At 39.2% G+C, this 144,179-nt stretch overlaps 4 protein-coding genes and 3 long non-coding RNA genes across 12 annotated transcripts in view; 2 read left to right on the top strand and 5 right to left on the bottom strand.

Annotated features, from left to right (window-relative positions):
- Window positions 1-28,960: 28,960 nt before the first annotated feature.
- LOC139999342 (uncharacterized) lies at window positions 28,961-85,566 on the bottom strand. 5 transcript variants are annotated; one of them, XR_011804734.1, is made up of 6 exons: window positions 66,436-66,979; window positions 59,744-59,793; window positions 57,780-59,174; window positions 36,929-36,990; window positions 30,198-30,256; window positions 28,961-29,610 (listed from the first exon to the last, which is right to left on the bottom strand). It is a non-coding gene; the product is annotated as an uncharacterized lncRNA (long non-coding RNA). The 5 variants fall into 5 exon arrangements; XR_011804733.1 differs by lacking the exons at window positions 28,961-29,610; window positions 30,198-30,256 and adding an exon at window positions 34,552-35,560; XR_011804735.1 differs by lacking the exons at window positions 28,961-29,610; window positions 30,198-30,256; window positions 36,929-36,990 and adding an exon at window positions 55,600-56,207.
- Window positions 35,530-41,697, top strand: LOC139999343 (uncharacterized). The gene is made up of 4 exons (XR_011804736.1): window positions 35,530-35,668; window positions 36,213-36,294; window positions 39,241-39,313; window positions 40,849-41,697. It is a non-coding gene; the product is annotated as an uncharacterized lncRNA (long non-coding RNA).
- A 577-nt stretch (window positions 85,567-86,143) lies between the features above and the next one.
- On the bottom strand, window positions 86,144-91,620 carry LOC139999365 (uncharacterized). Of its 2 annotated transcripts, XR_011804757.1 has the most exons (5): window positions 91,580-91,620; window positions 90,988-91,076; window positions 87,616-87,678; window positions 86,955-87,072; window positions 86,144-86,773 (listed from the first exon to the last, which is right to left on the bottom strand). It is a non-coding gene; the product is annotated as an uncharacterized lncRNA (long non-coding RNA). The 2 variants fall into 2 exon arrangements; XR_011804756.1 differs by lacking the exon at window positions 91,580-91,620 and having other exon boundaries at window positions 90,988-91,544.
- A 346-nt stretch (window positions 91,621-91,966) lies between these two features.
- Window positions 91,967-124,992, top strand: LOC119714988 (serine/threonine-protein kinase RIO2). The gene is given in 10 exon segments (XM_072027267.1): window positions 91,967-92,110; window positions 92,366-92,504; window positions 93,328-93,444; window positions 94,364-94,539; window positions 96,219-96,307; window positions 98,227-98,418; window positions 98,815-98,907; window positions 99,787-100,014; window positions 100,016-100,297; window positions 124,698-124,992. Coding segments are annotated over 10 exon segments (1,386 nt in total). The 5' UTR covers window positions 91,967-92,044; the 3' UTR covers window positions 124,702-124,992.
- On the bottom strand, window positions 118,494-120,925 carry LOC139999370 (uncharacterized). Its single transcript, XM_072027268.1, has 3 exons — window positions 120,686-120,925; window positions 120,131-120,369; window positions 118,494-119,408 (listed from the first exon to the last, which is right to left on the bottom strand). Exons 1-3 carry the CDS (start codon window positions 120,720-120,722, stop codon window positions 118,962-118,964), a joined length of 723 nt encoding a protein of 240 aa, XP_071883369.1. The 5' UTR covers window positions 120,723-120,925; the 3' UTR covers window positions 118,494-118,961.
- Window positions 120,925-128,564, bottom strand: LOC139999369 (uncharacterized). The gene is made up of 7 exons (XM_072027266.1): window positions 128,110-128,564; window positions 126,685-126,798; window positions 124,994-125,075; window positions 124,797-124,912; window positions 124,212-124,281; window positions 123,273-123,345; window positions 120,925-122,182 (listed from the first exon to the last, which is right to left on the bottom strand). The coding sequence occupies exons 2-7, from the start codon at window positions 126,774-126,776 to the stop codon at window positions 120,936-120,938; spliced, it is 1,680 nt and encodes a 559-aa protein (XP_071883367.1). The 5' UTR covers window positions 126,777-126,798; window positions 128,110-128,564; the 3' UTR covers window positions 120,925-120,935.
- An 11,784-nt stretch (window positions 128,565-140,348) lies between these two features.
- Window positions 140,349-144,179, bottom strand: part of LOC139999316 (uncharacterized) — a 22,281-nt gene continuing 18,450 nt past the window's right edge. The window contains exons 11-12 of the mRNA XM_072027099.1: window positions 141,969-144,179; window positions 140,349-140,497 (exon numbers count right to left, since the gene is read on the bottom strand). The exon at window positions 141,969-144,179 is cut by the window's right edge and continues 852 nt beyond it. Of these exons, the coding sequence (XP_071883200.1) occupies window positions 140,349-140,497; window positions 141,969-144,179 (2,360 nt within the window). The remainder of the gene's footprint in view (window positions 140,498-141,968) is intronic.

The following is a 144,179-nucleotide window of genomic DNA, read 5'->3' as shown; positions in this document are numbered from 1 at the left end:
GCCCCTGGCAGCGGCAACACAACACTCTCTCTTGCTAAGGCGAATGTCTCAGAAACAAGTAGAGAAGTCCCACTCTCCCCAAGCTGACTTTAATTGGAGTAGTTCCAAAATTATTCTCTGCCCCCCTACATCTGGGGAAGGTGTGTGAGAAATCTTTTCCTTAAGAAAGGATTACAAGCCAAAAAAAGCTTGCTTCTGATACGTTCCCCTTCCTTTTAGAGCTGTTCACCTTTGATTTCCAAGGAAGAAAAAAGAAGGTGAAATCAACAATTCTCCTCCTCCGAGTTGGGAATATGAAATAAGCCCAATTATTTAGGAAGCCTGAAAAAGGAAACTATACATTTCCTTGTTAAACACCTTGTTGCTTCTGAAAACTTTTCCAGTACCTTGCAGCTGCAGTGCTTTTCGGTGGGTGGGCAGCCGAGCTCCATCACGGCCACTCTCTCCCTCCCCCTCCTCAAAGAGAAAGGGAGAGAAAATACGATGCAAAGGGCTCAAGGGTTGAGACAAGGACAGGGAGATCGCTCAACAAGGATCGTGATGGGCAAAGCAGACGCAGCATAGGGAGACAGTAAGATTTCCTGCCTAACTACTACTACTACCAGGCTAGACAAGTGAGAACCAAAGGAAAGAAACCAAAAACACCTTCCTTCCCCCCATCTGAGCTCTTCCAGCTCCTCCCCCCGTGCAGCGCAGGGGAACAGGGGGACTGGACTGGGGGTTGTGGTCAGTCTGTAGCACTTCATCTCCACCACTCCTTCTCGGTCCCTCTCTGACCCTGCTCCACGTGGGCTCCTCTCCACGGGCTGCAGCTCCGGCCCGGGGCCTGCTCCTGCGGGGGCTCTCTATGGGCCGCAGCCTCCTCCAGGCCACAGCCACCTGCTCCACCGGGGGCTCCTCCACCCATGGGGGGGCTGCAGCGTGGAGATCTGCTCCATGGGGGACCCATGGGCTGCAGGGGGACAGCCTGCTCCACCAGGGGCCTCTCCCTGCACAGCCCGCAGGGGAACTGCTGCTGCTGCCTGCCTGCAGCACCTCCTGCCCTCCTGCAGCACTTCTCTTGGGAGCTGCAGGGCTGCTTCTCTCACGCTTTCACAATCCTCTCTCCCAGCTGCTGTTGCACAGCAGTATTCTCCCCCCTTCCTTAAATCTGCTCCCCCGAAGCCCACCCAGCAGCACTCCCTGCCTCGGCTCTGGCCAGCAGCAGCTCCTTTTTGGAGCCATCTGGAGCTGGCTCTGCTCTGATGCTGACAAGATGGGGCTGCATTCATTTCCAAACTGCCTGTCATAAAGGCCTTCACCTTTGCATTACATTGAGGCAGCGGTGATCTCAGCCTTATTGTAGTTCTCTGCGTAATGTAGCTCCCAAAAGAGATCCCAAGGTCCAGAACAGACATGGAAATAACTGGGGGGTTGTAAGGAAAACAATTGTATTCCATCCTACAGCAACACCAGAGCTGTCTGGAGAGTTTTGTTTCATTTGTTCTCTTCTGTTTTGTTTTCTCAGTAAGGTTTCTTAGAGAGAGAAGATTGAAGTGATCGTATTGCATGCCCATCCAGCCCTCCCCTTTGCTTGTCCAGAGCTTTTACCTTGTCTAGCACGATGCATGAACTTGGTCATAGGCACAGTTGTTTCAAAGACATTCTGCTGCTCGACCTGTTGTGAAAACAGAGAGCTAAGTATTTGGACGAGAACATACTTCCACCTGCACTATGACCTCCACAACTAGATATGGAGCCATATCAGCCAGAAGGAAGTTTCCTTCACAGCTGCTGCTTCTTACACTATCTGGACTCTTACTTTTACTCTTACTTGCCTTTCCTGCATTAGCACAAAAGAAAATAAGAAAAATAAAAAAATTTGGGAGATTACCTTTGCCATCTGATGTCTTCGTTTCCAGAAACTACACGGAATCACCTTTATGAGAACTGTCCCACACTGCGAGCATGGGTGTTGCAGTCAGGCCAGATATGTCCCTTCTACGTCAATAACCAAACCTGTCAAGTTAAGAACATGGAATTAATGAAAAGGAAATCCTTCTATTTTGATCTGAGTTCACTTTTTTTTTTTTTTTTTTTTTTCCTAGACCAAGAAGAACCAGCAAAAGTCGGGTGAAAAATGGAATGAAAAATGTTAAGGCCAGGCAGCTTGCTCACTGCAAGTGCTAATCTGAAAGCAGATAAGTAGATGGAGTGCATCTTCATACACTCCATCCTGAGACACTCCACTCAACAGGCCAGACCAGCTGATGAAGTGCATTGCTGTCCTGAAGTTTCATGTGATGGGCTACTTTTAAGTCTCTTGTTTATGCTGTAGTACTTGAGGTCTATGGCAGGACCACAGCACACTCTTATTTGTCTACCCTTCTTTCTTGATCGTGTGTGGGAAAGAGAGAACGTGCAGAGGCCCTCAGCCACATGGTGCACCTGTCACTCTGTGCAGCTACATCCCTGAGCCAAAGTACCAAACTTCATGCTTGTGAAAGGACTTTACACAAACCACAGAAATCGAAAATGAAGCATCCAAACACTTACAGAAGGGTGGGCCCTCTCGATGCACCTCAACGTGGGATCCACAAGTCCTCACGTGGTTTCATCCAGCACACTTCTCTGTCCCTCCTCGCTAAACTTGCTCAGAGGCAGCTGTTACCAAGGTGTCACAGTGACATCATTCAATTCTGTTTCTGAAGTCATCACCGTAGGCCCCTGGCAGCGGCAACACAACACTCTCTCTTGCTAAGGCGAATGTCTCAGAAACAAGTAGAGAAGTCCCACTCTCCCCAAGCTGACTTTAATTGGAGTAGTTCCAAAATTATTCTCTGCCCCCCTACATCTGGGGAAGGTGTGTGAGAAATCTTTTCCTTAAGAAAGGATTACAAGCCAAAAAAAGCTTGCTTCTGATACGTTCCCCTTCCTTTTAGAGCTGTTCACCTTTGATTTCCAAGGAAGAAAAAAGAAGGTGAAATCAACAATTCTCCTCCTCCGAGTTGGGAATATGAAATAAGCCCAATTATTTAGGAAGCCTGAAAAAGGAAACTATACATTTCCTTGTTAAACACCTTGTTGCTTCTGAAAACTTTTCCAGTACCTTGCAGCTGCAGTGCTTTTCGGTGGGTGGGCAGCCGAGCTCCATCACGGCCACTCTCTCCCTCCCCCTCCTCAAAGAGAAAGGGAGAGAAAATACGATGCAAAGGGCTCAGGGGTTGAGACAAGGACAGGGAGATCGCTCAACAAGGATCGTGATGGGCAAAGCAGACGCAGCATAGGGAGACAGTAAGATTTCCTGCCTAACTACTACTACTACCAGGCTAGACAAGTGAGAACCAAAGGAAAGAAACCAAAAACACCTTCCTTCCCCCCATCTGAGCTCTTCCAGCTCCTCCCCCCGTGCAGCGCAGGGGAACAGGGGGACTGGACTGGGGGTTGTGGTCAGTCTGTAGCACTTCATCTCCACCACTCCTTCTCGGTCCCTCTCTGACCCTGCTCCACGTGGGCTCCTCTCCACGGGCTGCAGCTCCGGCCCGGGGCCTGCTCCTGCGGGGGCTCTCTATGGGCCGCAGCCTCCTCCAGGCCACAGCCACCTGCTCCACCGGGGGCTCCTCCACCCATGGGGGGGCTGCAGCATGGAGATCTGCTCCATGGGGGACCCATGGGCTGCAGGGGGACAGCCTGCTCCACCAGGGGCCTCTCCCTGCACAGCCCGCAGGGGAACTGCTGCTGCCTGCCTGCAGCACCTCCTGCCCTCCTGCGGCACTTCTCTTGGGAGCTGCAGGGCTGCTTCTCTCACGCTTTCACAATCCTCTCTCCCAGCTGCTGTTGCACAGCAGTATTCTCCCCCCTTCCTTAAATCTGCTCCCCCGAAGCCCACCCAGCAGCACTCCCTGCCTCGGCTCTGGCCAGCAGCAGCTCCTTTTTGGAGCCATCTTCAGCTGGCTCTGCTGTGACATGGGCCAGCTGCTGGGCTCTGCTCACAGAAACCACCCCTGCAGCCTCTCCATTATCAAATCTTTTTCATGTGAACCCAATTAACCGACTTTCCACAGAACACTGAGAAGAGCTTAATATCAAAAAGTCCTTTACAGCCAAACGTTTACCACAAGCAGTTCAACCATGATCAAATATCTTTCAAGGATATTTCATTGCATGTTAGTTTCCAAGTCTCAAAAGAGTTTCAGAAACTGACAAATCAGTTTGCTATGGATAACAGGGGCAAAGAGAAGTAATGTGTCTTTATTGAACACTGAAAAAATATATATATGTTGGTACCTTTTTATAAGCAGCAGTGCACTTTTCTATTCCGTTACCTAGCATACAAAATGGATGTAGAAAATGAATGCCAGGACACAAATGAGGGTTGCCATGATGAGACTCACGCTAAGTCAGTTTCTCTCCACCTTTAAAGACACATCACAAAGCATTGCATTGCATTATCTCACTCTCTTTCTTTAAAGTGCATAAAAACTATCCCTCCTACTAGATTCAGAATATTCCATGCCATATTTTTTTCTGAATCTTTTTCTCTGAGCTGAGAGAATGACAACTTCAGCCAGTACTGCAGAGTTATAGAGATAGTCATTTACCTCTGCTGGAAATCTTCTACAAGACTTTTTATTGATGACTTTGGGCTCTTGCTACAGTTGGAGCAAGTTTGATCTGGGATTTCTGGACATTTTGTCTGAGCAGCATGGTCCGTTACTTACTTACATGGTCTGTTACTTTCTTATGGGTACCAGAGAAGGAATGTTTTGATTTTGTTTTCCTTATATCTAGACTTTTGTTGCCCTCCACTGGACTCTTTCCAGGAGATCCCTGTCTTTTCTGTAGTGGGGAACCCAGACCTGGAGACAGTACTCCAGGTGAGGCCTGACCAGGGAAGAGTAGAGGGGGAGGATCACCTCCTTTGACCTGATGGCCACAGTCCTTTTAATGCAGACATTAAAAACTTCCTATAGTCAGCAGGTTAAAGATATTCAGAGAGTAAACACAGATCACATTGACGCATGGAAAGATCAATATCATCCAATTTTTGTAGTGGTGAAGAGTCTTAGAAAGATACTGATATTATGCAAAATGCTACCAAAGTGAGAGAAATACATGAGACATGGTTTTGAAAGCTCTAATAAAAAAGTGAAATATTGTTTATTTGTAAATGGCACACTGGCCTAGTTATCAGTGAAGCATCTGAGGCCTAGTTATCAGTGAAGCATCTCAGATCCATGCTTTAAAATGAGATTCTGCATGCTGAGTCATTAATATTTTTATTCTTCATACCTTTAATTTTTCTCATGAAGTACACATTGCATTTTGACTGTACTTTCTTCTGGATCACTAACATCAGAAATGCAGTGTACCGATAACAAAACTAAAGGGAATTTTGGGTAACACTGACAAATTCAAATTAAAAGTAGAAAGAGGAAAAAATAACAGCTTTTTATATACTAATCACCTACATATAATAGTTAAAAATATTGCAAAATCTCACAAACATTTCCCTCTGTTACTCCTTTCAGTGCAATATCAGAGAAACGGGACACTAATAATGAAGTTGACAGAGCATCATAAATTAAACTCTAATATGTTTTTTTTTGTTGTTTTTGTTTTTGTGGTGTAGTAAATTTTCATAATGAAATGGGACACCCATTCATAAGTTGTATTTCCTTCTCAAAAAGTACTTAAAGCAGCTTTTAAATATATGGTTAAAATAACTCAAATTCATAAACAAAGATCAGAAAATGAGTTTTAAAAATGAGGTATTCATACTATAAAAGCCTGGCAGCTTTCTAAGACAAAGAATGTCACCTCCCTGAATGTGGATAATGGCTGAAAGAAAATAATTTTACCTCTAATGGCTTTGATTTTGCTAGCAATATCTCATAACAGGGTGCCTGAAAAACAGCTTCCAGACACAGCCTCCATAGTAAAGCAGGAATGAATGTGATAAAGGGAGCACTCTGTCAATACCACTTTACAATAAAAGGCCAAAGCAAATTACTCTCAACAATGAATGCAGACAAAATGAAGATTCAAACAGGATTTTTTTTAAGTAGGGGACATGGAGTGAATTTCTATATAAGCAACCCATAAATTTTGCACCCTCATTTTAAATTCCAAGAGATGGGGAGAAAAAGAACATGATAGGCCTTCAATCCACAGGACAGAAAAATGCAGGGATTTCTTGTTTTCTTTCTCTTCTTTATATCCCATGTAGACAATCTAAAAGAAGCTTGGTGTTTAAATTCTAAAATAATTTTTGGCTGATTGTTTTGCCATGGCGTATATTGCTTTGTGCTTTCTCTGGGTCATTTTTTCCTTCCTGAATGTTGTGCAAATCTAATTTGCCATTCTGCTCTATTATCACTAAATGAGCTTGATCTAACAGTGTAGACGTACAGAGTTGCAAATCTAACTATAATGTAAATCTAACGAGAAAGGAAAGGAAACAAGAATACAGAATTAAATACAACCTTCACCATGTTACTTTCATGAAATAGAGTGAGATACCAGATGTGTAAGTACCTTTTGCTATGCTTGCTATACTGAGAGCTGCAGTGAGTGCAATTGGTCCTCTCTGGACTTTTTCACATATTGGTCCTCTTACCTTTTGTATGCCTTATGTAGAATAAACTACAGAAGAAGTTATAGAGAATTTCAGAATTTTCAGCCAGGGTACAGAGTAATGTAAACACTAACAACCCCTCTCTCTCTTCCCTTCATGATCCAAATAATTCCCTACATTTGTAAATTTAATTGGAATCAAAGCTGGCTATAAAATTTGAAGAGTGGTAAGGGAGTATGAATGGAAGGAAAGCAAGAGAAAAGATATAAAAAACCGCATGCAGAAAAGCATGATAAAAAGTGAACTTTGTGTCACATGAGTTCTGTGTATCAATTCTCCTCTTGTTTGTAAAAATGTTCACAAAGATCAAGGGATAGTTACACAGAAATGTTTGTGTTATTCAGAGTCCTGTCTTTGCAGATGACATGAGAAAAAAATCTTAATTACTTACTTAATTAAAAGCTGTTAAGAAGAAGCTACTTAGATTTCTATGCCAAGCACAAAAAGTAGGAATAGTTAAACATATGTTTCAGTGAAGCTAATCATACCTTGTTGGTGCATACACATCATAGTACAGATTTTATGAATTAAACAGCTTGCAAGATCATTTAGTTATTTTTGCGAAGGTCTGCTGGGCAGTTTTATAGAGATACGCTCAGCCCATCTGCTGATCTTTGTAAAGTAATTTGTGGGTCTGTGTGGTGATTTATTACTGAAACACTGTGAAGACGTATGAGGAACAGCTGAGGGTGCTGGGCCTGTTCAGCCTGGAGAAGAGGAGGCTGAGGGGAGACCTCATCACAGTCTACAACTTCCTCGTAAGGGGGTGTCGAGAGGCAGGAGACCTTTTCTCCATTAACACCAGTGACAGGACCCGCAGGAACGGGGTTAAGCTGAGGCAGGGGAAGTTTAGGCTTGACATCAGGAGGGGGTTCTTCACAGAGAGGGTGGTTGCACACTGGAACAGGCTCCCCAGGGAAGTGGTCACTGCACCGAGCCTGTCTGAATTTAAGAAGAGATTGGACTGTGCACTTAGTCACATGGTCTGAACTTTTGGGTAGACCTATGCGGTGTCAAGAGTTGGACTTGATGATCCTTAAGGGTCCCTTCCAACTCAGGATATTCTATGATTCTATGATTCTAAATACAAGACAGCATGTAAGACATAGGGGATCTCTTAAAGAAATGTCCTAAACCCTGTTGGATACCAAGAAAAAATTCCTCATGATCCAGAGTCACTAGAATTAGGTATATGAACTAAGACTTCCTAACACAACAGAAAAAATACATAAGATACAGTCACACAAATTTCTTCTCAGATCTCTACAAGTTTCATTGCCTAGACATTATCAGATTAAATAAAAAATTATCAACAAAAAACCATTAAAAAAAAACAAACAACACATTAAAAATAAAATATTAAATAACGTGTAGGTACTAATACAGCAAGAATAATTCAAATACTTTAAAATCAACAATTAAATTGTGCAAAACTTCCACCATGTGCATATAAACACATACAAACTATCAGGAATAAGCAGACTGATAGCCTGTTAATTAAGCAATTATTGCAAGCATTATAAAATGCAAAGAAGTACCTAATGTGTCTCAGCAAATGTATTAGATTTCAAATAGATTCAATCTTTTAGCTCAGCAAGTTCTCTTGGAGTTTGCATCTCTTCTATTCTTGATTATAGCCCTCCTGTAGGTAATTTTTTTTTTGTTATCTTGGGTAAAAAATGGTCTTGTATATGAAAACTCACAGGTGTCAGGCTGTATTTATAGCTTACGTACTAGCCCTTACAATGGCAATGCATATATTTAATGTGACAAATAAATTTTCCAGTTCCTTTCTCAATTTGCTTCTTTTTAATTGAGTAAGCAATCATTTTGTCTGTGTCCTGATTACATTTGGGATAATTTTCTTTCTAGTAGCTCATATGGTAGCTGTGCTTTGGATTTAGGTTGAAAATACTGGTCATAACATACCAATGATTTAGTTACTGCAGAGCAGTGCTTACACAGAGCCAAGGACTTTTCAGCTTCTGGTGCTGCCCTGCCAGTGAGGAGTGCACCAGGAGCTGAGAGGGAACAGAACCAGGACAGCCGGACAAGACTGGCGAAAGGGATGTTCCATACCCTGTGGTGTCATGTTGAACAATAAAAATAGGGGAGTTGTCTCAAGTGCAGTGGAGGGCTGTTGTTTGGGGTCTGGCTGAGCATGACCAGCAAGTAGTGAGCACTTGCATTGTGCATCACTTGCTTTTCTTATATTCTGTTGTTGTTGTTATTGTTTCCCTTCCTTTTCTGTCTTATTAAACTGACTTTATCTCAACCCACAAGTTTTTTTACTTTTTTTTTTTTTTTTTTTTTTCATTTATTTATTCCTTCTCCCATCCCAATGGGGTCAGAGGCAAGGGGGTAGTGAACAAGCAGCTGTGTGGTGCACTCAGCTGCTTGCCAGGTTAAACCGCAGCAATCTCAAATACAGTTAAGTGAAGTTAAGACAACCAATGAAGTTATACTGGTAGAACAAGTGGAAATTCCTTGAAGTTATGCTATACATTGGACACAAGCAACTATACAAAGTCACAAGAAGTTTCAGGCATTTGGGCAAACTAACTTTTTCAACACAAGGTCCCTAACACCATATTCAGAACCTGGGAATTTCACATGTATGAATAAGAAGTTCATAGTGCTAACTACTCTGAAAATCATACCCCTTTTAACATGGATAAGTTTGGCTGTCAAGATTTAACTTGAGGGAAAGACATAGTGATATGTGAATGTCCTGTTGTGTACTATTCAACTACACAGTCCTGATATCTATAATGTATTTAACTACCAAAAGTATCAGGTGAACACTAAAAATTCATGGTACTTCTCTAAGCTAAACCTGGAAATTTATTAAGAATTGCTTTTCACTGGTAGAAAAGTCAAAATGTTAACTGTATTAAATTTAACAGTTAAATTTCAAAGCTTTTGCCATTAAAAAAGACACCAAATGCTACTCTACAATTTCTGTGAATAACAAGGTATATTTTTTCACCAATTGTCCATTTGCAATTATTTTAAGGAAAATGGCAAAAGTTGCGAAGAGAGTTTAAGGCATCACATAGCTCTGATAGAAGATTTAGTACAAGATATTAATTGGATAGTAAGCAAAATAATGAGAATATTGAAAGACAAAATAATGAGAATACTGAGAGACAAAAAAAAAAATAAAACAGCCCCAACCCCCCCCCCCCCCAAAAAAAAAAAAAAAAATCTAAGCATTTAGAGCTCTCAGAGAAAAATGGGATGAAAAACAGCACTAACATTGCAAATCTATGCTATCTGGGAGGCATGATTTTTCGTCGGGAACTAGGACTAATAGAAATGCTCTAAGGTATGAAATGAAATCATTAAATATTTAGACACAATATAAAGACTTTAAGTTCAGATTAATTAGCACTTATGTTATTTATTAGTTGGATTTGTTTTTACAACAGGAAGGATCTGTCAGGGCTTTGAGGGCACCAAAAGGTTTTTATGTCCCTGACCAGCCTCTCCTCAGGACCATACCCACACTTCCATAGACTTAAGTTCAGGCCTGGGCTTTCTGTCCTTGTCTGAATTATATTGTAGGTGTGCCTGTCTACAGTTCTGTCTCTTAACCTGGACAGTCTTTGGACCCATGCTTCAGGCAGCTTTTCTTCTTGGATGGTACACTTTGATGTATTCTATAGATTGCCCGTAGTCTCACCTTTGGCTCTGTCTCCTTTCACTCTTGACTGGATTCCTTGTGTACCACTGGATCTGGCTTATTGCTTGCTGTGTCTGAGGGTATTGATGTTACTGACGCAGTTACCAGCACCTATCTCCTGACTTACCTGGCTTTAGGGAGCAGCTAGCTTTCACTGCTTTCTGACAGGATTCTTTCTTTTATGAGATGAGCTCACTCAAAATAGAGACAGATAAGGCCTAAGAAGGAGTCCTTGCTTGGCTGCAACACTTAACAACACAAGAATGCAGATGTTATACATCTACATGTAGATAACTGATATATGAAGGCATTCAGAGGGACATTTGTTGTTGTTGTTCCCTGGCCCTAGTCTTTTAATGTTGATTTGGGGAGAAGTTTTCAATATCTTTCAGAATTTTTGTTGTTGTGGTAGTCATTATAATTTTTTTTATTATTTTTTTTTTTAATGATGAACTTTATCTTTCACCTCCCTTGCCAGGTAATTCCTTACTTGAGGTACCACTGAAGTAGGGTTGGTATATGTTCAGATAGCTAGACAGTTCAGCAATGTCAGTGTGTGGATGCCACACAGGTGTATATGGAGGCCACACACAGTTTTCAGCTAGTAGCCGTATTAGTCAATAGCCAACAGCTTCCTAAATTTACTCATTGTTAACTGTTTATAGTTTAAATGAAAATTGAAACCATGAGTTGAAGCCCCACAACAAGACACCCTGTGGGGCTTAAACAAGTAGACCTCAGGTATCTACTCACAATTCTGTCCAGTGCCTTACATACATGCTGCCAAAGTGGTGAAACATGAGATCACTGGTGAGCTTCAAATATTTGGCACTCATAGGATGTTAAGGTAGAAACTAAGGTAGAAACTCTGGAAAGTGTGAAGATTCTAACAAGCTTCCTTTTTTTTTTCTATGTGAACTCTAAAGATGTTACATATAGGGATCATAAATTTATTTCATTTTATATCTGCTGAGACAAGACATTTTATATCTGCAAGACAGCTTGTATTAATCTCATAGTCTATTATTATTATTATTATTTGTGTGTGACTATAAACTGGTGTTGATTTGCTCTCCTCACCTCCCTCATATATTTAAGAGAAAGCTTTGCAAAACAAGGGTTATTTGTGTTAATGTGTCAAGCTCATAAACACTTACCAGCTTATGAGTTCAGCCTAAATAAGAGTATTTATGTGTGGGGGGTGAACCATGAACCTAAGGCTTATTTCCTAAGAAAGAAAAATAAAAAATGTGCTAATTTATTACATCACATAACCTCCTCTAATTCTGAGCTCTTAAAAAAAAAAAAAAAAAAAAAAAAAAAAAAGTGAACTTACTCAATACAAAATTTCCCAGAGTTTACTGTTGGATTCACACTTGCAAACTTTATGAAGCAGGCATTATTCATAGAAGCAGTAGACAATATTAAAAGTAAATACTAATTTTGAAAAATAATTATCCCATTTGGTATCTACTAATGCAAGAACTCTTTTCAGATGATACAGTCTTTATGCTTTTCCATACAGACAACCTTCTTCTTCAGAACAAAGTCACACGGCTACCACAGCACAGATGTGAGAGGGTAGAAAAACTAGCCACCTGTGTAGATTAGAAAACATTTTGCTTTACACTTTAGATCACATGGTGTTTGAACAGTCTTTGTTGAGCTTATTAGCAGGCCATAAAATAACAAAGACTGAAAATTAAATTGATTGTACAGAAACAAATTGCAGTTGCATTGTGATACAAGCACCATCTTGTGATACAAGTTCACCATCTAGATGCCCTCCAGCAGAAGCAATATGGAGCACTACAACATACATATTTCTAGATATCAAAGAATCACAGAATTGAAGGAGTTGGAAGGGACCTCTAAAGATCATTGAGTCCAACCCCCCTGCCAAAGCAGGTTCCTCAGAGCAGGCTGCCCAGGTAGGCGTCCAGATGGGCCTTGAATATCTCCAGAGAAGGAGACTCCACAATCTCCCTGGGCAGCCTGTTCCAGTGCTCTGTCACCCTCACCGTGAAGAAGTTCTTTTGCGTGTTGGTGCAGAACTTCCTGCGCTTCATCTTGTGGCCATTACCCCTTGTCCCGTCCCCACAAACCACTGAAAAGAGGTTGGCCAAATCCCTCTGTCTCCCACACGTCAGGTATTTATTTACGTTGATGAGATCCCCTCTCAGCCATCTTTTCTCCAGGCCAAGCAAACCCAGGTCTGTCAGCCTTTCTTCATAGGGAAGATGCTCCAGGCCCCGTACTATCTTTGTGGCCCTCCACTGGACTCTTTCCAGGAGATCCCCGTCTTTTTTGTACCGGGGAACCCAGAACTGGACACAGTACTCCAGGTGAGGTCTGACCAGGGCAGAGAAGAGGGGGAGGATCACCTCCCTTGACCTGCTGGCCACGCTCCTTTTAATGCACGCCAGGATCCTACTGGCCCTCTTGGCCACAAGGGCACACTGCTGGCTCATGGTCAACCTGTCATCCACCAGGACCCCCAGGTCCTTCTCCTCAGAGCTCCTCTCCAGCAGGTCATCCCCCAGCCTGTACCGATATATGCAGTTGTTCCTTCTCAGGTGCAGGACTCTACACTTGTTCTCATTAAACCTCATTTGGTTTCTTCCTGCCCATCTCTCCAGCTGGTCCAGGTCTCACTGAATGGCAGCACAGCCTTCTGGCATGTCAGCCATTCCTCCTAGCTTTGTGTCAGCAGCATACTTTCGGAGGGCAGACACTATTCCCTCATCAAGGTCATCGATAAAGATGTTGAACAAGACCGGACCCAGCACTGACCCCTGGGGAACACTGCTAGTCACAGGTCTCCAGCCAGACTCTGTGCCACTGATCACCACCCTCTGAGCTCGGCCAGTCAGCCAGTTCTCAGCCCACCTTACTGTCCACTCATCTATCCCACACTTTCTCAGCTTTGCTATCAGGATGTCATGGGAGACAGTATCAAAAGCCTTGCTAAAGTCAATGTAGATGACATCCACTGCTCTCCCCCCATCTACCCAGCTGGTGATGCCATCATAGAAGGCAATGAGGTTGGTCGAGCACAAATTCCCTTTGGTCTTCAAAGGAAGAGCCTTCTGCCTTTAAATATTTCCCCTTTGTTGATGGTACTTCCTCTGAACAGTTTTCTGATAGTTTAAGGCCACTCCGCAAACCAGAAAACCCAGTCAATAATTTTCTTGCATAACCTACTTACTGACTATTCATGATTATAAATTAATATGGTAGGATATGGAATGTTTCAGGTGAGTAAACACTGTATAAAATAAAATGAATTTGAAGAAATCCAGGACTTGTAAGCAGATGAGTCAGATTCATTCCATCATGAAACAAATGTGTCTTATTGGCGGAATCACTAAGAAGACCTGCGGAGCTAAAGATTGCCTTATAATGTTCTATCGGTCCTGACCTGTTGAGTTTGAAGGTAGAGAATATGGCACAGATAACCACCACTTGCGGTATTTGCCATAGTTGATTCCTTTGATAGGAAACTACTAGTCAAGTAAGATCAGAGAGAGCTTTCCTGGACATCCTGAATTTGGAACAGGCCATTGTCACCTGGAACAGTGATAGTAAGCTACTGTGCCCTCCATTTTGTAGACTAAGGATTTTAATGTTAGTGAGGGTGCCATAGCTGGCCCCTCTCTCGCATGAACATCTTTGTGGACTAGTAGGTGTACTGTAGTTTCTTTGATTTGGAAATTCTTCAGACACAAAGCAATCCTTTGTGTGTGAAAAAGATAGTAAAAGTCTGATAAATTTTTATTTATATTGCTCCTTTCTTCTTGCTAAGATCTACCTTAAATTATTGATTCTTGCTGTTCTTAATCAAACTTACACCAAGAGTCTAGATCTCCTCCTGTAAGGGAAGAATATTGATCTCTTCAGTTTCTGTGTTGACCCTGTAATCTTGACCTTCTTCCCCACCCTCTTTCCATTCTTGTGAGAACAACACTAATGTTCACTTTGATTGCAGTTGCTTTAAACTGTACATCTGGAATATAATCTTGAGTTACCATAGTCCCAACCCTTCTTAATACCAGATGTTGCTCGTCTGCCAAATGCTCAAGCAGCAATTGTTCAGACCATTTGCAGTTCTGTGCTTCAGCCCACATCTGAAGTCAGTCTATGCACTGCAGAAAATCAATATTTCAGGAAGGTTTGCCTGTATTAAAGTCCTCAGACCTTCTCTGTTAGCAGCTCCATGAAGCTTCTGGCCTTTCTCTGAGATGTCATTAACAGCTGTCCCATGCCTTATGCACACATCCAGAATAAGATCAATTCCATAAAGAGATTTTAATAAGGCTACTAGAAAGCAACCAATACTTAGCCCCTTAGCTATACCGTAAAACTGCCTGCCCTGCCTTTGCTCAGACCCCCCATAGGCAGTTGCAGCTAACAGTATGGTTCACCCTGCTCTCATCTTACAGGAGAGATATGTGGCACAGATGCACCTGCCTCTGGCCTCTAGCATGGAACTTGTTTAGGGGTCTTTCTGCTCTTTTTGAACGCCATCACTATTCATGGTATCTAAGTTGGAGATAAGTTATTCCATTCTTGATTAAAAAGAATACTGACTTGCACATTAGAGCATCTTTCTTCACAATTTATTGTCTTCCACTGAATCCTCTACTTAGTCAAAATTGTACAATATGGATCAATTCAGATGGCATCAGTTCTGTATCTTAAAACTGAGGCTTACAAAGATTTTTCTCTCTCTTTGAATGTCCCATGACCTTGTCTGCCATTTTTAATGCAGCTAAACATTGTCCAGATGGTTTTAGTGCTAATGATCTTCCCAATGATACCACATAATGACCTGCTCTTTGCAATATGTGAGAAACATGCTGGCTATCTCATCTGATCAAATTACTAATTTGCTAAATTATTAGCTTCCTAAGCATCACATTTTCCTATACCTAAATAACCTTCATAAGTGTAGTCATGAAATAAATTAACTTTGAGGCCAAAATTATACAATAAATTCAGAGAAAGGGGAATAAAAAATCATTTTCTTGGCAAATTTCAAATTTCAAAATATGTACATGCAAAAAATGCCAAAAAAAAAAAAAAAAAAAAAGGAGTCAATGAATAATTTCAAAAATATTTAACATTTAACATTATACACATTTTTTACATGACTGCATTCTTTTCTTCTGAACATGAACATGCAAATAAAACTAACTCTTTACCCCCAGAGAAGTTTTGCAGAACCATAGTTACAGTTCAGACTGAATTATAACAACTAAATGGTTTTAAATGATACCCCATGTTCCAAACTAACAATAATCTCGGTGATGGCAAATTAGAGTTTCTATTGCTCAAAGCACTATTTAATTAAAGTAACTGCTCAAACTAAATCACCATAATTCAAATAGATAAATAAATAGATAAATTGGTTAGACTTTCTGGTGATTAAAAATTGGAACCACAAGTTGGAATTTTATTTTTTGCCTAAAATAATTCTATTTATCTTTTTCCAAAGCACAGGAAATTAGGAATTGGTTTAAAGCTTTACTGCTAAAATAGGACATGGTTGTGGACATTAGGAAAAAATAATAGAAAAAAAAAAAAAAAAGAAAAAAAGAAAAATCTAGAGAAAGTATCTTGGAAAGCAAGGAACAAACACCTTATTAAATCTATCTCTCTATATATACATATAAACTGTTTGCACTTTCTCTCTTTCTCCCACCCCCACCTCCCAATATATTTTCTTAGAAATACCAGCATCGATTAATTTTTTGCTGTTATTGCATACTAGCATTATATTCAATCTTCTTATTCACATTAAGTTTTTCTCTACTTATGGGCATCTGCTTAATTCTATTATGGGGCGATTGCCTATGGCTAAGGCATCTGGATGCTGATGAGCATTTATTTCACAAGAAAGCATCAAGCAGCCCTTGCCACTCAAGATAACACTCAAAAACATATTTTCAGGATTATTAGGGTGAAATAATAAGGTGGAGCTATCAGAGGACATGTGAGGAAAAAAAAAAGTCAACAGAAGTAGCAGGTAAAACAGCAACAACAGCAAACAACAATAACAACAACAACAAAACACATTCTTTCTGTTTTGGTATATCCAAGTATAATAAAATCTAAAGTTTAAGATAAACAAACTTGCTGCAGAGAGGCGGTTCTACTTTCAAAGTTTAAGTAAGGGACCTTTAGCAAACAAAGCATGATTTGAAGGTTTTCCTTTTATATATCTCCCATGTAGTTATAAGATGCTTCTTTAAGTATGCTTGTCTGTGCTCTTGAATAACCATGGAGATACTGAACCACCACTGTTGCATCTGTTATCAACATAAGCATATGAAAATTAAGTCTGTTTAAGTTAACACTTCCCACCTCCCCCCCAAATCATGTTGGGTTTTAAAGAAAATACTTTTAATATTCAACAAGTACACGATAAAGTCCTAGTTCAAGGATAGACTTACAGCATAGGGAATTTCCTTTTTTTAAAAAACAAACAAACAAACAAACAAACTATTGTGTTGTCAGCTATGAGTTGAATACACATACACACAAAAGCTACAGTTTGTTGGGTGTTTCTAAAGCAAGTAAAAATGTTAAAAAGCTCAGTTTTTGTGGAACTAGAATGACTTTCTATCTGGGAAATTTCTGAAGTCATTTATATATATATGGTATTGATGCAGAGGTACTGCTCATCTGGTATTCTGTTCTTCTACCTTGGCAGTTACAAATTGGCACCTTTTCCCCGAGTCACCCCAAGCTCTCCAAATATAATAGTGAATAAATAAAAAGTGAATAAATGTACAATGTTCTTTATTTGCAGACAAAAGGTCTCGCACATGTTACATGTATATCTATCAGATCACCTATCACATGAGAAAACATGCTTCCCTTCTGAAAACACATGTGTGGGAAAAGACTGGCTTCTGTTCCTACACAATCTTCTATGAACACCAGAGGAGCACTTCTGGACTAAGAATAAAATCCGCTCTCCCATATGGTCTTGCAAAGTAGGTGGCAGATGAGGAAGAGACAGAAAGAGCCATGTTCTCTCATGTTTAATTACCACCAAAAAGCTGGTGCCCAAATGCCCTCAGCTTCAATTCAAATGTTTTCTTTACTTCTTTTTATTGGAACAGTGACCCAGAAGCTGGGATTTGACTAAGACAAAGGGTAGAAAGCCAGAGAATGAAGAAGGTTATAGAAAAACCCTTGTTTTCTATAACCCTGTTATAGAAAAAAACTTTTACCAATCGTAGACTCTGCCAAATGTAAAATCAATAAAATTATTCTATCTGCATTCCTACAGAACTTTATTCCTAATCAAAGGTCACCACTGTGAGAGTGGTGAACAGACAATAAACTATTATAAACTAAATAAGTTTCAGGGGAACCAAAATAATGACATGTCAAAAGGGTATTGACTACACTACCCTTCTGCTGATTCTGTCTTTAATGATAGGAAGCAACAGCTAATTATGCTTTTAGCATATTGCTTTTTACTATGTAAGGTTTTCAAGGAATTTATGCATAGAAAAGGTCAAAGCATTTTCTCTAAAGACAGGACTGAAGAAGGTCACAGTCCAGTAAAGAAATCTTGCTGCAGTGAATGATGCTTCCAGGATGAAAGCAAAGCCAAGTTTTCTTTCCAATATATTAAAAACACACTTCCAAAGGAAACATCTTCCTTTTTGTCTACGTATGGGTGAATTCCTACTAATAGTGTTGTAGTGTGTTCATTCTGCAAACTGTATTAAGAGCTAGAGACAATGACAAGTGTTCATAAACACGGGAACGCGATTTAACAATCCATGCTTTTGTATTATGCTTTTGTGCATGGAAAGGTAAATGGATTTGTAGGCTCCTATTGAATCTGACCCCCTCCTCCCCCCCCCCCCCCTTTTTTTTGTACCTGCAAAAAACAATGATTATGCAATAAAGGCAGTAGAAAGGCATTCTGTAAACTGAGCCACGCTCTCGCAAAAGGTCATCTTAGAAATTCCCACACTTACCAGGAACCTTCTACAAAAACAAATGTACTTGCCTAACAGCCACTGAATCCCCAAAACATCACATTATTTCTCATATCCATATTTTCCAGTGTTATGAATGCACATTCAATGAGCTTTGTTTGGGTTTTAAAACAGCCTACTGCAAATATCCCAGGGTTTCTGAGCAGCTGAATTCACTTGAAAGCGAATTCACAGATGCTTATATTCTTATTCAAAACTAAGTACATACTGATGATGCAGTATGGCCAGACAGCCACGCAGAGGTACAGAATCTTCTGGTCTGATAGAGATTTTCATATGTAATTTGTTCATGCTGGGTTTCAACATTGAAGGGCCGTGTAAAGTTGTGATGCCTTACCCCTCCTTTCCATCTCTCCCTCTTTCCCCCAGCCTCCCCTCCACTAGTACCAGGAACAGAAAGCCAGGCATTAACAAAAGTCTTTGAAAATGAAGTAGAAGATCCGGGATCGATAAGCAATTAATTGAAGGTGTAAACGGAAAGTGTTAGCTACAGGTTTAACACAAAGAACTGATGGGAGAGTTGTGATACTGTAGGATATTGGACAGTAATTGGAGAATATAAGAAAGCATGCTGGGGAGCTGAAATATTATAACAGGTTTTAAGTAGAAAATGGATAGGGCCTAATTTGTATACCATTGTTAGAAAGGCCTAAAAGTAAACCTCAGACAGGAATCAAACCCCAAACAGGAACAATAGGGAAGGGAAATGTTCCTGGGAAACAGGGGCAAATTGATTTTTTCAAACTCTCAAGAAAAGGAGGCTTTAGATGCCTATTGGTGCTAACAGACACCTTTTCCAGATGGCCAGGAGCATTCCCACATAGAACTAACAAAGCCAGAGAAGTGTCCAAAGTATTGTTGAATGAAATTATACTGAGATTTGGTGTACCCTCAGTAAGGTCTACTGACAGGGGACCACATTTCACTGCAGAACTGACCCAACAAGTCAGCAAAGTGCTGGGGATTGACTGGCAACAACACACTCCATATAGGCCGCAGGCAAGTGGCCACGGGAAAAAACATGAACCTTTTGATAAAACAACAGATTGGTAAAATCTGTCAAGAGACCAATATGTATTGGTAAAGATAAGTCTCTGTTGAGATATTGTATGGAAGGCCTTACCAAATGCCATACGAAGGAGAAGATCTAATGCAAGGAGGAAACCAATCTTTGCAACAACATCTTATAGTTTGGGGCAAGCAACTAGAACAAATCAAAAAGAATGTTTAAGCACTAGACCTTTTAGTTGCCTTCCAAGGGGAAGTATGCACTTTAATAAAGCTGAGTTGCTGTATGTATGCAAATGAGACAGGACGAATTGAGACTGATCTCTCTCTATATATATGTATTTGGAAAAGACCAAGATCCTACATAAGGTAGCTCAAGATGACACCTCATAGGGTTTTGGAGAATAAATTTACCTGCTTTATAACCATCCCAAGGTTGTAGACAGAGTCTGATTTCCGCAAGTCATTTGCTGAACAACACAGTAGAGCTCAGAACAGGTGTCGTCAACAGACTTCAAGTGACTGATCGGCTAATTTGATGAGCTAATATGACTAATTATCTATAGCTACCAGGACTAACAGTTGGGTCCTTGTGGAGAAATGAAGGAGTGTTCAAATGATGATGTACTAGTTTTGAAGTCTACGAGGATATTCCACCAAACTTTTGAAGGATAAATTCCATGCTAGGCCAATTGTAATGAAATTTTTCTATTATTTCTACAAAGCTGTCTCAGTTTGAAAACGTGAGACAGTTCAGTGTTGGGTAGTCATCTGTCTTAAAATGCTGAGAAGATGGGGCTGCATTCATTTCCAAACTGGCTGTGATAAAGGCCTTAAACTTTGCATTACGTTGAGGCAGTGGTGATCTCAGCCTTATTATATTTCCCTGCGTAATGTAGCTCCCAAAAGAGATCCCAAGGTCCAGAAAAGACATGGAAATAACTGGTGGGTTGTAAGGAAAAATCATATTCCATTCTACAGCAACACCAGAGCTGTCTGGAGAGTTTAGGAGTCATCTGAAGTTATTTATGTTTGATTTGAACTGAGTAAGATCTTACTGAGTAAGTATTTATTAATAATTAATTATTTAATATTGCAGAACTTACTAGCACAGGTATTATGGTTGAGTTTGGGCCAGTGATCTTAATGTTGCCATGAAGATTTAAAAGGCAGTCCAGGGAAATGTCTTCCAAATATAGAATCATTAAGGTTGGGCCTTCAGAATCATCTGGTCCAACCATCTACCAACGTCACCCACTAAACCATGTCCATAAGCAACACATCCAACCTTTCCTTAAACACCCCCAGGGACGGTGACTCCACCACTTCCCTGGGCAAACTGTTCCAAAGCCTGACTACTCTTTCTGAGGAGAAATGTCTCCTAATTTTCAATTTAAACCTCCCCTGGCAAAACTTGAGGTCATTCTCTCTAGTCCTATCACCTGTGAGAAAAGGCCTACCCCCTAGATCCCCATAGATTCCTTTCAGGTAGTTGTATATGCATTACTACTATCTGTTTAAAACATCTGTTACTTTCACTCCTTATCAAGATGCAAGAGAGATTTCAGACAATGCAACTCTTCCACATCTGATTTTCTCCATAATTTTCATTTTTCATCTGAGACATCTCCAAAGAGGGCACAAGTTCATAAGAACTTCCTTCATTCTGCTATAGATAGAGTCTACTTACTGGAGATGATTATGCTATTAACATAGCAGCAATTTAAATTACCAGAAATATGTGCACCAACACTGGGGAAAAAGGCCACAGTATTAATGTAATTAATAATAATAATAATCATCATCATCATCTAGGTAGGAAATTAGTATTTGCCTAAACTGTCTGAGAGTTGTATGAGTCAGCTGAATTTCTGCTGATATTCAACTTACTGTTACACCAGCCAGGATGGACTATTTTATAAACAGACTTAAATAAACTCCATAGTGCAGTGATTACAAAAGTATAAAAGACTTATTAAAAACACAGATTAAATATATTGTTATTTAAATCTATTTCTGGAAGATGATGTTAATGTTCCCTTTTTAAGTACCAAACATAGCATTCACATTATTACAGAGCAGTCTTGGTCAGCCTTTGTAATTTTAATGAATCAACAACTGCAATAGTCTGAGTGCATGTGTATAAAAGGGGTTTGTAAGTATAAGTAAGCTCATGTTTCTTTTTCAGACTATGTTTTGCATGATTTCACACAAAACTGTGCTGCCATTGCCCATCAGACAGAATCCTGCCACAGAAAACAAAACAGGATTTAACTCTGCAAGGTATTGGATGACCAAGAAAATTATGTTTGAAATCATAAATGATTAAATTTTACTCAAAACATATTTTTTACTGATTCCACTACTAACACAGGAAGTCTCTGGAGCCAAAATGAAGAACGTGAAACACATGGATTTCACAATGGAGGAAATAATGTGGTGCCATGTTTGTATTTGGCTATCTTATTGCACTAAGGCACATATTTTCCTGACGGTGCAATGGAACGATTACAATGCAGTTATATACACTCCCAAAGTAATTACACAGCCCAGCATGACTGCATCTGTTCCCTCAAGAGACCTTTCTTGTTTTACTATGATGTTATCCTCTATAAACAGTTTGGGGTGAGACATTGAGCTAAATGAGGCTCATGAAATTGAAAAAACTTTGTACATAAGGAGAGGCTGGCCTTGTAGAAAAAAAATCTGCTTAAAAAAAATAAATAAATAAATAAATAAATTATATCACTGTGATTTCCTCATCTGGATGGGAGAATGGAAGCCAGACTTTGTTGTAGACACAATGGCTCCCACTGGGATAGATATAAAGTCATCCAGCCACAAATGTGTCTCCAAAAGAGATGAAGTGATTGCTTCTCCAAAGAAGAATCCTTCCTATTTGCCTGCAAGTAAGAAATATGTGTGTTTTGTGCCATCCCTTTGGATATCTGCAGCCTTCTGTCCAAGATGAATCCTGAGGCCCTTAGAAGAGAGAACAGAACAACATTTTGCATCCTTAGTTTTCTATAAGCCCTTAAATTATTCACATTCCCTACTAGCATTAGGAAGAACCCATTTCTGTTCCATAATTTCAGGGCTTTCCTCTACAGTTGTAGTAAGTCTTCAAAGGGCTAATTTCTTTCACTTCCTCTAACCCATTGTTTCTCAATGGACAAGACCAAACAAAGGGCAGGTAAAATAACTGGTGTGATGCTGCTCGTGTGCTGTCTATGGTAATTCCATAATAAAAGTACAAGAAGAAAAGAAAGTTCAGGTCAGTTTCCAGAGCATAAATATTTGGTGTTAACATCCCTCCTTTCACTTTTATTCTTAAACTCCTACTTTAGCCCCTACTTAAAATGGCTTTCACTTGCTTGACAAAAGTCCTGTGAATTCTCCAGTGAAATTAGTTTATTCTTTCTTCAAACTGAACTGAAGTTTCTGGAAAACCTGAAGTGATACTAAAGCCAAGAACTCCCTACAAAATGCCTTTGCATTTAGATGGAATCAGTGATTCTCTAGCATAAAGTGACACCTTCTTCTAAGAGTTAAATATTCAAAACTGAGATGTTTTGCATTTTTAACTTCCTTCCATAATAAGTATTACCATATTGATATTTATATTCATGTATTTTTTCACTCTATTTGTTCCATGTCTGATGAGTTGAAGCAAACATCAGTCTCCATTCCATACTTGCCTACACTAGCTGTTAATGTAGAAATATTCACTTGCTCCACACTTTGAAAAATCTTGAGAATGTAAGTCAGTTAATCCTCTTGATCAATTTGGTGTTTAAAATCTGTTCAAAGTCATATCTGCAAAAGCTAGCACTTGAGATCACAGAGCCACATTAATGGTTAGTGAATCTACCAGGGGAGGTGCCCCGCTGGACATGCTGTTCACAAACAGAGAAGGACTGGTGGGAGATGTGGTGGTCGGGAGCTATCCTGGGCAGAGTGACCATGAAATGGTGGAGTTTTCTGTTCTTGGCGAAGTAAGGTGGGGGACCAGTAAAACCACTGTCTTGGACTTCCAGAGGGCTGACTTTGAGCTGTTTGGGACACTGGTTGGTAGAGTCCCTTGCAAGGCAGTTCTGAGGGGCAGAGGAGTCCAGGAAGTCTGGGCACTCCTCAAGAAGGAAATCTTAATGGCTCAGGAGCGGTCTGTCCCCATGTGCCCAAAGATGAGCCAGTGTGGAAGAAGACTGGCCTGGCTGAACAGAGTTGTGGCTAGAGCTTAGGAAAAAAAAAAGAGTTTTTGAGCTTTGGAAAAGAGGGCAGGCCACTCAGAAGTATTATAAGGATGTTGTAAGGATGTGTAGGGACTGTGTAAGGATGTGTAAGGAGGACTAAGGAGAATCTTCATCCTTTACTGGATGCGGGGGGAAACTTAGTGAGGAGAGATGAGGAAAAGGCTAAGATGCTTAATGCCTTCTTCGCCTCAGTCTTCAGCGGCAAGAACAGTTGTTCTCTGGATACCCGGTACCTTGAGCTGGTGGAAAGGCATGGGGAACAGAATGTGGCCCTCATAATCCAGCAGGAAATGGTTGGCGACCTGCTACAGCACTTAGATGTACGCAAGTTGATGGGGCCAGATGGGATCCATCCGAAGGTACTGAGAGAAGTGGCAGAGGAGCTGGCCAAGCCACCTTCCATCATTTATCGGCAGTCCTGGCTATCAGGGGAGGTCCCAGCTGACTGGCAGCTAGCAAACATGACGCCCATCTACAAGAAGGGCCGGAGGGCAGACCTGGGGAACTATAGGCCTGTCAGTTTGACCTCAGTGCCAGGGAAGCTCATGGAGCAGATTATCAGAGTGTCATCACGCAGCGCTTGTAGGGCAACCAGGTGATCTGGCCCAGTCATCATGGGTTTATGGAAGGCAGGTCCTGCTTGATGAACCTGATCAAGTGACATGCTGGGTGGATGAAGGAAAGGCTGTGGATGTGGTCTACCTTGACTTCAGCAAGGCTTTTGACACAGTTCCCCACAGCATTCTCCTCAAGAAACTGGCTGCTCATAGCTTGGACTGGTGTATGCTTCGTAGCATATTCGTTTATTATAAGATATTGCACCTTTGAAACTGATGGCTTTAGTATTGTATTGCTACAAGGTGTTTCTCTGCCAACATTGGCCAGTAATATCATATAAGCTTGATAGTTAAGATTTTATAAGGCCACTTACGAGTTTCTGTAGCATGAAGTTCTAGTCCCAGAAGTGGAACAGCTCTTACTCATATGGCAAATTCAGAGGACCACCAAGCAAGCCAGACTGCTAATGTGGATGTGCTTAGGCAATAATGAGTATCTTGTTTTATATCTTTATATCTTGTTTAATATTGATGTATCAGGCATCATAATTTTGCAGACCCCTATTATTTGACACTCTTATAGAAAGTCTCTATTTTAGTTTTGCATACTGCTAGTAACACTTATGTGACACTAACCAAGAGCATGGAAGTGCATTTTGATGTTTGCCATTGAGCAGTATACAAAACAACACTTATGTAGTAGTAATACCTTATATCACTGTATTGCAGGACAGATCACAAACAGAATCAGCTTATCTAATAGAGAGGCACAACAAATATAAATTCTTTTAGATTTAAAGATTCAGTGGCTCAGTGCCTGGATGACAAGAAGGATAAAGATCTCTTGATGTGACATGTGTGTGACATGTGACAGGCAACTTTTTACATTTTTTATGGAAAAAAAAAAAAAAGCTAATCAACCAAAGATGGAAAATTTGAAAAATTACTATACCTTTATGGAAAACAATTAGCTGCCATTAATACAAATAGCAGATGTATTGTGTGTACTTGGTGCTCAATTCAAAGACACTCTGCGATGTCACTGGGCTTTAAAAGGAAAATCAAGACCAGTTACTGTTTGCATATTTCGTATGTAATCAAAGGTTGAATACAATCCAGAGATTCACATTCGCTGATATCTCTACTCAGACGAATGCTACTTGGTGATTGGCTGCAGTTGGCCTTCAAAAATTTAGTAAAATGATGTGTTTTTGAATGTACCAAACACAAAGCAGTATAGTCAGTGATGACTATACACTAAACAATTTTGCAACTATAAGCCTGCAGTTATAAGTGTGTTATTCATTTCTTGCTTTCAATAGGCTGTTTCACAGTATGTACCTATCTGTCTCAAATATTTGTCATGTATGTTTAAGAACCTGGGTTAAATAATGCTAGTTTTCAAAACACTGAATGCACACAAAGTTATCCCGAGAAAGAGGTATGAAGAGGTAACGAGGAGTGAAGACTCCAAGCAGGGATTTTGGACTGGGCAAGGAATAGATGAAACAGAAGAAATTTATGACTGAAACAGGGCAAAAACTGTTCCTTTTAGGAGTGGCATTATTACAGAGCAGTTTGTGTCATGTATAAGTAGTTTATATTTTTAAAACATAGTACCCTTGCACTTCTGAAACAGGCCCCAAGCCAATCTTATCTGGTTTCAGATAACCATTATTAATTATCTCCTCTACTTCCAATGCTTCAGGAAAGAATAGGGGTCCATTATAATAGGTTTTATACAAATGGCTATTACAAAAATTCTCCAACTGTAAATAGCTCACACACGGAAATGGTGGGGAAAGAAAAATAATATTCTTTGTTTACTCATAACCATCCTCAACATAATTAGTTTAGTAATTTAAAGAAAACCTTGAGCTGGAGGAATTAATAACTTCATGGTTATTCAAGTCATATGGCATGTGATATATTTCTTGATTACAGCAGGACTTGCTCCTAATATCTAAAACTTATTATGCCTCTGTGGCAATTAGGTATAAAACAGCTTCTGAGAAGTCTTTCATAAGCTACTCTACTTGTCATTAGTTCTTTAATTTTATGGTCTACACTACTCAAATACGTGCATCATGATCATTGGCAAGAAAAATTCATAGAAAGCACAAAGTCAAAGAACTGCATGTGAACAGTAGAGAATGAGCAACTGTCACACTGTCTCGGAAAAGATAAAAGTTATTGGGATCCTTAAACTCAGCTTTTATGTTTTTTTGTTTGTTTGTTTTTTCTGTTATTTATTATTATTATTATTATTATTACTATTATAAAGATAGCTTGAGGCATTACTATAATTATATGAACAGCAAATGAAAATCTTTGTAATCTCTTAGGACAACTACAAATACAATTTTATAAAGAGATGAATAGAACTTGCCAAATTCAATTTGTATAGACAACAAACAAGCAGCTGCTGCAAACAGCTTGCTGTCTGTTCATTTTCCATTTGCCATTTTCATTTAAAATGTTGTATGTCAGCTACTTTCTAGACAAATAACAGGTGCTTCTACAAAACAAATGGATGGAGCACCTGAGTAATTGCATACACTATGGAATTACACACAGCACAATAAATAAATAAATAAATAAATAAATAAATAAATAAACAAAGGCCCCCCAGTGTGATCATTTTAAATTCTACCTGAGTAAGTAGGTCCTTTTGTTCATATTTATTTACAGGAATTTGTATTTATTAAATTTGAGAAGTTACCTTATTATCCTAGATCACATTTAAAAAGACACTCTCTGTCTGTCTCTACATTACTGACTGTGACAATAAATCAAATAACAAAAGAATTAAAAATACATCTTCCAATTTAAAACTGTACATATTCACTCTCAAAGCCTAAATTTACCAGCCCAGTTTTATTGATAGCTTGTAGGGAGAGGAGAGAGCGAAGCAGTACTAAAATGGTCTAAAACAAATCTCTCTAAACTTCTCACATTACTGAAGAGAAACAATAAAACACTACCTATTTTCTGTTCACAGAAACTCACAACAAAACCCTGAACAGATACCTGAGGATCAGGGAATTGGCCCACAAGGCAGACATCCTGGTGGGCGTCTGTTGTAGACAGCCAAACCAGGATGAAGAGGTGGATGTGGTCTTCTATAAGCAGCTGGCAGAAGTCACTCAATCAACAGCACTTGTTCATAGAGGACTTTAAATTCCTGGAAAAATGCTAGCAATACTATACAGCTCAAAGGAAGCAGGCTAGGGGATTTCTAAAGTGCATGAAGACAGCTTCCCAACTCAGCTGGTTAGTCAGCCGGCCAGAGGGGGTGCCCTGCTAGACCTGCTGTTCACAAACAGAGAAGGACTCATAAGGTGGACTGGCAGGGAAGAAGAACAGCATGACTGAACAGGGAACTTTTGCTGAGTGTCGGTGAGAAAAAGAGAGTTTATGTCCAGTGGAAGAAGGGGCAGGCAACATGGGGAGAGTACAGGGAAGTTGCCAACATATACAGAGAAAAAAACAGGAAGGTCAAAGCCCAGCACGAGCTCAACCTGGCCACTATGGTTAAGGATAACAAAAAATGTTTTTACAAATACAATTACAGCAAGAGGAGGAACAAGGAGAATCTTCATTATTTACTGGATGCAGGGGGGAACTGAAGATAAGGAAAAGGCTGAGGTTCTTAATGCCTTCTTTGCATCTGTCTTTACAGACAGATGTCTTTACTAGCCAGATCACTTATCCTTGGCATACTCAGCCTCCCAACCTGGAAGTCTGGGATGAGGAATAGAAGAAACCCCCCACAGTTCAGGTGGGAACAGAGACCTGCTGCTCCACCTGGACCGTCACAAGTCCATGGGACCAGAAGGGATCCACCCGAGCTTGCTGAGGGATTTAGTGGGTGTGATTGTTGGGCCACTTTCCATCATCTATCAGCAGTCAAGGTCAACCTGAGAGGTGGACCATGATGACTGAGATGACTGGAGACTTGCTAATGTGATGCCCATACATAAGAAAGGTCGTAAGGAACACCCAGGGAACCACAGACCTGTCAGTCGGACCTTGGTGCCAGGAAAGGTGATGAAACCAGTGATCTTGAATGTAATCACACAGTATATGCTAGACAACCAGGGGATCAGGCCCAGTCAACGTGGGTTCATGAAAGGTAAGTCCTGCCTGACCAACCTTGTCTTCTTCTACGACCAGGTGACCCATGTGGTGGATGAGGTGTTGATGTAGTTTGCCTAGACTTCAGCAAGGCCTTTGACATGGTCTCCCATAGTATTTTCCTGGAGAAGCTGGCAGCCCATCGGTTGGACAGATACACTCTTTGCTGGGTTAAACACTGGCTGGATGGCCAAGCCCAGTGAGTGGTGGTGAATGGAGTGACACCCAGTTGACTACTGGTCACCAGTGGTGTTTTTCCACTGGGGGCTGGGGCCCATCTTCTTTAATATCTTTATTAAAGATATTAAAATAAAGATATTAAAGATATTAAAGATTATTAAAAGATTATTAAAATTAAATTAAATTAATTAAAATTAAATTAAATTAAAGATTATTAAAATTAAAGATATTAAAGTGCACAGCTACATGGCTAGTGTAGCTGTGCACTGCATCAACAAGGTTCAAGTAATTCAGGTCAGTCCCTTTCTGCTTTTACTCCCCAGGTTTGGCTTGCAGGATCTTTTATCTGTCTTACAACATGCACTAACTTGCATAAAAGAAACTTGATCTTTCTCTGAACTGTATTTTTGGAATCTTTTTATATTAAAGACTTTAAAAATGAAAATATAAATATTTTTTCATTTTTTCTGCTTCTTCCTCTTCCATACTCTATTAGTATCCATTTTATAAGAGAATAATCTCAAGAAGTCAGTCTCTGAAAACACAAAAAGCTGCAAGTTTCAGATCTATGTTTGATCTGTGAGAGTGTGTGGGTAAGTTAGTTACACTTCTCACTTGTCAAAAGGAGAAAAATTTTAACCTCTCCCTATTTTTCCTAGTACTTGAACCTATTAGAATGATTATCACAACTAGAATGATTATCACAACTTTAACCCAGATTCATGAAGCTTTGTACTCCCTTACACTTTTCAGTGGAAAAACTTTGCTGATTTAAATGAGCCTTCAGTGAGCTGAAGTCTCACTCTTTCAAACTTCAAAACTTCAAAAGCAAAGAACAATCAAGGAAAGAAGTTGGCACTCCTCTGCAATTGTGCATCTGTTGTATTGAATAGTCTTCACATTAATCTGAATAATAATCCTTTCCAATTTGCTGATAAAGTGACATTAAAGGCAGTGACACATTCAGCTTGGCCCCACAATTAATTTTTTGGCACTTTAGAGTTAATGCATCATCTCTGCAGAGCCTCTTCCAATAAAGTTTTTGCTGGCAGCAGTGTCTGTCCTTGTGAGGCATTAAGATGGTGAGAGGAGTCTCATGATGTAAAGGACAGCAGTGAAATTGCTAGACGGTCAGCCTGATGAGATCTTTCTGAAAAGAGCAAACAGTTCTGATTTAAATCCAGCTGGAATGTCATAGAGTTTAACTCACAACACATTGTTTATCTCACTCACAACACATTATGTTAATTAGATGGTGACAGCATCAGAAAAAAAATCAAAACAAACAAACAAAATCTTTTCTACAGGGGATGGTTTAGGATAGGATAAGACAGTGACACATGAAAACCTCTGAACAAAAGTACATCTGTTATTTGGCAGATTAAAATATTAAGGATTTGTCCATATATTTGTTGTTGTTGTTGCTTGTTTGTTTAGTTTGTTTTTATCTCATATACATACTGTCTGCATAACCATTTATTGCTGACAAGTTTTCACAAAACAAAAGCCAGCATAGACAGTACCGGGCAAGGAAGAGCAGAACTTTCCTGTCTCCTTCTGTGCCTAATGGCAAACAAAGAACTGTCTCACTGAGTCAACAGAGTCACACTGGTGTAAAATTAGGGAAAGCAAGGGGAAATATAGGCTTTGTGAACTATAAAATCTGGAGTCTAAAAGCTGTCCATTTGGCTCAGTGAACTAATACTGTAATCTCTCTGACTGCTAGTGAATACTCACCAAGTCAATGAAGAGCTCACATTGTCACCTGTGGATCAGCTAACAGCTCTTGATGTATGCTACAGAGAAATCATCAGATGTTACTGGAAAGAGTACTTGAGCACTTTACAATAATATTTAATTGTTTTTTAAATAATTTAAGATGTAAAGACAATAATTTAAGATGTAGAGACAACTACAGAATGCTGTAGAAGCCAGCAGGGGATGGGAAGGACTGAATTTGCTGGTGACCATGCAGAACATAAAACAAATGGAAATGTATCGTGTTAACAGGGAAGTAGGTGAAGTAGAGAATGCCTCTTAAGGATTACAAGCCACATGCCAGTAAGGGAACACAGTCAAAAGCAAGAAGGAAATGTACTGTTTTTTGAATCTGAAATGTCTCACTGCATGGTAGCCTGTTAGTTCAGCATCACCAACAGGCATCAGCTGCTTTGTCAGATTCTGTTTTCCATCTTCCTGAGCATGTGGTGTGCTCTCTATGAATATTTTCAACATGTTGATTCCAGACCAGCTGGCACACTACTTGCTGCGTATTGAATGTGGCAGACATACAAAATTGTTTCCAACATAGTGAAAGGGCCCTCAGTAAAAAAAGTGGATGCTTTAAAAGAGGATTGTTTTGTCCTTCAATCCTTTTTGATAGTCAAGCAAGCTGTAAGTAGGAGCTCTATGGTTACCAATGGTTACTCAATGAATAGTGCACTGGCTCTAGAAAGTTTGCTGAGATTCTCCAAATGCTCTACCAGAGCATGTGCACCAATTTATTTGTCACCCAGTTTCAATAAATAACTTATCTCATGAAGCAGAAAGAATAAAGTAGACTTAGGAAAATCTTATATATATATATACATGTATATATGGAATAAATAGAAAATTTTAAAAACACATACAAGCTCATTGTAATTTGTGCCATATACACATTAAGCACAGACTCTCTCAAGAGAGGTTTGCTGCCTGCCTGTGGCCCGTATTCTTGACATCACAAGGAGGCTACCGAGACTGGTCAAGCCAGGTGGTTACAGCTGAGGCCATGACAAAGAGACTCGGAAACATCAAAAGGGACTTTATGTCCTTTGGAATGATGCTGAAGAGATCAGGAACACAAGCAGTGTTCTCATCAATCCTTCCAGCTGGAGACTGGGATCAGAGGAGGAGGCAGTGTACGGATCAGGTGAATGATTGGCTGCATAGCTCATGCCACAATCAAGGTTTCAGGTTCTATGATCTTGGCATGCTTTTGAGAGACGGAGCATTCTGACACAGGAGGGGCACACCTGACCACATGAGGCAAGAGCAGTTCGGGTAGCATGCTGGCTGGATTCACTAGCAGGGCTTTAAACTAGATTCGGAGGGGAGCAAGTAATATTGGGGGAATTCACCTCAAATTGTAATTATGAATACTGTAATTCTGGTTATGGCCATACTACTTGTTTGCAGAAGACAGGAAAGAGTCATGACAGTTTTATAGAAACATGTTCTATTGTATTTAGGAAATTTACTGATTTTGTAAACACAAACCACTAAAAAATCTTAGTTAAATGGCTTATAAATGTGAAAGTAACTGTCAAAATTAATTGATTTTGTGTCTAAGGATAAACCATATGCCCTCCTGCACAGCAATGAAATTAGATTAGTTTCTGCAGAAGTACAGGAGTAAAATTCTCTGAAAAAAAACTGTCCTCTATGCAGAGTTGATTTAGTGGGACAGTTTCTACCTTTTCTGACTACTTTATTGTCTATTCTTCTGTACAGTAAGACAGAAACCAAATATCAGGGTGCAAAGACGATCCATACTCTAATGAACAAAAATTCCTTTCCATTTCCTCATATAGTCAAAATTTCAGTGACAGAACTGTAGAGCTGCAGAGAACATTAACCTTCCAGGAATGACCCTGTCAGACATACAACCACTAGGTCAGGTAGGACCTGATTCCCAGCACCTTTATGTGGCAGCATTAGACTGCAGTCATGAGGTCTTCATGCAGAACCAAATTCTCCATTATTTGTCTTTTCCTACACTCTAAATCCTGTCTTTCCTCATGTTTTTCCTTATAATGAATAAAGACAACAGGAATAGACAGAGAATTTGGAAATTTTCTCTTGCTCAGCCAAGACTTCAGCACTTATGTGAGAAAGAAGAGGAAATGAGAGGCAGATAGTAAACAGGCTGGGGAAGCTGCAGTGGAACACATTCAGAAGAAAGAATGATGGATTAAGTCTTAGCATGGTACTCTACAAGTCATTCTTATAGTGTCACAAGTCTATCCGTTGATAGTTACATAGCAGATCCTAACAGGATTTATAATACGTGGAAATTCCAAATTCAAATACATCATTTGTCCAATAAATTGAATTATAGTCTATTGGTGCTGCAGAATGATAGCTAGCAGAACAACTCATATTTTTTTAAGCTTCTTAATGCAAGGGCAGAATGTTTGCCTACCCAGATTTTTAATATTTTCTGTATATGTTAAAAAAATGGAAAAAAAAAAAAGACAAATTTATGTGTACCTTGGTTCCTTTTATTTACTGCTTCAATTTTCAGCTCCTTAACTGGGCTTTTGTTGTCACTGTCGCTCTACAGGTTTAAATCAACTGTCCCAGGTATGTGTAGTGGCAAGGCTTTTGTAGTGGGGGGCATAGGGGTGGCTTCTGTGAGAAGAATCCTGAAGCTGCCCCATGTTAGATAAGGGGCCGACCGCTGGCCAGAGCCAAGACAATAAGCGATGTCATTTGCATTTCTGTGAGAACAGATTTAAGAAATCAAAAAGAAGAAGTGATGAAAAACAAAAAGAGGTGATGGGCACATCACCAGAAAAAGAGGTAATGGGCACAAACGGGAACACAGGAACACAGGGGCTTCTCTCTGAGCATCAGGAAGCACTTCTCTACTGTGAGGGTGATAAAGCACTGGCATAGGTTCTCCACAGAGGTTGGGGGGTCTCTTTCCTTCGAGACCTTCAAAAGCCTTCTGGATGTGGTCCTAAGCAACCATCTTGAGCAGGGGTTTGGACCAGATCACCTCTAGAGGTCCCTTCCAACCTCAACCATTCAGTGATTTTGTGAGATAAAAATGAGACACTTTGCCCAGTGATTTTGTGCCTTCATTGGTGAAAACATGTAATTTTGAGAGAAATATAAGTTCTGTTCCAGGCTCTGGGAATAATACAATTAGAATCTAATTAGAGACAAGAATCTAATTAGAAAAATAAAATGGAAATAAATGGAAATTTAAAATATTATTCTATATTGTTTTTCAACATTAATCTCTTTCTTGAGACGAGCCACACATGACAAAGAACTTGTCACAATTAGTGGCTTAAAACTCATCTGATTTGACTTAAGTTGTTCTGCATCACTCACACTAGCTCAGAACCTAAGAAGAAGAAATTTATGAATCTGAAGCTTTCCTGTTGTAAGACACTTTCTTACAGTTGAGATGCAACAACTAACAGTATGATGCTCTTGCCTCCTTTTTATCAGACCACAGCCCCAGTTCACACCCAGCACAGTTGGGTAATCAGTTAAAGAAGTGATTTCTGGTTCTTTATTGGACTACATTACTGTGTTACCTGATATACAGATGAATTTGAATTAACCATGTGCTATATTGTATAGGACAGTTTAAAATCTTTAGTGTCTCTAGGCAATGGAGTAAGACAAAAATGAGAAAACCCCTCACAGTTCTGATTCAGGTTTCCAGTAAAAGTTCCAGTCCCCTTTTCTGAAACTCCTCTTTGAATGTCATCACATTTCAATTCAATTCTTAATATTATCCCAGTGTCATGGGTGCACTTGGTTTCCTGCTGCCCTTGTATCTGACTCCTAGTCTTACTGTAAGTTTATATTGCAGGAGTACATTTTTTTTTCTTTAGAACTTTTTTTAAATCCTTTACTATTTTCGCTGCAATACTTCAGATCTCCAAGTCAGATCTACAGCATGAAAAACTTTAGTCTAAAAAAGATAAAAGCTCCTAACTGTCACAAATAGGATTTTATTGCAGAAACTCTTGGGCAACTTAAATAGACAATACGACGAGACCAGGATGAAATACTGTAAAGTATTTATTGTAAAGTATTGTAGATGCACTTAGAAAGAGTAATCTTTTATTTTTTTAAGGTGACAGCAGTTTCTCTTCTGAGGGCTAAATGTTTCTTTGACATCTTAAAGCATTATACTTTCTAAAAATATTTTTTAATTAGTCCTCTTGCCTACTGTCTGTAGGATCTCAGAGAATAGAATGTATATATATTAGAAGGAGGAAAATAAATCATTGTCTCCTGTGATTTTGATATCACTTTTATTAACGTGTAGTCTTAATCGCTCTCTCACGAAAGCCTTTGAATCACAGTTTGTAATGATGGCCTGATGACTCTTGTGATGAATGATTCTCACTGAGTTCCTCTATTCTAACAATCATGTAGTGTGCTTCAAGACATGTTCTTTGTTTTAATATACTTCCTAAATGTACTTGATTTCATAGAGCTATCTAGAATGAGTGCTTGGTTTAAAACAAACCACCCAGTACATCATGAAGTACAGACAAAAATCAGAACAGTCGCACACATGATAGAGACCTTCAGTCATCATGAGGTTTTGGTCTGCAGTGTGTTCCATGAGTGGTAGCACATTTTCAACGAAGCATTGTGGCTTTTCTCCAGTTCCCTAAAATGTGAATATACTGACTAGTAGAGAACTTCCATGTGGAACTAAAAAATCTGGATGATATCACCAGCAGTAAAAGGTAAGGAGTTATGAGAAGATTAAAATATCTTTATGAGTTTATGGTATTTAACCTCAGTCAGTGTTTTATGGGTATCCAACCTTTTTGGTTTTTGCTTTTATCTAAGGTAGTTGGCTCAGAAATTGCAGAGTCCAAGAAATAGTTTAGCAATAAATAAATCCTGTTAAAATTCTTAGACCTCATTTACTTCATTAACTGACAACCATTCTTTATTTCCTCTTCATCCAAAGCAGCCTGAATGCAATAAAATTCCATGCATTCTACAACTAAAAACAAATTTAAAGATAACAAAAATAAAAACAAACAAAAAATGAAACCAAACCAACAACAACAACAAAAAATACAAACAAAAGGCAATGAAAAAACAACCCCCATTTTTTCCATTTTTCAGAGATTTTTGAAGAGGATAAGGAACTTTCATGAAAGGACAGAAAACCCTGAAAAGACTCTCTGGGAGTCCTTTCAATTATTATCTTTTTTTCATTGATGATTTCATTAATGGAAGAATTAGCTGTGTTTGAAGGTATGCAACATTTGTTCTTTTTTTTTCCTTTTTTTTCCAGATCTGTAGAGAATGGTTTACCAAGCTCTGCTGCAAGTGACAAGTTGATCGAGCTAGGAAAAAGAACATTTCATCAAGTCTTGGCAAAATAATTTTACAGTCATTTCTACAGTACTAAATTTCTTCCAGTACGAGAGAACAACAGTTTTCCCTGCACTGAGGTAACTTATGTTTGTGTATGAGTTTCAGCATTGGTTCATTTTGATTTATACAATAATTTAATTTCCCTGTTATGAGAATAAACAAGGAGAAATATTAGATCATGGCAATGGACCTTTTGGTAGGAATGAATATAATACTTATATAGAACAAAATCACTTTTTACAAGTTCTCAAAAGAGAACTGTTTTTGTGGTTGGTTTTCTGCTTGTGTCTTTTTCCTTAGGCAAGTATCAAAAAATCAGTTAGTCTGATTATATAGAAGTCAGAATGTGTGCTTCTGAGGAATGGAAGGAATACTTATAACTACAGCACCCCTACCATCATGGTAGAAAAATCTGCTTACTTAATCAGTGTGCAAATTCTGCTGACAACTATGCTGACAGCTTTTTAAGTTGTTAACATACTTCCCAGAAGCGCATCCTGTGGTCCCAAACTGAAAGGAACTGGTCTTGAAAAAGAACATAATGAAACTGCATTATTGTTTCAAATATTACACTTAAAGTCATTTTTCCTTCTTTCCTTCATCTTTTTTCTTTCTTCTCAGATTCAACCTGTTGACCTCAGAGTCCCTCCAATCACATCTATTCTAGTCACACTGACATGGAAGAATTTGAAGAAACAGAAAGGTAAGAAAAACAGTCACTTGGGCATGTCTTTTTGCTGAAATCCTGGGGATATACCAAACTAAGTGACATCATGCACCAACATTTCTGAGAGGTGAAACTAAAGGTGAATGACCTGTTGATAAACTCAATCACAAGCAGTTGACAGATTTAATTATCTTGTCACCAGTTCAAGTGCTGCCTTATTGTACGTTTCACTGAAGCACAGGCTGACAGTAGCCAGAGGAACTGTGTCCCCACTTCTCCCATTCATCCATCATTAGTATTCATTCTGAGTTAAAAAAAAAATAAAAAAATGCTTCTGGCACATTTATCCAAGTTGTCAGCAGAATTCCTAACATCTCTGTTACCTTCCAGGTGTCATGACTGCTCATTTCAAGTCAAGAAGCACTCATCTCCCTTAGTCATTTTTAAAAGCAGAGCAGATTACATGCCCTGACTTTAATTTTTTCCCTCATGGCACACAAAGTAATTTCTCTTAGGCTCACAGTAGTTCTTCTTGTCTTCAATACTTATTACTAAGAGATCAGACTAAGAAGAGGAGAAAAAGAGTGTTTCTGACAGAGGCTTTGATACAAAGCCCTAAATTCTTAGATGTTCCCAGCTTCTCAAGATAAAGTACAATATCTGCACTTACTTGCTAAGCAGTAGTAGATGCACAAGCCCAGACATCAGAGATAACAAAAGCATCTAGAAGAGCTGTGAAAACAAACACCAATACAAAAATAAGGCATATTTGTTGTTGGTTCATAAAAACAGGTTTATGTTCTGTGTTGGCCAATAACGAAAAGTCCAATTACATTAAGTATCTAGGTGTAAGCAAGAACTGGAACTTGACAAACCTTCCCCTGAACCTGTTCTTTCCCACAGAAGGACATGCCACTGTGCACCAACTACACCTTCTTTAAGGTTCACATGGTACACGATATGCATCCATAATGATGCATCAGCAATATTCTGTTATGACTAAGTAGAGAAGAAGCTATTGTTTCAAACTAAGTTACAAAAATAGAATATAGAGCAAGAGTAGCTTGGGAACAGAGAGAAGGCTAGTTTGAAGAACTGAAATTTTTAAGTAAAACAGAGAAAAGCTGGTCAAAAAGAGAACAACTACTCCAAGTGAGGAAAAGTCTGCCACTTTCATAATTTTTATCAGTGTAATAATTGTGAAGACTTAAAATTCCATTTATTCCACATGAAATGAGCCTATTTTCTACACATACTTAATGTTAGTTTGTAGAATTTGGCTGGTGTAGCCAGAAATCCACTGAAGATTATGAAAACTATTTTTAAGATTCCAGCTGCTTATGTATGCAAGAAATTAATCCGAAGCAGAATATCCTGAGCTTCATCCTTTTGAACTAGTTTTCAGAGCCAAATGAACAGGTCTTGGAAAACACTATAGAAGCTGATTGTGCCCATTAAGTTTTTCATGGACAATGCTGCATATTCCTGAGCACAATGAACTGTTACTTTATCTATGGAGATGTTCCTCCAGAAGAGTATTCCTGTATTCTCATGTCTGAATAGAAACATGAGGACAGCATTGTGGTGCTTTCAGGGGCTGTATGACAGAAGGATAGCTGTTCTTCAACTGTACATGCTGTACCTCTGGAGCTGCAAAATCCATTCTGAATACTTTTTTTTTTTTTAATAGAGTTTGTCCCATTCGAAATACATTTTTTAAAATAGTGTTTGCTTAGTCTTCATTCTTAAAATCTTGTGTTACCATTTTGCATATGTATACTAGCTATATCCAGTAACCTCATGAAACCCGTATGTATGTCATAGAAATTAAATTAAATCAAACAGAATACCTGGGCTTAAATTTCATTATTACCACAATGAAATAGAACATTGCCAGAGTTAACCCTCTGCTTAGAATACTTAGAGACATGACACAGCTCTAAAGAAAGGGAGACAGTGGTTAGGATACTTTGGAAGCCAGTCAGAGACAGTTGATGATAATCCAACCACAAAGCAATCTGTTGGGTCCGACATTAACTACCCCAACATCTAATAAATCCCAGTACCATTAAAGTACCCAACAGAAATCATGCAATAAGACTACATTTATGCTACATCTCCAGGGAGTGAACCAATGTCTGAGTGGTAGGGTGATATATAGGCCCAATTTCATTTCTCTGTATGGAGACTTGGCATTTTTTCTAGAGTTATTTGCTTGTGGTTTGGGTTTGATACCTACTCTGTAGTCTCTATGTGGACATTCCCATGTAGTTCTTAGTTTCACAATCTCTAAGTCCACACTGGCCTGTTCACAAGTTTATCTGATACCCAAAGTAAGCTGCAATGATCTGCTTCAGTAACTTGCCCAGTATGTTTTCTATGTAGATATCTCATCGCTCTTCTTCCATAAATACAACAACAGTAATATGTGACCATAGAGTCTTGATACAGCAAAGAAGGAAGCAAATATTTAATCATTACTGTTGCCAAAGTCTTTGGTAATGGTGGTTTTTTGTTTGTTTGTTTTAATAATAAAAAGAAAAAATTCAAGTGTTGAGGCACTTTCGAATGTAATCTCTCTCTTTTTATTAGAGACCACAGTGTTAACTAGCTCTAATGATTGAGATCACATGACAAAAAATTTTGCCATTTGACCCATTTTAGAAAAACTTTCTATTGAGATCCATTACATCATTTTATGCAAGAGTAGCATTTAATAAACAAATAAAATTACTAGAATGGTCTTTTTTTTTTCTTCTTCTAAAACAACAGTATTTAAGCTAATTCAGTATTGATAAGCTTACATCATGCCATATCACAAGTGAAAGCAGATACACACGTGTAGATTCCCTTCTCTGACACCCAATATAAAGTGGCATTACATTGAGAAAAGCAAATGCAACATTAAAACTGTAGAATCTTTTCTTTGTCAAGGATTCTGGAGAATTTCAGGGAAAGTAATATGATTTTCTTGATTCTCAGCTGACAACTGGGGTTACGAAAGAAGACAGACCTTAGTCATGCAGTAAAGATGAACAGAATTACACTAACAAAGGTGAGTTCTAATGCTGCCCACTAGTAGAAATGAATGGATTTCTATTTCACTTGACTATATTTTTATACTTCCTTGGACTGTGAAGTAGCTTATTGTCAAGAAGCATGTTCACTGAAAACTATCCAGGGAAAGCACAAATAATACTAAAAGCAAACAACAAAGCAAAAACAACCCTAACAATAAAAAGGAGCTCTGTCCTGTTACATCTCCAGCTTAGTTCTCTTGAAAAGCAAAATTCTCATTCTTTTAGTGAAAACCACACCCTGGTTTCTGAAAGGTTGATTGCAGTCTAACTGCTTTCTGGTATATATGGTCAGCATCTGCCTTAGTAAACAATGACTAAAGAACTTTTTTTCTGTTAATCTTTAAATAAGTCTGTCCTCTTAATCTCGGTTAGCCAAATGGAGAATAACCTTACCTAACCTTATGGATATGAGAACAGTTGTAGTGCCAGGTGTTACTCTGTAAACTTCAAATGTAATCACTCTTTGAACAAAACTACAAAAATTTCAACTATGGTCTTAAAAAAAAAAAAAAAAGATGTTATACGTGCCCTAGCATACCAAAAAGGTGGTCAGTTCTATTGAAATTAATAAAATATTGATTCCTCAATAAATTGCAGAGTTACACTGTAGGAAGCTTTTAAATAAATATATAAATAGTTTTCAATATGCCAACTCATTAAGCTTAATTTGAACAAATCTCTTTGTGTCATAGCAGTGCATCAGTGATACAGCAGCACTTATCAATTAAATTACTTCTCATTAAATTTTTAAAAAGAAATGAAAACACAAGAGTTAAAAACTTCAGTACACCTAAATAACTAAACTTAATAGATACAACTTTAAGACAGTGCATAATTTATATATATAGGGAGAAAAACAACAGGAGAATACTTCCCATTTTTAATCAAATGGTATTGAAAGAGGAGGTGAGGCTGAGTACATCCATGACAGATGAGAGGAGAGGGGGCAGATCCTCCTTTGGCATTGTATCTGAAAACAGTTTCTGCTCTAGTTTAGTTTCTAGACAGCCCTCTGTCTCCACTGACCACACAAGGATCCTGGGGAGAATTGAAGTGCTGTATAACCTTTATGGCGTTGTCCCATTATCAGACCATGGGCAATCATAGGTGAATTTCTGATTAAAGGAAAGGGAAATTCTATGTTCCCCTAAGTGGTATCAAGTGCTCAGTACTGAAGTCCAAACCCATAAAGTCCATTCTTCCTCCAGATGATAACAACATCATTTGTTTTTTATAAGCAGGTTCTTGCTGATATTTGATTTAAACAAAGAATAGAAAAGCACAGGATAAAAGTGTGTCACTTCCTTGCAAACCTAATTCTATTACTCTGCTTTGTCACTGTTGTTTTGACCAACATGTTTATTATTTCATAGAAGAGGAGTACTCATAGTAAAAATCTGAAGGAAAATGACATTTTTTCATTGTTTTTGTAATTGAAGTTATTGTTTTGCTACAAACTTGCAGTCTTCCTTATTCTTATTTTTTGTCCTTGTGTGTTTACATCCCTCAGGTTTGGGGTGGAATAAATCATCAGGTGGAATAGCAGGTGAGGAGGAGAATATTGGCAGACAGATGATAATGCTGCTTAGCTTTCTGCACAGGAGATGCTTTTCTGGGCAGCACATTGCCACCTACCAGCAGCTTGGCTGAGCAGCACATTCCCCTTTATGGCTGAAGCATTTCCAACTGCACTGAAATGCAACATGAACGGTGGAAATAACATGCAACACTGCAAGCTGCACTTAGCAAGTGCAGATGGAGATCTCCCTGGGCTCATGCAAAATAAGAAACTAAGGGCATGAGACTACCACATGAACTAGAGAAAGCCCAAATTTCAGCATCAACACTAAAAGGAAATTCAGTCTACCTTCATGGTGCTTTTGTAGCTTTACTTTTAACACCTTTCCATGCACAATCACTGAGTCCATTTGAGAGACCAGTAGCATTAGGGTTTTTAAGTAGTTGACCATGTTGCAAGGAGTAGTCTGATGCTTAGCAATTGTTTAGAAATTCAGACATAATTAGGCAGTTCCTCCAAATATACTGTTGTGCAGCAAATTGTTTAGGAGAATGCAGCTACAACAAAGAAGCTTCCAGAAAAATCTGAAAAATCTACCTGGCCATGTGATGAGAAATTCTAAACTGCGTGAGTCTTTAAAACGTGATCAACTTTTATTCCTTTCTTGCAGGGAAATAAGAAACTTTTTCAGTGTGCTCAGTGACCAAGGTGTATCTAGTTAAGCACATGGTTTCATAAATCCAAGCTCTTGAGGTGCTAGCTATTCTGAGAAAATAAGTCTTCGGAAATTTCTTTATGAAGTCTTCAATCTGAAAATATTTTATCTAAAAAATGCTACTTTTTAAAGTCTTCTGTGCATGAGCAGATTGACTATGAATCTCTTTTGTCACACCTGTAGAACTCTATTTACCATATATAAGCTAACAGTGACAAGCACTCCTTTGCTCTGCTCTGGGCTAAGAGCCAGCTGAAGTCAGATGCAAGCAGCTGGCTTGGCTCCAGTGCACCTTACACTCTTTCCCACCATTGAATTATTACCAAATTCATCTTCTTAACAAGTCATCAATCCTTTATTCTGCTGCCCTGTGCTGCCCTGAGAAGCTGTCATCAGCCCAAGCTTTTCCTGTTGGTCTCTGCACATTCCCTAGTCTTTCCATTTTTTTTCCCAGCTGTGGATAACATATTGAAGAAGGATCCTGTAAACATCTGTGTCAGGTTTATCATTCATTTTAAATGAAGATACTGTTTTAGTATAATATCCAAGCTGGTAAACTCCTGACAGACTCTCTGAGATGCAGTTTCAGCACTAAAGCAAATAGGGAAACCAGAAGCTTCCTTATCAGTTGCATTCTACAACAAAGAGAAAGACGGGAAAAAAAAATATGTTTTAACAGAGGGGAGCTTGCAGAATGACAGGCAAGTGGAAGAGAATCTACTAGGAAATGCTACTACGGGAGTGTCTAAAAATAAGTATTTCTATTTTAAGATTGAAAGAAAGCACAAAGTACTGCACGACTACGTCCTTTTGTGCAACAAACGTGCCAAAGGTCTATTTTTTGATGTGTTTGTTTTTTAAAGCAATTATTTATACAAATAAGAAAAATTGAAATATTGAAGTGAAATCTGCAGCTTAGGGGTTGAACAAGAGCAATTCAGTCCCTTATCCATAAGGACTGATTCACTGTCCTGGAACCGCCTCAAAATCCCAGTACATCCTACGCCTTCTTCCTCTTAATCGAGTAGCAGCAATAGTTCAGACCCATGGGCCATCTAGGTCGCAGCCAGAGAAAGGGATATCCAGTGCTATCCAACAGTCATTTGCAATATTCCACAAAGGAAAGGGCAGCCAGCCAACAGACAGTAGCCTGGATTTGGTCTGTAATTCACACTGATTAAGGGTACAACAATGATGACCTCTGTCTGATATCAACTACAGAACACTGACATCACTGTTCTATGCCTTAGCTTTCAGTTTGAGATGGCTAGACAATAGCTGTTGAGAAATACTATCAGCTAAGATAGTATATCTTAACATACAAAATAACTTTAACTAAGAAGCAGAAAGATTTCTTGGATTTTGGCAGTCCTGGCTACCAACTTGAAAGGAAATTGTAAATATAACAAACACTCAGGATAAGACCTGAGTTTCGTAAGAGGACTGTAGATTCCAGCCAGATAATTTGATTGAAACAAGGAGCATCCTTCTATCACTAAGTTTCGTTAGCTAATAAATTTTCAAACTCCTATCGAGCTGATGAAAGTCACAAACAAAACACTGTTTTTGGTGGCCTTCCTTAAGCACAACGGCGGTTTCCCAGATAATATTCCTCACAGCCTCCTCATCGTCTAGCACTTATCTTCTGTTTGACTTTGACTATGCTATTATTATAAAATGCATTGCAGAGCACTTTACCATTAAGCTTTAAGTCTGTGAAGCATATTGCAATGATCTTTTTTGCTTGTGTTAAAGGACCATGCCAGATTTAAGAACATGACATCTCATGGCATACAACTTGTCATTTGGAACACAAATGCATGTTGCAGTATGTCTGGTCCAGAAGACAGAAGTTTCACATGGTGAAACTAGTAAATTAACCGATATTGCAAGATGACCTCAGATAGCTTCACTGCAAAACACTCCCTTTCAGTAGACTGATTTAAGTAGTCAGAAACAACTTTCGGAGAATGAACCACCAAAATAAATAAAAGCCTTTTGTGTCCCATATAACTTTAAAGAACCAAGAGCCATATCAAACAGGTTGCACATTTTTTATCTCAGGTGTTCCTTGGTAAAGAAAATATACCAAGTTTATATTATTTCCATAAAAGGTCAGCTTCAGTGAAATTTCATTTCTCCAAGGCTAAAGAAAAGAAAAAAAAAAAAAAAAAAAGAAAAAGAAAAATTAATCCAGGCAAAGTTTAGCTACAGTTGCATATTGTACACAAAAACTACTCTCCGCCTCCCACCCCTACATCCACCTTTTAAAAATCAGCTTGCCAGTTGCTATCTCCAACACATTCCTTGAGAGTTGAGGCATATCTTCTAATTTTTGCTATTTTCTGAAGCACCGGACATGTGCCATTTGCAAGCACCTTTTAAAATAGAGTTCTCCAAGGACAGCTTATACAGCATGCATCCAAAGTTTTAATAGAAGTAAAGGCAAAGACAGCTATTTGAGAACAAGATACGGGTATTGATCCATTAATAGAGTTTTAATCTTCACATAGATTATGATTAGACATTTTTCCTGTTTTAATAATATATTACATGAAGGATGGAATAACATTATACTGAAAAAGTACATTTGCTTCCAATTTGATTAAACGTAGTCTGTCAAAAATACTTTATCTCCTCCAGTATTCTTCCCCTTAAATTTTTGTTTCTTTTGTTCTTAATAAGCACAAAGCCAAACGTTAGTGCCCTGAAATCCTTTAAGAAATGGAAATTCAATCCTCAGCACACATGCTTTTGTCACACGTTTCTGGTTTTATTTTATTACAAGCCACAGCACCAACACAAAGCTTGAGTACAAGCACAATATTTCATGACTGCTGCAAAGTAAGCAACAAAATATAAAAATCTGTTTAGTAAAAAACTCGAGCAGTGTCTGCCTAGCTATAGTGGTGCTTCAAATATCTTCGGATTAGTGCCAAAGTAGTGCAGTATATGATTTAACAAGCACTTCAAATGAAGTGTTTATTTCATTGGTTATTTTATTTCATACACCATTCCCCCTAGATCTGCTAAAACATTTGAGAAACAGTAAAATGTAGTGGCAGACACACTAAGCCATACAACAATCTACTGAGGACTTTCTCAGACAGAAAGCTACACAAGGAACAATAATGAATAGCAAAGAAAAAAAAAAAAAGAAGATTGTAGTATGTTCAAGGAGCCAAGGATGTAGGCAGAAGAGGAGTGATCTTTTGGCATAAGGAATAAATTTAAGAAGCAACAGCTTTAGCTTTTAGATCCTGCCTCATCTGAACCAAGGCTTGTTGGACACTGTAGAAAAAATTCTTTTGATGTCCACAGGTTAGCAGTACTTTGCCTGAAGCCATCCAGGGGTGAAGCCTGATTTTTTCTTTGCTCAGGCTGCCAGCACATAAACCTGAACAGAAAAGGTGAGGGCCATCAAATTAGAGCAACAAATTTGCTGATTCCCAGAACACAAAAGACAAAATACCAGGAATCTTCAGCAGAGATGTATCCCAAAGCAAAGAAGTGGGAGGAACATATACTGTGGAAGTGCTTATTTCACCCTTTCTTTTTCCTCCAAACCTTGTAGACTTACACCACACATAAAATAAGAACAATGATGCCTCTCTAAGTATGGGAATGGGAAGAGGGAAGGCTGCTAGGCACAATGGTCAGGAATGTGATTCCAAAGCCAAACATAAACACCTATAAGTTTGTGACAGATCATCTAACCAGACTGCTTCTGAGGAGTGGAAATAATAGAGGCTATCTTATAGAGATGCTTTGTAGTATTGATGATTCTCCAGGCTCTTATTTTTTCTTCACAACAAACTGCATTTATTAATGCTTCTGCATTTGCTCTGTTCTAAATTCCCTAACTACTTGCATCTTTTCCTCATGTAGGGTTCATTTTGAGGGTTCACTTTCTTTCTTTCTTTCACATACACACATTTTTAAAAAAATGCAAACCACAATGAGCTGAATATTAGTTGGACTCTAACTACAACTCTACTAAGCTAGTAGAGTTTTCTGTGCCTACCAGCAATTGACATCCGTGCCTTACTAGAAGTACATAATCTACAAATTTCATAGGCATGAGTAAGATGTCAGCTGTCCAGTTGCCTGCCTGTATGAATAGCTCTTCCCCTTTGTATTCTTTTTCAGCAAGGTTTTTGACCCATTCTCATCAACTCTTCCTATTAAAAATGATATAGAGGAAATTTGTTTATTCATTTCTGACATTTGTGGGAGTCTTGTTCATTCGTTACTAACAAAATAGAGCATGATTAGTCATTAGCATGTTGCCTAGCAATGGCAACAAAGAAAAAAAAAGAACCTCCAGTGCTCTGCAGCAGGCACAGTCCTTTGAAGTGTTAATATTAAAATTTCTGAGAATGCAACAGAGTTCCTGTGCCAGACAAACAAACAAACAAACAAAAAAGTGAGGAAGAGGCCTGCAAAAATGGAAACAGAAAGAGGGAAGGGAGACATTTCCTCAGTTTTCCTGAAATTTTTAATTGGTATTACTCAATCAGTTGTTAGCATCATTATTTTTAATTGCTATTACTAACTTTACAAATTAAATACATTATTTTGTAAACACACTAGTCCTTCTCTGAGAATGTGTTGGGAACAGCCCTGAGCAGGAAGCACCTCTCCTATGAAGACAGGCTGAGGGAGTTGGGGTTGTTGAGCCTAAAGAAGAGAAGGGTCTGGGGGGACCTTACAGTGGCCTTCCATTACCTAAATGGGGCCTACAGTAAAGCTGGGAAGAGACTCTTTATCAGGCAGTGTACAGTGAAGGGGACACGGGGTAATGGTTTCAAATTTAAAAAAAAGGTACATTTAGATTAGGTACTAGGAAGAAATTATTTATTCTAATGGTGGTGAGGCACTGGAACAGGTTGCTCTAAGAAGCTGTGGATGGGATGCCCCTGGAAGTGCCCAAGACCAGGTTGGATGGGGCTTTGAGCAACCTAGTCCAGCAGAGGGTATCCCAGCCCATGGTAGGGGATCAAACATGATGATCTTTAAGGTCCCTTCCAATACAAACCATTCTATGTTGATAAGACAGGTGGAAAATTTAACCCCTTAACTAATACTCTTAAGCGTTGAGTTTGGCTCCTAAATTCACTAGGAGAATATGGGAACAAACAAACAAACAGACAGCGAGACAAACAAACAAAAAAAAACAAAACCAACCAAACAAAAAAACCCTTTGAACAGTCTTTCTTGCCATTTCACTTTAGCTGCAGTGACTCTGAATCTAAGCATAGTCCTGTAAGAGTTAGGAGGAGGTGGGAAGGAATAAATAAAGGAGCAATAAACAAGATAGCACTTTACCCTGAAATTAATTCAGATCCTATGAAAGAACAACCTTCACGTGACAGACTTCTGGGTGCCATAAAAAGGTGGTTGTTAGAATATTACAACAAATTTCCATAAGACTAGAAGCTTTGTGCTATCTCATTAACATGGCTAAAAAAGTAAATATCACTCCTGCAGAGGTTTTAAAAAATATTAAACAACAATAACAACGAAGCTATGTTTCAAAAGAAAAAGCCAACCTTTTTTTTTTTTTCTGTGAAACAGATGCTAAGCTTTCCAACAAAATTTACTCAAAGAAAACAACCTTTTTGTTTTGAAAATTAATTTATTAAATGCTCTTTTAAGGTTTTAGAAAATAAATAGTTAGTGATCAACAACATATTTCCAACATATGGCTTAATTAAATCAAATTGATTTGTAATCTTACAAAGATACTAAGGAATAAAACTAGCTCCTTAGCCTTTAGAAAGGTCGTTCTTTTTTCCCCTGATTAAAACTCATAATTAAATTACAGCAGCTATGTTTTTCATCAAGGAAGTGGTTAAATTACTAATTTTATATAAATACATTACATGCTAGCTCAATAAATTAGAAAGAACAAGGATAATCTGGTTAGAATCCAATTCAGAGGAAACTGTGGGCGGATCCTTGTGTGCTAAGGATCCTTGAGCTGTGTAATGGCATTATTGGATGTGCCTAAATAGTTACAAAACTGTGTCTGTAGGAAGCCTGGAAACTATCAATGCGTTCTGCCAGAGCGAACTGGCAGCAAACAGAACTGGAGGTGTGCAGAAATTAGAAACGAGTGGGAGATAAGAGGTGACAAAGTTTGTAACATGGTAGAAGGGATCATAAAAACTAACTTAATGCCTTATTCGAAAAAAAAAAAAAGTCTCTTTACTAGGTGAAGCTGTGTCAGCTGTGTCCTGTTGTTTCTGTACAGTTCACAGAACAAGCTTTAGAGACTCTGACTCCTAGTATCTGAAACTTTTAGTCAGTTTTTACTGAATACAAGATTCAAAATCTCAGGTGTATTTAATGATATGCATCCATTTCCTGCAAGTGCAAACTTGCTTCTGATCAACTTCTTAGAGACACTAGAAAAAATGAGGGCTTCATGGAAACTGGTCAGGTGTTTGTGGTCATCTAGCACAACTCTATAACTTGAAAGCAATTACTTGGTGTAGCTGGGAACCACTGAAGAACTAGTGAAACTGTTTCAGCTCCGTGGTGTGCCAGGTTAGTTCCTTGCTCTGTTTAAACAAATGCAAGAATTTTTCACTACATCTTTATCTCACACTTTGCATTTTGATTTTGAGGAAATGCAATATTTTTATTTAAAAAGAAACCAAAAACAGGCATATGAGGCCTTAAAAAAAAAAAAAAATTATATATATCATCCAAGTAAACTGTATATTGACAGATTCCAAACTTTGACACACCTCAAACGAGAACATCTGTAGGTCCTCTGCAGTATGTGAGGCAAAATGCACTCCTAAGACACAGCTTGAGGTTGCCTTAAAGTAGAAACTGTTGGTAATTTTTGTTTTTTGTTGTTTTTTTTTTTTTTCCCCACGTGCTGACTTTGCAAATAAGTAACTTCTTTGGAAGCCCGTAATAGAAGGCTGTGAACATTGTGTATGCAGTATTTTCTTAAACTCGTGTTCCTACAAAAAAAACACACTTTTAAGCATGTAAAAGCTTACTTTTTCAGTGGCTATGGCTGTACAAGAAAGATATATAGGGAGACCTTTCAGAAATTAAAAGAAAATCAAAAAAAAAAAAAAAATTGTAGAGCTTAGGGATATGGTTTAGTGGGGACTGTTAGTGTTAGGTTAGAGGTTGGACTCGATGATCTTGAGGTCTCTTCCAACCTAGAAATTCTGTGATTCTGTGATTCTGGATGGCCATTTACATGAGAAAGCACAGGATAAATAAGGTTCATAAATTATTCACAGCTCACCAACAAAATTTAGGGCATCAAATCTTTTTAGAAATTAAATGAGAACTGCTGGCAGAGTGATTCAATTTATTCCCCCTGAAGGGAGAGAAAAAATAATTTCCAATCTTCTAATAATTCTGATTTCTTTATTTTGTCAAAATTACCCTAAAAAGGAACCAGTGACACATCACACTGTCACCAGTACTGGTATTAACCGTCTTGCTACAGTTCCGATGTTTCAAGGCAGATAACATAAGATTTTTTTGATTAAGTCTTTCATTTAATTAATGAATAAAAATGTCTGGTATTCCATTTTCTGTGTGAGTTACTCACATTAAATGGAATTTGGCCAATTCAAAAGCCAAATTTTTTTTGCAGCTTTAGAAAACTGCTGGTAGTGAAGTAACAGTCTGCAACCCTGTCAGAAAAGCAGTCTGTGGTGTGCATCAGAACATTCTAACAAGCTGGTTTTTAAGCTGTTCCTAAATCTTCCTCTGTTCAGGATCTGAATCTACCACTATTATACTATGTGAAAAGTTCCAAATTTAGGTGTTATCTTAAAACAGAGTAGGGCTTTTCACCTCCAGAATCTTTTTTTTTTCTTCTTTCAAAAGAAGAAGAGCAAGACTTTGCTCTCCCTCCTTCCAGCTAAGCTAAGGTTCTTGCTTCTTGTGCCGCAATAAAAGTTATGATGTAATCCTTATTTTTCCACATATACTATCAAGGCTTTATTAAATTAAATCTTATGATTAATATGGCAGTTACAGAAAGGAAGCTGCTGTCATCATACAAGGAAGCATTTCCAGAACCATTACTCTCTTCCTCCCTGCCCTGCCTTCTTTAAGCCCTTTCCTTCTTCATGCCCACACTGTTTACAGAATCTGTCTTCAATAACTAGTTAAAGCCAAGAAATATCTAAAAGGGAACGAATTGTACCTGCTTCTTCAATGCCTGAAGAAGGTGCAAAGTTCTGCAAAATCTGTGAAGTGTGAAGTATAGGAAGGTATTTGAAGCACAAAATCTGTCATGAAAATGAAACAGGCTGAAAAGGCTTTGCTATTTTGAGGCACCTCACAGGACTAGTCAGATTAGTGAGTTAGTTCTGCACAGAAGCCGTTTGATTTGTTTAGAATGTAGTAATTTCTTACCGTATTTACAGTACCCCCAAACCATGTATCTCTTCTCTTTCTTTTAGGAGGTAAATAATGGACAGAGAAAAATGGCTTCTCCTTTCCCATACAAACTAAGCCTGGGCCATAAAAACAAAAACAACCACAGATTTTACAAGTTTCTGAAGTTGTGTATTTTTTAATGTATTTGTTGTATCTGCACATACGGATTCAGTATTTATGTACTTGCAGACTGTTATGGTTTAATTTGACACTTCTCATCTTTCAAGTGGAAAATTTTTAATGATGTGTAAAAGTCAAACATAAAATTGTGAACAGGATGGGTTTTTTGTTGTTTGCTTTTTTGTTGTTGTTTGTTTGTTTTTGCAATCATTTTTAAGCATGTTTCTTGAAAGAATCTTCCCTTAGTCCTACCCATACTTAAAAAGGTTTTTCTATTTGTCAGTGTTTGCTTCATTTAAACAAGCTGGTACCTCGATTTTCTAGTGCACTTCAGCACACTGAAGTCATTCTGACTTCAAAAATTAATTTACCTGCCTGTCTATTTCATGAGTAATTAGTTACCAACTACTTTTATTAAGAAGCAAAACAAAACAAAACAAAATGTAATGTGTGCAATGAAGTGACCTGGATTGTTTTCTGATAGATAATCTATGCAAGTAGATTGAGGACAGTATCTACCCTAGACCTCCACTGTAGAAGAGCAAACTTGGCTAAGATACAGGCCTGTGGCACCAGGTTTCATATTGGTCTATGCAGATTATGAGGTATTTTATCCTACAGAAATAAATTACTGTTCTAAATCTTCAGAGTACAGAAGAACAGATTGGAGTGCAGTTTTGTTACATTCAACAATAAGCAGCCCCATATCATTTTAGAGCATCTAACAAGTTTTTCCACCCTCAGCCTTTGACAAAGATTTCATTTTACAGACTTTTTACCTGTTGAAATCTTTTGGATACAGAACCAATGACTTGATTGATTCTTCTACTGATTTCTTGTGTAAGTTCATCCTTTGTATAACAGGAATAAAAAAAGATGAAGCACATAAGAATTCAGCCTCACCTTCACAACCAAAGTAGATTGTTTGCTGACTCTCAATGTCCAATATGGACTGTGTGGATATTTGCCAGGCTAGACTTAAACAGCAGAATATGAAACGTCATAAACTCATATTCTGTTTCAATTTTTCCTCTTCTCAAAAGACTGACAGCAGAAGGTGGTCAAAATAATGGTATTTAACATGATCAAATGATTGCATCTGAACTTCCCAGCTAACCTTCTAAAGGGGCTAGTGCAATCTTTGGTTTGGGGCAGAATACAGAAAAAATAAATAAATTTTATTGAAAATTATCAGTGCACTTATGCTGCAGTCACTAACCTTTCAGATAACTGAAAACCCTTTCCAAATTGTGGAAACTACGTTAAAATACTTGAAGTCTTCACGGATTCTTGCCTGCTAGCTGTCTTAATCTCTGCTAATACAACTGTATACTTCTACACTACTAGCCCTGCTATGGAATGTGACAAATTAGTATTTTAATTTGGGACAGTCACAATAGCAGCTTCCACTGGCTATATGTATATTTGGTAATCATCATTTTCAACTCAGATAACAACAACTGGAAAAAGAGTCAACCGCTCTGAGCAACCATATATTCATGATATGTCCATCCCTGGAGATATTAAAACTTGACTGGACAATTCACTTAACAAGCCAATCTAAACTGATCTGGCTTTGAATATGACAGTTAACAAGATGTCTTTCAGAGACCAAATTATATACTTCTGATTTCTGTTTTGTACAAGTCCAAGCAAACATTCCCAGCAAAGACATAATTTTTTCCACTTACAGGTTTGGTACTATGGAAATGGACTGTAGGAGCACACATATTGATGTGATGGAAATATAGAAGTTCCTGTATTGTGCCTTGAATTGGTGTTACAGCAAGACCACAGGGACAGACTCTGAAGAGTTGAAGACTTCTAACAGTATTTAAAGGCAGTTCTCAGTGCTTTTGTATTCTAACATATGATGTTTGGATAGATATTATTTCCTCTCTTCATTTTCAAAATGCATCATTTTTCTCTACTCCTGCACAGAATTTGATACAACATGGATTTTAAGATATTTTATCTGCTGTATCCCAAACAAAAATTAATTTATTCTTTTCCATGGGTAGAGAAGGAAGGAGATGACACTGGCCTAAAGCACTTGACTTTGCCCTGCATCATGTAATATTTCAAAATGATGCAATAGGAATTTTCTTCAGATGGAATCATTCTGTCATCAATGGTCTTAGCCTCAGATGTATCATAGCATCTATCTTCAGTTCTCAAAAATGTCCATGTAATCTCAATGGAACAATGATCCTTGAATCACAGAATAGCAGGTGAGACTGGATACAAAAGGGCCTTTCAGCTTGTGCTCACCAAAAATGTTATGACTATATTTCACAAAGCCATCTTCATCACTTCTTTCCTATTATGTCCATCTCTAGCCTCTACCACGCCCACAACTCTTCCTCTTACTACCATAAACTCCGTTTTGAAGCCAGCCTATTCTATCTGATCACAACTGATAAGCACTGGCTGTTGATACTTGTCTCAGCTCAGCACAATGAGAAGCCAATGACAAGATAAAAACAGATCTGTTCGAGAAGCAACTCAGATGATCTTCCAGTGGTACAAACTACAACTAAATATACACTCTTCCTTCAGCTGGAAAGACAAAATATATGAGCCAACCCTTGGCAATCATAAACATGAGCTTTGAACTCGGCAACCAACACTACCCTATTAGCTTGCATATCAAACACATTTCCAGGGGTTCATAGACAGAGATCAGAAAGCCAGTCTAATAAATATAGTTCTTGCCTTTGAAGTTGGAAGTGTTGAGGCCTACTTTGATTTATTTTTGCTAACAGAAACTGCACACGTAGTTGAAAGGAAATAGTTAAAAAAAAAAAAATCAAAACAACAACAACAAAAAAAACCTGCTGAACTGCTGCTGGAAAGAAAACAGAAGATTACATGTATATGATTGATTACTAGCCAGCTACAGTACATTGCAGAGCAGCCATAACAATTGTAAAACAAAATAAAATCAAGTGCTACACATGCATAAAAAAAAAAAAAAAGAACAGACACTGTCAGAAAATAGAAGTGATGGGCATCAAGGGTTCACTTATTCCTTGATGTTACAAGTGATACTGATGCACAGCATCTGGAGCATGCGCTGCCAAGTTCCTGCTATAGTTTGAGTAGAGAAGATGAAGGTTCCCCTCAGCTGCATTCACTTCCAAAAATGTATTTATATATCTCTCAAAACACTACGGAAAAATAGAGCCAATTATTCTGAAACAGAAAGGCCATGTCCTGGCTCAGTACCCATACAAACATAATGGATTATCCAGTTGATTTTAAAAGGGCTTTAAAATTTATGCCGCTGTTCTCCCTCTATTTTCTACAAAATTTTCTCTGCAAAGGTTTGCACTCAGCTTCAGGGTGGATATAAAATTCACACCACCTTATCTCCTTCCCTCAGCTACATCTGAAGCTGTGCTTAAAACCATAAATAACCCCATCAAGATGGCTATTTTACTGCAAGCTTTCAAACCTTCATACACATTTTAGAAAACACGGACAACCTGTGTATTGATTACTGTTTTGAGGTTCCATTTTGCATGGACCTAGCCAATTTTTTGGAAGGGTCCGCAAACCAGCTGCCCAGGTATACAGAAAAAAATCTGCATGGAAAATTCTTTGTACACTGTCCTCCCAGTTTCCTGCATTATCTGCTCCCTTGTGACACTGACATAATACCTACATGCTGTTGCTTCTTTACTTTCTGTTCAGCATCACGTGTTCTCTATCTACTGACTGTCACTGTAAATGAAGCAAGTTATATATTTTTGAATGACACACTAATTTTCAGAGCAAAACAGTCAAACTTAGGGACAAGGCTGGTGCAGACCAAAAGTAATATTCCCCCTCTGCTGTACAGGTGACAGAGCACTGGCACAGGTTGTCCTGAGAGATTGTGGGGTCTCCTTCCTTGGAGATCTTCAAAAGCTGACTGGGCATGGTCCTGGGCAGCCTGCTGTGGCCGGCACTGCTTGAACAGCAGGTTGGACAAGATGACTGCTAGAGGTCACTTCCAAACTAAAATAGTCTGCAACTCTATGAGATGTGAGATAAAGTAGAGAAGAAAAAAATAAGTCCAATTTGGCAGGAATTTTGGATAATCTTCTATTTGTCAGAGAGATCAAAGTAACTGTTTACTATAAGTGATCAACTGTGCACTAAGGCAACAGACAATAGCTTGTAGGTGTTGGCTTTGTAGGTGTTTTTGTGGCTTTCTCCTATCACTGTCTATGACCAGAATAAGCATTTGCATGACTATATGAAAGAGGATTTTTTTGGTTTTCATCTTCATCATTAAGAAAGAAACCACTAACAATTTACAGAGATCACAGACAAAGGAACTAAATGACAGATGGTTCTGATTTTTAAGCGGCACAAAGTACCCCAAAACATTGGAAAGTAGAATTTACAAAAGGCCTGGCTGCCTAAACTAATGCTGAAATTGGTAAATTTCAGTCCCACAACTGATCATTCACCTGTGATACTACACATAGCTTTACAAGCAGCACCTGCTTCAGGTACAGTTTCAAAGAAGCACATTTCAAAAGTTTAATATCCTTTACTCAGGATTCATTTTGCACTGTTATAATTAATTGTGTGTGACCTGTACATAAGCTTAAAAGGTTCTAAGACATATTATCGACAGCTATGGCAGGCACAGAAGATTTTGAATATTGAACATTAGAAACTATTTTCTCCTTACATTTACACCTAAATTTAGCAGATTTGTTTTAAAGAAAAAGTTTAAGTACATGCCTATTTGTTGAGAAGCCTAGATTACAATTTTTTTCTTTTCCAATCTTCTGTTGCAGAGGTGGAACTAAGCGGTTGGTTGCTTCCAACCTTACTGAACTGATTCCATCTGTTTACAAAGAAAACAGCTTGACTTTTTTCCTCCTGGATGAAAAACAAGATTTTGTTTATAGCAGGATGGCATAAACCATCTGCAAGGCTCCTTCAGATCAGTGAGAGTGATTTAACTTCCGTTCAGTACAGCTGTAGATCTTGTACAAACTTAAAGCTGCTTTCATTTATAATTCATAAAGGATTGACCCCAGTTTTCCAGATGGATGTATATGCTGAAAAAATGTGTCACAGTCTTCAAAGGCTGTGATTTTGCCATAGCACACACTCGTTCAAGTTATGGCCTATTTTATGCTACTACCAGTTCAAAATAATTTAAATAGCTCTGACTAATTTAAACAAAGCAACAATAACATAGGCAAAAAAAAAAGCCCTCTCAGATGCCATTAGTATTTATGTAAGGTATCCTTCAGCTAGTGTATGTATTTTGATAAATAGATTCTTCATTTAGTTAAAAGAAATATTAGGGTACCCCAGTAAAACAAACCAAAAGTGAAACCATGAATTTGCAAAGTTGCTTTAGAATTTGACATTTCTGCTATTGGATTTCAAAACATATGTGGTATTTGACAACAATAAAACAAAATTAAAAGACCTTATAGTATACTGGGAATTACGCACTTATGATTGTATATATTCTAGAAAACAGCTTTATTTGTTGTTTTCATAACTACATACATTTATAAAACAACAGCAGAGAATCAGGAGGTAAGTACTGATATAAATATTTAGGTGTATCTCTTTAAATAAAAAGCAATTAGCCTTGATAATAATTTTGTTCTTCTGTCATATGTGAAATGTTGACTAAGATAATGGATGTCATTCCCATATGAATCATTATACTTACATATTTACAGAGGAGAAAGTTTCTTTGTTTTAGAGATAAAAACACTAAATTGTGATCCTACTTGCTTAGTCTTTGCATTGAATTTAATCGGAAAATTTTGTCTGACAATTCCAGATATTTAATACACATACAGCTGAGGAGCAAAAAAGTAAATAAACAAACAAACAAAAATCTGTAAGATCACTAGAACTACTAGTATAATACACAAAACAAAAAGTTTAAATATAGTTTTAGGATGAACAAGTAGATGTTTTAAATGAGTACATTTGGATGTCGGCATTCACACTGATCAGTTTAAAATGGCTTCTGTCAGAGAGGTAGAGATAATTGAGCTTTCTTTAGCTGGCAATCTTGAATCTGAGTATTAGTCACTTTTTCATTTCCAAAGTCATTCTTAGGGAGAAAAAAAAAAATGTTCTTTTTTTTTTAATTATATATTCAGCTGTTCGAGACATTTATGCATTAATATAGAAATTAATGCATTAATATGGAAAAAGCATTATGTTTCAGACTGAATATGTGTATGGAGAAAAAGCAATAGGAAGTTTTTATGATTAGAATAATCAGCTACAATGAAAATAAAATCTGTAACTAAAAGAAACCAGCAGAAATCTTTGAAAATTGCTACGTAAACTGGTCTGGATGGATAAGTCTGTATGCACAATTAGCAAGAGGGCAAAGTTCTGATATGGACATTTACTGACTTAGAATCATAGAATCATAGAATATCTTGAGTTGGAAGGGACCCACTTGCTTCATGGAAACGCTTCTTCTGAAGAAGAAGCCAGCATACTCTCTTGTGTTAGAAAGGGCCAACTGCAGTGGGCTGTTTGACACCTATAGCAGTAACACTTTGGTATAAACATAAGCCATCAAGCCAATAGCAACAAAAAAAGTTAAATAAAAATTCACAGGAGATAGTATATGCAACCAGTGCTTTGATGTGAATTTTTAGTTTTAAGGCCACAGTAGCTGATAAAATGTTAACAACAGAGCTATATGATACAGCTTGTAGAGTAACCTGGATAGGAATAATCATATTTTATGACACCTCTCCATCCCCACTACCTCTGGAATATTGGGTAATCCAGAAAGTATTAAGAGACCCATTTGAATTTCCTCTCTGTCACAGTGAAAATCACAAGGTACTAATAAATATTATATCACAGCCACCCACTATAAGTGTTACTATAACCCAAGGCACTGTATGTCCTTCTCTACTAGCACCATAAATAACTGATTATGACACTCTAGGGAAGGTGGGTGGTTATTTTCAGTTATAAGCAGGATCCATGTTCAAAGAACAGATTACAGATAATTATGTGTGCATTTATCTCTATTAATTATTCATTAATAATTATGCATGTTTATGTCTCCTGTCAGCTCAGCCAGCAAATCACTGTTTTGAAGACAGTCTCATCATAAGACAGCTGGAAGCAAAATGAAGGCTTACACTCCATCTTTCAATAAACAGACACTATGCATTTTGTAGAACCTAGATATCTTCTAAATCAAAGTGTGTTCTACCTTACTAAAGTTTCACCTTCACCTTGTAAAATGCAAAAAGCTGAAACAGGAATACGACCAAAAACTTATATGCTTTCCTGATATTTAAAAAATAAAACATCAACATACATGTATATGCAAAATAATAACTACCAAACAAACAAACAAAAACACTTATTATGAATATTTGAAAGGGTCAAGCCAAAGAATTACTAGAACTTGACAAAACAGTAACAGTCCACAGTCACTTTACTGCAGAGTACTGAATTTCTTTTTAGATATCACTAAAAAGGAATGAAAAGGAATGAAGGGTACATCTGTCTTTTTTCCTGTTGGAAAGAACAGAATTTTTTTTGAGCCATAATTACTAGAAATGAGCAACAAAAAGGGAACAGGTCCTTCATATCACTCCCGCAGTCATCTATGCCACAGAACCACAAGTTCCAAGTCTGTGCTTACCAGCAGTAGCTGTAATGATAATCAGCCTCAGAATATTGCTGTGTCAGGACAGAACTGAAAATACAATGATTCAGCAAATCATGAAAAAGTTCACTGCTCTGTCAAGAGAATGTCACAAGATTTCACTGTTACATACTTTCCCATCTACTTCAATTATAATGTACATTTTAAAAATAATCTAGTTTATATTAATTAATACTAATTAAATATAAACACTTTACCAAATCAGAGCTATTGCTAGATAAATTTATTACATAAAATAAAGTGTAGGCACTTTGTAGGTACTGAAATCTCTAAATCTTGTTAACAGTATGCACTGAGCATGTATGGTGAATGTGTAACAGGAAACTCTGTACCACAGCATGCCAGAAGATGAAGCATCTTATCTGCACAGTCCCTTCTCAGGACACTTCCCCAGCTGGCTCCAAAGGCAGAGTTGCTCATGGAACTGCCACCTAGGCTGGCCATGACAAGGTGCATGTGGAAAGATAATTGGGAAGTCCCAACATGCTAGTCTTGTGATTTCACCACTGAATTAGACAGTGAGAATCTGCTCTACAATTGTGCACTTCAAGCTTTATCTTTTAAAACTAATCTGAATGAGGTAGGCTTTTGTTTTTATATTACCCCATCAGCTGAAAAGAGTTTGATTCTATCATGCTGTCCTAACTTGGAAAACCTTACCTCTGCAGTCATTTACACAGAATAAGCAGATTCACTCTGCACAGACATCAACTGACATGATAGTTCAATCTCATTTCTCAACTTTTTTTGCTGGAAACAGTCTCTTTGTACTGTTGAAGAAAATTCCCCTGGAATATACTACTCAATTTTATTCAAAGGTACTGTTACTTTTCAAGCATTTCCAGATAAACATACCTTCATTTTAAAAACAGCAACATAGTAACACAGAACACACAAAAGAGGAAGCCGGTGCGTAAAGGACATATGCCTTCAGTTATAAACCGAAATGATAAAGTTATGGGAAAAAAAAATCCAACTTGCAATGCTCTCTTCTTTACTCCACACCAATACATGTATAACTAATTAAAAGGGAAATTTATTATTTCTGTAGCTTCATTTCTTCTACTCTGTTACCACAGAATTTTGTTTTACTTCTGTTATTAACAAAAATGCTTAAGAATAGCAGTATTTATTATACAAATACTGTTGCTTAGTGCGTTTTCTAATACATTTACATTAATTAGGAGGAATTTATGCTTGCACAGAAAATTCAATATATCTTTCCCTGTTGCATTTTGTGTCTCTTAATATCTCTTAGTTTTCCTCCTCCTTTTTCTTCATTTCCAGGAAGTTTCTTGATCTTTGATTTAAAGTCAAAATCTTAAAAGTTTTGGCTCTCCTCATCAAATCATCATCATCATCTAGAAGAAACTGAGAACCATAGCTTGCTTTAGTTTTTTGAAAACATTTTGGGGAAGGAATGGAATAACAATCATTAAATATTTGTAGTCATCAATATAAAAATAAGCTTTGTTTCTGCTTCATTTCTCTCAGTCATTCTTCACGAATCTTCACCCATCACCACCACAACTAATACTTCATACTAACAGCATCTGCTTAGCATATTCTTTTCTATAAACTTCTTGTGGAAAGCTTTACCTGAACCTTGTTATGTAACTTAACATCAACTTTTCCTCACAAGTCCATTTAATGACATTATTACTTGCAGTCTTGGAAGCAGAAGGCAATCTAATCCTTGTCTTTCGGTTCTACTCAGTATTTTCCCCAGTGAACAACTAGTCTGAGTACAACGATTTACAAATACTGAGCTAGTGTCTTCCTACACCTCCCAATTTGTCTCAGAAACTGTCCTTTCTGAAGGTCTTATTGCCTGGCATAGGACGCTGGTGCAATTGCTAGGCCATCCCTTGTGAAAGCAGTAACTAATGCTCTTCTTTTAAGAAACGCAGCATTCCTCTGAGTTAATAAATACAACTTACCTTGCCTGAAATTCCCTTCTTTTAACTATTCTTGCCATCTTCTCCCAAGTCTGTAAAGCAACAGAGGCCATAAGTGAAGGAAGAAGAGGATAAAACATGGATGGAAACACAAATGGCAGTCACACACTGTGCAAGCAGAGATGCACTTTTCACACTGTGGGAGGCCTCAGTAGCTGTTCAAACAGCAGGGTCTGAGTAAATCTCAGCTAGTCTGCCATGAAGAGAGTTATTACTCCCATTTCCAGGGAATTATAGGCTACCTGGTATAAGAGACTAAGAAGCAAAAGAGGATGATGTCTCGAACTCTCAGCAGAAAAGGTTGTAGACACATTTTAAATTGGCTTAGAAAAGAGCATCCTGCAAAAGCAGGAGAGCACTGTTCCAGGGCCAGCCTCCTGGAAACCATCTGAGACATCTCTGCAGCTGTGGTCCTGGCAGTGGGCAGAAGGGAAGGCCTTAGCAACACCTTTCTCCAAAGACCTTTCTAAAAGGTTCTGCACATGCAAAGTAATGGCTACTGGCTTATTAATGTGGTTATAGCTTGTTTTGTGATTACCTGAAATACATGAATACGGATATGCATGAGATTTTATGCCAGACCTCCAGAAATCCACAAGTGAGTTCACTGTGAACTTCTACAGAAGAATTTTTTTTCTTCTAATAGAGAAAATAGTTTACTAAAAATAAATTTAACTGGAAAATACATTACACTTCTGAAGATCTAGCATGTTGGAACTTTGGATTTCCTGTCAAATGTCATTGAAGCATGAAACAGTAAGATTTGAATCCTGTTTTAATTGAAAATATTGCTACAATTTCAACTAGGAAGCTGCTAACAAAGCTTTCATAATAAAGATTTTAAAACAAAATTGTTTGTTTCTAAACTCTACACATGCACTCAGTTTTATTTTGACTGAAAATGTAATTATATTCTTAAAGGCAAGAATTATATTCTCTTAAAACTGAGACTACTGCTGAATTATGCCAGTTATACAGCCATTTCAAATTCATATTGAGCTTTTTTTTTTAAGAGAAAATAAATACTTCCAAACAATCCTTTGCTTCAGAAAATATAAGCATCCTTTCATGATAAATTTGTGTGTGTGTGCATGTACAAACACGTATATGCATGAAAAAATAATTCTTCCCACAGTACTTGTCTTCAAGAATCTCACTGATCAATCCCTTATTCTATCATCCCTTATTCTATCATGGCAGCAACTAGGAATTAGTTTTATGCCTTGCAGTAGATGGCACCTTTTGTGTTAATCATGCTACAAAGCTTAAATTTTATAGCTAATAACTAAAATTCAACAATGTGAGCGATATGCTAAGGGCCACTTCAAACTTCAGAATAGCAAATCTATTTTCTGCTCATGGTTAAGTGTATTTACATTTCTGGAGGCCTGAATAAAGAGGTCCTATTTACACAAAGGGTCAGCCATTCTTGAATTCTGCATATTGAATGGCATATTTTCTTTTGTCACTCATGGTATGGGTACAGGACAAACAACTCAAGTTCAGGATTTCTACAGATATTCTTTACTTTTTGCAATGTGGAGGTGTGTCATTTCTCTGTTGTTAATGTTTTTAATTCAACAACCTTCTTAGCAAAGAGGGAGTTGTTACATAAAATACAAGGACAGCAGTAACATGAAACTACTTAAATTTAAAACTGAATTATGTTGTGATATTATTGCACACAGACATGAATTCAAGCAAGAAAATGAAACATTTAATAAAGCAAGATGAATAAAAAATAAAAATAAAAATAAAAATAAAAATAAAAATAAAAATAAAAATAAAAATAAAAATAAAATTTGCAACTTGTCATGACCACACTTGCACTTCCTCTCAAATCACTTTTGAAACCTGTTTTCATAACTTAACCAAGACTCTAATCTTGACTTCCAAAGCTTGAAGTCATTTTAAAAAATAACCAACAAATCAAACAATGAACAAACAATTCACAAGAATCAACTCACTTAGTTTGCTACACTGTCCTGGGTTCAAATGATATGACTGAGTTTGGGGAATTACACATCCAATATTGGTATACTACAATTTGAACTTTTGAATTTTTTGAATTTTTGATTTTTTTTCGTTTATTATTATTATTATTATTATTCCTATGGCTTCACAAAGATGGAAACAATTTTGTTTCAAGGGAAAAAAAAAAGTTTTTCTAGTTAGAAAACATTCTGGTTTAGGCCACTTACTTATTCACATTACACTAAAAGGGACCTCAGCATTTCACATGCTTCATTTCTCAGCACTATGACAGGAAAAGCTGTATCTCTAGATAGTCCTGACAATGATATTTCTAGAATTCTGGTAGGAAAAACTCTAAAAACTCATGGACACATGTAGCCCATTCCTGTATGATTCCATTACTTTTATATATATATTTTTTTTTCTCCTGAAGTGTTGTCTGAAGTTCTTTCTTTCAGTTTATATCTGTTACATATCTTAAAATACATTGCCCAAATCTGAAATGGACACCTTTCTCTGTGTAGCAGACTTTTTTATGGTCAAATATCTATGTTTCTAAATATTCAGAGTTTTTCTAAACTTCTTGGACTAAGCAGCTGCAATTCATTCACTTGTACCTAGCAGATAAAGATTTCTAGATCTCTGATCATGTTCATTTGTAGCTTTTGAGACACTGGGGATCAACTATCTGGGGGCTTGGCCAGAGTAATTCAGTTAAAATTCAAAGCTGAACTTTGAAAAAAAGCAATGCTGAGCACTTCCATTACCAGGGCTATAGCCCTGTTCATTCATCAGAGAAACAAATTTGCTAAACATTCCTTCTCTCAGTTAGTTTTTTTCTCTAGTTAGTTTGTTATTAAGCAGATAAATAAACAAATCTAATTCTTGTATATTATTCTAGCACTGGCAATTAAATAATTTCTTTCACATTTTTGTGTTTTGTGTTTTTTTTTTTTTTTGGTTGTTGTTGCTGTTCTCAAAATCATGTTATTTTAAGTACATTCCATTTGTTCTATTTTTCCTGTTTTTGTCACTTTGTTGACTTCTTGATTAGACAAGTCTATCGCTAAAAATGAAGTTCTCAAGCCATCCACCTTTCTTGTTCTTGCTGTACAAAAGTTGACCTACAGTCTGCAGTATCTAATGTTTTATTTTCTACTTTCTAGTTACGGATTAAATTCTAGACCTCCTGCTCTTAAATTTTCTCTGAACAGAATGATCCCTCTGGTGTTATTCTCATACAGCACATTTCTGAGTTCCTTGAAATCACCTGTAACCCCTGATGACTCTCATGGAAAAGCATGTTTATGTCTTAAAATATGTATGCTCAGAGACAGCTAGATAAAGAAGCCCACTTTATCATGCAACCTTAAATCTGTGTGTGTGTGGTGGTTCTACTGTGCTAGGCAGCCAAACACCACAACCGCTCTCTCACCCCACCCCCCCAATACAGTGTGCAACAGTGTTATCCACCTTTTCTAGGATGCATAACTTACGAGCATCACCTGCTATTAACAAGTAAGCAAACACTTTCAAGCTTGACATTTCTTACAAATTGCTATAATTGTCTCATACGCAGAAACAGAGCAAAACCTGCCTCAGTTGTTCTGTTCATGCTCTCTAATACAACAAAACAAACTAACCAAGCATTTAATTTTACCATTTAACAAATACACTACTTACAAACACAGAGACCACAATACTAGCTTGTGAAATCAAACCCGATCTCCTACTTGATTATTTACGTTTCAAAATCTGTCTTCCCTACTGAGACTCTACAGAGAGGTTCAAGTCATTGCAAGTTCTAGTGGAGACAATTGCCTATTCATTTGAAACCACATAAGCATATTTCATCTATACAGCTAAAAAAAACCCACCCATGAGATGGTAAGGTCTTGCTGTTTTATTACAGGGCTGCCTATGAATCAGTCGCTATACAGACAAAAAAGTTTCAAAAGTCTTTTATTATCTCTGAATCAGAAGTGATCCAAGAATCAGCATTTTCTCATTTATCTTCCTTCACTGAACATAATCAGGAATCCTCACTGATCAACAGAATTATTTTGCATAGGTTGGCACATCTGGAAAAAATGGATTGCATCACTCTTCATGCTGATAAATATTTTAAATTACAAACAAACTTTGATTATCATACTTATCCACTTATCCAAAGCATAGAGAAGCATAACTAGAAACATGGGAAAATGATATGCATAAAAGCAACAGACAAATGCAGCAAGCATAATTTAGGTGATTTAAAATGTAAGGATTTGGACCTAAGAAATATTCTGCCAAAAGTCTGTAAAATTTGGTTTTATTATTTACTGAACTATAAAATACAAAGTTTAGAAATGTAAATTTTGCACAGTGCAGATGACACACGATGTGAAAGTAAGCAAGTCACTATCACATTCCTTCAGAGACTGATGACGTCTAGTTGCATGATAAATGTGCCTTAGGGAGGCTGTGGTAAGCTCTCATAGGACTAACATGAAGATCAGTGTTTGCCTTGTGGCAAGCAGGTGTTGGAATAATTCGTTAAGTTTTCCTTTAAGAGCACTGTGTAAAAACAATAAGGCTATGCAAAGGAATAGTAAATGTTGTGAAATAAAAGGAAGCTGATTATGCTAGGTGAAAGGCCACAATCTCCTTTAAGCACCTGCAAGAACAACTGCAAAAATGCTGATGTTTATAAAGTAGCCTGCTGGGACTATAATGAAGATGTCAAAACCTCAGGCGGGCAGCCTTTCTTTAGTCCCCTTAAACCATCTGTGGATAATGTGTGGAGGGGGGGATGATCTCACAAACCATGTAATCACAAATTTCGTGTCTTTTAGTCTCTTAAAACAAATATAAAAACAAAGATCAAAGCCACCATCTAGACTGTGCTGATTGACTTTTTGAAGAACAGCCCAAAGCTAGCATAAGCAAGCACTCAGAGTTCTAAACAATCAGTATCAAAAAAGACTAAACAAGAACATGTTTATCTACCAAATATCTTCTTGTATCCTTTTTCTGTTTAAATCTTCAGCCAGCTGGACATTCAATTTATTGAAAGCATGCCTTCATTTACTAAGAACATGAGTATATTCTTATGGATATGAAAATATATATTTATAGACAAAGTAGAGAGAAAATACATATTAAGCTGTACATAAAATGAGGCAAATGGCTGAGAAAATATGTACTCAGGCAATGCATCAGCTGGTTATCTTTATTTTTTCTTTTTTTTCTTTCTTTTTTTTTTTTTTTTAAATGGGAAGTTTTTATTACAACTTATTACATAGCTTGTAAAGTAATGTAAAATCTCTGATGTAAAGTCTTATATTTCATATTGAAATGCAAAGAACCTGGAATTAAAACTACCACTTAAAGATGATATTTTTATGGAAACTTGAATCCTATCACTGTTTTTGATTCGAAGTGTTCTGAATCATTATTTCTCATAATTACATGCAAATTAACATCTCATATGAACACATGGATTTCTATTTTATTTCATTAAGAGACAGAAAATAGCAATCACAAACAAAAAGTAACTGAACTCTTTCCAAAGTCTGAAAGTCTACAGACAAAATTTGCTTTGGTCTTTCAATAACCCAAGCACTTGCCCAAATTTTTAATCTTTCTGGATCCTGCTTCTCTGCAAGTCTTCCAATGTTTTTGCTAGACATAGCCTGATTTCATATGGCAATAAATATTTAAAACAAGAACAGACCCAAAAGCACAGATTTCCTGCAACAGACACCGAGATTTAACTCTTAGTTTTTCACTAATCCAGGAGCTCCAATCGTCAAAAATAGTTTACAGCCTTTTTTGTCTTGGTCCCTCATTAGCTATGCTAAATGTCCTTGGCATCAAGAAATGAAGTAGCCATTTGCTCACTGTAGTATCCTTTGAATGGCTGTAAACCAGTAACATCAGGAAAGGTACTGCTTTGCCTCATTAGATTTATTGAACTAGCAGGGAACCATTCTGTTGCATGACTGAAGTCACTATTTGACTAAGTAAACATTTAATGTATTTTAACTAATGTTTCATGCCTACTCACAGCTTACAACTATTGCAACTATATATTTCAGCCATTTCCCTTTTTTTTCCATAACTGCCTCTGATTTTCTTCAGTCTAAACAAGACAAACTATAAAAAAAGGTCTCGCTCTGCCAAACTGCCAACCTGCATTGGTAATTTACATATTAATAATTACATACATAAAAGAGTAAAGCATTACTTAGCACAATTCATTAACAAAAAGCAGTTTGCATGTTGCCAGAGTTGAACATCACACAAGAATTGCAAGACCTGTCGCCTTTACATTAATATGCAATGCAGGACTTCAGCAGGTGCTCTACCTCCTGAAATCATTTTCATGAACAATTCGTCATGAAAAGTACTCTGATGGAAATATAATTTGCAATAGAGACCAGTGAAAAAATCAGATGTTGTCTCTGGCAACTGTACCAAAATTTCCAGTCACTTGTATGGGTCAAAAAAAAAATTAAATCCAGTTCCATACCCTCACGTCAAATAAAAAGATAAACTTATTAAGTACTGTCCATAAGGATATGAGTGTTTTTATCTGCTTTTCATGAAAAACAAAGAAAGAAAAACACACGCACCCTATCCCAAAGTATCACCTCTCCTAAGGCTTGAAATTTGCTTTTAATTGAAGTTTTAACACATCTGTGCTCCATTCCTACCTCATCTCTGTGTGCCAATGGTGTCCATACAGAAATACATACTTCATAAGAGAAAAAGAAAGATGATGACAGTTCCCTTGATCAATTTTTAGCAGGCTCCTCTAGGCAGCTGTAGCTTTAATCCTCAGAAATTAAGACTAAATCTGTGAAGAAGTGCATTAAACAAATTTCACCCACTATGAGGGTGGTGAGGCAGTGGTACAGGCTGCCCAGAGGAGCTGTGGGTGCCCCATCCCTGGCAGTGCCCAAGGCCAGGCTGGATGGGACTTTGAGCAACCTGGTCTGGTGGGAGGTATCCCTGCCCATGGCAGAAGGGGTGGAACCAGGTGGTTTTAAGGGCCCTTCCAATGCAAACCATTCTGTGATTCTATGAATTGTTGGAACTGTACTGTAGCATTCCAGCCAAGCTTTGTGTACTGGGTACACATGGTAAGGGTTTGGCTGCAGGGGTGAGCAGAGCCCAGCAGCTGCCTCATGTCAGAGCAGAGCTAGCTCCGGCCGGCTCCAAAAGGTTCTGGCTGCTGGCCAGAGCTGAGCCAGAAAGTTTAAATCACGAATTTAAACTTTCCACTTACCACAGCAAACTTCTATGTATGTCACCTCTTGGTTGCTTAGATCTCTTCCTGATGCACAGTAGCGCAAGGCTCAATTTTAAAAAGTCCCTTATTAGGAAACCAGGATGAATGTGACAAGGAGGGAACAGTTTATCACTTCATTCTTTCTCTAACTATCTCCCATTCTTCACTTCTAGGGCAGGACGCTCAATTCACTATAAGCAGTAAAAAAAAAAAAAAAAAAAAAAGGCAACAGGCTGTAGCCACCAGGAAAAAAACAGCTATGATGGAAAGCCTTCAAGGTAAATCATTAGCTCCTAGACCTTTTTAAGTCCAGTCAACTGATCTCGTCATAAAATGAAGATGAAAGACATGGTCAATACAAATTCAGAAAATGGTAGAACAATCTGTTTCTTCAGACACAGAACGTCTGCATCCAGCTAGTTTGCAAGTAATCCAATGTGCACAGGAGGATCAGGTGGAGCAGTCAGTTTACTGCAATACTACTTTTCTCAACTTATAACTTTGTAAGTGCCTTGTTTTATCTCTGCTTGTCAAGCCTTTTGTACCAGGTATGTTTTTGTACCGTGCCTTCTGCCTATTCAGGAGAAAGCAGAATGATAAGGACAATATGCTTGCTTGCCTACTGCATGCTACAGTAGACAAATCATGGAAACCTTAAACATGGAAGTTAAAATTTTCATGAACGTCTTAAAAACAATAATAGGAAACTTCTTTAATAGTTGCTATGATCAATCTAAGCACAACTTTTAATTTCCAGACCACTTGTTTTCAATTTTTCATTTCTAGACTATGTCTTTCTAACTGTGGGATGGGAAGTGGACAATAAAATTAAAAAGAATCATGGATGGATTGAAGATAAATTAATACTGATGAAGATATATTTGTATTAACAGGCTATGAGCTGTGTCTATTTTCAGATTAAAGTTTGCTATAAAAATACGAAGCCAGCATAAGTTTAAAGCCTTCAAATATATTTTGGGTATTTGCATAATTACACTTGCAAATTAAAATTCCACTATTAAATACATATATATACAAGCACACCTTTTTATTACTTTTTTTTTTTTTTTAATGGATTGGCACTGGACATTTTCTGTAACAAATCTTTAAACGACGTTTAGATGTAGAGCTTAGTGATATGGTTTAGTGGAGGACTTGTTAGTGTTAGGTCAGAGGTTGGAATAGGTGATACTGGAGTCCTCTTCCAACCTAGATGATTCTGTGATTTTGTAAAATATGAATGACCGTGATTTTACCACACTTATTACAAACAATTAAATATCATGCCAAGTTTATTACATCAAGGCACATATCTTTGTTGAAGAAGATAACCACAATGCAATTTTAACATTTAAATGATAGTACCCAGCACCTCAATTAACCTAGTGCTCATGGCACTGAAAGGAAAAAAAAAAGACAAAGAACTCCATATGCATCTGCACATTTCTTAGCAAACAGCAAATTAATTCTGAGTGAGCAGTTTTGAAGTTAGATACATCATGCATTTGTGTCTCTTGGTAAGAAGTCAGTTTCTCTCGTATGCACGGTTGAGCTACAAAATAAGGAATTACCAAGCACCTGACCTGTTGTATGTCCACACAGATATGGAAATCAAGCTGAATTGTTTGCAGTTTCTATCTTTTCTAGAAACCCTAACAGAACGCAATGAGGATAACACAGGTTTAATTCCTATTTTCCAGACAAATGGCAGTCCTCCCTCTAACATAGTCTATACTTACGGGTTTAGCTTTAGACAAGTGTACTTCAGAGAACTGAAAGGATTGGCCATCTTAATGGTAACAAAGGAATTTCTCAGAATTACTGACCACAGAGATTCATAGGAGCAAAGAGTAAGAAAAGATTTTGTAAAGGTTTGTGTACTCTAGGAGACCACAATCTCTTTGTCCCCTCCCCCCCCCCACCGCTATAGCCAGAATTGCAAATGGCTCTGTAAATGTTATGGAGAGCTTTTCTGAAATCAATTCTAATAGCTTTGAATATAACTATAATCAGATTTTGTTTAAAGCTCTTGATATGTTCTTTGCACAGGATGGCTATCGGGCACATATAATTGAACATTATATAATAAAGAAAAAATACATTGGCTTTTTGTTCTAGGCACTAGTTTCCATGGACTACTTCTCATTGTATATTACCATTTTCATAAAAGCAGCTCCAAACAGTTGCAAAGACTTATATATGTAGTCATTTTTTTGCAACGCCCACAAGCTTTAACATTTCAGTTGTTCAGAATCTTACTGGCCTATGCCCCTTTCCCCAACAAAGGAAATAAGGGCACAAAAATAATTTCTCTTCTTGTTTTCTAATGTCTTAGAACAACACATATTCTACCTACAACTGAAGAGGCAACAAGTCACCAAATTTCAGGAAGCATAAAGCATTTAAGCAGGGAAGTCATGCATACACTATTTGGCATGTGTGAAAACCATTCAATTTCAAACATTCTTATCTGTATGGAGAATTTAGGCACTTCAGCAATTCCATGCAAATGGTCCAATACTGCTTTCACCATGTTCTCTCTTAAATAATGTTAACCTCATTCATCTCCAGAATCACAAAATTGGTGCAGTTTACTAAAATTTTGAATGAATTCTCCACCTATTTCCAACACTTGCTTGGAAACAGAGCTGAGAGTGACACCTTACCAAATATGTTTCATTTAGAAAAGATTAGAAGACAAAACGTAAGTTTACTGCAAGGAAGTACATAAATTTTAAATTAGTTAGAAATATTAGTACACACAAAAAGCAATATACTATTTTGAATAAATTCCTGGTGCATTACTAAGTAACTTTAGGTAAAATAATGTTTATCTAAGAGAAACACGGAATTGCTTTACAGGCAAGGAGTAACCTAAAGAGGGGAGGCTTAGTTTAGATATAAAGAAGAAATTATTTGCTCTGAGGGCGGAGAGGTACAGCAACAGGTTGCCCAGAGAAGCTGTGGATGCACTTACCCACAGAGAAGATGTGGAACACTTCCCCACCCCTGGAAGTATTCAAGGCCAGGCTGGATGGGTCCTTGGGCAACCTGGTCCTTGGGCACCAGGGAGGTGTCCCTGCCCTTGTCAGGGGGCTTGGAACTCAATTATCTTTAAGGTACCTTCCAAACCAAACCATTCTATGATTCTGGGATTCTCACATCCTCTTTCCTTACTACCCTTTTGGAAGTCAGTACTCCTCAGACAGCTGCAGGCCCTCTTTCAACTTACATTTCTGGGAACAAAAACAAATTTTCATGTTGAATTTATGTCTCACTTTTGAGTATTTGGGCTCCTCAGTGTTGTATTTGTAAATATTTCATTTCTCTGAGTTTGCCCTTTAAAAACCAAGGGCATTAAAGATCTCTTCCTGTTTACCCATTTAAGTTAAAGCAAATCAATGAAGAATCATAGGATCTAAAGTTCTTTTGTTTTTTCCTAAAATTTTTCTTAATCCTCAATATCAGATTTATCATGGCAAAGAAATCAATGAAGATACTGGTTGAATGTCAGTACCTAGGCTCTTGGATTATTACTACCATTTTTTTCCCCATAATCCATATTTAGAAAGCTAAAATGTCATATATGACTAGAGTGAACACTCCTATCTACTTTTTTCCCTTTAATACTGTTAGAGAGATCTACAGTTTCCAAAAACTACCTCATCAGAAATTCCTTAGTATCTCTTCCAGACTTCACTGACTCAAGAAAAAATGTTATTGACCACACATCTTAGCTTCCTTTCTATTTTCTCTGAACATCATCTTAATTTTTGTAATTACTTTCATTAGTTAACCTATAGAGCTGGGGTTCAAGCAGATCAAGTTCCTATGTCTAGACATATGTTCCTATGTCTATGAGACTTCCCCCATTCCACACGAACACCTCTATAGTGGCATGCTGACCACAACTAATTAATAATCAAATCCATTCTTCAGTGGAGTTACATATCTGGTTATCCCTATTATCAGTATTTATATCTTCCTTTTTCCCTTGCCATTTCTCCTATTACTCTTTTGCTATTTTTACTACATTTGCCATTTTCTTTTTTTAATTCTTCTTAAGTACTAAGTTAGTTTAAAAGAATTCATTATTTCTTCCGAAGTCTCATTTTTGACACTTTCTTTTACTATTTTTCCACTCTCAATTTGAAGATTACACTATTGCAGTGGAATCTATCCATCATGAAGAGCTTGATTTCGTTGAATGTTACCTTGTAGTCAGGTATTCTAAATGAATCTTGAAGTGATTTTTGTTTCTTTTTTAACTTTTATTTATTTATTTATTTATTAAGGGGATTAAAATAATTTCACCCATATAGCCCCAGCACCTTTCCTAATCTTGGGCAATTACTCGTTAGAGCAAATAATTGTCATTTGTTCCAAGTACCAGTCTTTGCTAGTAGTGACATTGTTACCAGCTTACCGTCCCCCTCCATACTAGACACCCAAAATTTTCTTTTTAAGTGAAAGAATGTCCTTCTAGAGAATGGAAGTTTTTACCCTGACATCTTTTAAGGCACTGATCCTTTATTTCCGTCTTACTATTCTAATCTTACTAATTACTATTTAACCCCCAAACTACTCTTTCCCATTATGTTTTTGTTTGTTTGTTTGTTTTTTTAACATAATTTGCAAATTGCTTTCAGCAAAGCATTAAAGATAATGTTATTTCATTAATTTAAAATTAGTCAAGGTGATTCTCATGATATTTTCTGTTGTTCTTATGCACAAATTGCAAAACACAACTTTTATTAGCCTCACACTGAATTACTTAATTACAGGATGAAATCATATTCAGTAATAACAACTAAAGCACTTAGCCGTGTTCAAGAATGAAGTGAAAATCATTTAGATTCTTGCAAGTGGGTTCTCAGAGTTCCAATACATTTTTAAAGATACTTTTATATCACATAAAATGCATTCTTTTATATGATAGGACAATCCATAACAGAAGAAAATGAAGATCTTCATCCACTACAGCACTCTACTCTGAAAGAGAATGTCATGCTATAACCATTACAAAGAATTTCATTATTCTCTCAACCACAGCAGCCACCCAGTGGCTACTCTTTTTAATACTCAGACACGCATAAAACCAGGAATTTAGGAGATGGTCAGAACCTGCAATTTTCAGTGATAGCCTCTTGCATTAAATATTCCTTTTATGTGAAAGAGGAAATAAAGCCATCAACATTTTTTCTTTGGAAGCAGACTCTACACAAACATTCAGAAGAAGAGGAAGAAGAAAAAAACAAAGATATGGATGTAAATGTTGTGAGGCTCTTTTGTCATTACTGTTTTTATATATAGATATAGATATATAGATATATAGATATATATCTATATATCTATAGACACTATATATATATATAAACATATTTATAAACATATATATATAGTGTCTGTTTGCTTTTCTTTAAATAAGAGACTGTTAATAAGAAGATATATTGTTAATAAAGTTTTAATAGGAAAATATTTCTGTGATAGGCTATTTTTTTCTTTAAACTATAAATCTAGAGAGAAAAAAAAAGTTATTAAATGGAAAAAAAGTTATTAATGGATGTTAAAAGTATCAAGAAATTTAGACCAACAGCACTGACAGATGTTTCTGAACTACATTATAACTCGTTATGAAAGTTTTGCAACAGTTCTCAATCTTGCAGGAACATAAGAGAATTTATTTCATGCCTTATTTAAGTGTCTTTTTGCGTAGGTGCCAGAAAATGGCTTCATATCCAAAAGCTTGCCTGTTTTTTTTTTAACTGTATTGGTCTAGCTAAAAATGTTACTCTCCCTGCCATTTTTGCCTTGAAGATATCTGTAAACCTTCACAGTTTCAATATTAGTGATTATTAGACACTTTAATATTTATAAAGCAATTATATACAGCCAAAGAGCCAAACTTAAATAATAAAACTATTTAAGTTTTATTAAATAATAAACTATTAAATAATAAAACTATTATTTATATAATTATTTAAGCCAAACTTAAATAATAAAATTCATTTAAGATGACAAGAAGCATGAAGTTCTTCATCCACATTCTTATGATCTTCCAAATACTCTACTTGAAACCACTTCTTTCCATTTTCTAAGTTCCAAGTTTAACAAAATCTGTGTACATAATGTTTCAATAATGAGGAAAACCTCTATAAAATTCAAAAACTATAACAAATATAAATTATTATCAATGAATAATGCATGTTACTACCAGACAAGAAGTGACAGACAATTACAAAGAAAAGAACCAATACACTTTGTTGTAAATGGCATCGGTTTCTGCTGTGCATACCTAAGTATGTTGGAAGATATATACTTATTGTTACAGGAGTTCCCTCCAGCAATCTTAATATTTGGAAACTGCTATAGTGCACTCTCATTTCAATTGAATGAATGCCATTCTTTGATATTCCTGTATAAGAAACAGAATCAGGAATGATTCTTTGAAATATAAACTTGTGTAATAATTTTGCATTCTTTCACGTTATTACTAGCCTCTACAACTGTATTACTTGTGCTTTCAGTAAACTGATAAAAATTTTTGCCATTTCATCTATAATGATAATGATCTCTAGGAAACAAAATACATAATTAAAAAATCATAAGCTGACCTTCAATGTATGTTTGACCAAAGTCTGGAATTTCTCTTTGAACTGAATCTGATAATTGTGTTCTGTGCTAGAGACGATCACGTACAGTCAGGACTATGCTGCAGCTTCCTTGACACAAAGCTACACAGTCAGTGTCACCAGTCTTCCATACATGTGTAGGACAAGCCCACTTTCTGCATCAAGCTGAGTGAAGGTCTGTTGCGAAGCACAGACGAAAGCACAACAGACACCAGCAGAGTCAGATCATGCTTCACCATTTTATTGCCCGAATAGCCCAACTTTTATAGTGAATTTTACAGGGGTGGACAGTGTTTCACACAAGATTATTGGTCAAAAGCACCCGGACAAACTGTTAAGAAAATAACACCACCTTTTGATTAGAAGTTAGGAAAACAACCCCCTTTGTGCTTAACGGTCACGTAGGCCTAGTCCTTGAGGCCAGCTGCTGATAACAATATTTTCTGAGTTCCTTAATTGGGTGATGTGGGAGTCATTGCCGTGGGAGCTTCTCACAGTTACTCTGGCAGCTTGGTTTGCTCAGCTACAGCAGGCCCTGAGATTTCTAAGGCCTACCCCTGGTTGCTTAAAGCAAGCTTAGATCGAACAATTATGCCAATTCCCAACAATTCCCCCGTTTTCTTTTTGTACAGGCAGTGCTTGGTTTTACAGCAGGCGTCAAATATACAACATAACACAACTATATAACTTAACCCTAATAATACTATAATTACTGTAAGCATTTAATGGTAACACAATCTAATAGTAAGTAACACAACTTAATAGTAACACACTTAAACCTAATCACTTGATGGTGATCAAAGGCTGTTCTTGACAGTCCTTGAGGTGTCACAGCCCACGTCATTGTCAGAATGATTATCAGGAACCTCTTCATGGTCGTCTTCAGCGTGTGCAGATTCTAAAACTGCTTCAGTCCACTTTACAGTGATCCACTGGATACCTGTTCCCGGCACCACTTCAAAATCCCACATTTATCACAATACTACGTGTAATGATGATTGACACCACAATGAACAGAATCCTTAATGCCCCTTTGACTAATCCCAGTAACCATCTATGTATTGTTTCAAACAAATCAGTGAACCATTGATTGAAAGGATTGATATCATATTGAATCTTTTTAATAAATCCATTTTTCTATGATTTTTGCTGGCACCAATTACCTATGCTTTTAGCCTGCACTGTGGTTATATCCCAGGATCCTACACTGTGGCAACAATAACCTGTACTAAGGCTATATTCCAGAATCCTGCACTATGGCAACGATAACCTGGACTATGGCTATATGCACTCTCACTCACACAGTACACAGTACAATCACACATACAGAGCACAATCGTACACCCAGAGGCCTCTGGCACATCTCACTCTCAATCATACCATAACCTCAATCTTACCACAAGAATATAATTTAGAATGATAAGCAAACAAACAAGTATTGTGTCTCATTGTGTTCCTCGTGAAGTGACTTGCAACACTTTGTTTTAAAACCTTACCCTTACACAAATACTTTCAACACAAAATACCTGGACATTTAAGAATAACACATATAATTATTAATACTCCAGTTAGTATCCCTCCAGCAGCTGAAAACCTACTGTATGTCTGCAGCTACAGGAGATCTTTGTCTGCTCCTGCGGTGAGCAGCTGAGAGTGGAGTCCCCTCCGAACAAAACGCTCAGGGTGCACCTAGGGGCGTCCACACCGCAGCTGATCCCCGCAGCCGAGCAGTTGTTACGTGTGGCCACAGATGCCACTCCAAGCACTAAAATTGCCAATGCCGCTCTAGCTGCAACCCCGCACAATTCAACATTATCATTGCTATCCGGTGCAAGCAATGCCCATTTATGTCTGGTGATTTCATGCAACTGCAACAAGCTAGAAGCGAATACAATGAGTTTATCTAAGTAACATGGACTTCTGATAGCATTTGCAGTGATACCTTGCCAGGCCCTATCCCCACAAATCAGAAAAACATCAGGAGGTAAGGCCAAAGCTGTACAATTGTTCCAAACACTGTAGTTGTTACCCCTTGTCTCCATGCTATGAACCCCTAAACCCTGCTTAGCAGCGTCATTGTAATCACAGGTGTTATTTGTATTTTTGTACCGGTATGGCCTTTTCCAGGTTCCTGTAGCAGGAATCATCTGATATCCACGGCTACGTTCACATTTGTAGCCACCTTTCAGGTTGATACATATTTGACTACAGATACCAGGGTTTTGACATTCATCAAAATCTCCACAGTTTCTCTTGTCTACAAACTCAAACCCAGATGGACAGTCACATTCATTTATGTTGCATTCCTTCAGGGGCTCATCACCCCAGTCCTTGCAGTCTCTCTGCTGGTTACACACTTTATTGGTATCTATGCATTCTCCACTTTTGCACTTGAATTTGCCAGGTCCAGAGCACTGAATAACATTGTTACAGTTTGCTTCATCAGTGCCCTCCAGACAGTCTCTCACACCACTGCACTGCCTACTCACATGGACACAGTTCCCATCTTCACATCTGAACTGGTCTGGCCTGCAAGTCTGAGAAGGGCAGTTAATTTCATCACTTCCATCCTTGCAATCAGGATCTCTGTCACAGTCTTTTTCACCTGAGCCGCACTGCACCTCACTCACATAACACTTCACCAGAGGTGCAGGCTGGCGGCCACACTGCTCCAAAGATTCATCCGAGTGGTCGGAGCAGTCACCTTGACCATTGCAGACAAAGCTTTTGGAAATACATTGTCCACTACTGCATGTGAACTCTGCTGCACTACAAGTCACATTGCCACAATTCTCTTCATCTTCTCCACTGTCACAGTCTCTTTCACCATCACATTTCCACGACACTGGGATACACTGGGTCGACTGAGGACCACAGCTGATTTCATTTACCCGGCATGTTCTCATATGACACAGCTCAGCACTCTCATCAGACCCATCTTCACAGTCCGGATCCCCATCACACTGCCATCTGTTTGGCACACACTGACCACTGTTGCACACAAAGTCAGATTCAGCACATGTCTTCTTCACACAAGCACTCTCATCACTGCCATCTGAGCAGTCTTCATCACCATCACATTTCCAGGACACTGGTGCCCGCCGCCCCGCACCTGTGTCACTTATACTACTCCTATTACCCGTGCCGTCAGTGTCAGTGGCATCCTCCTGGTACCGTTTCTGTCTTTGCCGCCCCTTACTCTCCCCCTTTTCTTTTTGCCACTGACCATTCACCACAAATGGATGAGACACATGATTACTAGTTAGGAAAGAGCGTGTAACATCTGCTATACGGCTGCAGGTGACCTGCTGGTTTTGGTAATACTCTAGCTGCCTCTCTGCCAGGTCCATGCGCTGCAGCAGGTTCTCAATGAAGTGCTGGAGCCTGGCTTTTCCCCGCAATTCTTTTTCTGCCTCCTCCTCGAACTTGCTGAGGCGCTGCTTCAAGGCCGCGATCATCTCCACCGCCACATTCACCTGCCTGCTGAGCACCCGCTCCCTTCGCTGCACCTCCTGCTGCTTCTGCGAGAGCTGCACGAAGGCCTCCCGCACCTCCAGCAGCTCCGCCGTCTTCTGGGCCAGCTCCCCGGTCAGCCTGTCGAGCCGCTTCTCCTTCGTCTTGTCCACGGCCTCCACCATCCTGCTGAACTTCGCCCTGACATGCGCGTCACGGCCGAACCGACCGCGCTCCCCGCAGCGCGGGCAGCGGGCCGGCAGCGCCGGGCCGGCCACGGGCAGCGGCTCCGGCCAGGGGAAGCCGCCCTGCTCCGCGCCGTCCTGCTGCATCCTCCGCCTCGGCGGGGCGGGCTTGGGAAACTTCGGGCACAGGGACCGGGACCGGCCCCAGCCGAGAGGTGGCCGCCCGCAGCCGCGCTGCCCCGGCCGGTGCCGGCGCCGGGGCCAGGGCCGGGAGCGGAGCGGCCACGGGAGGCGTTTGCGACTCTTGCCGGTGTTCCGGCCGTTTCCCGGCATGTTGCGTCGACATGCTGCTTCCTTGTGATTGTTCGACTGACAATTTGAGCACCATACTGCCCCAGCTCTGCAGTTTCGTCTCACGTGTCCAAAAGCACCACAACGATAACATCGGCAGCGGTGTGGTAACTGGTTACTAGGGGGTGGTACTTGACCACCGGCGGTTTGCAAAGGAGCAAGAGCTGCAAGGACCTGACTCTGTGTAAACTCAGCATGCTCTTTCACAGCCTGTGCCTGTTCTCGCATGCTGTCACCTAATTGCTTTACTGCCTCTACTAACATAGCCTGTGGGCCTACTGGTACCTGAGCCATTCTTTCCAACTCTTCCTCGATTGTCCATGTCCCGGGCAAGGAAGCCAATATATTGCGAGTAGAGGGGTTGCTATTCTGAATTGCGCACTGTTTTAATATCATGCCCTGGAGGTAATCGGGCACCCCTGCCGCCTGTATTGCATTTGCAACGCGATCAATAAAAAGCCCAAATGGTTCCTCTCTACCCTGTTTGATTCCCATGTAGGAAGGTATTCCCCCTGGCTCCTTTATCCGATCCAATGCTCTTCTGGCCGTTCTCATTGATTCCTTGGCTTTATCAGGTCCCAGCAATGCCTGTGCTTCTGTCCTAAAATACGGTCCTATCCCCATCAACTCTTCCAGCGTGACCCCATGTAAAGGGTCCCCCGGTGGTCTTATCACTGCGACTGATTCTTGACAAGCAGCCTGCCAATGGGCATTAAATAAAAGCTGCTGGTGTTGGGTCAAAACTAACTTCATTATGTTGCGTATGTCTCCTGGAAGCAAAATATTTGTTCCCCAAATGTAGTCCAGCATGTGTCTCGTAGGTTCACCTTTCAGACCTGAGTCATACGGGGAGCAGGATGTGGCCCTCACCATCCACGAAGAACTGGTTGGTGACCTGCTACGGCACTTGGATGTGCACAAGTCGATGGGGCCGGATGGGATCCACCCAAGAGTACTGAGAGAACTGGCAGAGGAGCTGGCCAAGCCCCTATCCATCATTTATCAGCAGTCCTGGCTATCGGGGGAGGTCCCAGCTGACTGGCGGCTAGCAAACATGACGCCCATCTACAAGAAGGGCCGGAGGGCAGACCCGGGGAACTACAGGCCGGTCAGTTTGACCTCAGTACCAGGGAAGCTCATGGAGCAGATCCTCTTGGGAGTCATCATGCGGCACTTGAAGGGCAAGCAGGCGATCAGGCCCAGTCAGCATGGGTTTATGGAAGGCAGATCCTGCTTGACGAACCTGATCTCCTTCTACGACAAAGTGACGCGCTGGGTGGACGAGGGAAAGGCTGTGGATGTGGTCTACCTTGACTTCAGCAAGGCTTTTGACACCGTTTCCCACAGCATTCTCCTCAAGAAACTGGCTGCTCTTGGCTTGGACTGGCGCACGCTTCGTTGGGTTAGAAACTGGCTGGATAGCCGGGCCCAGAGAGTTGTGGTAAATGGAGCCAAATCCAGTTGGAGGCCAGTCACTAGTGGCGTCCCCCAGGGCTCGGTGCTGGGGCCGGTCCTCTTTAACATCTTCATCAATGATCTGGATGAGGGCATTGAGTGCACCCTCAGTAAGTTTGCAGATGACACCAAGCTAGGTGCGTGTGTCGATCTGCTTGAGGGTAGGAAGGCTCTGCAGGAGGATCTGGATAGGCTGCACCTATGGGCTGAGGTCAACTGTATGAAGTTTAACAAGGCCAAGTGCCGGGTCCTGCACCTGGGGCGCAATAACCCCAAGAAGAGCTACAGGCTGGGAGAGGAATGGCTGGAGAGCTGCCAGGCAGAGAAGGACCTGGGAGTGATGGTGGACAGTCGGCTGAATATGAGCCAGCAGTGTGCTCAGGTGGCCAAGAAGGCCAACGGCATCCTGGCTTGTATCAGAAACAGTGTGACCAGCAGGGCTAGGGAGGTGATCGTCCCCCTGTACTCGGCTCTGGTGAGGCCGCACCTCGAGTACTGTGTTCAGTTCTGGGCCCCTCGCTACAAGAAGGACATCGAGGTGCTTGAGCGGGTCCAGAGAAGGGCGACGAAGCTGGTGAGGGGCCTGGAGAGCAAGTCCTATGAGGAGCGGCTGAAGGAGCTGGGCTTGTTCAGCCTGGAGAAGGGGAGGCTCAGGGGTGACCTTATCACTCTGTATAAGTATATTAAAGGAGGCTCTAGCGAGATGGGGGTTGGCCTGTTCTCCCATGTGCCTGGTGACAGGACGAGGGGGAATGGGCTAAAGTTGCGCCAGGGGAGTTTTAGGTTAGATGTTAGGAAGAATTTCTTTACTGAAAGGGTTGTTAGACATTGGAACAGGCTGCCCAGGGAGGTGGTTGAGTCACCATCCCTGGAAGTCTTCAAAAGACGTTTAGATGTAGAACTTAGGGATATGGTTTAGTGGGGACTGTTAGTGTTAGGTCAGAGGTTGGACTCGATGATCTTGAGGTCTCTTCCAACCTAGAGATTCTGTGATTCTGTGATTTACTGTGGACCGCAGCTGAGTTAACAATTTCCAGTCCAAATTCACTAGATTAACCATAACATTACCCTGGGCGTCCGGTGGTGAGTATATTACCGGGAAGGCCTCTGGAATCAATTGTGCAGCTATCTCGTGTTCACCCTCACGTAGGGCCTCATTTGCTATTTGGTTCCACATCCTCTGCCTCTGTTGAACACCGTCTGTAAACGGGCTGGTGTTTTTTCTGTCTGGTTTTTGCTCTCTTATTTCCTCGTCCATCTGAGGGTTAACACTACCAGCTCTTCCCGGCAATCCCAGTCGCTCTGTAGCGGCAGCAGCGACTCTCTGCTCAGCCTGATGTATAGCTAAGGCATTAGTGACTGTTTTCCAAGGCTTCGATAATTTTTTAGCAGTCTTATTGTCATTAATAACTTCATCAAACAATTTGTCCCCAGATTTGCGCCACTCTGCTTGTTCAAAAACTGTATCCGGATTGATAAAACAACCCTTTGTTACTCCATATGCTAATAATCCTGGTAAATCCTTTTTGCAGTCTATACCCTGCGTGCCTCATTTTTCTAAGAAACATTTGAGCAAATCATAGGCCGCTTGTCTCTCCATGCCTTTGTTTATACTGTTACAACCTTTGCAAGACAAGTGACTGGCAGGGACCGTCTATAGGTGCTCCCGGGCGCTCCCGGGTGCGGGGATTGCGCGTTTACGTCCCGTTCACCTGTCAGAGTGCAGGTGCGGGGATTATCGTCCCTTTTACCTCTACCGCAATTACTTCAGTGTCCCGCGATTACTTCAATGTCCTGCGCGGTTCCGTACCCCGCGTCTCTCACCGTGAGTCCCCGCGTCCCACCGTGTCCCGCGTCTCTCACCGGGAGTAGCGCGTCTCACCGTGAGTCCTGTGTACAGCGTTTGCGGCTCGGTGTCTGGTCAGCTGCAGCGCCGGTCCGATGTCCGCTCCGAAGTTCCGGCGGCGCTCCGATGTCCCGCGCCGCTCCGATGTCTCAGTCTCGGCGCTGTGACCCCGGCGCTGGTCCCGGCGGCACTGGTCCCGGCGCCGCTGGTCCCGACGCCACTGGTCCCCTGGTCTACCTGCGTTCGGATGTGCCGGCGCCGCTGGTGTCCCGCTGCGCTGCGATGTTTGCCCCAGCGCCGCTGCGATGTCCGTGCTCGGCTGCGATGTCTGCTCCGGTGCTGCGATGTCCTGCTCCGGTGCGATGTCTGTGCAGGTCCTGTTCAGGTCTCCCGCTGCGATGTCCTGTTCAGGCCCTGTTCAGGTCTCAGCCTGTTCGGGCGCCATTTGTTGCGAAGCACAGACGAAAGCACAACAGACACCAGCAGAGTCAGATCATGCTTCACCATTTTATTGCCCAAATAGCCCAACTTTTATAGTGAATTTTACAGGGGTGGACAGTGTTTCACACAAGATTATTGGTCAAAAGCACCCAGACAAACTGTTAAGAAAATAACACCACCTTTTGATTAGAAGTTAGGAAAACAACCCCCTTTGTGCTTAACGGTCACGTAGGCCTAGTCCTTGAGGCCAGCTGCTGATAACAATATTTTCTGAGTTCCTTAATTGGGTGATGTGGGAGTCATTGCCGTGGGAGCTTCTCACAGTTACTCTGGCAGCTTGGTTTGCTCAGCTACAGCAGGCCCTGAGATTTCTAAGGCCTACCCCTGGTTGCTTAAAGCAAGCTTAGATCGAACAATTATGCCAATTCCCAACAAAGGTCTACATGAAGTCTTTTAGCAGCACCTACAGATTCCTGGTTTTTTTTTGTTTGTTTTGTTTTGTTTTTCTCTCAGAGATAGCCACTTCTTTTTGTCACATTTTCTGCTTACTTAAATTTCTTTTTCTTCTCCATCATTATTAGTCCCCAACTTCAAGGTGACCCATTTATTTCTGCCCATTTTTCTTTGTAGAGGGTTCAGAACCTCTAACTGAGAACCCAGGAATCAAACATTTTGACACATCTACTTGTTGGTTTGACACCTGGAATTTGATATATAAGTTCAGGTTGAGGAAGTGGTATGTTCTCCAAAGCAGACTGCAGGCAACACACAAAAAGTTAATGGAAATATGTAATTTCTTCATACATCATCCCTTCTCATGGAGGAAAGTAGTTACTAACTTATCTTTGTTCAACTCCTTAACCTGAAACTATTTGCTCTCAATAATTTATATTTGACTTTAATTACGTTTCAGTTCTAAGTTCCAATGAATTCTGATAGACCATATTACTGAAAACATTTGCTTAGTGTTTGCATCATTTAACCAAGGCTAGGGTCGATAAATATTAGCTAGCAGTAGGCCTACAGTCCTAATTTTTATTTTTTTTTAAATTCCTTCTGCTGGACTACAGTACTACCTGAAGCTATGACTTCAGTTTTTCCACTGCAACATGCTTAGCCACTGACAGACTAGGCTGTTGTATGGATAATACCCTTGCCAGAATTTTAAACCCTGCCCAGTGAGATTCAATTTTTATTGGACATTGGAATTAATAATGAAATCAGTTCTTAACTGAATTTAGCAAATCCCAAAGACCTTAAATTCTCTAATACTTGATTTTTTATCTTCCACTTGGAGTTTCTGAAACAAAATGAGAATAATATTAATAAAGTAGTGGAAGTAAACAAAACCAAGCACTAATATTGGATTAATATTAATGATCCAATTAATGGAGCAGTTTGTCATTCACTGATGGATCATCAGATTAGCCATAAAACATGCAACATGTTACAAAGAAGGGTTCAACATATCCACTATTTAGAATAAACAACTGATGTAGTGTATGCCTCTGTACCTGATGTACGTAGTGTATAAGTGAATGAGAAATTTGGAAGAAGCACTAAAGTAGAGTGAGCCAGAGCACAAGACGGTATGAGAGATGAAGAGGGACAATGTGACTGTGTAAGAAAAAGACTTGGGCAACACACAAGACTAAGCATGAAGAAGCACGTGTGAGAAAGACAGAGCAAGAGAGCACGTGCCCATGACTGAACACAAAGGAGCATACAGAAGACTGACGAACAGCAAGTGAAAGGGCAAGAGCCAAGACAATGAGAGACAGCAAGTGAGCCAGAGGTAAAACGAAGAGAGTGCGTAACAGAGGGCACACGGGGGAAGGGGTGCACACCCAATGATGGCATGAGAGCACAACAGAGATACAGAGCACAAGGTCTCTTCTCTGGTATCTCTTTCAAAAATCAGCACATTATAGCATCCAGATATTTTCTCATATTAGGAAAAATCAGGCAATGTTACCCACATGAGTGATCACCACTCAAACACTGTAACTTCACATAGCATTTGGCATGAAAGGCAAATTACTGGTTTGGAAGGTGGGGGGGTTAAATCTGACAGGGAGCTAACACACACACACAAGTGAAAGAGGAACTCTTCACACGCTACTTTCGTGTACAAACAAGAATTTCATCACAGTGGAGCAAAAACATATAGTAGCAATAGCACAGGTGTCCTATGATCAGCAATATCAACAATAAAACCACAATCTCACCAAAGACAGGAGAGAATATTTAAGGTTTTAAAAACAGAGTCAAAAGTTAGTAATTATTTAAAAAAAAATGACTCACCCACTCACCTAGTGCATTTTAAATTGGAGAGCAAAGTTAGGAGAAAGACAGCAGCTGTCTCTTTCACCAATTACCTGCCAGTGCTAAAGTACTACATTTGCATCCACAAAATGCAATGCAAAACTAAATTTTACTGCATTAAGAGAACTGCTTAGTCTATCGCTTCACAGTTCAGAGAAAACATAGAAGACCCAGAACAGAATCTTGATGCACTTCTGTTTTAAAATGCAAGTCCTGACAACCTGACAATGTTTCATGTAGCCCCTTTATCTCAAAAAATATATAATAATAATAAAAATTAAAATTAAAAATCTCTCTCTCATATGAAACTTGAGCTATCCCAGAATGTATTGTTTCATTTCCAGCACACATGAAATGTAACAAGATATTGCACTTTGGTTGCCTTTTAAAAACAGAAGCACAGCAGAACTCAACATTATCCATAATCCTTTCATTCACATATTTCCTCTCACCTCTTTCATTTTTTAATCAGAGAATTGAATTATTATTGGCCTTAAAAGGCTGATACTTTACCACATCTTGCAAAGTACAAAAGCAACTTTACCTTTTCCCTGCTGCAGCCTGCCTTTTGTTCTTCTTAATCTTTAGATTAGTCATTTTTAAAATCTTCTCCACTGTGAAATCAAATAAATACAATTAGATAACATTTCATTTACTGGGGCTAGCATACTTTATTATATTAACATCATGCTCAAATTTTTATTCTAAAGTTTATTTTAAAAAATCCATTATTTCTAATGATAAAAGAACATAAAGTGAAGGCATCCAGTATCTACCACACTGTGTTGGGTTTATGAGGCAAGGTTTTGGCAGAGATTGCCCTCCAGACTGTGGAGAAGACCACAGTGAAGCAGTCCTCCTGCAGACCACGGAGGCCCCTGCAGCAGTTGGTTGCGCTCTGAAAAATGCTGCTGCCCATGGAGAGCCCACACAGGTGTTTTTTTGGCAGAACTGTGGCCCAAGTTGGGCCCATGCCTGAGCAGTCTGCTGCTGGAGGACTGCACCCCACTGGAGCGTTCTTGAAGAATGGCAGCCAGGGAGAAAGGGGAACTTGTTAGGAGGAAGGAGTGACAGAGGCTACCTGTTACGAAGAGACCACAACCTCCACTGCCAGCCTCTCACACCATTCAGGGCTCAGGGTGCTGAGGTGGAAGAGTTGGGAGTGAAGTTGAGCCTGGGAAGAAGGAGCAGGTGAGGGGCAGCTGTTTTTGTTTTGTTTCTCACCACGCTTCTCTATTTTTACTTGACAATAAACTATAATAAATTTCCCCTAGTCAAGGTTTTTTTGGCCATGATGGTAATTGGTGATTTCCATGTTCTTATCACAGGTTAGGAGCTTTTCCACCCTGCCCTGTCAAGGACAGGGTGTGGGAGGCTGGAGGAGGCTAGGTGGGCACCTGGCAGTTGCCACGGTCAAGCTGTTTTACTGGTAAATAATATTCATGGTGTATTTGGGTGACCCCTGAAGAGACACTCCAGAATACAGACCCAGGTCTGTATTTCCATGAAAAATACATGCCAAAACAAGCTCATTTTAAAAATCTTACCCCCTTTGCAGAAACATACCTGTCTCTAAAGGGAAAGAGGAAAAAAAGAAAGAATTAAATGAAGCATTTGCCCTGCCAATAACCATTATTTATTAATGGCAACACCTCACACATAGTCCGAATTAATCATATTGCTTACAGAGTTTGCATTTACTGCAAGGTAAGTTTTAAATTTTTATAGATGGTTAAAATATAAATGTATCCTAAATTCTCAGAAAGTTGCAAGCATAGAGGAGTAATGACTCTAAATTTCTTTACGAGCATTACGTGGGCAAAAATATATGCTGGGTTTTGACTGCGGATTGGATTCTCGTTAGAGAGAATACTTTTCTTCTTTTTTTTTTTTTTTTTTTTTTTGAGCAGAATAATAAGGCTGTATTCTTATAGCTCCCTTTCTACCTCTACAATTACTTTAAAATGTTGTGAAGACTCAGCTTCTCAGCACAAGCTAAATAGGCAGTTCTTTGCCAAGATCCCTGTCCATTGTGCATTCATGAAAGCAAACATGAATGCCATTGATCCCAGCAGGAAGGCTTGCAGGCTTGACACACTCTGTGCCAAAGCAAGGGCTCTAATTAGTGATCCTTCCAGCTGGACAGTAAAGGCCTTACCCTTCCTTAGGGAATAATAAGACAGGCCATGTCTGAAGTCCCCAAGTAAGCTTTATAGAATAGGGAGCATGCAGAGAACTGCATTAAAGGCACTAAACCAGCCGACACAGGTGACCGAACAGTGAACTGTGCACTTGGCAATGAACAGAAAAATGCCTGCTACACAAGCATCATCTGGTCTTTGGTTCCTCCTGTTTGCCTGAATTACTGTCAGAATTCAAAGGACTGTAATGGATGGCGCAACTATTTAAAAGAAAGCAATAGATTTGTTGCAACAGTGATAGTTTTGAATATCTTCAAACCTTTTCTTCAAAAACAATGCTTGTTGACAATATAACATACCAATTCATAACATCACCATTCTTTGCAGAATAATGATAAAAAACTCATTAGCAGTAACAGGCTTTGAAAAATAGGCAGCATGTGTAATTTCAGCACTTCAAAACTGTTCGCAATAAAGTCACTTTTAATTATATTTCTTTATAAAGAAAAATTATCTAAAGGATTAAAAATAGAAAGTCCTTTCATAGTAAAGATTACTAGCACTAGACTGCAAACACTGTAACCAGAGAAAAGCACTTGTACATATATGCAAAGTGTACATCTAGGTTTCTGTATATAAAAGATCTTATACAACTTCTTTTATTGCATTGCTGCTTCAGAATTCTGACAACCACAATATTCAAAACGAGAGTTTCACTGAAAAAGCAGGATCTACTGAAAACAGTGGCTTATTTAAACATACTTTACATATAAGCGCATGAAATGTATAAAGAAGCATTGACATCTTGAAAGATTACAATGCCAAAAATTGCGTGAAGCTACAGTAGAAAAAAAATCCAAATGGTATATGCATATCCATTGTATACATCAATTATCTATTAACAAATTCCCAACGTAGATAAATTCCTCCTCTGTTAAAAAATAAAAATAAAAAAATCATAAGTTAACACTTTTAAAAATAAACTAGAACGTACAAGTTTACACCCTTCTAATCCAACCACATTTGCTTTTTGAAAGCAAATGCAAATTCTAAAAGTGAAATATTAAAAGTATTTAAAAACGAAAATTTTTCACTTAGAATTATTATCCTACCTTGAGAACTGCACTTTCTTTAGCCAAGCAAAATGCTTGGTCCTTCTGATGTTTGTTCCATTTTCACATCAAGTGGATATTAATTTTAACTACTAGCTTTCACTGAGAATCTTTCATTCTTGAAGAGAAATAAGAAAATTACTTATTGAAAACAAACAAGTCTCATTTCAAGATAGCAGCTTTTAGCCAATAGTTTTCTGATTTTCTACCTTTTGTTTAATACTGGTTATTCTTACTTGCCTGAAAGACTGCTACATTTCTCTTATCAGCAACATTATTATATTTTTTCTAAAAATAAGATTGAAAAAAGAGAGGAAGAAAGGCTGTAAACAAAAAGCTGTAGAATACAAAGGCAGTTAAAAGTTGGCTTCACAGCTCCTCAAAATAAATACTGAAGGATTATGATTCTGTAACCACAATCAGGATCTTTTTTACATCAAAGCTAGAGAAAAAGTAATGATATTAGTGCTTTGGACTCTAAATGGAACATACTGTTATTGCTGGGCAATAACTGTCCTTGTGCTGAGTGACAAAAAAAAAAGGGGAAAAGGCGCACTTCCCCTCCCACATTCCCTGTATATCTCTAAAAATAAAGGACAGGTGAATATTCAAGGTGAAAATCAATATAATTTTTAAGATAGCCAGGAAGCCTTTAAATTACCTGAAGCACATTCTGTGCTCATTTAAAGAACATTCTGTATGCAGGCTGTAGTAAGAAAAGTATCTGTAGAATTAAGCAAAAGATCAATGAACAAATTTTCAGTGTACCACAAAGAATTCATAATGTAATAGTTATAAAACAATTGACTTATGATTGTTTAATATTATCACAGGCTCATAGAGATGTATATTCAAGGTATTATAAGGTTGCATTAAAGAAGGTCACATTAAAGTGAGGACAATAGCTCTGAATCTCAAAGGATTTGGTCTAAGGATGTATTGGAAAACGAGAGATTCATAATAGTTTTTTCAGCCTGTTTTAGCATGTTTTCTAATACCATGAAGTCTTATGACATATTTAAAGTCAGTTTAAAGCTTATTTTTCTTCATTAAGACAATAAAGTGTGTTTTTCCTACATTCATGCTATCTCTAGCACTTTGGTTTGCACTTCTGGATGCAGCCCAGCTAGTATGCATTTTCTTCTACATTCACTAATGAGGTGGTACAAAAATAAAAATAAAAATCAGGGAATAAATTAGGAGACTAAAATGCAACCTACAGTGAGATGCAATCTACAGGTGGAAAAACATAAAAATTGAGAAGTATGTCAGCATAAATTCATAGAATCATAGAATCATAGAATATCCTGAGTTGGAAGGGACCCTTAAGGATCATCAAGTCCAACTCTTGACACCGCACAGGTCTACCCAAGTTCAGACCATGTGACTAAGCGCACAGTCCAATCTCTTCTTAAATTCAATCAGGCTCGGTGCAGTGACCACTTCCCTGGGGAGCCTGTTCCAGTGTGCAACCACCCTCTCTGTGAAGAACCCCCTCCTGATGTCAAGCCTAAACTTCCCCTGCCTCAGCTTAACCCCGTTCCCGCGGGTCCTGTCGCTGGTGTTAATGGAGAAAAGGTCTCCTGCCTCTTGACACCCCCTTACTAGGAAGTTGTAGACTGCGATGAGGTCGATTGTTAATTGATTGTTATGCTCTGGTAAAAGACGTATTCAAGTGGAGAGAATATCTGTCCAGGCTTGGAGTCAATCATATGCAGTCAGTAGAACCTGGCTCAAATAACAAAACCAGTTTCTGACACTAGGTCCTTACTGCTTCAAAAATGAGCAGCTAGGTTCATTTGATGCTAGACACTGCCCCTCTGGTAGTCTACCCAGGGCCTAGAAGGGACATACCTCCAATCTCTAATGACCTAATAGGTGGGCTGGCAGGAAACTGGCCATCCAGAAAATGACAGGTCCAAGTTTGAGGTTTGATAGGAAGGTTTTGAGAGCTCTCGCTTTGTCACAGCCTGCCAGTTTTCTATGCCCAGGAGAGAGCTCTACTCTTTTTCTTCTCATGGTTTTATTCTCCATCTGAACACATAGAAACTGGCTTCAAAGTCTCAATTCTCCCCACACTGTGATCAAATAAATGAAGTAGTATCGAGGCTCATTCTGATCTCTCCACTCTAATTTATGTACCAGAGCTCTCTAAATGGCATCTGACAGACAAACTCCCTCTGCACCCATGTCTCTGGCTGGACAGCAATTCAAATAATAATAATAATAATAATAATAATAATAATAATAATAATAATAATAATAAAGCTGTCTGTCTTTCCTTCCTTTTTTGAAAACTAAGCAGTTATCACAATGACAAAGAAAAATGACTGCCCTCCTTAAGACATATGCAAACAACAGATGATTGATGATTATAGAATTTGGCTTACAGAACCTTAGTAACCAGTCAGAAGAACTGCCAATGGCATATACATGTATACAATTTTACCACATGGCATCAACTTGTACCCACCTCTGACTGCCACACACCTTAAGTTAGCACCACTCAGTCTGCAGGAAGGGGCTGTTACCTGCCTTTAATGTTAAATGTTTAATGTCTAAAAAACACACTACTGTCTATAGAACTTGTTGGAAGTCTCTCACCAAACATAAGAAACTTAACTAGCTTAGCAAACGAGCCAACCTTTCAGACTTTATGTTTATCCCTACTACTGAGAGCAGTACCACCACGATGAGGCAGAGCTGAGAAGCCTGCATGTGTGGAAAGAAACCTCACTAATGTACTGCACGAGCACTAAGCTTTACATACTGCTCAACATGAGCATTAAAATAATGGTGTGCTTTGCAAGCCCTATAGTTTTTAACAAATAAAAGAATCTGAAAAGCTGAATTAGTAAGTATTTTAGGAAAGACTTAAGTGTTAAATATTCTGTATCACTGAATTAAAGCTGAAAGGTTCCCATGTTATCCACTCTAAAAATATCCACTACCCTGCTTTACAGCCTTTTGGAGGCTGTTTTCAGCTACGATGGGGGAATAGACCCCAGCTAGACCTCACACGTATCAGACAAGCCTCAACTCCAATGCAAACGGAGCTGTCTGACCACCAACTAAGGCTCATGAAGTGACTAAACACTTCCTTGACAAGTGCCAAATGCTGATCTAAAATTCCAGATATAAACATGTAGGTAACATAGAGCCACCACTGTGGGCTCTTTATACATACAGCAATTACTTTTTTTTTTTTTTTTTTTACTAATTCAGACACCTTAGCAATTACCTAAACTATAAACTTTAACGCTCCCACAATCTATTCCCTTTAGGTTTATTACTAATTTTCATTTGAAACGGAACACCTGAAGCAATAAAACTGCTAAGCATTCATATCTATCTTGAGAACAGTAGTTTCCTAAAACTACTATGAAAGAGCCCACTATATGAACTGCACTGTTCAAACCTTACACTAACCTACAGCTTTTGGGGATTTATAAAACTCCTTGCAGAAGAGAATGTGCAGCATTTGTACACTTGGCATGGATTCTGCTATTCATTAGAAAAACTTTATAAACACTGAGTTTTTTCTGACACCACAATGATCATTCATGTACATACACATATACATGCATGCATATAAAATGGGTGAAACCTATAATGCTTAAAAATACAAAAAATTGAATGTACTTATGTGTATTCTTCATGATGTCAGCCAGGTCCTTAGAAGTATACTGACCAGTCAAAAATAACAGTATTTTTTACAGTGCTTATTAACAGTTACATCAGTACAGACTTCTAGAGAAGTTTCATGGTTAAACTTCTGACTTTAAGATCACATTTTGTTTTTTGCTTTTTTGTTTGTTTGTTTGAACTGTTCGTCTGTTCATGCTGAAATTTAAGATCTGATTTCACAAATTCAACTTTCCAGATGCCTTAAGAGCCAAGAATTAAATTCTGGATAGCCTTACTGTCCACTATATTATGCATATATTGAAACAGCCAGCCTCTTAATTAGCTGATTATACAGGGAGTTAACATCCCCTTTTTTTGCATGGAGTTACCTCATTTGGATACTCACGTTGCAGTCACATATTCCTCATGTTTCTAGCAGAAATACTTTATAGACTAGTCCATATAGGCAGCTTGTAAGAAGGACTACACGAGGACCTACATGAGAAACCAGAAAATAATTTCTCTGCCATGCCATCTTGCAGGACGGAGGGGGAAGGAACCACCACCAAAAAACACTTCAGTTTCATCTCCTGTTTTCTAAAACACTGCCGCCCCCCAGAGGCAGCGGTTCGCGAGCTGCAGCTCTGTCAGCTAAAATTTGCAAAATTCGAGCAAAATTTGAGCGCCTGAGAAACATTGCTGGGCGTTTTCGCGTTAACCGGTGCAGACAGAGGTAACCGTGATAACATATAATGGAAAACCAGCCTCCGTGAGCAACATCACACCGCAGGTTAGACATGATTTGTTCCCAGGTATTGCTACCTAACCACACACGGATGGGATGGCTGCAGCTGTATTTCTGCCTCTTTGGGCCCCGGTATTAGTTATAGCAATAACGGGGTGTCACGGCGAAGAAACGTGTCCGCCCCGGGACTCGAACCCGCAACCCCCGGGTCTGGAACCGCCCCGCCCCGCCCCACTGCCCTCTGCGTGCGCACCGAGCGGGGCTGCCAGGCGCATGCGCACTGGGAGCCTCCACCCCCCCCTCACACACACACACCCTCATGGCCGTGGGCGGTGGCCGCGCATGCGCAGTTGAAGCCGGGGGCAGCGCTCTGGGTGTCTGGTGCCGTGGGTGGTGTTCCCACTGGATCGGTCTGGGCAGATACACATGCAACCCCATTAACTCTTTTAGAGTAGAGCGAGGGGTTAAGCCATCACCTTAAGGCTTATTCTGTCTCGATTCGTAGAGGCTTGTTTTGTCTCTATTTTGAGTTGTAAGTGACTTTGCTACCGGCTCGGTATGCGAAGATACATCGGAGGACACGCGTCTCTATGTAGCTGCCAGGACCCAAAACAGGCTCCGCCGGTAGGGCGAGGTAGGGGAGAGGGGGGCGTGCGCATGCGCGGTGCGTCCGCGTGAGGCCGGCCAGCCCTGTGAGGGGGGTGCGGGCGCGGCCGCCATGGGGAAGCTGAACGTGGCCGTGCTGCGGTACCTCAGCGGGCAGCACTTCAGGGTGCTCACCGCGGTGAGACGGGACGGGACGGGACAGGGACAGGGGAAGGGAAGGGAAGGGAAGGGAAGGGAAGGGAAGGGAAGGGAAGGGAAGGGAAGGGGAGGGAAGGGGAGGGAAGGGGAGGGAAGGGGAGGGAAGGGGAGGGGAGGGGAGGGGAGGGGAGGGGAGGGGAGGGGAGGGGAGGGGAGGGGAGGGGCAGCTCCCCCCCCTCCCCTTCCGTCCCCTCCCCGCTGATGCCGCCGACCGTTCCCTCTCGCCCCCCGGCAGGTGGAGATGGGCATGAAGAACCACGAGATCGTGCCTGGCAGCCTGGTGGCGCCCATCGCCAGCCTGAAGCACGGCGGCTGCAACAAGGTGCTGCGGGAGCTGGCCAAGCACAAGCTCCTGGCCTACGAGCGGACCAAAAGTGAGTGTGGGGCCTGCGCTGGGAGCCTCCTCCCGGCCCTCCCGGTTCTTCAGCGCCACAGAAGTGCGGTAGCTTGGTCATTCGGGTATCCGGGGCGTTTGTGAGCCCCGTCTCGCCTTGGGGCTAGCTGGGGAATGTGAACTCCTTCAGCAACAAATGGTGTTGGTGATTTCTGAAATTCAAGGATTCGTTCGTCCAAATTCGTGGATAAAATAAATAATTGTTAGCTAAGGTAGTATTTAAGTTCACATAGGGATCAGCCCAAATGTGTTACAGTCTTACAGCAGACAAACTGGAGCGGACTGCAAAAACCTTATACCTTCAGCCAGTCAGGAACGATCACTAAAGTAGTATTTATTCTGTCCCATTCTGTTAGTAGCGTTGGATTTCCTTTAGTCTTGCACTTGCATCTGGCTTTGCAAGCACAATGTGGGAGTCTTCATGAAATTCATCTCCTTTTTGTCTCCGTTTTTCAGACCATTAAGGTTTGGTTTAGGTCTTTGAAACAATCCTGAATCCTTGCCGTGTCTCCTAAGTAATCATCTTTCAAAGTAATCCTATGCAATTTGAACCATTGTCACTGCCTGCGTTACCAAGGGGCTAACAAAATGTCTACTTTTTATCCAGTTAGTTTTCAAAAGGCTTGCACGAATTTAAACTTACTGTCAAGTTGGGTTGATACTAGCCAACAGTGAAAATACTATTTGAGTGTTGTGTACCATAAGCAGGAAAAAAAAAAAAAGAGAGACCAAAATGAAACTTCTTTTAAAAGAAACACATGCATAATATGGAATGAAATGTTGTGTAATTTATTTTTTCCTAGCTGTCCAGGGCTATCGGTTAACTAATGCAGGATATGATTACCTTGCCTTGAGAACTCTGTCTTCCCGGCAAGTCATCAGTTCTGTTGGAAACCAGATGGGTGTTGGCAAAGAATCAGGTAATTTAAAAAAAGTGTTTTCAGTATATAATTTTTTTTTTTAGAAGAAATGGGTCTGTATTTTTGTTAATTTGTTGGAAACTTGGTGAATTTACCTTTGGATAGTCATATCAGTTAATCTGTCAAACACCAAAATTTATGGTCACTTCAGGTTCTGTGTGAGTCTTGACTACATCTGATTTTTTTCACAAGTGTTGTTCCACTTTGACCATTTTGTACAATTCTTGGATGGTTCCTTAAAAGGTGTTTTGCAAACAGGTGACAGTTGTCTTGTGACTTGCAAAGAATTTTGAAGCCTTCTGTCAAAAAGATTAACATCAAATGTTTCATCCCACCTAAAAAAAAAAAAAGTAATATACAGTCCAAACTATTGGAGTGCTATCTTGGTTTCTCATGCTCATATGTTGATTGTAATTTGGCACAGCATGTCTTTTGTCATTAAAAAATGACGAAAAAAAAAAAAGAGGATTATTGGGGACAAATGGTAAAAATGAAACATAGCCAATTGCTAACACTGTTTTAAAGTAAGAGGTACCTTGAGTTTTCTGTCCAGTCAAGAGAAGTCTTTTCTAGTGTGCCATTAAGTTACTTCTTATCCCCTAGTCTGAAATATGTTTCAGATCAGATGGATGGTTCAACCAGATGATCTTGGAGGTCTTTTCCAACCGTAATGATTCTATGATATTCTACTAGTGGAGCAGCATAATCTCTTCACCAATGACTTCTTCTTGTTCAGATTTGTAATACATAATATACAAATTTGGTTGTCTTTTCTGTTAAAAGAAGTGTAGTAGACTTTGCTATTCCAGAAATAGCAGTTACAAGAAGTCAAGCAACCGATTTCTCACTGCACTGTTGCATTATATACCTGTCAGATACCATTTATTTCTCAGATCTGTGCTGCTGTTTTTTCTCCTAGATATTTATATTGTTGCAAATGAAGACGAGCAGCAGTTTGCAATGAAATTGCACAGGCTTGGAAGAACTTCCTTTCGCAGCCTGAAAAATAAGCGTGACTACCATAAGCACAGGCACAAAATGTCATGGCTGTATTTATCCCGGCTAGCAGCAATGAAAGAGTTTGCCTACATGAAGGTAGGTGGTTGTTTGCACCATATTAACAACGATGTAATAGTCCGGAATGTACTTCTCAGATTATCTTCTCATCACTTCATATTTGCAGTATATGTTAGGATGTATGCTTTTTATTTGTTTTTTTTAGTGGACTTAAAGTATACATTTCAGAGAATGACAGTGCTGATGCCTTTTGTATACTTTCAAGTGACAAAATCAAACTTTGCCATGGAAGTCGTATGGAACTGAAGCAATTTCCATAAAATTTCAGGTGAAGCTGTCCAGTCATCTGAGTCTTAATAAAGGCAGTGAATAAACTATCGCCATTTCACTTAACCTTGTCTTAGGAAAGACTATATGCTAGGGAAAATTTGTGAAGTATCTACTAGTATTTTAGTCTTGTCTATTTGGATCACTTCCACAAACATAATTACAGAGTATTTGTTAGGTCTGTAAGCGATGAGTTTCAAACTGGGAGGAGAGCACACTGAGAGCAGCCCTGCAGAGAAGGACTTGGATGTTCTGGTGGATGAAAAGCTTGACATAAGCCAGAAGTATTTGTTTGCATCCCTGAAGGCCAGCAGCCTCCTGAGCTGCATCAACAGAGGAGTGGCCAGCAGGTGGAGAGAGGTGATTGTCTCCCTCTGCTCTGCCCTTGTGAGGCCCCACTTGGAGTGCTGCATCCAGGTTTGGGGCCCCCAGCACAAGAAGTATGTGGAGCTGTTAGAGTGGGCCCAGAGGAGGACCACAAAGGTGATCAGAGGGGTGAAGCACCTCTCCTGTGAAGAAAAGCTGAGAGTCAGGGTTATTTAGCTTGGAGAAGAGAAGGCTTAAGGGAATGCTAATAGCAGCCTGCAGTACTTAAGGGGGCCTACTGGTAAGCTGGGGAGGGACTCTTTCAGGGAGTGTTGTGATAGGACAAGGAGTAACAGTTTTAAATTAAAATAATGGTAGATTGAGATTAGATACTAGGAGGAAATCCTGTGCTCAAGATGGTGAGGCACTGGCATAGGCTGCCCAGAGAAGCTGTGGATGCCCCATCCCTGGAGGTGTTCAAGGCCAGGATGGATGGGGCTTTCAGCAGCCTGGTCTAGTGGAGGTGTCCCTGCCCATGGCAGAAGGGGTGGAACCAGGTGGTCTTTAAGGTTCCTTCCAACCTGAGCCATTCTGTGAATCAAGCGAATGATTTGGTAAATATGGTTAGAGCAAGCTAACAGAGCTACAAAATACTATGACCTACCTTTAGTTAATCTTTAATGTAGTGTAATACTGGATATTAATATTTAAGAAGAAACTTTTGCCTTACTGAGACTGAGTGTGGATTACCTGACCAGGCCAAACTGTATTTACAAGAACTGTTGAACCTTTTTCTAACACCCTATTCCCAATTATCTGCTGGTGGTTTCTTAAGCTAACAGACCAGGTACGATTCTGCTGTTTTTCTATCCCGTTGTGTTTTCCTGCCACCTGCAGGATAACTAAACTCTGGAAAATACAGAAGCATAGTTAGTAGTGAAAGTTCAGATTGCTCTTCCTCCTTAAGCACATGATTTGACTTTTACAGTTAGCAGTTGAATAATGTGTAGGATGCTGCTTCCGCAATGGTGCTTAACTGCTTATCTTATATTTGTAGTTTGTCATGTATGTAATGTTTTCTTAATGGTTATCTTTTATTTTTTCAATATGTTGTCTCTTTCCAGGCTTTGTATGACAGAGGATTTCCTGTTCCAAAACCTGTAGACTACAACAGGCATGCAGTTATTATGGAACTCTTTGATGGCTACCCTTAGTAAGTTTGGAAGCTTGAAGTCTGTTTTACAGAAGCCCTAACAACGATAGGTTCAGTAAGACAGCAGGGATGACGTTTTTCCTTATCATGTGAGTCAGTTCTGATCATGCTGAATAAAGCATGAATAAAGTCAGGCCCAGAACGGCTAGGGTTCTGCTTCATTATATTTGGAGAAATTGGTGAGAGAAGGAAAACTAAAAAGATACTCTCTTTGTCCAAAAAGACTGGTGGAAATAGACTTTTTTTTTTTTTTTAAGTACGGAATACATCAGAGGAGCAATGTGATACAGAGGTTAGTGCTACAACCATTTTCTACACAGAAATTTTATGTTCTATATGTTATCTATTCAATGATATTCAATATTGATATATTCAGTATATCAAATATTCAGTATTGAGTTGTGTATCCTCCACGTTCTGAGCTCCAGTTCATGATCCATGTTGTGGTAAAGATTCAGGTAGGATTACAACTTGTACAGTTGCCATTGTAGAACTTCTGTGTTGATTTTTTTGGGGGGTGTTTGTTTTTTGTTTGTTTTATTTTTTATTTTATGTGTTTGTGTGCATTGAACGCTGTTTTTTGCTCAAGGAAGATTACTTTTCTTCAGTTTTTCAACATCCAGAAACATGAAAAAATGTTGAATTTTGTATGTGAATGAATGGCTTGTTTTGTTTCCATAGCAGAATGCAAAATAGCTATTTGATACTCTATATAATGTACAGTAACAAAGGTTCAGTGTAATTAATCCCAAAGTATACAGTTGAAGAGTTACATTGAAGAAGTGCCTTTGAAGACTTTATTCTATCCCGTTTCCCCGCCTTTGTTAAATAGTTCCACATCTGTCCTGTAGACAGAAAGCTTTAAAGTTACATGTGGGCATTGCAGGTGAGGCTTACCATGCTATCCCAGTTCTGCAATTTTAACTAAGCATTTCCTGAAGGAGATGCTGTACTAGATGAGAAATTATTTCAGGTGATCAGCATCTCAGAAGATACCAGTTTAGATGACTTCCAAATTCAAAGAACAAATGATATGTTTTATGATACAGACCTCTGGCTATAAGAAATGTCACCAATTAATTTTGCTGTTAATATGAAAATATTCAACAGCAGCCTATTACAGAGCTGCTTGAATTCCATTGTGTTTTGTTTGTATGTGCAACTGATATGTTCTCATAACACTACAGTGTTGCATTCAGGCCAAAATATATCACAAATTAGCTGTAAATGACGGCTTCTTGACAGCTCCTGGTATAATAAGACAGCTGCCTATTTATTCTGCTTGTAAAAATAAGGTGATGTCTATTCTGCGCACTTTTGGGGCAAAACATATACTTTGCTTTTATTCTGGAGTTTATGCTGGAGTATATTCTGGAGTGCTTTAAGCTTTTTTTTTTGTTTTTTTTTGTTTTTTTTTTTTTTTTGCTTTGCCTTATCCCCAGCTTAGTCTTGAAAACACTTTTTTGTGAGACATTTGAATGGCATTTGAATACAAGAAGACCTAAGTTACCTAAAACAATCCAGACATAAAAATTTGCTGATCCATTGTTTAAATTAGGCAGCATAACCATCGTGTTTGATAGGAGTACAAGAGACAAAGGGCTTTAGTTAAAATGACGGATTTAACCTGGAGATAGGAGAAGCTTTCTCCCCATGAGGGCAGTGTGGTGGAGATTGCACAGTATGTTTCCATCCCTGGAAACTTTCAAGCCCGCATTGGTAGAGCTCTGATTAGTCTCATCTAATCTCAGAATTGACATAGCTATGAGCAGAGTATTGGACTAGTAACCTCTGGAGATCCCTTATGACTCAAATTGTGACCCTGTCATTCTCTCAGGTGTAACTCATATGCCTTGTCTATATTTTTAAATTAACTCCTTCAGGGTTCAGGATATTTTCTTTTTTATTTAACTTTCCAGATGCCAAGTACACCACATCGAAGACCCTGCTGCTGTCTACGGTGAATTAATGGATCTAATTGTAAAACTTGGCAATCATGGTTTGATTCATGGGGATTTCAATGAATTTAATCTCATACTGGATAATGATGATCATGTCACTATGATTGATTTCCCTCAGATGATATCAACATCACATCCAAATGCTGAATGGTACGTACAAATGATGTATGCAAAATAAACCAGTTAAGTGCTGATAACAACAAATAGTCAACCATGATTTGTTTTCATAAGCCTGCTTCAAATTCTTTTTCTACTGTTTTCACCATACATTACAAATGCAATTTGTTTCATGAATGAGTAGAAATCTCCTTAGGATAAATGTGTAATTAATTGCTTCTCAGTTAATATTATTTCTTTCAATTAAGAAATGAATAGAAATAATCTGCATTTATGTATGTATACCTACACGTGTACTTTCTCACTTCGAGTCACTGATGGTTATTAATATTCAAATAAAAGGCAAGAAAGTAGAGTAAAAGTTTGTCATACCAGTAGACTTAATTTCCTTGATTATTGCATTTTTACAATTCTGTATTTTTTAAACAGGTATTTTGACAGGGATGTTAACTGCATTAAGGAGTTTTTTAAGAAACGCTTCAACTATGAGAGTGAGCTCTTCCCATCATTCCAAGATATCAGGTAAAAAATGCCAGCTGACTCGTAATTGCCCCATGTTATGGTAGTTACGTTGGTTTTCTGAGAAAAATGGATGCCTCTGAGAGATGATTTTAGAAGTGAACAGGGGGAAAAAGAGCCAATTTGAAATATTTTTGTCATTCTTACAGTAAAAAGGATCCATACTGTCTTCACTGGCAGTTACTAAAAGTGGTTTCCAAAAACTGAAGCACGTCTTAAAATCTGCTGTCTCCTTTGTCTTACCTCTTGCAGCTAGGGGAAAGAGATACATCCAAATGCCGTAAATGTTACGGTGACGCAGAATTAGTTTCTCTGACTCTTAAAACCATATTTAACAGTCCTGGGGGATCAAGTATTAACTTAGTTTTTAATTTTAAATTTAATTTTCAAAATGCTAGTACATGTGGTGACCGCCTCTTCAAATATTATCTTCAAAATTTTCCTACTGTAGTTTGTCCCTTTTGAAAAGCAAACAATTTTCTCACATATTTTAAGAGCAAAGCTGATTCAGTTAAAAGGGTTTTATATCACTCTGAGCCCTTTCTCAAAGGGGAATTGTCTGTGTGTGTGTCAACATGTCCTTCATCGTTCTGTTTGCACAAGCATAATTTAAGTATTATATTTGTTAAAATCAAATTGTTTGCTTTCAGTAAGTGCTGATTATGAAGATGGAATCATCTTGTATGAAAGTCTGGTTCTGTCAGGCTACATTCTGCTAACTACCCAAAGCCCTGCACTGTAATATGTTACCTATGTTCCAATGGAGTATACTCTTTTTGTTAATAGCATGGTAATTATAGTCTAACTTGATAGTATTTTTAATCCAAAATACAGCATAATGATTTGATATATTAAAAGAAAGCTCACTTCTATTTCTTTCAGGAGAGAGAGTTCTCTTGACATAGAGATTGCTGCCAGTGGTTATACAAAGGAAATGCAGGAAGATGATGAGCTGCTTTTCCCAGAGTGCTCTGATGAGGATGATCATACAACAGAGGAGAGGGAATTTGTAGAAGATGCTGAAAGTAACGCCAACTTCCTCAGCCAAGATAAAGAAAACAATGCAGACTTCATATATGAAGTGGTTTCTGAAAGCAGAACCTCTGAAGACTTGTTATCACAGTGAAGATGCTGAAGCCACAGAAAGTAGTGAAAATTCACAAGGACTGAGTATGTCAGAGTTGAGTTCAGCCTTGGAAAAGGTTGAAGGGCAGCCTGTGCTTTCGAAGTCCAGTGAAGATGCAGAGAGTTGTGCACTTGGTTTTTCTGAGCACAAAAGAATACCTGACAATGCTGCTGAAAATCAGACAGAGGGCAGCAGTGGTAAGGACAACGATGAATGCCCTGATCTGGTTGACTTGTCAACTTTAAATAAGGAATTGAGACCTTACAGGTAAATACTTATATTTACTGTCTAGTGGTGTGGTGAAATTTTCTTCTTTTTTCTTTATTTCTAGTAATAGTGTGAGTAAAAATTAGGACACAAAGATCCCTTTTATTTAAAACCTAGCCAGAATCACTCAAGAGATTCCACAAATTTATTGGTCGTGTTTAGCTAATACAGACTGCTGGGCATACAGAAGTGGTTAAATTGCAGCTACTTTAAAGGGCTGATTCGTGAGACAAGTTTTCTTAGCTTTCAGAAACGCTCAGGGATTATCCTGAGAGTCTTTCAGTCTTACTCCTTTCCACCTGCATAGAATCCTTTAGGTTGGGAAAGACCTTCACCATCATCCAACGACCAACCTCACCACCACGTAAAGTGGTTAAACCGGAACAGAACCTCTTTCAAACAGCACTACAGCTTCAACTACAGACAAGGGACAAATACTTACTCCATCCACCCAACACAATTAGTTATTTAGATACATTCTTAAGATGTTTTGAATTAATACATTTCAGTAAATTCAAGTAGATTTACACGCTGTGAGAAAGACACCAATACCCATTTAACATCTTGCCAAAATCTCAAACTTCCAGCTTCTGCAGTTAAATGCCAACAAGCTGTTTCAAGGTTAAGCAAACCCCCAAACCTTAAAAAGAAGTAAAACAAATACCTTTGGTGACTGTGTTGTCTTCTTCATTGGTCTTCGTTTTGGGGCACGTTTTTTAACGGCCTTTGCCTGTGGTCTTGCAACACCCAATTTTACCACTTCTGCCCAAGATTTCGCAACTACGAAGCAAAACAGACACAATAACCTTAACTGGCAGCTGTGTAAACAGGACTTCACAGCTATTTATTGTTATAAGCTCCCTCTTAATTAATTTTCAGAGAGCATTGCTTTAATAATAGAAAGGAATTTATTGAGTAAGCAACAGCAAGCAAAACAGCGCTGGGCGGCCGGAGAGTCTCGGCTCTGCCAACGGCGCGCACCTCACCCCCCCCCAGGGTCCCTTTTTATATCTTGGCGATTTCAGGATTACGCAGCACATCTTGGTGTACTCTGCGACTGCGCGCACTGTTGCTAGGGGGTCGTCTCTGTCCCTCTGGTGGTCGTGAAGATGAAGGCCGTAGTCTTCCTCGGCGTTGTGGTTCAACTTCTTTCTTTATTTGGTCATGTTGGCCCAGCGTGAGATAGGAAGGCAGGGTGTTGATACACTAGTTTAACAACTTATTAGAACATGGTTACATGAACTTTGCAGCTGTGTTTTCTGAACAAAAGAGGCTACTGAGATGCAGAAGGAGGGAAGGGGAGAGGATTCTCTTTTTTGTTACATTAAGCAATGGAATTTTCATAGTGTCTAGCTAAGCATTATACAGCTCCTTACTTCAGCAGGAAACCTTTGCAACTCCCGCTCCTCAAACAAAACTCTTTGTTTTATAATACAAAAGACAATGAACAAACATCTATGGTATATGTATTACAATCCCTCCTTTTTCTTTTAGTTACTCATTTTGTTCATTGAATCTCTGCAATGCTTGGCTACTAAGAACTAATGTTTCCTCGATTTCTTCGTTAGTACTTACTGGCTCATATTTGGCACGTATAAGCATTAGATGTGCCGCTTCTAAACGACCTTTTACAATTGCAATCAGTCTATTAAAAATACATGGCCCGAAAGTTAGCGCTGCTATTAATAACAATAAAGGTCCTGCTATAGTTGACAGTAAGGTAGTAAGCCAAGGTGAATAATTAAACCAAGATTCATACCAGTTCTGCCGGTCTTCATATTCCCGTTTTCTCTTCTCCAATCCTTCCCTGAGCTTGGCCATGGTATCCCTTACCACTCCAGTATGGTCAGCATACATGCAACATTCTTCTTTCAGGGTTACACACAACCCGCCCTGTTGTAGAAATACCAAATCTAATCCTCTACGATTTTGTAGCACTACCTCTGAGAGTGACCTGACAGATTTTTCCAGGGCTGAGATAGATTGTTCAATCCGGGTCAGGTCCTCATCCACAGCAATGCGTAAAGAGGTGAACTCTTGATTTTGTTTGACCAATGAAGCAACTCCAGTACTGACCCCTGCCCCTCCCAAGATTATTAAAGTGGCCAGAGTTAAAGCTGTGATTGGTTCCCTTTTTTCCAAATGATAATTTGCTGCTGTGTGCTGAGCATACATATAATCCTCAGAATGGTATAAAATCCTTGGTATAATTATTACCTGTACACAGAAATCATGAGACGCATTAAAGACTTTTAGCGATAGACAAGGAGTCACACCTACTGATGAGCAAACCCACCTGGCGTTGCTAGCCGGGATTAACCATTCAGCTGATTGTTTTCCATTCTCCGTGATATTACATAGGTGGCGCTTCCCCCCAGGAACCGTGCCCACACATCTACCACTCCCCGTGACTTGTGTTAGTGTTACCCCTATCTCTTTACCCCAGTTGCATTGTAGAGGGTTGCTCTCGTTTGTGCGGGTGAGCTCCCCAAGGTCCCCTATAGCATCATAATATGGGGGCCTTATACTAAAACATAACCAGCAATGCTCTGTCATATTTGGGTTTGTTTTGTTTAATAGTTGGTAGCTGGCATTCATGACCTCCCATATGTTACTCTCAGCTATGTTATCATTTTCAGCTACGCCTGAGCTCAAAAGGCTGCTGAAGGTTGGCACTGTAGCATTTTCTGCAGGCTGGATTCTCTGAACATTTCTTGATAATACCTCATTTGGTCCTACCGCCTGGGGCTTATCAGCAACCTCCTTCTTTATTAGTATGAGCCCTCCCCTGTCAAGCCCATTTTCGTAATATCTTACACCCCATGTTTTTCCAAGTAGCCAGGCCTGGTCATTTGGATTAGTTACATTAAGATACAAAAAGTTACAATTCCTAGGCCTTTTACATCCATAGGGTCCATATTCCACTTGCAAAAATTTGTCTCGACCAGCCCCGGGAATCCAATCTGAAGCAATGGTCTCACATCCCCAATAAGCACAGAAGTAAGCATTTGGAAAATTGCAGTAGCTCCTTCCTGGGTTAGAACTTGGGCAAAAATAGTAACTTGATACATTCCAGCACGAACCATCAGTAGTTATTATTTCACATAGAGTAGTTTGGAAACTCGGAGCGCCGGCTATAGTGACAGTTCCGAGGATGGTTTGATCTTCCCACCTTATTAAACTCCACTTGTAAGGCTGATGGGGGTGAGCAGATCCATGGTTTATCAGGCTGGTAATAATGACCCCCATGTATTGTAGGAGGTGATTAAAACCCATCTCTCAAGGTGCTTTGACCAGGCCTTGCCCAGCCTCTTTAGTGCTTCCCCACCATTTTACTCCTCTGCCTCACTCGTCAGTTCGGTTGCAGCGAACTACGAGGTATCGATTCTTCTCGGCAGCAGCAGTATTCTTCAGGGGAATCTGAGGAATTGTCCGCACCTGTTTCAAAGAGATGATAAATAGGGTTTCCACCCACTCCCACAATACACAGCCAGCACACAATACTTATCGAGTCCGTTTCAGTGTCAGTTTCAGGTCCTCAGGTCCTGGTGCTATTTCCCACTTATCCTCGTAGATTGGTCCTTTCACGCGGCTGGCATGAGTCCACCCCTTCTCCGCTGTCCGGACAGCCGTTTCTGTGGTAAGCAAAACAACATAGGGACCTTCCCATCGTGGTGTTAAAGACGTCTCTTTCCAAGTCTTAATTAAAACCTTGTCCCCGGGATGTATCTTGTGAATTGCTATGTCTAACGGAGGGCGTTGTGCTACCAAACCTTTCGCTCGGAGCTCCCTCTGTCGATTCGTGAGTTGTATTAAATAAGGTCTTAACTGGGCATCCTGTAACTGAGGGTGATCAAGTGGCAATTCCAAGTCATAGGGCATACCATATAACATTTCAAAAGGAGAAATTCCTACATCTGTCCTGGGCTGTGTCCGTATGTTTAACAGCGCAAGAGGTAAACATTTTACCCAAGAGGCTTTTGTTTCCAGCATTAGTTTAGTTAGTTGTTTTTTAATTTCACCATTCATTCGCTCTACCTTCCCAGAACTTTGGGGATGCCACGGAGTGTGGTATTCCCAATTTGTTCCTAGAGCTTTCATGGTCTCTCGAGACACTTTGGAGACAAAATGAGGGCCTCGGTCAGAGTCAATTGTTTCTACAATTCCATATCTAGGGATAATATTCTCAAGTAGTATTTTTACCACGGTTTGAGCTGTGGCCCTTGCCGTCGGAAAGGCTTCAACAAAATGTGTAAGATGATCTACAATCACTAACAGATATTTGTACCTCCCTGTTTTTGGAAGGTCTGTAAAGTCCAATTGTATTTTAGCAAAAGGTCGGTGAGCCAATTCCCGACCTCCCGATACTCTTTTCCTCAAATGTTGGGCGTTTACCTTTCTGCAAGTTAAACAATCATTTACAATTCGTTTGGCTATATTATAAATTCCAATACACATATACTTTATTGCAAATTGATCCACCAATGCTTGAGTTCCCCAGTGGGTGTTTTCGTGAAATCTTTGTAATACCCTCAGAGCTGCGGATTTTGAAAGCATTTCCCGTCCATCAGGCAGCACCCATTTGCCTTTATCTGTTTCTTTTATCCCCATTTGAATCATTTTGCTCTTTTCTTGTAATGTGAAGCTAAACAGAGTATAAATTGGCCTATGATGGTAACAATGTGTATGTTTCTTCCCGTCCCCCCATTCATAATCATCGCATGGAAATTTCATTAAATCATTCCCGCAGTCTGAGCAGTCTTCCCTTGTTTTTGTAATTCGCATGGTCATTAGTGCCGCTCTTTTAGCCTCCTGGTCTGCCAAATTATTCCCTCTGATCTGAGGGGTGAGGCCCCGCCCGTGTCCTTTAATGTGTACTACAGCAATTTCTTTAGGTTCTCTAATAGCCTGTAAGATTTGGGTAATCAGTTCTTGGTGTATTAATCCCTTTCCCTGTGAATTAATGAGCCCTCGCTCTTCCCATATTTTACCAAATGTATGTACTACCCCATATGCATATTTTGAATCTGTATATATTGTACCACTTTTGCCCTTTAACAGTCTTAAGGCCCGCAGTACAGCATATAATTCGCAAGCCTGGGCAGACCAACTTGGACTTAAAGGTCCGGATTCAATTATTTCAAAAGTTTTCCCATTCACTAATGCGTACCCCGATTTCCGCTTCCCTTCCACTATTCGTGAAGAACCATCCACATATATCTGTTCCCCTATAAGTAACTCTTCTTCCTCCAAATCAGGTCTCAGTTTTGTTTGCTCTTCTATATTTTGGAGGCAATCATGTTCTAAGTGCTCACTTGGTTCCCCATAAAGAAACTGAGCAGGATTTTGCAGGGAAGTTGTTGTTAATGTTAGTTTTGGGGAGGAAATTAAAATTCCTTCATATTTTAGTAACCTAGCATCTGTGATCCATTTTTCTGCTTTTTGCTGTAGTACTCCCCGGATATTGTGTGGGGATATCACCTTGATTTCTCCTCCGAAGGTAATTTTCTGTGCTTCTTCTACTAATAAGGCAGCCGCTACTACTGCCTGTAAACAACTTGGCCAGCCCCGACTAACTGGGTCCAGCAATTTGGATAGGTAAGCCACAGGTTTTTTACTCCCTGCCCATTCTTGGGCTAATACTCCATATGCAGTGCCCTCATTGCTGTTAACAAATAAGAAAAACGGTCTCCTCAGATCCGGAAGACTCAGCACTGGAGGGCGTGCTAATTCTTCTTTTAATTTTTCTAATTGTTTTTCATCCTCTTTGGTCCATTTTAGCAACCCATCCTTAGTCAATTTTTTATAAAGAAATTTAACTTTGCCGCTGTAATCTTCAATCCATTGTCTACAATAGCCAGTTAACCCTAATAATTGTCGTACCTGCCTCTTAGTTTGTGGGGTCGTTAAAGCCAATATCCCACTGATTCTGTCTGGGTCTAATTTCTTAGTTCCCTCACTTAGTCGGTGGCCCAAGTATTTTACCTCTCGTTCTACAAACTGCAGCTTTGATTTCGAGACTTTCAGTCCCTGCAAGCTAAGAAAATTCAACAGCTGTATGCTGGCCTGCCTAACAGTGTCTTCGTCTTTCCCTGCTAATAACAAATCATCTACATATTGTACTAATGTTATTCCTGGTGGCTTGTCGTAGTTTTGTAAAATTTGCTCCAGGGCTTGTCCAAATAAATTAGGTGATTCAGTGAATCCTTGAGGAAGCACAGTCCACCGTAATTGCTGCTTTCGGTGGGTATCTGGGTCTTCCCATTCAAAGGCAAAATAATCCCTACTACCTTCCTCCAGAGGACATGCCCAAAATGCATCCTTTAAATCCACTACGCTATACCACTGATCATCTGGGTGCAATTGACCTAATAGGGTATGGGGATTTGCCACGACAGGAAATCTGGTCACGGTTCTCTTATTAATTTCTCTTAGGTCATGTACCAACCTATAATTGCCATCTTTCTTTTTTACTGGTAATATTGGAGTATTAAACGGAGACATACAGGGTTCTAGCAACCCTTGTTGTAGTAGCCTTTGAATTTCAGGTTTTAACCCTTGCCTGTCTTCCTCAGACAGGGGGTATTGTTTAATTCTCGTTGGTACACCTGGGTTAGTTATAGTTACCTTAAAGGGTTTAATATTTAATTTTCCTACACTTTCTGGAGTGTACCAGACTTCAGGATTTATGCTTTGCTCGTCCTCCGCTCTCAGAGGACACAACCTAATTTTTAGCTCTTTATCTACTACCTCTAAACTTATGCCTAATTCTACTATTAAGTCTCTCCCTAACAAGTTATATTCTGCCTCAGGCACTAAGAGTAAGGATCCCACCCCTAATTTAGAGTCCGATTCAATTAACACCTCTTTGATAACAGGGACCCCAAAGGGTTCCCCTTTTGCTCCAATTACTTGAACCTTTTCTGTTGAGATTTTACATCCTAAAGGCAAATTTTGGCCTGTAGATCTTTCAGCCCCTGTATCTATGAGGAACTCAATTTCCTCACGCTGGGGACCTACTTTTAACTTTATCAAGGGCTCAGTTTTCTTTCGGGTCCCCAGCAGATAGAGCCCCTGACACCCCTAGTCTTCCTTAAACATTTTCTCATCCTCCATTCTCAGTCGACACTGCTTCTTCTTATGACCTTTCTTATTGCAGTAAAAACAAGTCACATTCCTCAATCCTCCTGTCACTTTCCCTTCTCCCTCTAGTTTTTGGCGAACCACCTTTAAATCTTTTCTGTATTCGCCTCTTCTCTGCCCCTCCCGCATCACGGCCATCATTATTCGTGCTTGCTTCTTCTCCTTTTCATCCTCCCTCCTTACATACACTTTCTGTGCCTCCCGTAGCAATTCGTCTAGACCTCGGTCTTGCCAATCTTCTATTTTCTCTAATTTTTTCCTAATGTCTATCCAGGACTTCGCTACAAACTGAGTTTTTAGCAAAGCCTCTCCCACAGGGGTTCCTGGATCTAATCCCGAGTATAGTTGCAAACTTTTTCGTAATCTCTCCAACCATTCTGTCGGAGTTTCATCTTTCTTTTGTTGCTCATTAAAGGCCTTATTAATGTTTTGCCCTCTTGGGACTGATTCCCTAATTCCCTGAATGATAATGGTTCTAAGGTCCTGCATGTGGCCACGATGTATGGGGTCTTGATTATCCCAATTGGGTTTCTGTAATGGCCATTTAACGTCTGCTGCAGGACCTTGCTGGTGTTGCTGATCCCAAATTCGCATTCCAGCTTTTCTAATCATTCCTCTTTCTTCCGATGTAAATAATATCCCTAAAATAGATTGCATTTCTTCCCAGGTGTAGATATTGGGCCCTAAGAACTGATCTACTCGTTCTGCCACCCCTAAGGGGTCCTCCAATAGGTTTCCCATTTCTTTCTTAAAATCTCGGACATCTCCAGAGTTCATAGGGATGGCCACATATCCCATACCGGGTTGTGGTCCTCCCATTGCTATTTCCCTTAGTGGATACAACCCTTCTTTGTTTCTAAGCGGCTGTCTTCTGGCCTGACTCCTAGTTATTGGTCCCTGAACACTAGAGTCAGAGTCGCTGTCAGCATCTCCCTGGGGCTGCGGATTAAGAGGCCCGGGAGTCGGAGGGGCTGCAGGTGGGGTTGGTGAAACATAGGGAGGCGGTGAGGCTGGGATCTCTAATTCTTGGTTTTTCTTACGCCTCCCGTCCCCTCCTTTTTCTTTTAGAGGGTATAATTTGGTCTGAGTTTCTGAACTGATCCACAAATGTGCATACTCACTCTCTTCTAAACTAAAGGGTTCCTTTGAGTTCACATAAATATTTAGGGCCTGGCAAACCCAGTCGTCAAAGGACCCAAATACAGGCCAGTAAAGGTGGTCTCTAATCTGTTTACCACCCCAAATTTCAATGCAATAATGTATCATTTTTACTTTACTTTTTCCCCGCCTAAAAGGGGAATCATCCCAATTTTTGATCATTAATCCTAAAGGACTGTCTGGAGGAATAGGGGGTAACCTAACATCTGTCATTACCCCGCCCATGGGACCAGAAGGCTTACTCTTCTTCTGTCCCATCTTCTGGAGCGCCTTCACACACACACACACACAAATCGCTTCCCCCTTTTCGTGGCCCAGTCCCTCGCGGGATGTGGGAACCGCACTACCGAGGGGTCCGCACTCGCTTCGTCCGCAATTGGACGTCTCACAACGCTACGCTCCAGGATACCCAACCCCAACCGAACGGATCACCGGCCTATACTTACTCACTCCTGAGTCTTCGTTCGGTCTTCGTGCACAAAGATTACTAGGGGTTGCCGGCTTTATTTGCTTGCTGCCGAATTTAGGGTTCGTTGGTGAAGGATTTGAATGAAAGTAGTCCTAGCGAAGGCCGCTGAAATCAGCGGGGCGCCCCCTCCGAAGGTCTTTCAATCAGATTGCCTTCATCCGAGTCACGGCACCAAATTTGTTATAAGCTCCCTCTTAATTAATTTTCAGAGAGCATTGCTTTAATAATAGAAAGGAATTTATTGAGTAAGCAACAGCAAGCAAAACAGCGCTGGGCGGCCGGGGAGTCTCGGCTCTGCCAACGGCGCGCACCTCACCCCCCCCCAGGGTCCCTTTTTATATCTTGGTGATTTCAGGATTACGCAGCACATCTTGGTGTACTCTGCGACTGCGCGCACTGTTGCTAGGGGGTCGTCTCTGTCCCTCTGGTGGTCGTGAAGATGAAGGCCGTAGTCTTCCTCGGCGTTGTGGTTCAACTTCTTTCTTTATTTGGTCATGTTGGCCCAGCGTGAGACAGGAAGGCAGGGTGTTGATACACTAGTTTAACAACTTATCAGAACATGGTTACATGAACTTTGCAGCTGTGTTTTCTGAACAAAAGAGGCTACTGAGATGCAGAAGGAGGGAAGGGGAGAGGATTCTCTTTTTTGTTACATTAAGCAATGGAATTTTCATAGTGTCTAGCTAAGCATTATACAGCTCCTTACTTCAGCAGGAAACCTTTGCAACTCCCGCTCCTCAAACAAAACTCTTTGTTTTATAATACAAAAGACAATGAACAAACATCTATGGTATATGTATTACATTTATGATTCCAAAGGATTTGCTGTAGTCAGAAATCACAATTTCAAGCTGAATCTTAACGAGTGTCCAAGCATCCAGTACGAGCGTCCAAGCATCCAGTACAAGTGTCCAAGCATCCAGTACGTTTCTACAACAAAAAGCGTCATACAGTTCCAGAATCTGTGCTAAGTGCTGACCTCACTCTGTCCTCACTCTCTGCTCGAGTTCAAAAAGCATTTGGACAGTGCTCTCAGACATGTGGTCTGATTTTCTGGGCGGTCATTTAAGGACCCAGGAGTTAAACTTGATGATCATTGTGGGTTCCTTCCAATTCAGGATATTCTGCGATTCTGTGAAATATTTTCCTCATTACAAATTTGCCATAAGCCTTTCAGTCTTGCACTTTATTTTACCTGAATTTTTCCTTAACAGAATGTAAGGTTTAACAGCAAAAAAATGTTTTTTTTGTTTTTTTTTTTTGTTTTTTTGCTTTTTTGTTTTTTTTTTTGTTTGTTTGTTTGTTTGTTTTTTGTTTTAAGTGAAACATATCCAGGATTAACCAGGAAGGCCTGTGATTTTATCTCACCATATAATAGGACTATCACTGAGACACTGCACACAGACACTGCACACAGCATGTTATTCACAACTTTAAAATGATTCTACAAAAAACGAAGATAGCAAAGAATAATAAATTGCCAGATGAATGTTGATATTGATGGGAAATTTTAAATTTGACTTTGAAAGAGTCAAATTGATATAATTTGTTTTCATAAATTAAAGACATCTCATCTTTAAGTGTTTTCATAAAGATTAAATTTTCAAGAACCAGATTCCCTCTCAATTTTTCCAGTGGTATCAAAACTATTTTGACCAACATTTGAATTTGAATGTTCAACAATTAAAATATTTGTGTCTCAATGGTTATCATCCATGATGTCTGCCATACACCCAACACTTACAGGCAGTCCAGTCTACAACTGACAGTGTGTGAACTGGCTAGGGAAAAAGGCATAAAGAAACTAAGCTGAATACAGGTAAAATGCATGTTTTCACCAACAAAAATTATTGAACTGAAATTGTATCAGTTATATACTACTCCAAATTGAGGGACTTGGAGGATCAATACCGCAATTAACCTAACAAACAGAACCTTACTTAATGACTTTAATTCACGTGAAAGATTCACCCCACTGCCATTCCTCCCTCATTCTGTCCTCCTGGTGAGGCCAGGAGTGTCCCGAGAGCACATAGAAGTGTGCCCAAAGGGAATTGCTGATTTTGGAGGCACAAGGTGCCTATGGGGCCAGGTCGGGAGCTGGGCTGGGATGAGCTCCATCAGGCAGCCGGACCAGGCCCGTTTCCAGCGTGGCGGACGAGCAGCCTTTGCCCTGAAACTCAAAAGTCAAACTCTGTCGCTGACTTCCCTTACTAAAATGGGAGCGTGGTTGAGAGGGGCCATCTCTTGCCTGGGGATGCCAGTCTTTCCCTGTAGTTAATGGAAAGAAGGAGGCTTCTCTAGAGGGCGAAGGCGAGCTGAAACCTCAGCTGGAGTGCCCTGGAGGTACTGCTGTGTCTCCACTGCCTACACAGGGATCTTGGGAGGCAGGTCTCCGGGTGATCAAATTAGTCTTTGTGTCTGCCTCATTCCCTAATTGTCAGTAGATATCCCAACTAGTGAACAATGTACAGCATAACAAAGGAGGCACACATATAAAAAGGAGCAGAATTAGCCTGCGCTAATTGGTGGGCCTGACTTTGCTGACAGGAACCAGGCAGTTAAGAGGAGGGCTAGGAAGTAATTCACTAACTAAAATACACCTCAGAACACAGTAGTAAAATGATTTTATCTTGGTAATTTGACAGACTGGAACAGCAACAGATGAAAGTTTTTCATTTGTTTGTTTTAACCTGGCCCAGCTACCAGGTCAGACTGCTAGAAGTCTCGGCTGTTGATGTAAATGAGTTGAAGGCTTTGACTTGAAACTTGTTCTCGGTGGGTCCGATTAAAGTGAATTTGGCCCTCGTTTTACATGTGATTTCTGACAAAATGATCTGTCTGACCCTCCTACAGGGTGTTATCATTGTCCTTTATTTAAAAATAGGTCATTTGGAGCTTTATGTACGTACACAAAATATTAATTACAAAATTCACACAACTTCCACAGTTGGCTGGCTTGCAGAATACTTCTCTCAAACAAAACCAAGGATTTAAAACTTTGCCTTACTTTGCCTTAGTAAATGTGCTTTTAGCTTGTTAAGAAAAGCCCAATCTTTAAATATAATTTAAAGCTCTAATTAGTTGATTTTAGGCAATTTTTTTTTGACATTTTAATGGCAAGGATACCTGGATTTTTTCTGGTATTCATGAAGATATTTGATAAAAAGGTAGATGCAACTCTCTCTGAAAATAGCAAAAAAACAAGTTCATGGGATCTTTTCTAAGCCATACAGTAGCCATTTAGATTTTCTTATATGCTTTCAAAGCTATCCAGGAGCCTGGTAAAGGCTCTTAATTGCAGAACTTCCCAATTTCTACTCCACTAGCACTTCTTTAACTAGGTCTTTTCCTCCAAAATACGATCCTGTCACTGAAGGAAATAATACTGAGGAAATGAAATATGGAAGTTAAATATTAACTTTTTTTTCCCTTTTTAGAGAAAAAAAATAAATATATATATATATATACTTTTCAGATGGCTGCAAGCCTGAGCAGTCCTTTCATCTCCCACTCTCAATGGCAAAAGATGCATTTCTAGAAATGGCACGCAAGTTTTATGGTTAATAAAATAGTTTATTGCGCCATTATTGTTAAGAAGTTTTTCTTGCAATGGAAAAGCATTCAGGTACACACTAAAACAACACCAATCCCACAGAATATTGTGTTTGTTCAAGCATTCAAACTTGATTAAACTTCTCTTTCAAAGTACTGCTGCATCACAGTTCAGTGAGCCCAAATCTCTCCTAATGCTTGGACACTTCTGATAAAGGATTTGTGTCAGGAACGTGTTTTAAAGTGCTGTTCTGAAGTCGGAATAGTTCTAGACAGAGATATTCAACTTCCTGCTAGGGATAGGTGCTCAAATTAAGCATAAGAAGGTACTTGTATCTACCCTGAGTACCATAAAAAGCTATCAGATGACCCAATATAACTGACAGTTAAAATTCTACTTCTACATCACCTTCTTCCAGTGTATTGCCTCCCCAAATTCGAGCCCTTCAAGTGCACATACAAGCGCAAGTCACAAGCCTCAGAATATTCACTAACTGATTTTTGGAGATGCAAGTAACCCCAAAGGCTTTTTTTTTTTTTTTTTTTTTTTAAAGAAGGGTGCAAGTTCCACCTGTTTCAGTTTTATTTTGTTTGTTTGTTTTCTTTTGTTTTTTCTTCCTCCCCTGAGGACAAACCATAAATTCTATCCTAAAGAAGCAAGAAAGGAAGCTGAAATAAGAATCTATGGAGATGACATCCTCAAAGATCATCAATTACCTGATATCTTTTAATCTTTGAGAATTGGCTCCATCAGATCTCAGCCTTTGGGAAATTATCGAACCTGACAGTGTTTACAACTCAGCATCAAGGTTAACAACTACAATCACACTGTTCTCTCAAAATAGCATTGCACCTTAGTGTCAAGTCAGGAGAGGAATGCCATGGAAAGATACAAATTAAAAGATGGAAAATTCAAACCAATACAGGTTTTCTTGTAATTAAGCAGCTGATCTTGTTATCAAGAAACTTTTTTGAGCTATGAACTCACAGTAGTCAGAAAGGATATTGGATATGAAAGAGAAAGTCAAGAGTAAATGACATATCTATATATAAACTATACCATTGATTACAGTACAGGTTTGAAATATTAAAATCTAATGTCAGGATTATTTTTTTATTTTTTTATTTTTGGAAGATTGCTTAGAAAATATGAATACCGAGTTAACTAAACGCTCAGCCTTACAGCGAATATTTTAGTTACCCATTTTAATAAAATGTGACCAGGCTCTTAAACAAAAATAGAATAATAAAAAATAATAATAAAATGGACTGCATATTTACTATCTTACTGTATCCATGTAAAATGTTATTTAAAATTTTATTTAAAAGCCTTTCTGGAGAGTATATATTATACCATTACTGAAAATTATATTATCTTTACATACTTGCAGGTATTTATGGAATGTTCTTGTTTCTTTTGGACAGATAAAATATATATATATGTTTTTGCCTTTCAAAATATAGTTTTCAAATATATTGAACCCAAAAAAAGTCTGATGCACTGTCAGGCACCTCAATTTCTTATACGTCTCCCTAGTTTGGTATAAAGGAAACAGTCTGCTGATGAAAAGAAAGGCAGCTGTGATATTCTTTCTTATTTTTATTTTACCTGGCCATGGATATTCACCACCACTCTTCACCAACATTATTTAGTACTCATTCTCTACTGTTCTACTGTCTAAATATCTCTCTCCTCCTTAAAATATATTTATAAATGTAAAAATATATAGACACATACAGAGAAAACTATGAATCCAAATAAAGGCATGAGTAACTGTAAACATATTTTTATGAATCCCTGAAAGCTACATTTATTATATAAAACAAACAAACAAACAAACAAAAACACAAACACAGAATTAAAGTCAACTTTATTTTATTTACTATTGTCAAACAAAAACTTTCTAGGGCAAGACATTAAAAGAAGTGAGGCATATATAGAAACTTAATTACATTCTTTCAAAATCCATAGTCAAAACATCCTAGTTCAATGGACACATAGCACATTATGTGGTGTACAAAAGTGTTACTGCAGATAAAGACATTATGGCGACATCTGCCTGGCACTTTAACACCTCCTTATATTAAAAATTACATACACCTTATATTAAAAATTACATACACTTCCAATGCTAAGGATCAGCTGTTTCTCCACCTTATGTTTTCAGTCTATGCCTCTTGAAAAATGCAGAAATATTTCTTTAAGTGAAAGCCAAACAGTATTTGGAAATAAATAAATAAATACATAAGTAAATGAAGTCTTTGCTATGATCACTTACAGTTCATACCTGGGGACAGAAAAGGACACTGTAAAGTCACATCCCAAAGGTAAATAAATCAAGGTAGTGATGGAGTTATAAATACCTCCACATAGGATATTTTACAATTTGTATTGAAAATAAGCATTACAGAATTTCTGAGTTTCTCTTAAATTATTTTTGTGTCATTTTCTTTCAGAAGTTCTGCATAGGTACCCTTGTTTTTCCCTTGAATATTTACCTAGCATAAGACTCAGAATATTTTAGCTTGAGACTCAGACCATTTTAGAAGATATTTTCGTGTAATAAAAGAATTGCAATTTGCATTCTTTAAGGACACCACCACCTTCCAGAAACACATTAAATGAAGCAGAATGAAATCGAAGTAGGGCAGTTTGGGAATTATTTTCAGCTGTGTTGCAGCTCTGAAGGGCTCTTTCAAGTTAGGCATTCAATTTAGGCAAAAATACCTGGCTTCTTGTAGAGTTTATAACCTAAAGGGTATTGATTTGGCAGTATCAAAGTCGGTGAAGATTCCTGGAAGGAGCTGAGTGTCGGTGTACACTCAGGAGATGACCAATGACACAAGACATGGGATGACAACCGCACATTTATATTTGCCATCAAAATTTTTGAGAAAATAGTTAACTTGAGACTCCTAGCTATACTTGAGAGCAAATTGCAAGATATTTATGCGTACTATGTTACAGAAAATAATCCTATGACACATTTTTCCTTGTGGGGCTGTGAGTCTCACGAGATGAAGGTTGACCACCTTCTGTCCCCCTGAACTACTGTAATGGTACAGATCTGGTCGACACGTCACCATTTGCCTAGGGATGGATACCACTTTTTCTTTACTCATGTTTAGCTTGTACTAAATAGTAATATAAAAGTAGAAAATAAATTAGTTCACTGCCACAGAGATATCAAATGTATATCAAGTATTAATTATGCATTTAGTATGTTCAGAAATTGGTAACTCAGCTCTGAAAAATATATATAAGTGTATAACTTTGATAACTTTATATGCATACTTTACATATACATAGAAAGTCACAAACTAGGAGCAAACAAAAAATGAGATATCAGACAGAATCACTGGAGACAAAAATATATATATTAATTAGAATCAGAAAATATGCCTGTGTTCAGCTCTATTTCTCAATAAGGCTATAACGTTTGCATACGTATGGTTCACTGGAGCTTGTTCTCACTGTAGGTGTGTTGGTAGGACTTTGCTTTCCTCTGAGATTCTACAACTAAAGTAGGTTATTTTTTCCCATTCTGTGTTAAACAGACACATAATTTACTTCAAACCACTGTTACCATTGCTCCCCAAAATGATGTGCATAGGCTGCTGATCTTTAAAACTTGTTAAAATACATGTATATACATATATATATACATGTATATCAGTTTACTAGTTTTGAAGAGACAGACTTCAAAACAAATCAGAGACACCAAATACTTGAGTTTAAAATCCTGTATAAAACCTTTAACGTGACCTGTAGAATTACCAATTCTGCTGCATGAAAGTCACAGATACTGTCTTAAAACAAGAGTGTGGACTCTTTCTGCTGGTGTCAGTTAGGACGAGACTGGTTTTTAGAATAAAAGCAAGGAAAAAACTAACAATCATCTTTAGAAGGGAATTTCTTGCACTGCCCCAAAAGGCCATTAGGACCTCTTTTGCTAAGCGAGGCCCCATTTCTGTAGTATCTCAGCAGACAGAGTCAGCTGCTCTTTATGGACTATTATTTACTTATTAATTAGATATTTCAAGTCAATTTACTTAGTCTGAGCATTAGCTGCTCTACAGAAAACAACCACAGAGCAGTTACTTTCCTGTGGATCGCAGCCCCAATTAATAAGCCCGAGTGGCTGAATGGAGAGCAAGCTCAGGCCCTGTGTGGCAGTGGGGTTAAGCAGTCACAGCCCAGCTTCTGGCACGCTTCGTTAGCCCCCGCTCATCAGCAGTCACGTGCTGACCACAGCTGAAGTGGTGGGATGTGTGATACCCTAACGCAGTGTGCCAGGTGCTATGAAAAATGATTTGCTCCTAGCGGCGCTATCTAGTTAAGGGTGTTCTCTCAGTTCTTTTGAAGTGGTTTGTGAAAAGGAGCCGAGAATCCCCTCTCCTGCTTCTTTCAAGAACTTTGTTTGGAAAAAAAAAGAATATTGCCCTGTTAGGAAAGCCTTAATTAGGTTTTATCCAATGAGTCAAGAGTAACATTTATGCAGAACAGCTTTTGTGTGGTGAATGTCTTGTTTGCACAACCTGTGACACTCAACAAACCCAAACAAAATGCCCCTTTGCTCATCTCGCTGACGAGCTCTTCACTTTGCACAGCTTGGCACAGAGGCCAAGATGCCCTCTTATATCCTAGTTGCAGCTACTGAATGGAAAACAAGGCAGCTCCTTCAATGCAGTGATGGAAACTTGGCAAGTGTTCTTCCTCTACCCTCACAACTCCGTGCCTCTGCCCAAGGCTTTCATCTCCTCTGGTATGGAGGCCGCCTCACTATCGAACACGTACTAGCTAAATTAGGGAAGATGGAATGATCCCTTATCATTAAGGCTGTGTGTAATGCAATTAAAATGGAGCATTTTCTCACAGCACAAGAGTTCAGCCCTGTTCTCATTCTGAAAAAAAAAAATAAAATAAAAAATAAAAATTGGGGTGTGCCTTAGGACTTTGATTTGTTAGAAATTACTGCCTTGAATAATTATGGGATGATATTAAAGACTGAAATGACAGACAAAGAGCAACTTAGAGGCACTTGCTTCTCTTACATAACTGCAAGAACAAAAAATACAGGTTGGAACACGGAAGACAGCAAGGCTGTGAAGCTGACCTAGAAGGGTACTTATATCATGAGCTTCCAGAGGTCAAAGCGCTGCTGTTATTTCCTCTTTCTACCCACATTGCATAGGGAAAGCTACTAAGCCAAATGACAAATTGATCCCAAGCACATCACCTTCAAGGGGTTACAAATGCCAAGCTGCTTTGTCCTGTTTCTCTTCTGAATCTGTTGGTGGCTATCACCAGGTTTCTTTGGAAAACAACCAAACCAACCAAAAGGGATACTTCTAAGCAGCAGCCAGTAGGGGCCGACACAGGATTAGGTTGATGAAGATGGCTTTGTGAAGTCTCCCTGTTGCAGTTAAGGAGACTGAGTCACAAACAGAGCAGGAGAAAATGAGTGCAAGGAAACTGGAGTTGTTCAACATGCAAGGACTTCATATAGATCCAGTAAAATCGGTAAAATTCTGTAAAACTCCAAGGTCACTAGTCTAGACCTACTGCTTGAGTTGTTGCTGAGACAAGAAGCATGAAGCTACATGTCCTGGAATTTGGGATGATCATAAATCCTGCACCACAGACCCAACTAAACATTTTGGGTGAAGATACTCCTCTCATTTCAGAGGCTGCAACCTAAGCTGGTGGAAGCAACCCCTCACTCCTCTTGTGGTAACACTTTGAAAACACGGATTTCACAAATCAGAACTTGCCCAAAGGGCCATTCATCTTCTCCAAAAGAAGCCCTAAGAAAAACATCAGAAAATAAACTCTATCTGTCCTTCCATAGAAATCTATTACTCCTCCTAGACTATATGAAAATGTAGGTTCTTAACTGGGGTCTTAAAAATGCATAGATACCTGAGCTGAATTTTTTTATTTTTTTATTTTTTTTGCATTTAATAGAGGAACAGAAAGCTACCACCCTTTGAGATGTGTGCACGCCAACATTATACACAGGCCGCAGACACTGACCTCTAGAAAATATTGAGGGACTTGGAGGATCAATACCGCAATTAACCTAACAAACAGAACCTTAATTCTACCATTTTTCAGTTTCTGAGTATTAGGATTTGCGTTCTAAATACCTTGTTATAAATCTAGTTGCTAAAGCGATGGATAAGTGTGAGAACATAAAATTTTGCAATTCTCAGATGATTCAAAAAAAAAAAAATCCCACAAACCATCAGAATATACACCGATCATTTGGTGGTCTCAGAATAAAACTAATAATAGGACTACTTCAGTTTTGTAGCTGTTTTTTAAAGCAGTAGAAATCATATTAAAGTTAACTGCTGAAACAAACCTAGTAAGTTGGCAGTAGAGGCACCGCTTCTTCTTTTTGAACTGATAACTGCTACAGCACCACTCCTCCTCTTCATGGGAGTCTTCATACTACGTCGTGAACTTCTTGTTAAGTTGTTAGGTGTTGCCATCGAGGTTTTATCATCTTGGCTAACACCATTAGATTTAGGTGTTTTCTCTAGGGCACCATTTTTCTCCCCTGTATTCATATCTTTTGCAACACCGTTCTGCTCTTCTGCAATTGGTGATGGTGTTGTGATGTGCGAAACAGAGAAACGCCCTTTTGTGTAAGGTGCTGGAGAGCCTGTAGGAAGCTGCGGTGTTGCTTTTCCAGAGTCAGGGGAAGAGGCAGCTGGGGGCGTCTGGGCTGGCAATTTTTCTGGTGACATTTTTTCTTTTTGCAAACATACAGAAAGTTCCTGGTAGAAAAAAAAATAACAAAAAATTACTGTGCAAAGCTAAACTACAAGTGTTCTTTTCTATCTCTGAAAGTAAATGCAATAGTATAAAATAGCATCAGATCAGTTGAAAAAGTCTTAGATGTTACTCTCTAAGAAGAAAGCAAATTGGCAACAACTTTTAAATTTCAAAAGCCTCCAATGGCCTGTGCAAATCCAACTGAACAAATTAACTTTGTTACTCTAGTTTATTCAAAACAGTCTTATTCCCATAAAGTGCACTACAGGCTTTCACTAGCTTAAATCAGCAGCTGAATGTTTTCAGACTTCTGGCCAAGCCACACGGCCATAGCTTGCATAGTCTGGCAACAAACTACTCTTTCTAGATTGCGTCTCTTTTCTGCTATTTATGATTAACTGGTGCCAGTAGATTCTGCTGTTAAGCACAAGCACACAAACATACTCCAAAACATGCATGAGAACAAGCAAAAACGTGTGATGAAATAAAGCACACCCCCTGGATAAAGAGAGGTAGACGAACAATAAGCTGCACATCCTCCTTTGGAGGAAAAAGTTTAAAAACGCTGATTAAAAAATACCATTATAATTCCCAGTCAATATGTCCACTTCCTAACATACATCTTTATTATTCATTTTGAATTCATTTTTAGAAGTCTTTGAATTTACAAGTTCTGTTCGTATCACTTAGCTTAGCGACTCGATTAGCCTCAGCATTTATTTACCTGGACTGCAAAGTGCTTCAGCCCCTGAGCCTTTTTCAGCACTGCGCGTGGGGAGCCTCCAAACGGTAAGCTCAGCCTTGCAGGAATCGCACCTCGTTTAAGGGGTGAGTTGGGAGGCAAACTTTTGTCAAAGAGTTCCGGACTTAGATGACCACCAAAAGACAATCTTTTTCGCTTGCCTAAAGGCTGAGGTAACAGATCACCGCTCTTCCTCTTCTGAGACACTCTTTTTGTGTTACCTAAACAAAAAATAGCAATAATTGAATATATCTCCACAAATCAAAGAATCCAGGAAGTCACCATTTTAACCAGCACAGGAAACAAGGCTTACTTGGGCATTTTAAAGGCAGAAACATATTAGAAAGTAACTCATTTACATTCAATTGGAGAAAATTTTATAGAAATTACTGGTTATTTTTAGGGTCATATATATAAAAACATGATGTTACAGAACCAACGTATCAGCAATTAATTATATATTTAAATGGAAAAATTCTCACGAAAATTAAGAGATTTTCTCCAATTAAGTGCCAACAAGGCGCGAAATCTATTTACCTGATTCTTCTTCAGCCAACAGGTCAGAAACATTCATTTCTGCAACAGCCTCATTGTCTTCCAGTACACTAGCACTTCCCAAAGACCTTTTTGATGATGATCTCCGAGGTCTTAGAACACAAGTATCTTCCAAATCTGATTTCTGATTACACCCATTGGTGGCCAGATCTTGTTGAGTTCCACTGTCCTGTCTGTCTACAGTCTTATTGTCGTGTTCTTCAACTGCATTTGTCTCCAGTGCTTTCTCAGTTCACAGTTCAGAGGTTCTCGGCCTACCCCTTTTTCTTCCAGAGCCAGATTTCTGACTAGCAGGAGATGTCAGTTCTGATGTTATCTCTCCTGAAGTTGGTGTCTCTGAATGGATGCTTTTGTTTACAAATTCTTTACTTTGTCTGACATTTCTTCTGGGACTCTTGGAATTAGAAGCAGGAGACTCAGAATCTCTCTTTTTTGAATCTACATTTGTCTGATCACAGATTTCTTTCAGCACTTCTACTTTCCCCAATTTTCTTGGTGTATGTTGTTTACTGTTTCGTCTCTGGTTTATGCATTTATTTTCTGCCAAAGGCTGTTGTTGGAGGCTATCATTTCTGCACACTGAATCTTCCCTTTGAATTTCAGCTGAAATTTCTGAAAAAGATTTGTGTTCCAACAACACATCTCCTCGAGCTGTCGGAGTACCAATATTTACAGAATCCACCCCAGTAGCTTCGTTGGTAGGTGACATGAAACAAGATCGAGGACTCTTCCTTCTGGGGGTTGGTGTAGACATAACATGTTTGTCTACTTCAGAAACGTTTGTCATGTTTGTTGTCTGTGCTATTTTCTCTGCTGTTATTGCAGAGTTGTAGATTTTCACCTCATCTGCATAACCCAAGCGTTCTATGGAGCATGGCTGCAGCAGACATGCTGCATTTCTGTCATTCTCCTTACTGGGTTTGGGTGTTTTGGCTGGAACTTCAGTGCCTTTAGATTTACCTGGTGTACTTTCTTCCTTATGATCTTGCAAGTTACTTCTCCTGAGAATACTTTTTGTCATCTCCTTTGAAACAGAAGTTCGCGGACTTCTGGTAAAACATTTCTTGGTAGCACTTCCTACCATTGAGATTTGATTAAGTTCTGAACTAATTACTTCTTGTTTCATTTTATATTCTTCATTATTTTCACTTATGCCAATTTCTTTTTCTTCAGTAGGGCTTACATGATCACAACTTGATGCGATTTGAGCACTTGGTTCCTGCAGGGCACCCTTACCACCTTCTTTTCCAGCTTTTTCAGGTACATTTCCTCCTTGCAGAGTTTTTTTCACTTTAATCTCATGTTTCAGCGTTTCATAGAGTTTACTAAAGGGAGACATTTCAGTTTGCTTTCTAGTAGATTGTTTTATCTTATATGAAGATTTAGGTGTTTGTAGCTTAACTGGTAAGGCTTTGGACATATTTTCCTCTGTACTTTGTTTATTTTCATCAGCATTTTGTTCTTTGCACTCAGAATGATCTACAGCGTAAGCAAAGCAAAAACAAAGTTATGTAAAAAAAGCAGAAACATAAGTAAAGTTCCTTAAATACAGATGAGAATTCCCTCCTTTCCTCTACCAAGGCTAGCAACCAGGCTCCAGGATATGGGACTGTACACAAAGCTCTGTTTACAATAACAATTCTCTCATAATAAAAACATTAGTTGTGAAATGTTTAATAAATTTTAAGTTGCAATCTGGACCTTATCCCACATTCAGATAAGGCAATTTGTATTTCATGCTGCTGTTTTTCTTCGGTGGCTTGTATACCTATCTTTCACGGCTGCCACAAGACAAATCTGTGAACACAGAACTAAACAATCACTGAGATCGGCTTACCACAATTCAGTCAGTTTCCTGTCTTGCATTTACCCAGGTGCTGTATTGTTCTAACTGTACCAATGCTTCTCTAGGGTAAAGCAAGACAATAAAACAGAGCTAGCACTTCCCAAATGAGACAGAGCAAGTGACCGCACGCATGCTGGAGGCCTGAAGTAACATGCTTCACTTCACATTTTCCACGCAGAGAGCAGTCAGCTAGCAGGGTTCATCCAAGAAGTTGCCTTTTGAAACCACAAGAAGCTGAGCCCTTGTGAACATTTACACATCCACAGTCTCAACACTGCCATATACCAGCATGAACATCTACTAAAACAAATGCTGACATGTCCACTTCTCTTAGATGCAACGGGAAATACATGTAAAGATGGAGAGACTAACAGACAAGGAAAAAGCACACTGATCAACTTTTGGAAAAGGAGATGGGGGTTAGGAAGGAGATCTTTAAACGTGATCTTTTGGGGTTTCAGCAAAACGTTCAATACTGTTTCTCAAAAAGTGTTACTGCCCGTTTGTCAGAATGCAACAATGTGTTTTCCCCTGGCATGGGTAAATCACAGCATTTAAGTACAATGCAGTAGTACACTGACACAGGAATGTGTACTGTGCTCAGTTTGAAAAATCTTTAAATATATTTATTTTGCTCTTTTCAACCTTGTTTTTCCTCCATATGCTAAGAATTAAAATTAAGGAGGAAGATGAACACAAACCCCCTATAATACAGGTACCAACCTGAAGATCTTTTAGATCCTGAAGTTTGCTTATGTAATAACTCCACTTCTGCCACCTGCTGAACATGAAGAACCTGTAAATTTGTACAACGTTACAGCAGAGCAACAAATATTTATTTAGCTTTCTACTGAACATCGGAAAACGCTAGATTTATAAATGTGTAAGCATTGCATACTGAACAGGTTTAAAAGCACTCAAATTAAAACCGAGTATTTCACCACTTAAGAACACTAACCGATACTCTACACAGCAAGAGCTCAAGTCTTGTTTTATTATTATTAGCTCTAAAAGCAGCTGTAGCATATGAACATGTACAAGCACATTCTAAGCTCACTTTTGTACCAGACCTAGTGGAAGAATTTTATTTAAATAAGAGAAACATCACGTACAAAAATCTTCAATAGCCACAGTACTCGCTAAGTAGCAATATCCCCTTGAAGGGTTAAAACATTGTTGGGAATTAAAAAAAGAAACAAGTGCAAATCAATTATTAAAAGATAAACTTAGTTTGATATTTATAAATTCCAACAATTTACTAGCCCATAAAACAACATACTTTTGGAGGAAAAAAATGCTCAGGTTCTAGGGCAAACATCCCCATTTAAAAGTACAAGTATATCCAATGTTAATACTTTGTTTCCTGCATCCTATTCTCTCCTCAAAAAAGATAAGGATTCGTTTCAATAGGTTGCCTATAATCTTAATAGATGAGTAATAGATCTATTAACAGAAACTGATAACTCTAAAAATAATATATTGAGTTTAAAAAAGATATGAGTTCATTTGCATTTTCAAACGGAAAGCTAGCCTACGATTGAAAAAATATTCCTCATTTAAAAAAAAGCAGACAAAACCCACAACAAAACAGGGAAATAGAATTCATCCTTATCAATACTGATACCAATGTATTTAGAAGTAAGCCTGTCACCACAAATTTACCTGCCGCGTTTCATCTTTTGGAGATCTGGAACGCCTTTTTCTTGGAGATGATTGGAGAGGATATTCAAACCTGGATGAAATATTTTAAAAGTAAAAACAAGCATTTTTTTGGTTAAATAGCTGATAACTAAATTCGCATTATTAAGATAAATGACCTAGAAAGAGTTGTCCCACTCCCAGCAATACCAACATATTGCTTTAAAGTACTTTCACTACATCAAAATATTCTCTTCTCCTAGAAATGTGTTTGTCCTTGAAACAAAATCAAAATGATCTCTCCAGACAATTCTATCTTTATTGATTTAGCTTAATATAATACATAAAAGTAATAAAAAAAATCTTTAAGCCGTCTTGCCTTCTGGAGAAGCTCTATAAGACATTGTAAAGAGATACAAAATAAACTAAATTATCTTTCTGAAAATGGTAAAATGATGTTTTAGGTTTTCCCATTCATCTACTGCTATCTCCTGTATCTTCATCCGGCAGGTAGAGACCGTCCACAGAGTTCCCCACACTGTTTGGCTGCAGAACATGTTCTAGGATCAAGGCATTGTCTGTCAGAGACAGTTTGTCACTGGCACTTACCTGAAAGAACGATCAATAATAGTTAACACATCTCCGTGCTTCAGAGGTACAGGTTGCTGAAAACAGCTACCGTTCAGCTGCGTAGGATTTACTGTACTTAAATTTGTCAAGATTGCCTAGAAATAAAACAAAAATTTCAGTAGCCCGATGAGATGCAACAATGCAATACAAATGTCATTAAAATATGCATATCTTACCTCCTCGTTTTCATTTACTTCAATTTTACAATGTTCTTTTGAGACCTGAGGCAACTGGATGCGGATGTCACATTCTGTTCTCCTAGAGGTGAAAATATAATTGGAGTTTACAGACATGCAGAGAAGACAAAAAATCTCACTGCTGTAGAATTTGGTGCTTTGACATCCCAAATTTCAGCTAATAATTTGGATGACTGTACACAGAAGAACAAAGGGACAAGAAAATACATTGAATGAAATACTTAACATGATGTCTATCGCACCAAAAGAGTTTGGAACACTAGGAAAAAGCCAGAAAGTTATTGCTACCACAGGGAAACCTTTTCTCCACCAAAGAAAAAAGTGAATGTGATCAGCAGTTTAAATTCCACCACTTTTCTCTGGACATATACATTTAATACATGCCAACAGACCTAAGGCAAGAGAGCAGTCACTAAGTTCTCCAGGTAAGAAACAGGGGGAATGCTGTACTTGGTGCTAATTTCTGTGATGAAAAGTGGTGGAAAAAACAGCACTGCAGTAAAAAGGATCGAAAGAGAAACGCGGAGTCTAAAGCTTGGATTCTAAGTCACGTTATCAGCAAAATACACTCTGTCCAAAATCTGTCCTAGTGCTAACAATACAGAGATCAAAAAAAACAGTGTCTGAGTGGCTGAGAAGCAGCCTTTTCATCCGCCAGTAAAGCCAATTATTATAGGACTGGCTCCAGTGTGAAGCCGCAGATTACCATTAGTGGCCAAAATTGTTAGAATGCAGGCTTGCCCTGCCTAACCCACCAGGGAGCGTTGAACTCATTCACCTTTATTGGCTAAAAGAGTTGAGATCCTGAAGACAATTAAGCCTGAAAAAAAATGCAGGACATTAGGCAATGAACGGGAAGAAATGAACCACCTAAGGCTTTCAACTGTGACAAAAAAATATCAGGAGCTTATGTTTCTGTAATGCCAGAGAATCCATACTGGAAAAAAGGTAAAATAACCAAAAATCTGTTCATGACAAGCCTAAAAAGACATTAAAACTGATTATCATCTGCCTGGGCAGCTCTGCTGAAGCCAAAGAAGAGTATTATTGACACTGCAGTGCTTCCCACAGACTGGCACTACGGGATCTGATGCAGGACTGGATAATTAGTTAAGATATTAATCAATCAATCAGAGAAGTGCTGAGCAAACCCAGTTCAAGAGAAGTAAAAACATTTATCAATTCTTGATACTAGCTCGTGCATTTCATTACTGAGGCCTTGGAGAACCAAAAAAATAATTAAAAAAAAATTAAAAAAATAAAAATAAATGCAAAAGAGCACTGGTATGAGCACAGTTGAATGCAAGCCACTTTCCCTTCTGCACTGGTTGGTTCTCTAGGACCTGCCCGCAGATAAGAGTGCCACCACTTGCTAATTGGACACACGTCACATGTAGATTACTTGCAATCTCATAGCTCTAGCGGATCTCTTTGACAGAAACTTTGGGGAAAAAAAAAAGAACTTTTTTTTAAACAAGGAAAGGTCAAAAAGCGATGACAAACAGTAAGTTCCGCTCAAGTAATGTGAGTCCAATACCACTTTTCCTACCTTGAACAGCATTCACAAATACAAACAGTTCTTTCTTGCAAGTAAATATTAAAAAGATTCTGTCTGCAGGAACTATCATTAATGTTATTTCAATGCATCCGAGTACTCGACACATTCTCACCTTCCAAATAAACAAGAACTTGCAGTGAGTGGAAAGTGAATTCCATCGGTCCCATTGCGTTTAATTACAATTATTTTCCCGAAGAGCGGCATCTTCCAACATAAGAAGTCTTACCTATGTGAGAATGTCAAAATTACTCATCCAAGTCATGATTTATTCTCATAAATATGTAAAGCAACGTAACCCTTTTTTAATGCCGTTCAAAACACTCCTAAAGTACAGCACAAGAGCCTTGTGCCTGTGCCACGTGAACGAAGTGCCATTTCCATGTGTTTCCCTGCACCTGGGAACTATCCACCACGAGCATTGGTTGAAATCGTGCACAGGAGCGCGGGCACTACACGTTTGGAGGAAACAACGCTTTTAACAGCGGTAAGAGCAGTCATCACATGCTCACACAAACTTAGCAATACCGCTTTGACGTATGCCATAGCTGCTTGGTATCCATCAGAGCCTGCAAAGAGGCAGCACCACTCATACAATGGTTCATTCCATGAGCGATTTAAAGCTATTTTCAGGCAAGCAGTCACTCCTGCTCACCTACACCTGGTGCGTTACCTTCCTCTCATCTACTGGGACGTTCTCGGACTTGGCTTTCAAGCAAAGCTGCCTTTGAAGCAAACCTGGAGAAGCCGTGACTGCGGCTGGAGCTATTTATCTGCAGCTCCCTGTCAGTGCCAGCTCTCACACCCGCAGAGGTTTCACAGAAATCCCGCTGCAGGCTGGGTCTCAGAAGCGACTGCGTCCCCTGGGCTCTCAGGGAGCTCCCTCCTCCAGGAGGAGGCTGAAGCACCCGTCATTACCACAGGATCAGGGTCCCGAGCGTTGCGTTAAATACAAACCTGACCAAACCACGACATTTCTCACCCCTTGGCCCGTCAGCAAAGGAAGGACCGAAGGGGAAAGGCCTGGCAGGAGCCCCGCGGTGCCGGCTCCCTGAGGGGCTCCCACAGACACACACAGCGTGTGACAGCACTGACAGCGCCCCTCCGCCAGCAAACCCTTGGGTGTGCCTGTGCACGGTGCAGCGCCACATGTTGTTCATTTGAAAGCAGGCCCTACAACAACACCTATAACCCGCGCATGGGATTAAAGCCCAGCACCCCCACGCCACAAGCACCGTAAGGGCAGCACCACGGAGCGATCCCAGCCCGCTCTCAGCATCCTCCCCGGCACTCCGCTTCCCCCAGCAATAACCGCGTGTGGTTTTAAAGCTTATTCCCAACGCCAGCAGCCCCCCGCCCCCCCTCACCCCGTCCCGTCCCGGCGCTCACCCCCTCAGCGCGGTGCCGGCTCCCTCCTGCTGCTGCCGCCGCCGCTCCCCGCGGCGCCCCCCTCCCGTCCCTCCCGTCCCTCCCGCCCTTGCCGCGCGCGCCAGCGCCGCCTCCGCCCGCTCGTATCCCTCCGCCGCGCCGCTCCAGGCACCTGAGGCACCGGAGACACCGGGAGCTGCCGGAGCCGCCCCGGGGGGACACGGCCCCACACACCCAGCCCCGGTCGAGCCGCCTCGAGGCCCCTCGGCTCTATCCAGCGCCGCTCGGCGGACGGACTCTTTTAGCCCGGGAGGCCCCAGTTGGGCAGCAGCTCGCTAAAAGCTTCCTAAACTAACGCAGACAGCCGAGGCTGGCTTCTGAGCCGCTCCTCCCCTAATTCAAATTGGTTTTGGTTTTGTTTTCTTCATCATAAAAACAGGGCGCTTCGAAGGGGTAACAGTAGGGGGAGCGCGGAAGGAAGCAGCAGTAAAAGTGTTGAAAATAAAAGCAGCGCTTTAAGTCTGTTGTCGTCATCTAAGTAGTTACCTGCTGTTACCTACAAAAATTTATTCCCTGACAGGAATTGAGTACTAAGGCTTAAAGTTGAGACTCCAAGAACTCAAAACAAAGCCCATGCTGCTCTGTATGTGAAGATTTAAAAAAAAAAAAAAAAAAAAAAACACTGGTGAGGAGCCAGGGTGACTCAGGCCTTGACCAGAAGGCCTTGACTGCATAAAAGTAGAAAGCTGATACGAGAGAAAATTGTCATCACCACATCCAACATCACGGCCATCCACATTCTTGGCCAAGTCTACGCTTGATATCTATCATTTAAGCAAAAATTGACTTCCAGTCAATGAGATAATATGGTATGAAAAATGACAAGAAACCCTGATCTGAAAATAGGCAAGCAGAAGATGCCTTTGAACCCTTTAAATGTAGACTCGGGTCAGAAACATTTTTAGACTGGAAGGACTCCACCTCAGCCCTTCGTGACATAGAGAAGATTATTTTTAAAATGCTCTTTAAAACATTTAAGCACAGATGAAAATTAACTACATTAAGACACATAACTTCCATCATTATGCTCAATTCTTTCTTCATTTTGCACATTTTTACCAGTGGCCTGCGGTTACAAAGCGCAGGCCCCAACTACCTCACGTTTCATTCTCCAGCCTCCTCCACGCAGTACATAAAGCCAATTTAAAAGCAAGTCATGTATTTGCTCTCTGCTGATTCTCTCTGAGGCTTAAGGGAGTCACAAAAGAGTTTGGACTTCTATAAAAGGGATTAGAGAGTACGGCTCTCTTCCCCTCCATGAAACAGAACAGGAAAGTTCTTAGAAATGAGGGAGTAGAGGTAGGCCAGGCAGCAGATGGAGATGCAGGTGACTTAATGCTCCTCCTGCTCTTTGGGCATTGGTTAGCCTGGCTGCTCGAAACCTCATTTTCAGGCTGTGGTTTCACAACAAATGAAAGCCAACCTGACCTTTACCTACTGCCAGAGTTAAACAGAGTTGAGGTATTTAAAATAAGCACGAAAGAAACAAAGTACGCCTAAAAGTTCTGAATAATTAGACAGAGAGAACAAGTTACTCTTACGGACAAAATCAAAAATACTTCAAAAACTTGGCATTGCTCGTCGGTCGAGGGAAATGATTGCCCTGTTCTGCTCTGCCCTGGAGTGGCCTCACCTCGAGCACTGTGCGCGGTTCTGGGCACCACAGCACAAAAAGGACATTAAACTGTTGGGAGAGTGTCCAGAGAATGTGTGACTCCAACCATGTCTTCTACCAGCTGATGTTTCAATTTCGGATTTTTCTGGATTAAATTAACTCTTGTCACATCTTTTACTACCTCCTTGTTTTCTACTGGAGTCTCCGGCAATTTCTGCAAGGCATTTTCATCTGTAGTAGGTTCCAATTTTTGCTGTGGGGCCCTTGTGAGCTGCTTGATGCCTGACAGGAAATCAGTAGGCTCTACAGGCTCTGGCTTCTGCTTGGCGGTCTTCATGAGCTGCTTGATGCCCGACAGGACCTCTACAGGTTCTGGCTTCTTCTTTGGGGTTTTTCATAGCTGTTTGATGCCTGATGCAACGTTGACTGACTCCAACTTCTGATCTGGAGTTTTGTGACTCCAGTGGAGTGACATGCTATCCACATCAAGATCTTCTTCCAGCATAGCTATTCGTCCTTCTGGAATTCTGGAGGACATTATTTCAAATATAGACTTTGGAGATTCCTCCTCTCTCATCAAATCTGAGATGTCTTGACAATCCAGTATCTCTCCTGAAGAATCTGGAGTATTTAATGGTGACACCATCATCTCTCCTGAAATAAACAGTAGGTTTATCTAATTTGGCAAACAAACTAAGCAGGAAATCCAAACATTCCAATCGCTGTATAACTAAGTAAAAAATGGATTCAATCAGCCAAAGCTTTCTACAAGCTAAATCCAAAACTGTGTTTCAGCAATTGGTTTGGTAATTAGCAAGAAGGCAATTAGCTCCTACAAGGCACAGCATACGTTAAAAAAAATTAAGCCTAAAAAACCTTGATGATTTTTTATTTAATCTGATAAAAATCATTAGTATTACTACTCTGAATATTGGATAATTCATTCTTGATTTTTGTTGGTGATTCACTAGATGCTCACTTTTGCTAAATTCTTAGTAAAACAGAATTTAAAGAATTCTGAGTTATTCAGGAACACGACTGATATGCAAAGTCATATGCAAAAGACAGAAAAAAAAAGCTAAGGATCATCTTAACACAAATCTTCCTAATCTGACATTTTTCTTAAGTAGAATCTTTGCAAAATTCTACAGCATAACCACTCCCTGCCGTAAGATTTTGTCATTGAATCTAGATGTATCCCCTGACAATTGATTAAAGGATTGCCATGCTTCAACACAAGGTTTGCCTGAAACAATACTTCAGCATTTAGAAGTTCGATATAAAACTGAATGAATAAAAAAATAACACCTACCAAAAAAAATAACTGGAACTACTGGAAAATGTCCTCCAATACATGATAAAAAAAAAATCAATGGTTGCAAGATGCTTTATCTTTACACTAAGTCTGCCTAGCATTAGGCTATGCACTATCAGTGAGTTGCAGACACAGCTACCCCAAAGTATACTTTAATAATTTCTTTCCAATTAACAACCATACCAGAGTCTTCAGGAGTACGCAGTTCAGAAATGTCCATTGTCGTGCACGGTGGTGTAAGATCACTGTCACGAACAGTGCTTGAAGGTGATGTTTTTCCACTCGTATTTTCTGGAGTTTTAAACATCTCAGCCAGCCCTATAAATTATATTCAGAAAAATGAGCACTTGTTTCGGAAAAAAAAAAAAAAAGTGCACAGTTGGCAGAACCAGTAACAGGTTTTAAAAATCTCACAACGTACCTGTGAAGCTTTCATCCATATTCAAGTTTTGTTTCGAGATTGGATTTTTCACCACTTTAGGGACCTGTCCAGCTATTCTACCAGTGGTAGAGTGCGCTCTGCCTACAACTACTGTAGCAGGAGATTCTGCATGACCTGTGCTAAAATGACCTTTTATTTTTCTTTCTGGAGGAAAAAAAGGAAAAAAATAAATAAAAATTAGGACACAAAGATCCCTTTTATTTAAAACCTAGCCAGAATCACTCAAGAGATTCCACAAATTTATTGGTCGTGTTTAGCTATTGAATTTGAATGTTCAACAATTAAAATATTTGTGTCTCAATGGTTATCATCCATGATGTCTGCCATACACCCAACACTTACAGGCAGTCCAGTCTACAACTGACAGTGTGTGAACTGGCTAGGGAAAAAGGCATAAAGAAACTAAGCTGAATACAGGTAAAATGCATGTTTTCACCAACAAAAATTATTGAACTGAAATTGTATCAGTTATATACTACTCCAAATTGAGGGACTTGGAGGATCAATACCGCAATTAACCTAACAAACAGAACCTTACTTAATGACTTTAATTCACGTGAAAGATTCACCCCACTGCCATTCCTCCCTCATTCTGTCCTCCTGGTGAGGCCAGGAGTGTCCCGAGAGCACATAGAAGTGTGCCCAAAGGGAATTGCTGATTTTGGAGGCACAAGGTGCCTATGGGGCCAGGTCGGGAGCTGGGCTGGGATGAGCTCCATCAGGCAGCCGGACCAGGCCCGTTTCCAGCGTGGCGGACGAGCAGCCTTTGCCCTGAAACTCAAAAGTCAAACTCTGTCGCTGACTTCCCTTATTAAAATGGGAGCGTGGTTGAGAGGGGCCATCTCTTGCCTGGGGATGCCAGTCTTTCCCTGTAGTTAATGGAAAGAAGGAGGCTTCTCTAGAGGGCGAAGGCGAGCTGAAACCTCAGCTGGAGTGCCCTGGAGGTACTGCTGTGTCTCCACTGCCTACACAGGGATCTTGGGAGGCAGGTCTCCGGGTGATCAAATTAGTCTTTGTGTCTGCCTCATTCCCTAATTGTCAGTAGATATCCCAACTAGTGAACAATGTACAGCATAACAAAGGAGGCACACATATAAAAAGGAGCAGAATTAGCCTGCGCTAATTGGTGGGCCTGACTTTGCTGACAGGAACCAGGCAGTTAAGAGGAGGGCTAGGAAGTAATTCACTAACTAAAATACACCTCAGAACACAGTAGTAAAATGATTTTATCTTGGTAATTTGACAGACTGGAACAGCAACAGATGAAAGTTTTTCATTTGTTTGTTTTAACCTGGCCCAGCTACCAGGTCAGACTGCTAGAAGTCTCGGCTGTTGATGTAAATGAGTTGAAGGCTTTGACTTGAAACTTGTTCTCGGTGGGTCCGATTAAAGTGAATTTGGCCCTCGTTTTACATGTGATTTCTGACAAAATGATCTGTCTGACCCTCCTACAGGGTGCAATCATTGTCCTTTATTTAAAAATAGGTCATTTGGAGCTTTATGTACGTACACAAAATATTAATTACAAAATTCACACAACTTCCACAGTTGGCTGGCTTGCAGAATATTTCTCTCAAACAAAACCAAGGATTTAACACTTTGCCTTACTAAATGTGCTTTTAGCTTGTTAAGAAAAGCCCAATCTTTAAATATAATTTAAAGCTCTAATTAGTTGATTTTAGGCAATTTTTTTTTGACATTTTAATGGCAAGGATACCTGGATTTTTTCTGGTATTCATGAAGATATTTGATAAAAAGGGAGATGCAACTCTCTCTGAAAATAGCAAAAAAACAAGTTCATGGGATCTTTTCTAAGCCATACAGTAGCCATTTAGATTTTCTTATATGCTTTCAAAGCTATCCAGGAGCCTGGTAAAGGCTCTTAATTGCAGAACTTCCCAATTTCTACTCCACTAGCACTTCTTTAACTAGGTCTTTTCCTCCAAAATACGATCCTGTCACTGAAGGAAATAATACTGAGGAAATGAAATATGGAAGTTAAATATTAACTTTTTTTTCCCTTTTTAGAGAAAAAAAAAAATATATATATATATATATATACTTTTCAGATGGCTGCAAGTCTGAGCAGTCCTTTCATCTCCCACTCTCAATGGCAAAAGATGCATTTCTAGAAATGGCACGCAAGTTTTATGGTTAATAAAATAGTTTATTGCGCCATTATTGTTAAGAAGTTTTTCTTGCAATGGAAAAGCATTCAGGTACACACTAAAACAACACCAATCCCACAGAATATTGTGTTTGTTCAAGCATTCAAACTTGATTAAACTTCTCTTTCAAAGTACTGCTGCATCACAGTTCAGTGAGCCCAAATCTCTCCTAATGCTTGGACACTTCTGATAAAGGATTTGTGTCAGGAACGTGTTTTAAAGTGCTGTTCTGAAGTCGGAATAGTTCTAGACAGAGATATTCAACTTCCTGCTAGGGAGAGGTGCTCAAATTAAGCATAAGAAGGTACTTGTATCTACCCTGAGTACCATAAAAAGCTATCAGATGACCCAATATAACTGACAGTTAAAATTCTACTTCTACATCACCTTCTTCCAGTGTATTGCCTCCCCAAATTTGAGCCTTTCAAGTGCACATACAAGCGCAAGTCACAAGCCTCAGAATATTCACTAACTGAGTTTTGGAGATGCAAGTAACCCTAAAGGCTTTTTTTTTTTTTTTTTTTTTTTAAAAGAAGGGTGCAAGTTCCACCTGTTTCAGTTTTATTTTGTTTGTTTGTTTTCTTTTGTTTTTTCTTCCTCCCCTGAGGACAAACCATAAATTCTATCCTAAAGAAGCAAGAAAGGAAGCTGAAATAAGAATCTATGGAGATGACATCCTCAAAGATCATCAATTACCTGATATCTTTTAATCTTTGAGAATTGGCTCCATCAGATCTCAGCCTTTGGGAAATTATCGAACCTGATAGTGTTTACAACTCAGCATCAAGGTTAACAACTACAATCACACTGTTCTCTCAAAATAGCATTGCACCTTAGTGTCAAGTCAGGAGAGGAATGCCATGGAAAGATACAAATTAAAAGATGGAAAATTCAAACCAATACAGGTTTTCTTGTAATTAAGCAGCTGATCTTGTTATCAAGAAACTTTTTTGAGCTATGAACTCACAGTAGTCAGAAAGGATATTGGATATGAAAGAGAAAGTCAAGAGTAAATGACATATCTATATATAAACTATACCATTGATTACAGTACAGGTTTGAAATATTAAAATCTAATGTCAGGATTATTTTTTTATTTTTTTATTTTTGGAAGATTGCTTAGAAAATATGAATACCGAGTTAACTAAACGCTCAGCCTTACAGCGAATATTTTAGTTACCCATTTTAATAAAATGTGACCAGGCTCTTAAACAAAAATAGAATAATAAAAAATAATAATAAAATGGACTGCATATTTACTATCTTACTGTATCCATGTAAAATGTTATTTAAAATTTTATTTAAAAGCCTTTCTGGAGAGTATATATTATACCATTACTGAAAATTATATTATCTTTACATACTTGCAGGTATTTATGGAATGTTCTTGTTTCTTTTGGACAGATAAAATATATATATATGTTTTTGCCTTTCAAAATATAGTTTTCAAATATATTGAACCCAAAAAAAGTCTGATGCACTGTCAGGCACCTCAATTTCTTATACGTCTCCCTAGTTTGGTATAAAGGAAACAGTCTGCTGATGAAAAGAAAGGCAGCTGTGATATTCTTTCTTATTTTTATTTTACCTGGCCATGGATATTCACCACCACTCTTCACCAACATTATTTAGTACTCATTCTCTACTGTTCTACTGTCTAAATATCTCTCTCCTCCTTAAAATATATTTATAAATGTAAAAATATATAGACACATACAGAGAAAACTATGAATCCAAATAAAGGCATGAGTAACTGTAAACATATTTTTATGAATTCCTGGAAGCTACATTTATTATATAAAACAAACAAACAAACAAACAAAAACACAAACACAGAATTAAAGTCAACTTTATTTTATTTACTATTGTCAAACAAAAACTTTCTAGGGCAAGACATTAAAAGAAGTGAGGCATATATAGAAACTTAATTACATTCTTTCAAAATCCATAGTCAAAACATCCTAGTTCAATGGACACATAGCACATTATGTGGTGTAGAAAAGTTTTACTGCAGATAAAGACATTATGGCGACATCTGCCTGGCACTTTAACACCTCCTTATATTAAAAATTACATACACCTTATATTAAAAATTACATACACTTCCAATGCTAAGGTTCAGCTGTTTCTCCACCTTATGTTTTCAGTCTATGCCTCTTGAAAAATGCAGAAATATTTCTTTAAGTGAAAGCCAAACAGTATTTGGAAATAAATAAATAAATACATAAGTAAATGAAGTCTTTGCTATGATCACTTACAGTTCATACCTGGGGACAGAAAAGGACACTGTAAAGTCACATCCCAAAGGTAAATAAATCAAGGTAGTGATGGAGTTATAAATACCTCCACATAGGATATTTTACAATTTGTATTGAAAATAAGCATTACAGAATTTCTGAGTTTCTCTTAAATTATTTTTGTGTCACTTTCTTTCAGAAGTTCTGCATAGGTACCCTTGTTTTTCCCTTGAATATTTACCTAGCATAAGACTCAGAATATTTTAGCTTGAGACTCAGACCATTTTAGAAGATATTTTCGTGTAATAAAAGAATTGCAATTTGCATTCTTTAAGGACACCACCACCTTCCAGAAACACATTAAATGAAGCAGAATGAAATCGAAGTAGGGCAGTTTGGGAATTATTTTCAGCTGTGTTGCAGCTCTGAAGGGCTCTTTCAAGTTAGGCATTCAATTTAGGCAAAAATACCTGGCTTCTTGTAGAGTTTATAACCTAAAGGGTATTGATTTGGCAGTATCAAAGTCGGTGAAGATTCCTGGAAGGAGCTGAGTGTCGGTGTACACTCAGGAGATGACCAATGACACAAGACATGGGATGACAACCGCACATTTATATTTGCCATCAAAATTTTTGAGAAAATAGTTAACTTGAGACTCCTAGCTATACTTGAGAGCAAATTGCAAGATATTTATGCGTACTATGTTACAGAAAATAATCCTATGACACATTTTTCCTTGTGGGGCTGTGAGTCTCACGAGATGAAGGTTGACCACCTTCTGTCCCCCTGAACTACTGTAATGGTACAGATCTGGTCAACATGCCTAGGGATGGATACCATTCTTTACTCATGTTTAGCTTGTACTAAATAGTAATATAAAAGTAGAAAATAAATTAGTTCACTGCCACAGAGATATTAAATGTATATCAAGTATTAATTATGCATTTAGTATGTTCAGAAATTGGTAACTCAGCTCTGAAAAATATATATAAGTGTATAACTTTGATAACTTTATATGCATACTTTACATATACATAGAAAGTCACAAACTAGGAGCAAACAAAAAATGAGATATCAGACAGAATCACTGGAGACAAAAATATATATATTAATTAGAATCAGAAAATATGCCTGTGTTCAGCTCTATTTCTCAATAAGGCTATAACGTTTGCATACGTATGGTTCACTGGAGCTTGTTCTCACTGTAGGTGTGTTGGTAGGACTTTGCTTTCCTCTGAGATTCTACAACTAAAGTAGGTTATTTATTCCCATTCTGTGTTAAACAGACACATAATTTACTTCAAACCACTGTTACCATTGCTCCCCGAAATGATGTGCATAGGCTGCTGATCTTTAAAACTTGTTAAAATACATGTATATACATATATATATACATGTATATCAGTTTACTAGTTTTGAAGAGACAGACTTCAAAACAAATCAGAGACACCAAATACTTGAGTTTAAAATCCTGTATAAAACCTTTAACGTGACCTGTAGAATTACCTATTCTGCTGCATGAAAGTCACAGATACTGTCTTAAAACAAGAGTGTGGACTCTTTCTGCTGGTGTCAGTTAGGACGAGACTGGTTTTTAGAATAAAAGCAAGGACAAAACTAACAATCATCTTTAGAAGGGAATTTCTTGCACTGCCCCAAAAGGCCATTAGGACCTCTTTTGCTAAGCGAGGCCCCATTTCTGTAGTATCTCAGCAGACAGAGTCAGCTGCTCTTTATGGACTATTATTTACTTATTAATTAGATATTTCAAGTCAATTTACTTAGTCTGGGCATTAGCTGCTCTACAGAAAACAACCACAGAGCAGTTACTTTCCTGTGGATCGCAGCCCCAATTAATAAGCCCGAGTGGCTGAATGGGGAGCAAGCTCAGGCCCTGTGTGGCAGTGGGGTTAAGCAGTCACAGCCCAGCTTCTGGCACGCTTCGTTAGCCCCCGCTCATCAGCAGTCACGTGCTGACCACAGCTGAAGTGGTGGGATGTGTGATACCCTAACGCAGTGTGCCAGGTGCTATGAAAAATGATTTGCTCCTAGCGGCGCTATCTAGTTAAGGGTGTTCTCTCAGTTCTTTTGAAGTGGTTTGTGAAAAGGAGCCGAGAATCCCCCCTCCTGCTTCTTTCAAGAACTTTGTTTGGAAAAAAAAAGAATATTGCCCTGTTAGGAAAGCCTTAATTAGGTTTTATCCAATGAGTCAAGAGTAACATTTATGCAGAACAGCTTTTGTGTGGTGAATGTCTTGTTTGCACAACCTGTGACACTCAACAAACCCAAACAAAATGCCCCTTTGCTCATCTCGCTGACGAGCTCTTCACTTTGCACAGCTTGGCACAGAGGCCAAGATGCCCTCTTATATCCTAGTTGCAGCTACTGAATGGAAAAAAAGGCAGCTCCTTCAATGCAGTGATGGAAACTTGGCAAGTGTTCTTCCTCTACCCTCACAACTCCGTGCCTCTGCCCAAGGCTTTCATCTCCTCTGGTATGGAGGCCGCCTCACTATCGAACACGTACTAGCTAAATTAGGGAAGATGGAATGATCCCTTATCATTAAGGCTGTGTGTAATGCAATTAAAATGGAGCATTTGCTCACAGCACAAGAGTTCAGCCCTGTTCTCATTCTGAAAAAAAAAAATAAAATAAAAAATAAAAATTGGGGTGTGCCTTAGGACTTTGATTTGTTAGAAATTACTGCCTTGAATAATTATGGGATGATATTAAAGACTGAAATGACAGACAAAGAGCAACTTAGAGGCACTTGCTTCTCTTACATAACTGCAAGAACAAAAAATACAGGTTGGAACACGGAAGACAGCAAGGCTGTGAAGCTGACCTAGAAGGGTACTTATATCATGAGCTTCCAGACTTCAAAGCACTGCTGTTATTTCCTCTTTCTACCCACATTGCATAGGGAAAGCTACTAAGCCAAATGACAAATTGATCCCAAGCACATCACCTTCAAGGGGTTACAAATGCCAAGCTGCTTTGTCCTGTTTCTCTTCTGAATCTGTTGGTGGCTATCACCAGGTTTCTTTGGAAAACAACCAAACCAACCAAAAGGGATACTTCTAAGCAGCAGCCAGTAGGGGCCGACACAGGATTAGGTTGATGAAGATGGCTTTGTGAAGTCTCCCTGTTGCAGTTAAGGAGACTGAGTCACAAACAGAGCAGGAGAAAATGAGTGCAAGGAAACTGGAGTTGCTCAACATGCAAGGACTTCATATGGATCCAGTAAAATCGGTAAAATTCTGTAAAACTCCAAGGTCACTAGTCTAGACCTACTGCTTGAGTTGTTGCTGAGACAAGAAGCATGAAGCTACATGTCCTGGAATTTGGGATGATCATAAATCCTGCACCACAGAGCCAATTAAACATCTTGGGTGAAGATACTCCTCTCATTTCAGAGGCTGCAACCTAAGCTGGTGGAAGCAACCCCTCACTCCTCTTGTGGTAACACTTTGAAAACACGGATTTCACAAATCAGAACTTGCCCAAAGGGCCATTCATCTTCTCCAAAAGAAGCCCTAAGAAAAACATCAGAAAATAAACTCTATCTGTCCTTCCATAGAAATCTATTACTCCTCCTAGACTATATGAAAATGTAGGTTCTTAACTGGGGTTTTAAAAATGCATAGATACCTGAGCTGAATTTTTTTTTTTTTTTTTTTTTTTTTTTTTTTTTTTTTGCATTTCATAGAGGAACAGAAGCTGCCACCCTTTGAGATGTGTGCACGCCAACATTATCCACAGGCCGCAGACACTGACCTCTAGAAAATATTCTCCAAACCACATTCAGTACTCCACATCAGCTGCAGCTCTGAAAAGGGCAACATCGCAACCTCATACGCTCACTGCTCCTCTTCCCAGTGCTCACCTCCCTTTACAAGCACTGCACAGCGTGGCCATGTTTACAAGAGAATTGCCTGAATTTCAGAGGCACCCACATTACACTTCCAAAAATTATGGCATTTGGCTAAAAAAATTAAATATGGTTGTAAGAGGACAGTAGTAATTACATCTTTAATTATTCCTAAGAACACAAAACACTTAAGTCCTAAATTGTTTACAAATTTAACGGCTTACAAACCCGTACTTCTCAGTAATTTTTTTTTTTTTTTTTAATAGCATTTTCATTCATAGTAGTTCTACTAATAAATCTATAGTTTTTAAAAGAATATTTACAGAACTTTAATGAAAAAATAAGACTTAAGCACATAAAATTTAAGCAGAAAATAGCTTACAATTACACTGGCAGTAAAGTAACATGGCTTCCTGGCTACTGTACTCATTACCATAAAAAAGGGGATAAATACGAGCATAAAAGATTTATTTTTCTACCTGCCATTCTGCACAAGCATCGCATGGTATAGGAACCACTATATGTATCTACTAAAACAGGCGGCATCATATCTGTAAACATATTAAGAAAAGTACTTAGATAATATCATCAGCGATAGCTTTACAAAATCTGAACTTAAAATCTGAGTGTAAGTCAAGTCACATTAAAAATTCCAATGTCATTTACAGAATCATTCTAAAAACTGGCTCTTTAACTGTTAAGACTATTTTCTTGTTCTTGCACTTGCTCTTGTGCTTGATCTTGTTGTCCTGTTCGTCCCTCCAGCAGTCTGAGTTGTCTTCACGTTGCCTTCAAGTTTTTCTTCAGTTTTGTTTCTTTTCCCGTTTTTGGGTGATCCGTTTTCATCATTCTCTATTCGTAGACAGAAATATTAAATGGAAATTTATATCATAAATCAAGCATTTTATAGAAAGTCAATCTTCAGTTCCATTGTTTTTGAAGGGAGATGTCCCTAATGACTACGTTCCAAAGCTTACATCTATGAGTTCAACAAACCAGTTACAAAACCCACACTTCTGCACATCCAATATCCTTTAAAATAGGTCCCCAAGGACATACAGCTATTTCTGAAAGTAGGTTAACATTAATGAGAGCACCAAAACCAATTAGCTATTATTTTAGCTAAAAATTCTTCTACTGATATGTAAAACTAAAACATATCTAACACTGAAGAAAAAAACAGCAAAAATGAATGTACAGCAACTAATTTATTGTCCAGCTAGAACTGCAAAGTCAGGCTTGTAGTTGTAACAAACACACTGGACGCTTCTGGAAGAATCCACATGGCACAGACCAGTGAAGCTGCTCCAAGAGATGAGCATCGACCCAAGCACCACCACTAAAATCCATGTGGGGAAAAAGGACCTCCCCCCAAAAGAAACTATTCAGACCGGTAGAAAAGCACTGGGAGAGATCAGTCCTTTGGGAGGTGCATGTAGCAGTGTCAAGAAGTGAAAACTAGCAGAAGTGTGAAGTCAATAAACCAAGAGGGGAACCTGCCACAATAGATGTACGTGTTACGTTTGGATAAGCACATGTAACAGATAAAGAGATGAAGAGAAATGAAACGAGAGCATGGCCAAATCACAATAGGATTAATGCACATAACCTGCCAGAAAATTCTTTGTGCATCTGTAAAGATTCATTACTTCCATTTTATTATATTTATTTGACGATAATTTCTTATTACAACGTGGTATCTTTAAAATTTTATCACATCCAGCTGAAAGGTTTAGGGAATATTTCAAGTGTCTGAAGCTAGAGCTCTATTGGCTTGGGGAAAATAAAACTGAAAAACAGGAAAAGTGAGAGACATGTGGAACTTCTGCTGTCATTTGAGCTCAAATACAGCTCCAAGTCCTTCTAGCACCAACTTCATTACAGCACGGATAAGTTGTACAAGCTACCCAAAACCTGGACATACAAAAGCAGGAGCTTAGATGGTATTTAGGAGAAAACAAGCACAGACAATGGGTGCTACAAATGTAATTATCATGCTATGCTCATAACCACCTGTAAGTTAGTTAATTGCTGTTATTTAACCTGCAAGTTACGGATTGAGACAGCAGAAGAGCATGAGAGCATTTGAATAACTCAGCAGAAGAGGAATACAGCTGTCAGATGCCATACAATCAATCCATTCTGCTTTGGAGAAACATCTGGTTTGTACAGGATAACCTAGCCCCTTCTTTACTTACCACTCTTTGCTACATTAAAGACCCACTCTCTATTTACATTAGACTATGGCAGCCAACAGTAATAACCTGTACAAAATTCTAGACTTAGCTATATGTAGAAAATAGAAATATTTTTTTTTCCTCACCTGATTTTGATTTTTTAGGTGGTACATCACCTGCTGGCAACAGACATTTTCTTCTGCGAGAAGTGGAAGTTGTCTGTTGGGTAGGGTTAACCTCTTTTCCTTTTCCAGACTGATTACTTTCTTCAGAACCAGTGGGTATCAAACACTGCATTTCCGAAATGTTGCCGTTTTCAGGCAAGTTGCCATTGTCACGAAGAGAAGTAGCTGCCTCTGGTTTGAATTGTACATTTTTCCTCTTATTTCTCAGTTGCCTTTGTTTTTCCTGGGATGAGTTATTTTCCAGAGCTGTACCTTCACCTTCCTTAAGGATTCCGTTTTGACCTCTGTCTTCAGGCAAGACAAGCTTTTCCCTGAGAAAGGTTGAACTAGTTTCTTCAGATTTGGAAGGAACTATTTTCCTTCTGCCTGCCTTCGATGGATTTTCTTTTCCTGATTGGGTTACTTCCAAAAGTATACCCTGTTGCTCTTTGGGAGTTTCATTCTTACCATCTTCTGGCAAACCTTGAAGTGAACTAGAACTAACAGCCAGTGAAGTGATACTACTCTTTTTCCCTGAGTACCCTTTTGAAAGGTCAATTTTTTCTTCGGAAGAGGGTTTTTCAGAAATCATTTGTTTAGCTTTCCTATGATTATTATTTCTGCTACTTTCTTTTGATAAGTTACATTTTCCCCGAGCAGGAGTAGAACTTGTGGCTTCTAATAATATGGCAGCTTCATTCCTTCTGCCTCTTTTTGGTTGATCTTTTAGACTTGAAACAACTGCTCCTAACGGAACATTTTGATCTTTAAGAGCCTCTTCTTTACCATTATCTGCTGGCAAACCACGTTTTCTTCTAAGAGAAATGGAATTAGTTGTGTGTGACGCTGGAGGAGTTTCTTTCCTTCTGCCCCTTCCTAATGGCTTTGCTTTTGCACAGGACACCGATTCCAAAAGCACGTTTTGTTCTTCATTAGTACTCTCCTCTTTGTCATCAGTTTCTGACAAGCCACGTTTTCTCCGGAGAGAAGCTGAACTTTTTGCCTCTGCTGCTAGATCAATCTCTTTTCTTTTGTCCCTTGCTGATGCATTTGCTTTTGCCTGCAAAGTGCTATCTCCCAATGCTGGATTTTGATCTTCTTTCACAGTCATCTTTTTATCATCACCTTCTAGCAAGCCACGTTTTTCTCTGATAGAAAGAGAACTCACCGTTTGTGATGCTACAGCAACCTCTCGCCGCCTTCGTCCTCTCAGCGGAACTTCTTCTGTTGAAGAGGGAATAGCTTCCAAAGCTGGATCTTGATCTTTTGTAGAAGTCTCATCTTTACTATGATCTTTAATTAAGGTTTCTTTTTTCGTAAAGGTAGAACAAGCTGCTTGTGGAATGGAATCAGCTTGCCTTCTTCTGCTCCTCCTTACTTCTAAAGGATTTTCTGAAGCCTCACGTTGATCATGTTTGCAAGCCATTCCTTCCTCATTCCCAGGTAAATTCCTTTCTTCTCCTAGAGCTTCGGAACTGGCTTCTTCAAGTTTAAAATTAACTCTTCTTCCTCTAAGTCTTCTACGTGTAATTCTATTATTTGGTGTTCGATTCTCTTGCAGGATTTCAGTTTGCTTTGGTTCATTTGCTTCCTGCTCATTTCTTGTCTGCTTTTGATGTCTATGAGCAATGCCATCACTGTTTAGAGCAGTTACCAATGTGTCAGCTGTGTTGTTCTGGTCTTTCACTACTTGGTGTGCCTGCTTGACACAACTAGAGGCTGAAGACTCTTTGGGAGAAGATTCCTCTGTTTCTGACTTACATTTAAGCATAAGATCTAGGCTGTTTACATCCTGGGCAAATTCATCAGCCTTCTTCTCTGAAGAGTCTTTTTTCCCTCTCCTGCTTCTAGTTCTGTTTGCTTCTTGTTTGAATTCCAAGTTGAGAACAGTTACTGGCATTTTATCTGTCTCTCCAGAAGGTGATTCTGACTTTAATCTTTGAGATGCCTTTGTAGTATTTTCCTGAGCATTTTCCGCTTCATCTCCCAGAGATACTTTCCTCTCATTTTTGGTGGGTGATTTTGTTTCCGTAATGGTTTCATTTGAAGTCTCCTTGGCTTTCTGAACATTCTGTGTATTTTCAAGTGCCATCCCGCACATGTCTGGTTTTACTTCTGTTGGTTGTTTTCTAGCATTTCTTGAAGACTTACCTCTTTTTTCTGTTACCTTTACTTCAAGTTCAGTTCTGTTTC

This window comes from Anas platyrhynchos, chromosome 23 (genome assembly GCF_047663525.1).
Source record: "Anas platyrhynchos isolate ZD024472 breed Pekin duck chromosome 23, IASCAAS_PekinDuck_T2T, whole genome shotgun sequence".
Taxonomy (NCBI): domain Eukaryota; kingdom Metazoa; phylum Chordata; class Aves; order Anseriformes; family Anatidae; genus Anas; species Anas platyrhynchos.
The sequence above is the reverse complement of the archived record's forward strand: the minus strand, read 5'-3'. Positions and strand labels throughout refer to the sequence as shown.

What these genes read in the sequence shown, in the direction of transcription:
- LOC139999369 (XM_072027266.1), bottom strand. Translation starts at nt 126,776, where the DNA reads ATGCCGCTCTTCGGGAAAATAATTGTAATTAAACGCAATGGGACCGAT. An exon ending in ATTATTGATCGTTCTTTCAG is followed by an intron (nt 124,282 to 124,796) that starts GTAAGTGCCAGT and finishes TATTTCATCCAG; the next exon opens with GTTTGAATATCCTCTCCAAT. An exon ending in AGGATCTAAAAGATCTTCAG is followed by an intron (nt 122,183 to 123,272) that starts GTTGGTACCTGT and finishes CTTACGCTGTAG; the next exon opens with ATCATTCTGAGTGCAAAGAA.
- LOC139999370 (XM_072027268.1), bottom strand. Translation starts at nt 120,722, where the DNA reads ATGAATGTTTCTGACCTGTTGGCTGAAGAAGAATCAG. An exon ending in GTTGGCTGAAGAAGAATCAG is followed by an intron (nt 120,370 to 120,685) that starts GTAAATAGATTT and finishes TTTTTTGTTTAG; the next exon opens with GTAACACAAAAAGAGTGTCT. An exon ending in TGAAGCACTTTGCAGTCCAG is followed by an intron (nt 119,409 to 120,130) that starts GTAAATAAATGC and finishes TTTTTCTACCAG; the next exon opens with GAACTTTCTGTATGTTTGCA.